Below are 144,179 nucleotides of genomic sequence, written 5' to 3'. Positions count from 1 at the left end.
TGTTTAAGCTATGATTAGTCGGATGGGTTTGACTTAACGCGACTAAATTACTCAGGTACGCCATCTGCCTAGGAATCAACTTCTCTGATAGTACCTCCAATACTTCGACAATGGGGATGTAAAACAGCTCTCTCTGGTGACCTTTACAAGATGACTGAATATCATCTAATATCACCATCACCATATTGATGGCAGCACATTGGTAAGAAAGGTCTCGTATTGTCTCACTTTACAAGACATCGTTATTTCTAATGGCTACTTATTTCAGTCACAAAACATCCTTCTGTTGAGTTTAGTAGCTAAATAGTAAATGCACTTTGACACGTTTGAGGTTCTCAGCCAAATTGCAACAGGTCAGTCGTTCGTGTTGTAAGTTGTAACGAAGCTCTACGTATACTGTATAGTGTGCACGCTGGAGTAGGGTGCACGGTTTTGTTGTTGGGTATTGCCAACTAAAAGTCATTTCGGCCTTCTATAAGTGATTACGAAATTCCATGGTGTATATTACATAGGAAATCAACCATTGTACGTTATTGGGAAACATTGTATCTGCGCCTTTTGTGCCCTACAAGTTCGCGGAGCGATTTTGAATCCATTTCATAGAAAGACAGCGCACCCATTGTTACACATTTTATATTTATATATACGATGGTCTTCACCATTTTTCTATGCAGCTTGCTACTCTTTCATAGAAACGAAATTAAAATACATCCTGAATATACTTTTGGCAATTTTTTTTCGTAATGATTTTTTTCTTCATACGTTTAATACAGTTTAAATAAGTAATAAATAAATATCTATGGACGCTTCACACCACGTCAGTCCGGCCCCGTGGTAAGTACCTGAAGGACTTGTGTTACGGGTACCAGACAACGGAAATATATTTAATGCTTTTATACTATACATATACATATTTAAGATTTTTATTATATGATACACATACTTAATACACATCCATGACCTAGGAACTTTTGAAAACTTTTTGTTCCGTCGGCGGGATTCGAACCCGCGACCCCCGGCTTGAGCTACTAGCAGCCCACCAACTAAGCCACAGAGGTCGTCGTCGTTTAGATTATAAAGTAATAGCAGTCGTGTGTACAATGTATGTATGTTTAGCAAGCGGTGTTGACATGTCTCCGGAACCAGTTTCGACATGTATTGCGGTTCTATAAACTGCGGATGTCTTGTAACTTGATGTAATATAATGAAAAACTTATTACCCATACCATTATTCATGAATAAGGGTCAGCTGCAAATAGACGAATGCGATGCGATGCGTTCAAATGAGATATTAAAAATGCACTTTATTTACTACAACAGAAGATACACATTGAATAAAAGACTTGTTCTACGCGGTATTTGGCTATCAGCAAATTTTATTTATTTATTTAATTCAGGCACCTTGGCTCATTTGAAAGGCTCATTTAAAAATGCATCGCAACACAATAATTTTAATGACTATATAGTCATTAAAATTATTATAACCACTTTATTATTGTTACGTGCTAGGGTTAGAGGATTTGGAGAGAAAGACCTGGTGACTCTCTTGAAGACTTTATTAACACTGCACTAAACACTAGGTCACAACACTTAGCACTAAGTACAAACACAAATCACTTGTTGTCACTCACTAAGCACTATCACTGTCCTAGGTCGTAGCCAAGTCGCAGGTTTCACTGGTTCACTCACTATTGATCACTCCGAAATCGCCTCGATGATAGCTCGAAAGGAACTGACTTGCCGGGCCTGCCTGCGGCTCTTTTTATATGGCGAGACGAATTCCAGAAATTTCCCGATTCACGTAAACAAGTAAACAACCGTGGGAAATTTCTAGGAGGCTCGGGAATGTACCACAATAAAACTGCCGTCCTTGCGATAAGTGCAGTAAGTTGAATTTAATTTAGACCTTATGGACTCAGTCATAAGGTCTAAATTCAAACACGCTAACAAATAAAAGGGTAAACACGTAAACAAACATTAGACCTTTCTAGAAGGTTCGAGTATGTACTTGCGCACCACGTGTCCGTATACCATGTACCGTAACATTATGTTATTGACTAATTACTACTTTCTAAGAATGTCTTAAATTTAATTTTACTTATCATTATTTGCATGCCTAAATACTATAGGTAGAAAGAGTGAACCATGTTTAATAATTCGACAACTTCTTGTACTTCTTTCTGCAAATAAATTATTATTATTATTATAATACGTTGCAATGTGATTTGAGTTTTTACCCTAACTGCCGCACTCAGAAGCGGCAGGAGGCTGCCGCATAACAATTGAAAATCTATTGTATCTGCGATACCCACGTGGAGGTGTTAACTGTAATTAAGGCGACGCCTTGATAATTTGGCTGTAGCGATATCGATTTTTCCCAGCAATGACTAAAGCTAAAAAATTATAGTTCATTGTCAGTATTCATCATGTCCATGTCTTTGAATTACCCATCGCACAACACGATTGGTCAACTTTTATAACACAGAATAATCAATCAAAAAGATCTCTGTAAAAAAGGGATTCCTATTTTGCCAACAGAGGAGAGTGATTTAAGCTTCCAAAATTTGTACATAGATTGGTTCAAGCATACACTTTAATTTGCCCATAGCTTATATGAAATGTATTTATGGTTTTTAAGTTACGCGACAAAACCATTTTGTCGCTACGCCCTTTCCATTTTTTGCTATTCCATTGCTTGTTTTCTATAAGAGTCCGGGCCGGCCTCTTATAGAAAACAAGCAGTCTAAAACATATCCAACACGGTTTTTTTACTTTAACGCGGCGTCACCTTAAATTAAGATTTTGACATAAGCCCCAATTCCGCCAAACTCTTCATGAAATACAAGTTTAATCATCATTAAACGTCTCTGAGTACGGACTTAAGAGTAAAATTACGCCAGCAGCGAATAGCTCAGCAAAACGCTTTTGTCGCCAGTTTTCTCTAAGGCCGTGACAGCAGCTTACTGCAGGTTGCAGCTGCAACCTTCGTGGTTTCATAAGGGACCGGTGCAGCTCGGTGAAGCGTGGTGTTACGTTAGTGTCCTTGGCGCCTTCCCGCCGTTGCGATGTTTGACACTACGAAATACTAAAGTGCATACACAATTTAAATAAATCATAATTATTTATCATGGATGGCTTTTTCAAGGTAGTTTAAGGCTTGGCCTTTCGGAGGATAGTTTAAAGAGCCTTAGTCCTCGAATCTAATTTATTATGAAGAAATTAATATGCCCAAAATTAAGGGTGAGGGCCCGTCAAATTTTGGTGGGCTAGCCGGGGGTCGCGGGTTCGAATCCCGCCGACGGAACAAAAAGTTTTCAAAGTTTCTGGGTCATGGATGTGTATTAAATATGTGTATCATAGGTATAATAAAAATCTTAAATATATGTATAGTATGAAAGTATTAAATATTTATTTCCGTTGTCTGTTACCCGTAACACAAGTCCTTCAGGTGCTTACAATGGGGCCAGACTGACGTGGTGTGAAGCGTCCATGGATATATTATTATTATTATATACTATACCACTGTATACTCTATAAAATTTAATGAAAATCGAATCAGTAGTTTCGGACCTTCTTTGAAATTTTATGGGATAGTACTACTATAAAACTTAAGAAGGTCATATTAAAAAGTTCAACCCCAAATTAACAATTTTTTGTTTGTTTACATTACATAAAATGTTAAATATTCAATCCTAACATTATAATATTGTATATTCATATTGCATTGCAATATTTCGTAAGGATCTCACGCTTATAGAAATACAAGGACCTCTACGTTACAAAATGCATTTGATACAACTATACGAGATGTAAGGGGTTCACGTAGCTAGTGTAGAATCTTACAAAATTGTACTTTTAGCAAAATCTTTATAATAATAATTAATTAATTTTATAATCTTTCGCATTATTAATTATTGTTATATCTTAATAGTATTCTTGTGTATAACGATTTCAATATCTATATATATAAAACTCAAAGATGACTGACTGACTGATTGACATAGTGATCTATCAACGCACAGCCCAAACCACTGGACGGATCGGGCAAATCGGAAATTTGGCATGCAGGTAGATGTTATGACGTAGGCATCTGCTAAGAAAGGATTTTGATAAATTCCAACCCCAAGGGGTTCAAATACGGGATGAAAGTTTGTATATAATAATACTTGTTAACGCGAGTGAAGCCGCGGGCACAAACTCGTTTATAATGTATTCTTAAATCTATTAAAAAAAACATGCTTGTTGTATATTGGAGAGACGTCAAATAAAAGGCTTCTTTATTTTATTTTATCTATACGAGATGTGCCCGCAACTCCTTTACGCTCAAAATCGTTTATCGCGCGAGAACCGTACATTTTCCGCAATAAAAACTACCCTATGTCCTTCCCTGGGACATAAGGTATCTCCATACATACCGAATTTCACCAAAATCGGTTCAGTGGTTTGGGCGTGAAGAGTTAACAGACAGACACACTTTCGCGTTTATAATATTAGTATTTAGTATGGATATATATTACATTGACTGTAATATCACAATATTGTGTAAGGACCTAACTAACTGGCGTTGCAGATAGAAAATTCAAGTGGAACTAAAGTCTTGGTACAAATCTATTTGAAATTGAATCGCTTACTTTAGTTTTTGCAGCTATTGTTGCTTGATTCAGTTGAAATGATCTTGTTAGTAGTATCTATAATGATGCAAGCCACTGAAAAACGTAGAATAATTCTACGAGAATTGTTTAAAGACGAAAAATTATAAAAAAATACAAAGTTAAAATGAAAACTACTTTAGAGGTGTTGTGCAATTTTTTGGAATGGGTAAAAAAGTTAAACTTATGTAAAGACACGTGGTGTAAAATTCTTAACCCTCGGTTGGTCGCGTGGGGTCTTTACAAGCCCGGAGTTTGCGAAAACGTGAAAAAACTATATTTAAATTAATCGTAGCAACTCCTCTCTTTAGGTAGCTTCCTAAAAGGAATTATATTTCAATATAATCGCCACTCGTCTGAGCTCACGTGCATGTGTTGTCTGTTACAGATGCGTTTATTCACGCTGGGGTCATTAAAGACCCCAGGTGACCAACTGCGTCACTATATTTGATTTGATATTTCCATACAGTTTTCACACTGAAATGGATTTCTTTTGTGATTTTTATTGTATTTTAATAATAAATCTATAAAAATCATCGTGTGTTGGTTCTTATTGTTTTATGTCACTTAGAAGAAGCGTTAGACACACTTTTCCAAAAATGCATATCTTGCTACCTAGACCGAAATGATGATTATTATTTTTTGGTGATGATGAGAATGTAATTATTGGTATATTTACCATACGTCTTAAGTGTTAGAATAGGAAAACATATAAAATATAGTAGGTTTTGATGCTGAAAACTTGTCAATGTTTAACATTCAATAGTTTATATGTTATTTGGACTTAGCTTTTTAAATTGCAGGCTAAGTTATAGGAAATTTAACTGTTATTTCTGTTATCTTCATGTTTTACTACAATTTTAAAATAATTTTGATTTTTTTTTCAAATTTTCCAATCTTACGGTCTCCAGCTGAAATTTTTTGACTTGTATTTTTAAATTGTGTGTTTAGGTTAATAATCTTTAAAATATTATAAATTTTTTGATCAAATCTGATTATTACTGAATTAAATAATAATAATATAGATAAAAAGTTGAATAAATATATAAATTTATGCCATTTTTATGTCATTTAATTTCCGGGCTTTCAAAGACCCCAGGTGACCAACGGCGTTATTTTGAAAGCGCGACCAACCGAGGGTTAAGTATTATTCGTAAATCTCCTGTCTTTCTAACACGCGGCGAAATTGTATGCCTGATTATTTTTCGTTTTTCTTCTACCGACGATAGCACTCTGAGAGTGCCAGGCCTATCGTTTTAACTAGTCATAGAAGTTTGTTTCTTTATAATTGAAGACGTAAGCAGATGAAGTGGCTAAATAACAATTTGAAAATGTTCGTTTTTGTCACTAAAGGGAGGCTTTTAGACTGGGAAAATAATTAATTTGGAACAAAACAAGATTTGTTCAACTTAAAAGGGAAAAATTGAATAATTGGCCTAATGTTAAAAAATGTCAGTTAGCCACCTCATCCAGTTACGTTTTGTTCTTCTCTCCAACTAATTGTAAAATCTAACAGCATCTAAAACGGTTTAGTAATTATTTTGGCGTAATTACCAAAGAGTTAAATAATGAAGTGTAACATTGCACTAGCCGATGTTGCACAAACTCGATATTACCAATCGTTGCACTATTGTTACGTTTTTGCACTACATTCTGTTACAATATTATGTGTGTCATAAACAGACACAATTTCGGAATACTTGCTAAAGCTAAAACGGCGAATCGAGGCACAGAACATTATGAAAAATCGTCAAAATTTGTAGCAATTTCAGAATGCGTACTAAAGTTAGTTTTAAAGTCCGTTACGATTTACAGAATTTGATAAAAATCATTATTCAGATCATAGTTTATCAGACACTCGCAGCTGCATTAATAATAGGGTAAATTACTAGTAGATTGGACAGTACCAGTCATTGGACAAAGCACAAAAAGACAATATTTATTAATGTTGCTTTAAAAACTGCCTGTTTTTAAAGTAAATAAACATCTGACTTTAAAGAAAAATAGGTAGTTTTTAAAGCAACCTTAATAAATATAGTATTTTTATGCTCTGTCCAATAACTAGTACTGTCCAATCACTAGTCATGTTCACCCTATCTTAGTTATCACAGTCTTTAACCCTAGAAAGATAACCTACGTCACAGAGGCGCCCGCACTAAAAACAAAATGCTGGATTTTTTAATTAGCGGGCGAATCTGCGTGTGCGTTCCGGCCAACTAAGTCGCCGATCTATCCTTTCAAGTTCGTAAGTAACATAGTTTCTTAGTTATGAGTTTGATGTGCGCTCGCGAGGCGTATGGTTATCTTTTGCGTAACTTTTGACGATGTATTTTGTTCTTTTATTTTTTAATGTATAAAGCGTATTATTGTTTTGTTTTAGGCAAAACATAAAGGGAATATCATGACTAGTAGACGGCCTTTAAAAACAACGAAATAAGACAAATATTGGACAGGTGAGAGGAAAATGAAGACGATGTATGCTGAGAAAGTGATAGCGAGGCGGAGGATCACCCGTCGAAAGATGACGTACAGAGTGATTATGAAGAGGGCTTCATAGAAGAACCTCCATCTAAAAAAGGCGTTTCAGCAACTTCTGCACGTATAAAAGGAAAAGAATGTCCAACATATCTTGCGCGAAATGCAAAAGTGCAACACAAAGTTGACGTTTGCCACAAATATCTTAAAATTTTGCTAATTCTTTTTTATTGTGATTTTTAAGACTGATTATACTATCGCCTACTTAATTGTAGAAAAAACTATGATTTTTTGTGAAAATTCATAAGATTTGTTCCTTTAAACAGAAGACAGTCATTTTTGTGAGGTCCTAATTGAGAATTTTGTAATTTCAGTTTAATAATATTAAAGTTTTTCATAATTATAAAAACAAAGCATTTTACTTATACACATATTATATACTTTTTAAATTTCTAAATAAATTGTAGATATTTTAACTGTAAAGTAATAAAAATCGCATTGGGAATTTGTGCGCTTCTTAAGCGTATGTATCTTTCGTGTAAGGTAAAATATGGTTATCTTTCTAGGGTTAAATTATAAACAGCAATCCAAGTTGTAAGTTTTTCGGCGCGCGTTTAAGTCTTTTCAAAAGACTTAAACGCGTGCCTAAAAACTGCAACCCAAGAAACTGCAAAGAACTGCAAAAAAAGATTGCTTAAAACTCACATGGAATTTTTCACATTTTCTTACGCTAAATATGGAATATACAGTAGTTGAGTGCAATAACATCTTAATATAATATCTTCGATATATATATATATATATATATATATATATATATATATATATATATATATATATATATATATATATATATATATATATATATATATATATATATATATATATATATATATATATATATATATATATATATAATTGGAATCTCGGAATCGGCTCCAACGATTTTCATGAAATTTAGTATATAGTGGGTTTCGGGGGCGATAAATCGATCTAGCTAGGAATCATTTTCAGGAAATGTCTTTTTATTCGTGTTTTATCGATAATCGATAAACTGAAATATGTGACTCTTCCTGACATCTATTGGCGAATAATAATACTATTTTGTAAGCAACTAATTGTTTTAACGACCAGCAGATGGCGTTATTAAGTAACACGAAGTCAATGAGTGTTTGCTATACCGAGCAAAGCTCGGTCATCCAGGTACTATACATAATCATAAATATCCAATTTAATCCAAACATCTTTTTGAACAGAGTAAATATTTTATTCCGTTTTTTTCCGTTTAACATATCGAAAATCGATTTATGAAGAAAGAAAATATTTCTTCTTAATAAGTAATAACATTGCATAATATGAATATATGCAAGTAGTAGCTTGCATATATTCATATGCATGCTTTTCTTTGGCAGAAGCATTCCCACTTTAAAAAAACTGCTTCGTACGAAAATGCTAAGGTGATTAGGTGAAGTTAAAAAACATATTTTTTTTCACAGCGAATTAAAAAGAATATAGTCACACACTAATTAGCAAAATACAACTTCAAATTAAAGTGCAATTGAAAATATACAAAATGGTATTTCAAAAACATTTCGACAGTGTAAACGAGCCATTATGTAGACATTTCGACAGGAACCTTGAGGTTGCGACAGCAGAACCACTATCATATTTTAACCATTATTTAGCTAAAATTAGGTAAATACATCATCATCAATATCATTCAAAAGTTTTGATTTTTATAATAATATAATAATAATATCTATGGACGCTTCACACCACGTCAGTCTGGCCCCGTGCTAAGTACCTGAAGGACTTGTGTTACGGGTGCCAGACAACGGAAATATATTTAATACTTTTATACTATTTAGATTTTTTTTTATATTATATACACATATTTAATACACATCCATGACCCAGGAACTTTGAAAACTTTTTGTTCCGTCGGTGGGATTCGAACCCGCGACCCCCGGCTTGAGCTACCAACAGCCCACCAACTGAGCCACAGAGGTCGTCGAATTGATGACATAGCGAAAAAGTTTATTGGCGTTTGATAACATTGTGGAGGAGTAGATGCGAAGCATTCATAAAATGTAATGTGTCGTGTCAGGACAGATGACATGACCGAAAATTCGTAAGACGAAGGGAGAGTAGATCTCTGGGGAAGGGTACAGAGGTGACATACCCCCTTTTTAACGCATGGAAAAGAGTAAGCGTTGTTTTCAATGAGGGTTGTAAGGCGCTATGTAGCCGTAGAGTCCATCGTGTCAATTGTTATGTCAAACAGCTGTCATATGTCATGAAATAGCTTCCACATGTCATGATATAGCTGTCATAATACATAGCGCTACATAGCGCCATACAACCCTCATTCTGTCAGTCCACCTTCCTGTTTTTTTTACGAAAAGCCATAAATAATATTATTCGTCGGTTACATTTTATAAAGACCGATAAAAACTTTATTTCCTCGCATTCAAGTAGGTACAATAATTGTATCACCCACTTATATTTCAAAAATTACAAATAAAGTAAACGTGATGTTTTTGCAAACAAAATATAAAATATAAGCAAAAAATAATAATCACGTGTATTTACAACAATACAATATGTAATAGCTTACGTAACTATGTAAAAATGTTTTGCAATAAAATTATTGAAATGACTAACTTGAAAAAGGGTTTACAGCAATGAGTTTCTAAAATACTAGAGTAGCAATGTCTTACAAAAGATTCTCAGAAATGCGTAACCACTTTTTTGTTCAAAAGACAATGTCAAGTCATATATTCGTTATGTCATTATGTATGTGAGATATGCCTGCAGGCATCTTCGAAGTGGCAACGCGTTGCTACCGTAAACTTCCAATCTAGTTACGTTAGTAACATAGAATATCATTGGTTTACAGAGTGAAATATAACTGAGTGATAATAATATCTACAGCTGGGTGCGTTACGAGTGTCATTTAGGGCCCTTCCACACGACGTTTTTTACGCTCGTTTGTATCGATACAAACGCAAGTTGAACGCTCAGCAAATGCAAGGAAGCCTAAAGTTTTAAACTTCATAATATCTGCCAAAACGCGCAGAATACGAGCGCAACATAAACGCGCGTCGTCAGTGCGCAAAAAATACGTCGTGTGGAAAGGCCCTTAAATAGCGTACACTGCGAAAGTAGCAGCGCTGAAAGTTACTTTTGACTTCAATGTTTCTAAGATAAATGCCCCAACGCCATTAATTTTCCCATACAAAAAAGGTAACTCTTTAAGCGCTGCTACTTTCACAGAGAACTCTACAAGATACACATACACACCCTAAAGTATTATCAATTTATCACTTCTTTTTGTTGCACCCTGTAAACCATAACATCGTCCCTTCGCATCTCGTTACATCTCGATCCTTGGAGATATATAATATATATAATATACTTTGTTATGTATTAAATATAACCTTGAGCACCCCCCCTGACGTAAGCCGCACGTGAGCCCGGCGCTGCCACGTGGTTTACGTAACCCTGACGTAGTCTTAGCGCTGGGGGAAATTCAGAAGCATAGCGTGTCTTGGAGGGGCCTCTTATAAAATTTTTTGGAGGCCCTAGGAAAGTTAAAACTTCTCAAAACAAAAAAATCACATCGCGTGTTGTCAACTTCTTAACTCACACTTAACGCGGGTAACAATGGAATTGCTTTTCTCAATTTTGTCATTTGAAGACGTGAGGGGATGAACACGATAACTAACATTAAAAAATGCAGTTTTTTACATAAATAGAGGCTTTACGGCCCGAAAAATTATTTGAAATTAAAAAATGTGCATTTTATGTGTATCCAGGTGATGAATTAGATAAGATACATGGTTTATTCAAATTATAAGGAAAAAATGAGTAAATGTCTGCATATTACAAAATGTTAGTTATCGTTTTCATCCGCTTACGCATTATATATTTTTGCATACGCACGATGGCTCCCATGGTCCCAGGGCCACGTATAATTACAGCAGATACGGCGGTAGCTACGCTCCTGGTGATTTGTGGTGAAATTTCAAACACTTTATGTAACGGGATTTTTTAATAATACGATATTATAGAGTGTGGTAAAGATAATATTCTTGCACCGTTTTTGTTTAAGAAGCTAAATTGTATTAAGGTAAAAATTTGGACAACATAAGTTAATTTGAAGTTTGACAAGAGTCTGGTTAGCATAATTTTAACTCTAGACGAAAACAGAGGGGTGTTATAAGTTTGACATTTTTTTGTCTGTCTGGGTGTGTGGCATCGTAGCATTTCACCAGGTTGACTGATTTTGATCAAGTTTCTTGTGTTTCAAAGCTAACATGCTGGAGTTTTAGAGGTGTTTACCTAGTAAGATTTTTTAAGGGTTTTTTTTTTATTTCTTAATTTATCTTTATAGATACTTAATGAATTATACATACTAAATAATTATTACATAAATTTTATTAAAAGGTTAAATTTTAAAACGTGTGCCTTTTCAATCTTCATCTTTCTACACAAACTCGAAATTCAAGATCGTAAAAACAAATCAAAATATTGTGTAATGTTACAGGTGCATTTTATTACAATTTTATTTATTTATATTGCGTTGTAATTAAGTATTAACAAAAATGTTTTATATTATGTGAATACAAATCATGTATGAGGAAAACGAGCATTTTTCCTTCTTCTGAAATATTTTATTGTGTTTAACAACTAAACTAACACTTAAAAGAATAATTATTACGTAATCCATACTTCCATAGTCCATACTAATATTATAAACGAGAATGTGTGTCTGTCTATCTGTCTTTTCACGCCCGAACCACTCAAGCGATTTTGCTTAAATTTGGTATGGAGATACTTTTAGTTCCGGGAAAGGACATCTAAGGATACATTTTAAGCCGTCACAATAACAGCCTACACTAAAATAATAACTGAATGAACCTATACAGATGACGCAACGTTTATCATAGCAGATAGTCTTTATCACATTTTAAACGACATAATACCAATATCTAGAGTCTAGACTAAACCAGATCTACAGATCCTAGCACGTGGTGTAACATGTGTTTCTCTTTATGATTCGTATGATATAACAGGCAAATGAGCAGACAATTAGCTTGATATAAAGCTATTTATGCCTGATTGGTCCAGTGGTTGAGAGGAAAAAATAGACATCTTTTTTCCAGTTAGGACAATGCAAGCTGAACACCTGACAAGATCTATGATAGACAGGGAGCCCTGGAACAAATGTTTTTATTACTATTAAGTTAATTTATTGTGAGGAGCTTCCGTTTTAGCATACCGTAGTCAATCAAGTTTTGTTGATTACAGAACCCTAAAACGGAACCCTAACCAGCTGATTTTTGTAAATTGGTAGGTAAATAGTTGCATAATTTAAGAGTAACATTGTCCTACAAATAGAACAATCCATATTTTAGGACCATCAAATCAAAATATGAAATCCTTACTATATCTGTTAGCTACCATTTTCAAGATTTTTCGCAGATTAAAACATTGTTTGTCTTATCAAAATGAAGCTACTTACAAAAAATTTGCTTGATAGTAATAAAAAATTGTTCTAGGGCTCCCTGACTATGAGTGGAACGGGAAAAAAGTTAGTCATGTGCCCTGTTCTCTTGCCAGTCATGTCAGTCATCTGTCTAAGCTACAAACTTATAAAAAGAAAGTGTGCTCCCTCTCTCTCAATAGCTTGTCCACACTGTGCCTTTTTTGTTCATCAAGGGCATGCGTCATAGCGCAGTCAACAGCGTACGTGAGGCATGCCCGCGACGCATGCGCTCTGACCGTATCCAAAACTTTCGCTTTGTTCTATTTTTTCTGGAATTCCTTATGACCAACTAAGGGCGGATTCGACGAAACTGGAGTAAAATTTTACTCCAGTATAACTGTCTCCTAATCTAAGAGTAAGCTGGTTTTGCGTTCTTTCAACTTGTAATCCAAGAATGAGGTAATTACACGGGAGTAAATATTTACACGGACTATTTTGGTGGAGTAAATATTAAACTGAGAATAGTTACACAACAGGGTTCAACTGTCACGGTCGGTGTCATTGTGAACTATAATTGACATTTTATTTCATACTCTTTGAGTAACTTGGTAAAATGCAAACGATAATACCCTAGAGTACATTAAAGGAGTAAAATTATTCTCATGATAGTTATACTCGTGTAACTTCAAGTTTGGTCGAATCGGGCCTAAGCCGCACATATTCCACCCAGTAAAAACGTTCTCGTCGCACATGTTACAAAGCTGACAGACACTGCAACTGAACAAAAATGACAACGTTGTCGTTGCGTTCGTTAATGCATTCAATTATTGAAAGCGCCAAATGAAAGTTTAATACAAAGAAGATGACGAAAATTGAAGACGAAAACGCATAGTGTGGACATAGCTTATCTCTCACAAACTGCACTACAGCATTTTGAAATCCTAAGTTACTTTAAAAATACGGAAGACTTTCTTAGGGATTACTGCCACATGCCTATAACAGGATTGAACAAGTTTCGGACTGCATTTTAAAAATAATTTCATACGTTTTGACAAACTTATAGGGTCACTATACACCTGTTCTGTTCTGTTGTAGATTACAAAGCGCCCAAATCCAAGCGAAGTTTAACTTTCCGTGACCAACTTTATCACATAATATTTTCATATCGTAAATAAATATGTTGTGTAAATTGTATCTAATTTTGTTCATTTCTCTCAAATATAAGTCCACGTGGTCTGTTTGATTACACCGTGATCACGTGGTCGTCTGAAATAAAATTCGCGAGGGCACACTCAACGTGATCCGCCTACGGCCGCGTGAGCCCTCGCCTGCGCGCTTCACGTGATTCGTTAGCGAACTTTTTTGTTTCTTAGTCCAAAATATATTAATTATTTAACTTTGATGCGATGACGTCCGCAACATGGTTGCGCCAAAGTTCGCTTATTGCGGGTAAATTTTTCGGAGATTAATAATATCTATGGACGCTTCACACCACGTCAGTCTGGCCCCGTGCTAACTGCCTAAAGGACTTGTGTTACAGGTACCAGACAACGGAAATATATTTAATACTTTTATACTATACATATATTTAAGATTTTTATTATATCATACACATATTTAATACACATCCAGACCCGGGAACATTGAAAACTTTTTGTTCCGTCGGCGGGATTCGAACCCGCGACCTCCGGCTTGAGCTGCCACACACTCAACCAATTGAGCCACAGAGGTCGTCAAAGATAAGATAAAAAGTATCCCATGTCCTTTCCCTGGGTTCAATGTATCTCCGTACCAAATTGCAGCTCCGTAAAAAATCGGTTCAGCGGTTTGGGCGTGAAGAGGTAACAGTCAGAGAGACACACTTTCGCATTTATAATATTAAAATAATGGATAATATAATATTATTATATTTTAGAAGCACATTAATTTTTACTTCCTCTACATTATTTCTCGGAATTAATTACATTGACAATAATAACAATAATTTAAAATCACGTTTACAGCTTGAGCAATATGTTTTGAAGCATACTATTCCCACGTCTGTAGTTAAGACATGTTTGAGGATATTGGGAAATTAGGAAAGCCTAATTCACCTTGGCTATAAAAATATCAAGTAAAACAAACTTTGTCGGACACTTTTTCTTTACAAGGGTTTATTAATACATACTTCAGACTTTGGATATAAAAATAAAAGAAAAACTAAACATTAAATAAACTAATGTTAAAATAAACTATTCAAGTGGTGTTTCTGAAAAGCTCCTACTTCAAATAGTTATCATCAAAATATGTTGTCATGTATCCATACCTAAATAAAAACCTTATTGAATATGACTGTAAATAGACCTCCCTTGACGTCAATTTACCGAACCGCGATTAGAATTAAAAATAAACGCTGTTATTACATTTTAATTACGACAAAGTGAATTTGTACATCTGTGGGAAACACCTGTTTGGCCAACAGGTGGGCAGGGATACCGTAATCTTGAGATTTATATTTGGCAACATTAATTAGTATAAAAATAGGCTTTATATAATTAGATTTATCAGTATTTTTAAATTCGTTTCGCTATAATATTATAATAATATTATTTCAATTATCCTTGGTGCGAAAAACAATACAAAGATAGCAAAAAAAGGATATGGGCACAGAACCCATAGACGGCCCCAAATTAAGTAAATTAAAAAAAAACTTGGTTTTGCTTGTTATTATACTGAAAACTAAATGATATTATAAAAGGCTGTGACGTGTATGTTATATATTATAGAGTTCACTGCGATGAAGAGCAGCGCTGAAAGATAAAAAAAATGTGATTTGTATGGGGCATGGGCAAGCGCCCGAGCGTCGTGTATTTTCCCTTACAAAAGTGAAAAAAAAAATTACTCTTTCAGTGCTGATACTGTCACAACGAACTCTATACAGAGCACCCATTTGTGCCATCTAGGCAGTTGATAGACCAACGTCATTTGGTCGGATCATGTCAATTCAATGTTTATAGTGATCTGTCGGCTGTGTTTGACGTAACGCGACTAAACTACGTATGTCCCCCATCTGCCTAGGAATCAACTTCTCTGATAGTACCGTAAAGTCTTAATCACTTAGTTTTCTTGCACCCTGAAAGATAAAGAGATGACAACAAAGTGGTCTATGCAACCATAAAATTATATTAATATGTATTGTATATTATGTATGGATTGTATATTATCTACGTATTTTCATAATTATACAAGAAACAACTATACTCTTTAGAATTGCAATGGCAAGACAGGCGCCGTAATGAATGTCTACTTGTAGGTAACATGTAGTAACTTAAACCTATAAATACCTCAAGGTGTTGTTTGTTAAGGAAGCGTTTGTTATGCAAGCTGGATGCCTCGGAAGGTCGACCTTACCTGGGGTCAGCGTGTAGGAAGTGGTGAGGAAAATATCGGAAAACTATCATACTTCTTTGTTTTGTTATACATAACAGACAGGTTAAGAAAATTACAGTTCCAACGCAACGGTTAGCAATCCATAGTAAGAAATTAAGAATACGTACTGCATGAGCAATGAGCATTAAAATATACAACAATATACCAGATAAATAAAAAAATGACGACATAACACCAAATAAATTTAAAAAAGAATAGTTCAACTGGCTCTTAGAAAAATGCGACCTAGGGAATGCAATACCGGGATCCTGAAATACCGGGATCCCGCATGCATTTTGCGGGACTAATCTCGGTAAAAAAATTTGCGGGATCCCGCGGGACTGGCGGGAATCGGGGTAACAAAGAAGTGATCCATACGTGTAACTCTGCGTGCGGGGGTATGTGAACTGGCTACAGGCAGCCCGCTAAACAATTTACCTCCAATTCACCTATAATACACTTTAAATGACAATTGTACCAACCAGCGTGGAAACAGGGCAAACTTTTTCAGCTGCTGGCTACCTTGTGTCGAATATCAGGAGTCGGCAAACTACACAATTAATACCTTAACGTTTTGTAACATACTTTTATAAGCTTGGGCTGTATGTATGCAACGGAATCTTTGAGCACGATTATTACCTATATTTCGAAAAAATTAATAATTTTAATAAAATATTAAATTAGCTTACTTATATTTTTATTATTATTACGTAGCCATTACCAAAAACAATGTTTAGTTTTTCTTTTATTTTTATATCCAAAGTCTGAAGTGTGTAATAAGGTTTTTATTTAGGTATGGATACATGACAACATATTTTGATGATAACTATTTGAAGTAGGAGCTTTTCAGAAACACCACTTGAATAGTTTATTTTAACATTAGTTTATTTAACTTGAGCGTATTTTTACAGATCTAGGTTAGTGCTAACCTGGTTTAAATTTCGTCCATTTCGGTATTTATGAAAATAACTGGATGAGCCGGTAAACTTCGTACTTAATACTTCACTTCTAAATGCTTCTAATATAAACCTTCCTCGGACTTCCACGACTATTTCAAGACTGAAATTAACCAAATCGGTTCAGCCGTTCTCGAGTTTTAGCGAGAATGACAAAATTTAATATTCATTTTTATTTCTTTTAACGCAATACCCAAGCGGCATCAATTGAAAATCTAGTGTGTCTGCGATACCCACGATATAGGTATTACAGGCCGGCAACGCACCTGCAGCTCTTTTAAATTGCGAGTGTCCATGGGCGACAATCGACAGGAGATGCTTTTCATCAGCTGATCCGTTTGCTCGTTTGTCCCCTTGTTTAAAAAAATAGATAAAATAATAATATTCTATCCAGATTCCAGTGTTAACCCGTGGTGGGCAACATTTTATGTTTTCGAACTTAAATTCTTGCATTTATTAGCCGAAACATTGTAATGCAACACTTAGCCATTACAAGTTTATTGGCTAAGCTGTTGCTAGCTAACTTAGCGGGTCTAGGTCGTTGCTCTTACATCAGCTGGTCAGTTTTGGCGCCGTGAGGCCACGACAGGTGATGCAAATAGTATCATGTTACTGGTTTTATTAAATTTCGAAGATGCTATTTTTGAGAACTTCGTAATATTTTTTTTAGGCAAATGTTTGTTGATTATTATGTTTTATTGTAGTTTAATACGCGTTAACATGATGAACATCTTTGTTATGACGGCATATTTTGTTTCTCGCTCATAAATCGTACATTTTTCCGAGACAAAAAACTAGAATAGTAAAAAGTCTTACAAAATGGTGTAATGTAACGTTATTCTTTTCCCTTGGAGCTTTTGAAGACAACGTATTTTCACAATGATATTCTATGATTGTATTTTCATACATTATTTGAAAAATACAAATTTGTAAATTTCATATTTCAGCAAATTGAGTTATGTAGTTTAGGGAATTCATGAATGTTCAGATAGACTATGGCGTTTGAAATTTAGTACATAGTGTTTCCAAAGATATTAGTCAAAATTTTCAAGTCTTGCTATATGTAGTTCTACTACCAGTAGGCATCATATTTTAATGGTAATAATGGTGGTAATTGGTATATACCATAAGAATAGATAACATTTAAATTACTGAAAATGTAGTCCTTAATTCTTATACTGTTTTTTTTTTTTTTTTTTATGAAAGAAGGGGGCAAACGAGCAAATGGGTCACCTGATGGAAAGCAACTTCCGTCGCCCATGGACACTCGCAGCATCAGAAGAGCTGCAGGTGCGTTGCCGGCCTTTTAAGAGGGAATAGGGTAATAGGGGAGGGTAGGGATGGTAAGGGAAAGTAATAGGGGAGGATAGGAAAGGGAATTGGGCCTCCGGTAAACTCACTCACTCAGCGAAACACAGCGCAAGCGCTGTTTCACGCCGGTTTTCTGTGAGAACGTGGTATTTCTCCGGTCGAGCCGGCCCATTCGTGCCGAAGCATGGCTCTCCCACGTATAAAGAAATTGTGTGTTTTAACTGTTTACCAAAACAGTTAAAACACACAATTTCCTTATTAGGATTTTTTTTACTAGTACAGTTGGCAACCAGGAGTTACCAATCTTTCTCAATAACAAACAAAAAAGACAGAATCCTCCATTATCCTTGCAACGTATTAGACATAAAACATCTAGTTTATGTCAGAACTTTTCCTCCACACCAAGGCTCCGACCCCCACACTTCCTAGTGAATAACTAATGACATTTCCTATTCCAACAATAGATTGTTATGTAAATACTAAATGCCTATTAGCGTTGGTACTAAGTGGCTGATTATGACTTACTTAACATAACTACATAAGTAGCAGCTTATCTGAGGAGCTATTAAAATGAAGATCGTTTGCTAATTTACGAATAAAAATAATCGTTTCTATTCGTTTTTCGGTATTCCGGAAGCGACTTTCATAAGAGTCTGGCAGTGGAAGACGAGATTCCTATTTACCTAGAAGAAAATGTTATTAAAAAAATTGACTTTATACTTTTCATTTATAAACTTTAGCTTTAACAAATGCAGGTAGAATAGAATAATAGAATAGAATACCTTTATTTTTTCAACACACAACATATACACAAAACAGATAATAAAAAAGTAAAAAGGACTTAAGCTATATACATTAAATTATATGTATATGTTATGTGATGTCAAAATTGGCCCCAGCTCAGCTATACGCAGCGAGAAAGCCCGCTAAAGCCCAAACTCCATAGTCGCTGGTCAAAAAAACTTTCAGCTGTTATAAAATGATGAAGGTCTGGCTGCCCCTGGCTCTTGCGCCATTTTAATAATTTTAATAATAATATCTATGGACGCTTCACACCACGTCAGACTGGCCCCGTGGTGACGTCAGTACCTAAAGGACTTAAGTTATACGGGTACGAGACAACGGAAATATATTTAATACTTTTATACTATACATATATTTAAGATTTATTATGATACACATATTTAATACACATCCATGACCCAGAAACTTTGAAAACTTTTTGTTCCGTCGGCGGGACTCGAACCCGCGACCCCCGGCTTGAGCTACCAACAGCCCAACAGCCACAGAGGTAGCCATTAGCAATGCTTGACAAAACTCTATGTTCACTCTGAATTGTCTTGCTTAGTAATGACTAATGAATAATAATCCATAGCAATATTCTGCAATGCCATTAGCAAGTCCATGTTATCGCGGTGTTGTCGGTGTAAAGCACGTGGGGCGGCCACGTTGACTACCATGTGCGCCGGCGCATACCTATAGGGCTGTGTAAACAATACACTTTACACTCACACATTAAGTAGTAAGTATAATCTTGTTATTGTGCACGCTCTATCTGATGTCTTATATTATCACATCTCTCTCCGTAGGGCTGCTGTAAGAAATTTCTTTTGAAATAAGCAGTTCCTTTGTATCGTCTTTCAATGTCATTTTTTATGTAAACAGTGTCTTGTGTGCAATAAATGTTTAAAAATAAAACGAGAATAAAGGTAAAATTCGCGAATTTCTAAAAGCCGGAGAACAAACGTTGTTCCGAATGATGTCCCTGAGTCACCCACTTTCGGCTTACTTTACCTAATTTGAAACACCCTGTATAAGATATGGCATAGTAGCGGCATCTAGCGCCATAATCATGAATCGCGCTATTGAAGTTTTTTTAGCACGTCAGTATATATTATATGACAGCTGAAATCAACGGGCTTCGACTTAACCCATTCCCCATCATACCACCTCCTCGGTCGGAAGATCTTTTGTGGCCGCAACTCACCTTCTAACTGCGACGCAATACGTATCCATTTCCAAAATCTGCTGTTGATTTTGCTACACCTTATAGAGAAACGAAGAACTGCTTTATTATGTTTATGTATCTTAGTAAAACGGAAACTTTTAGTCTGTCTGTAGATGTATCTTTGTGAGTTGTAAACATGACAGCTGCATTACATTTACTTGTTAAGATTTTGAGTGAATACTTATACGATCGTTTTACTTAACTTTTATGGAAGACTTACACAGGCTGGCTCTAAAGTTCCCATAATATACGGTGGGCGTCCCCATGGGGGCAATTATGATTTGGAGTCAGCCTTAGTACGCTTTGCTTGAATGAGGTACGTTTTACTAATTTCTGTGGATGAGCTTATACGTGGGAGAGCCATGCTTCGGCACGAATGGGCCGGCTCGACCGGAGAAATACCACGTTCTCACGGAAAACCGGCGTGAAACAGCGCTTGCGCTGTGTTTCGGCGAGTGAGTGAGTTTACCGGAGGCCCAAATCCCTTGCCTATCCACCCCTATTCCCTTCCCTTCCCATCCCTACCCTCCCCTATTACCCTATTCTCTCTTGAAAGGCCGGCAACGCACCTGCAGCTCTTCTGATGCTGCGAGTGTCCATGGGCGACGGAAGTTGCTTTCCATCAGGTGACCCGTTTGCTCGTTTGCCCCCTTCTTTCATAAAAAAAAAAGAGCTAATTCTTTCACAGAACTTAAGTAAAGCATACTTTAGCCCTAATGCGACGGACGGGCGCAAGAAGCCTTCTTATGGGAAATAGGTTTTGTATACTCAGCTACGCCAGGGAGGGGTTTTGTTAGTCAATCAAAGCCTCAATACTAAGGTACCCATACTTCCATATTTTAATATTATAAATGGGAAAGTCTGTCGGTCTGTTACCTCTTCACGGCCAAACCGCTGAACCGATTTTGATGAAATTTGGTATGGGGATACTTTTACCCCGAGAAAGGACATAGGATACTTTTTGTCCCGGAAAAATGTACAGCTCCGCCGCGATAAATTTTGGCGCAACGGAGTTGCGGGCATCATCTAGTATTTTAGAAGCTTTTATTTAACTTGCTCTGTATGTATGTAAGTATGTATGTTCGGATGAAATTTTGGCACTCAATTTTTTATAATGCTCAAGTCACAACCCTACAAAACGAGGATGTTAGATCATTAGACACGCGACAGCATTGACACAGCCACGGTCAAGTAAATGGAACACGTCGACATCTATACAATGTATAGGGTTTATCAGAGAAATCATTCATGGGTGCAGTCTACGTTATTTGGTAAGGTTATGACTTATGACGACAGTCGTAGGCCGCGCCTTTAACGAGATAATAATATGTACTTAGCCACTTAGCCTATATAGCCTTCCTCGATAAATGAGCTATCCAACGCAAAGATACACAGATACATGTAGATTGAGTATACTCTATGTGGCGGTACCCACAATTAGCGCCACATTCCTGCATCGCGCTATCGAAGTTTTCTGAGCGCGTCGGTATCTACAGTGTGTACCAAAAATAAGTGATAATACTTTAGAGTGTGTACGTGTTCCTTGTAGAGAGTTTACTGTGAAAGTAGCAGCTCTGAAAGACGAAATTTTTTTTTCACTTTTGTATGGGCAAGGGCCCGAGCGTCACGAGTTTCCCCATACAAAAGTGAAAAATAATTTTGGTCTTTCAGCGCTGCTACTTTCACAGTGAACTCTCTACAAGGAACACGTACACACCCTAAAGTATTATCACTTGTTTTTGTTACACCCTGTATAATCTATACGTGAGCCAAAAACTTTGTAACCCTTTTAACGAAAAATGGGGAAACGTAGGAGAATGAAATTTTGCACAGTTATAGTTTATATGGTGAAGGAGTACATCGACCTAATATTATTTTGAAATTATGATTCTATCATACATTTTTTAACAAAAAAAACATTACACACACTACAACACACACACTAGGAAAAATTACAGATTTTTGAGTGACAAGTCTATACATACGAATTATACTCTTTTATTTATGGTTGAAGTCTGTTGACAAGTTGACAAATTGAAAATGGATTATAGTTTTTTTTATTGAATCTAAGATACTATTAGACAATGCTTACACGGCCAGTCTGAGATCAGCTGAGTCCCAGAGACAAGAGTTGAAAAAAATATGATAAAGTCAATATTTTTTTACAAAATATAGGTAGTAGTCTTAATTCCTAATGTCGTTGAAACTAAGGTCGAATTTCGACCATTGGGCGATCTATAGTATATATTATTATACGACAGCTGAAATGAATCACGTGGGTTCCGGCCTGACCGAGCATACCACCTCAGTCGGTCGGAAGGTCTGACCACCACGCATATTCACACACTCTACTATTATTTACTACTCTTTATCACGTGAAAATGTGCGGATCCCGATTAATTTTTATTTTGTAGTGGCTAAAAAGTTTCAAAATTACAGCTGTTTTACTATAATGTTACGAGACAGAACATTATGTGTATGGCGACAAAAAAATGTAATAATTACAATAATTATTGTAGATAAAAATATCGGGCATTGAACCAACGACCCCAAAAATTGCAGCAGACTTCGCGTAATATGATAAAATATATAAATATCACGTTGATAGTAACGTGCTTATTGACATAATACTTAGGTATATTATGCTATAATATTATTCTATAGTCTGCATATATATATTTTTTTAATTTAGTAAAATTATTTTATTTATGGTTATATATATGATTCTTGAATTTATTATAGGTAACACGTGAATCTTAATCTAAAATATTAATTGTTATGCAATAAAAACTTTAAATTTTCATATTAATATCTGTATATATGTAGTTACATATTAAAATATATAAAACGGAAAAGGTTGTTTGCACAGAAGAGGCTCCGAAAATACGTGGCCGATTATATAGAGTAGACAATGGGGAAGAGTAAATGATAATTTCTGATGAAGGAAAATGTACGGATCCCCCAGGATATTGTTTACAACAATGAGTTTCTAAAATACTAGAGTAGCAATGTCTTACAAAAGATTCTCAGAAATGCGTAACCACTTTTTTGTTCAAAAGACAATGTCAAGTCATATATTCGTTATGTCATTATGTATGTGAGATATGCCTGCAGGCATCTTCGAAGTGGCAACGCGTTGCTACCGTAAACTTCCAATCTAGTTACGTTAGTAACATAGAATATCATTGGTTTACAAGCAAACAGCGCAGCAGTCTAGCTATGAGTGTAATAAAAATATGTAAAATATTTAAGTACATTAATAATACCTACTTAATGATACATTTTTGGGCTACCTTTTTAGTTTAAAATATACACGAAAAATGTATTATTAGCATTAGTAAGTAAATTATTTTAATTAGAAAAAATGTTGAGCATCACTGTCTCCAGGTAATAATGATGCAATAATTTACATTAAAATCTATTTTTACTGTCTAGTTATGTTAATAATGCAAAACAGTGGCTGTCAAACTTATAGTGACGCCTAATTGATATGCATTATTTCACTATCACTCAGATATTTCTCAATTAAGAAAAATGAAGGTTAAATTTTAATATTTTATACTTTTATACATTAATTCATGAGATGTTTAAACTATAACAGTTTTTATCGAATCTCAAACTGCAAACAACTTGCGAAATGGGTCTTTAGAAATATTTTTAAGATACCTATTCTCAGTCTGTAAATAAAATATTATGATGTTATACAGTGTAATTTTCCAAAGCTACGTAATAATTACTTTAGATAAGAAAAGCTGTTATTTAAAATACTAATACGCCGGGGTAGTTCCCGAACCGGTGGCAGGCATCAGGTGTCTACCTGATGCCTACCACCGAAAAAATTTTATTCAAAACTCAGAAATTATAAAACATTTTTTATTTTATTTTATTATTTTACTAAAAAACTTACTTGTCACATTATCGGTGAGATTGAGAGAAGTAGTCTCCCGTACATAAGATGAAAATTTTACATATTTTTTTCATTAAAACATCATTATGTAAGTAGATCACAATATGTACCAAATAGCTGTAGTTTTCGCACACCTTAAAATATAATTTAATGTGATTACATAAACTATTGTTGCGCCATAAGCAAAAGATCATAAGATTATACCCAAAATATATATCTTTTGTATACATTTCGAACTATTATACAAAAGTCCGAATTACTATTGAATATTAGTTCAAAATGTATAGAACATTTCGATTTGCGATGTTGAGAGCCGCTGCCCTGCACAAGACAACATCAAAGTCAAGGCCGATGTTACGTAAGGCGCTATTTATTCAGAAACGTGACCGAACACTTGGATTAATATTGTGTAACAGATTATTATTATCGTTACATGATAACATGTTGAGAGCCTTTTAATTCCCTGTTGCAAAAGTCTTAAAAGGCAAAAAATGGGTAAGGGCGAAAGTTCTTAGAATTTAACTCGATTCGTATGAAAAAAAAAATGTTGAGAGCCGCTTATAAATAATGTAGTATTAATACGACGACCTGTGGGGCTCAGTTGGTGGCGCGTCGCTGCAGGCTGCAGGTCGCGGGTTCGAATCCCGCCGACGGAACAAAAAGTTTTCAATGTTCCTGGGTCTTGGATGTGTATTGAATATATGTATTATATAATATAATAAATAATAAAAAAATATATTATGTATAATTTAAAAGTATTAAATTTCCGTTGTCTGCTACCCGTAACACAAGTCCTTCGGGTACTTACTACGGGGCCAGACTGACGCGGACGTGGTGTGAAGGGTCCATAGATATTATATATTATTATTAACCCCCTTTCTAATAAAAAGATCTGTATACTGTATGATGTATGCAGATGGCAGACTTTATAATCATAAACAGTTTTATCCTGGCCTGTCATGCTACGTTTTTTTAACTTTAACTCCTTTATAGAGAACTAGATGACTCCCGTAATTCCGTTACGCTAGAATTCGTTTGTCCCGGGATAAAAAGTATCCGATATCCTTTCCCGGGACTCAAGGTATCTCCATGCCAAATTTCAGCAAAATCGGTTCAGCTGTTTAGGCGTGAAGAGGTAACAGACAGACACACTTTCGTATCCTGCTAATAATAATTATTATTTTTAAACAAAAAATTTAAACCGACTTCCATAGTAAACTGCCTTAAAAAGTATGAAATAATAATTCTTACTCTATTTAAATGCCCTTTATAGGATTTTCCTAAGCCTATATCTTTACTCAATCTTTATAATTTTGAAGTCGGTACCAGTTCTGCGATTCTTGACATAGCTATAACTTACGTCAGCTGGTACCGACTTCAAAATTATAAAGATTGAGTAAAGATATAGTTAAGGCTTAGGCCAATCCTATAAAGGGCACCTAAATAGAGTAAGAATTATTATTCCATACTTTTTAGAGGCAGTTTACTATGGAAGTCGGTTTAAATTTTTTGTTTAAAAATAATTATTTTTCTCTTTTTAGCTATCTCTAATAAGCATATTATTACGTAGTCTCTTGTGGATTGTATTTTATATATTACTAGCTGTCCCGGCAAACGTTATTTTGCCATAAAATGATTTTCCCTGTTTTCCTGCTTTTGTCTTGAAGTTTTTTCTGATTTTTTTTCTATAGACCTCACGGAGCCCAAGACGTTTCCAATGAATGCAAAACCGTGGAAATCGGTTCGTGCGTTCTGGAGTTATAGCGTCGGGAAGGAAAACCCGACTTATTTTTTTTTATATATTAGACTAGCTGTTGCCCGCAACTTCGTCCGCGTTAGGTAACAGTACAATAACGGAGATGGATAAATTTCTCTTTTTTATAGTCCCCTTATGTAAGGTATTGCAGGGGCGCAAGGTCAACACTAACGACGCGACAGCATAAATTACAAGAGAGAAAGGGGGGGGCTGCGCCCCCTCAAGTACGGCCTGGGGCGAAGCGAAGTAATTAAGTGACACTCGAAAAGTGTATGTTTAGTTTATGTTAGAATAAATTCACTTTTAATTTATAACTTAGTTTGTTCCTAAAAAAGGAAAATTAAAAGTCGACACTAAATAAGGGTCGAGGGCAAGGTCAACACTAAGGGCATGACAGCATTTACACGAGGTGGGGGAGTTTGGGGGGGTGCAGCCCCCCCAAATTTGTCCGGCATGTTTAGTTTAGGTTACAATAATTTCGTTAAGATATTCACTTTTAATTAGTAACTTAGTATAGTACTGTTAATGATGATGATGAACGTAATTTGCATAGTAGTATATGCTTACCGTTTTTAAAATAACGCCGAACCCCCCGAACTTGTATTTATAAGGATTCAAGAGTTCTGTACAGCACCTTCAGAACCAGGGTATACACTGGTGCAAATTGTTACTTTTTGGAAGCGTATACTCATAATCCTTCAGATAAAGTTAAAATCACTAGATGTTTCCATATAAATTTCAAGGAGTCCCCTCGATTCCTCATAGATTGCATCATGAGATCTCCATTTTGGTGACCATGGTACCAAATGACGGCTGTATCCTAACATGTAACAACAACAAAAGAATTTTGAAAATCGGTCTTCAAACGGCGGAGATATCTGCGAACAAACATAAAAAAAAGAACATATATACGGTCGAATTGAGTAACCTTCTCCTTTTTCAAGTCGGTTAAAAAGGCGAAAGATTGTTTGGATGTATGGATGTTTGTTACTCTTTCACGCAAAAACTACTGAATGGATTTTAATGAAACTTTATAATTATATAGCTTACACATCAGAATAACACATAGGCTACAATTTAACCGACATTCAAAAAGAAGGAGGTGTTATGTTAGTTTTTGATGTTCAACGACTCCGCCGTTTAATGAGAGTAGCTGAACCGATTTGGCTGATTTTAGTCTCGAAATAATTGTTTGTGGAAGTCCAGGGAAGGTTCATAAATTAAAAGGGAAGTGATACAAAGTTCACCGGGTTTATAATATACTTACCGACGTACCGACGTACCGAGAGTACCGACGCATCTTCTCCCGACCTTTGAAGCGGAGGAATTCTGGCTGACTGATGTGGTTTACCGAAGGTTCCGGGGGAGACTCCGGAATGAAGCGCGCGTCACGTCGCCGTTAATTCCTGATAATGTGTAGTTGTTAAGTTTATGTAATTTTTATGTATGTTAGTCATTAAGGTATATATTGTATGGGCCTGCGTAGCCTGATTTAAATAAATAAATAAATAAATAATATTAGTTTTCGATGTGTACAGCTCTTCACTATTTTGTTGACTATTATGATTGCGTTAAAGAACCTTGAATGGACTTTTCATTGAAGGTTTTCCGACGCAACGCTATCACAAACACTCATTAATTAAAACTATTTACCTTTCTTCATCGCTTACGTAATCTTTCAATAAGTGTTTGTCCGTCTGTAACTATGGAAGAACGTGATTTAATACGCATAGTAAAATGTAGGAAGAATTTCGTCAGAACACCACATACTAGTATTTTTTATTAATGAATTTTATTTCGAAATTCCAACGGACTTTTTTTATATCAAACATACTTTAAACTAAACTATAAACAACATCCATACTTCCATACTTCCATATTAATGCGAAAGTGTGTCTGTCTGTCTGTTACCTCTTCACGCCCAAACCACTGAACCGATTTTGCTGAAATTTGGCATGGAGATACTTTGAGTCCCGGGAAAGGACATAGGATACTTTTTATCCCGGAAAAATGTTCGGTTCCCGCGCGATATACTAATTTTTGGGCAACGGAGTTGCGGGCGTCATCTAGTTTTAACATAATTGGGAGGACAATCTTCTAAACATTTAAATACTAACACGATACGTCATACGATATACGAGTACTATTTTGCTAGATGTAAATTGTAGGTTCATCTATCATCCACGCGTGATGATAGATGAACATGGCTCTCCCACGTTTTATACGTGGGAGAGACATGCTTCGGCACGAATGGGCCGGCTCGACCGGAGAAATACCACGTTCTCACAGAAAACCGGCGCCGAGTGAGTGAGTTTACCGGAGGCCCAATCCCCTACCCTATTTCCTTCCCTACCCACCCCCTATTCCCTTCCCTTCCCATCCCTACCCTCCCCTATTACCCTATTCCCTCTTAAAAGGCCGGCAACGCACCTGCAGCTCTTCTGATGCTGCGAGTGTCCATGGGCGACGGAAGTTGCTTTCCATCAGGTGACCCGTTTGCTCGTTTGCCCCCTTATTTCATAAAAAAAAAAAAAAACGCTCCAAAATAGTATTGTGATACTGTTTTGGTGCGTGGCTGACATTGACAGAAGGTTAAACAACTGTCAGTCACGTGACATAATGTTCACAAATTTGCTGTCAAAATATTCAATAAATAAGAACTTAAATAATAATTAAATTAAGTGTCTAAACACACCATGCCGAAAATACGCGGCCGAAGTTCGGCATGATTACGCTTGCAATGTGCTACGCATACGCGATAAATATAAAACGCGACGTAATTTTGGTATGTTGTTTCATTGGTCATTTAAAATATAATATAATGCCAGGTTTTTTCGGCCAAAAAGATTTAAATTTTTAGTTATTAACCCGTAATTACAATATAGGTTTCCCAGGAACACTACGTGAGCTATCTACGTGGTAATGTGGGTCATTATGTAGGGGGAACGTCACGTTTTACGTTCACGTGCTTACACTTAACGTTGAGGCACACTCGCGGAGACGCTGCGACTGCGACGTGCGGTAACCGTCGCCGAGTTGCGTTAAAATAGTAGATATTTTTCCCGGCAACTCCATTGCGCTAATATTTGTTTATCGCGTGGAAACCGCACATTTTCCGGGATAAAAAGTAACATATTATGTCCTTTACGGGGGCTCAAAGTATTTCCACACCAAATTTCAGCGAAATTGGTTCAGCGGTCTGGCCGTGAAGAGGCAACAGGCAGACAGACACACTTTCGTTTTTTGCTCTACTGTCTATAATTGAAGAACATGTAATAAATGATGCTTTCTTCGCAATAATAAACAATAATATAATAATAATGTGTAAAAAATCAAACACAGAAAAACAATTGCCACACTCGAACAATTTTTCTTTACTTCCCTTATTGTCTTGTGCGGAGGTTGAAGTACCAAAACATAATTTATTTGCTTTAAGTTCGTAATTAATATGAAATTACCCAATTTTTTTATATAAATTCATCAAATTTAAAATATTGTCTACATAAATTATGATTAGGCAACGTGATGACACTGCCTAGTTTATACTATTGTATAATTGTGTGCTTAATAAAGAATTTGAATTATCTCCGTCAGTCAGCTCACACCCTAATCTGTCATTCGCACTAGGAACTAACTGTGAGCGACAGTGCGCAGTAATATTGCAATTGATAGTATGATTAGCCGACACCTAGCTCACGTGATCGCTGATCATGATCATCACGCCCACGTGATCATCATCACTTCTGTGATCTTTGCTATCGGAGAAATTCATTCAAAGGCAGACGGACATCGTAATTTGGTCGGGTTTTATCAAGCCGTGAAAAAAAAAAAAGCCGTTTTTGAATGCCGTGACTATTTTTTACTTTTCCTACTTTTTTAGTAAAAAGTGGGCCCCGTGCGAGTTTCTTACGCCGGTTCTTCTCGCCGGGTTAGTTCCCGAACCGGTGGTAGGCCTCATGTAGACTTTTAGAGAATATTTGCAAAAATTTATTCTGAATAAAAAAATGTTGAGTTTGAGTTTGAGTTGACTTTCTTTTGAGGATAATGCCTTTTATTATCTTGACTTATACCGACAAAATTACGTAGACCGCAATTATACATGTGATCATTATTTCTAGTTTTATTATCATAATAACCTAGGTCACGATACAGGTTGTTACTTGTTATTGATATAATTAGTTCTATAAAACTGATATTATGAAGAGTATAGGCAGAGTAGACAGAATGATAGAGAATGCCGACTTAGAACTGATGTTGAAATTTTTAAATTTGACGTATTATGACGAAAATTGTCGCTAGGGTTGTTAACTTGTTACATACGAATTTAAAACTATGACATATTCGATGGACGTGTTCCTCTTTGGTCGTATTGTTGTTTGTGTTTTGGCACATGCGATTAAAATTGTCAGAATCCAATTTTGAAAACTTTATTTTTAATATTTAAAAATTTATTATATCAGCCAGCGCGAGGCACATTCCGTTCATAATCCTAGTGAAACCCGACGAATTTGATAGACATTGAAACCTGTCCGTCTCTTTGCAGTCGAACTACTGGTCGTTATGTCTATAATTGTGGTATAGGCCTCTTGGATATCGTTGCTAAGCCATAGACTTAATATATACTATTATAGGTTTATGTGCTAAGCTACGGCAATGCCGCGGGTCGGTTGACGGTGGAAACTCACGGGCGCTTTTCTCATATGATTCTCATACAAGTCACTGCACTTTTTTGGTAATTGTTTATATTTTTAGCACAATAAAAAGTAATGAGCCAAATTATTATTGATTGTGGACTTCATAATATTTCCGCAGACTTTTTCCGCGGAAAGTCAGTACTTATCGAAAGCTTTATATAGCTATATATTACTTAAATATACACGATCATGAAATATTCTTTCAAATTCATTGAATATGATTTTTTACATTGTATTTATTTATTTGTAAGATCATCTTCTTAGTTATTACTTATTACTAAAAACAGGTTGTTTACCTAATTAAAAATTATAGAGCACAAACTAATTCCAAAGAAATTATGTTCATGAAGTCTTCGAAATCCATGATGATGGAGAACGAATCATCCATGTAAAAGTAATACCACAGACCAGAGTAGGTAATCGACTGTACGACGTGAAAGTGGAACTATGTATTTATGTACCAAATTTCAAGGTTCTAAGTCTGCTAGAATAACCTTAGAATTTTGATGATATGCCAGTGAGTGACAAAATGTAGTAACTTTGACCATCCGTAACTATTAAACTATTTATCGAAATTTCCTGTAATTTGGAAGTTAAGCTAGTTTTAATACTTGCTCCTAGTCACCGAAATTCTAAATCCCTAGCTTTGTTAACATCGAAGATAAAGGGGGTGTGAAATAGCCGCGAACCGCTTCGAGAAAAGTATGGTACGGCCGTGCCTTTGCTAAAAAGCTTGGCTGGGGCACTGCCGTGCCCCCAGATTTTGGCGTCTCCGTCATCTACCCTTGTAATATTACTTGAATGTTTACTTAGGTACATTTCATTGCGAATTCTCCACGTATACATTCTCCTGCTCGTACGTCACGTGACTGTCATAATCACTCGATATAATGAATTATTAACTTATCTTATATCTTTAAACGAGCAATTCTTGTATATATATATATATATATATATATATATATATATATATATATATATATATATATATATATATATATATATATATATATATATATATATATATATATATATATATATTGCCCGCGACACCAGATGTTTGAGGAAAACCTACTAATAACAATTAATAATCATGATCTCATTTACTGACATAGCATTAGCTCACTGGCTTATTTTTAATAAGGAATAAAGAAAAAAAAAGATTTGTTTGTAAAAAAAGAAATACTTATATTTTGTTTTTTAAATAACAAAAAAATGTTGCAAGCGAAACTTGTTTTTGTCGAAATTAATTTTATAGCGGGTTTACATTATTCCCATTCAGTAGCAATCCAGTCCAGTGCTGGATTGGATCACTGGATTTAAATGTTAATGGGCCATTATGAGCGGAAATCATTTTCTTCTGAGATAACTATCCTATTTCATTTCCAGGTTAATCGGTTTACCTGTAATAGTTCTTATAGAGGTAGCAGACAGCCGCACATTCAATTTTTAATTATTATTAGGATTTATTTGTCTAGTACTAACCATTGCTAGCCCGTGTTAGGATTAAGGAAAATATTTTACATATTACAATTTATATTTTGGGTATTTAATAAAAATAATAATATGTTATATTATAAATTACTAGCTGTCCCGGTGAACTTCGTGTCACTTTGAAACCTTCCCTGGACTTCTACGAATATTTTAAGACTAAAATTAGCCCAATCCGTTCAGCCATTTTCGAGTTTTAGCGTTACTAACACAATTGAAAATCCATTTTTATATATATAGATTATATAAGTTATAATACCATACAAAAGCGTTTATTGTTCAGAGTCTCGTGTATTGTGTAGTGTTTCCACACGAAATAGTTATCGAGGACACCGCACGATTGGCTGACATTACAGACCTCAGGTAAAATATACTTTTTTTCTTTTTTAATACATTTTCAACTTCGTTGCCAATATTTCCCTTGATATTTAAAAGAAACATAATATTTAAAGTAAATTAAAGTTTTTCCTGAAAATCACAGGTCGCATGCAAACCTATGTACTTGTTTTATTTATATTTCGATTTCGGGATCATAACTACAACGCTGTCCATTACTTAATGCATGGTTTGATGACGTCATTATTGCATTCCAGCGATGCGTCAAGTTAATTTGACCGTGTTATAATATTTATAGTAGCTACGAAATTGTCCTTCTGAACATTATTTTTAAAGCATCATAATATATTTTATTCGCATCGCGCGTCCCTATTTTTATGATTGTCCAAGGCAGTCGCGTACCATCAACCACGTTATACAAAATATTCGTCCGCGATTATCCACAATCATCCTCACGTATGGTCACCCCTGTCACGTGCAGACGAACACGTGCCCGCGTTCACGAGACCGCTGACGTCACGTAGACTAGGATAATAGTTCCTTACTTAGATACATAATAAGCTGTAGGTATACTAAAGATATAGCTTGAATACGTATAGGTTTCCAAGAATGTATTTTCTCGTACTATTATAAATTATAGGTGCCTATAATTTAAAAACCTACTAATTTTGAAAAATTAATATGTAAGCGTCAATGTTTGATTTCAATTTTTGCCAATATTATGTTAATCTATAAAAGTAGGAGGATTTTAACCTCGACGGTGATACCTACCGAACTTCTCTGCGCAATTACTTAAGAGGATACACCAGGGGCTAGAGAAATGAAAAAAAAGCACGTGTAATATCTATAGCTGTCTCCCTTACCTCAAGCCTATACCGCAGAACGCGATAGAGACAACTGCAGAAAATCCAGAAAATCAACGATCGTTGTCCCCTGATTCCTTCTCCAAAACTTAACCGATTTAAATACTTTTTTCATTAAAGATTAAAAAAAGGCTTGAGCTGTGTTCCTATGTTTTGCTTTTTTTTGTATAATCTAGCCAAATCTGTTTTCTGGACGTTTGAACACAGCGGAAAATCTGGCCATTTTTTTGGGTTTTTGAACGTTCATATCTTATTTAATAATTAAATTATAAAAAAAAACATAGGGACATCGTATTAGTGGTCATAGATATGCAGGAAAAAAATTATAACTCTACTAGCATTATCCAGGGAGGAAACAGGGGACAACGTTTGTATGGAAAAAAGGGCGGTGTGGACTCCTCTTAATTTTAAAGTTTTTGGTAATTGTACACTTTTAATGCGACAGGATGATAAAGTAATTTTGAACATTAACGTCTATTTTAACCTATAAAAAAGATTTTAGTCAGGGCGAGCGAAGCGAGCCCTAGTATTATATCCCACAACGAGCACTTTTGTGGTACACTTTACGGAAAAACTATCATGCCTAGTGATTTGTGCTTTATCTTAGTAATTTTTATTTATATATGTAGATATGTTATCATAAGTCAGTCAAGATTTGGTTACTCAATAATATATAAAAAACTGCGTAAAAAATTAATACCACGCGGAAAAACGACGCGAGCCGTCACAAAGCTCGGCTTTTAGCTATAGCTTATTTCCAAAACTTCGGACAGCCAATACACGCCTATTGGGCAGAAAACCTGTATAAAAGAAAAAGCTATGTCATTATAATAGTGATAAAATATGTAGGTAACTAATACCGACTAGTTAATAGCTAATAGGTTAATCCCCAGAAAACCAAATTTTGGTTTATTATTCTAGATTTCGCGGAAAACAGCGAGTTTTGTGATAAACAGAAAATAACAAGTACCGAGTATTTGTATTATGTAATTGTATTTATTATAATTACTGCTTATGTCATAGATATCTTTATCTATGTTTTATCTATTCCGGTAAACTATTACTATGTACTTATGATACTTCACCACTACCCTGATTTAAATAGCTAAGTACATGATATTATATAGACGTTATAATAAAGATTATGCAGTAAAAAATGATTTAATACCAGACATTGGCCGCAACTTAGGAGCGAAGAATTTTTTCTAGGTCTAGCCCGGCATCCGTACATTTTTATGAAGTACTTAAAGTATCTTTATATAAAAATTTATCAAAATCGGTTCTGGGGGCTTAACCCTTAATTGGTCGCATGGAGTCAGATCACTTTCAAACCGAAAAAAATGCTGACTTCTACTAACTGTTATTGAGTTATCCTAATAATTGGTAGCCGGTTAGCTAACGATGGTGCATGCAGCATGTGTCGCTACTCTCTTGAGGGCTGACACCATGCGACCACTTACGTGACTTTTTTGTCACAACTCACAAGACAAGTTTTCATTTTTGTAATATTATGTTTAATTGTTAAATTATTTTTGATATAATTTAGGATGATTTACAAAATATAATATGAGTATGTCATTCTATTGACATCATTTTTTTAATAATATAATTGCTCTGTAAAAATGTCAGTATAGATCAAGATAGTGAAATACGCTGGCGGCTGGAAGGTTTCTGAAGATAAAAGCGATTTTGCGAGCCTAGCCTCCGAACTTCAAAACTATGCACTGATTTGTGACGGACATGAATCGCTAGACAAGATTTTAGAGCCCAGAGATGCCTAAAATAATCCCTGATCACTGGATGGTGATGATGATGATGATGAGGGGGTGATGATCACAAGCGCGTAACAAATCATACAAATGAGGAAAATATTTTTCCTTAGGTGCTGCAAAAAAAATCTGGTCATCAAAGTGAATAATAGCTTTCTTTAAATCTCGATATATTCATGAGATTTCGAGACAGAGCAGTAGTAAACTATTGATTGATTTTTTTAGTTGTATAGAGGCAAATGAAGGTTTTTACTTATAAATTTAAGAATAATTATCATAAAGCATTCTAACAATTCGCTTAATAATACTTCGTTTTAGTCATTTCTTCAACTTGATTTTCATTTTTTATTTGGGGTCAGTAGAGAGTCTCTACTGACTGGTCTCTACTAGAGACCCCATGCGACTACTTGTGTGACTTTTTTAATGCGCCTAATTAAGGGTTAAGCGTGAAAATAGATCAGACAGAGATTTCGCACGATTTTAAGTAATATGAATTTAAAAGTTTCGAAAATCTTATTAAAACATATTATAATAAACAGGTAAACCAAAATAAAAAATATATTAGCTATACACGTATTTAACTTGCAATTAATTATAGATCCCTGGGATTCCCCTAAATAATAAATTGTGTGTACTTTACAACATACAACATAATATAATTATTATTGATAACATTGTATGTATATTTAAGTAGTGGTTTGTCGCACGTACGGGTTGGTACTACTTATATATATTCGGTGGTAAGGGGTTCTCTTGAAGACAGTAGAGGGTTATTATAAAGCTCTATAATGTACCAGATTTCCCAGACCAGACTAAGAAAGCAACACCTTCACCAACTGGGGGTGGTGCGGTAGGTTCTACCGTAGCCACAATTCTGCCCTAAACCACAGAATATATATTAGTAGTACCAACAGATTTCTCACTCGTGCAACCCGTTTAAAAAAATAACAACTCATGCTATGTTAAAAGTTCAAATTCCGACCGCGCAGTGCTAGGTGCCTACAATTATATTTACCTACATGTCCGCTCTCTTTCTATCGCGTAAGAGGTACCCTTTCTGACGAAATCAAGATTGTCACCTTTTCGAAAATAAAATAATCTTCTTTTAAATACTATAGCTACTAATAGCAAACTTTTTATAGTAATAATCAAATAGTAACCAAACGTATATTTTATAATAGTTTTATATTCGATTATAGTGTACTACTAGTGTACTTGTGTTTATTTATGTGTAGTATGCGGTTTGTTTGTAACAAATTAATTTATTTGCTATGTTTGTGTATTTTTTTTTAATCTTTTTTTGTATTTTAAAGTCTTAAATTACTTTATTGAAATATTTCTTTGACTTTTTTCAATTGTTCATATTTATCAGATTAATAACGATTATGTCACAGCGGTTAAATCAGTATGTAGATATATGCGACGAAAAAATCTTGCGCGCGCGTCACCGCTCGCTTGTGAGTCCCTTGTTATCTGCCCCTTTAAAGGGGTACTTACAGTTCGATACCTAAACACGCGAGTGGGACAGGCCTGCCTAAACCGGGAGTGGAGCACCATGGTGTTTTAGTGGGTAATACTGGGGAATTTCATATACCCCGGCCAATCGCACCGATCCGCCATTTCTGCATCTAAAAAAAGCCAAATAGGGGTACGCAGTGTATATACTCAGTTATGAATATAACGTCAGCTTACTCCTATTTTTATTAAATAAGGGGGCAAACGAGCAAACGGGTCGCCTGATAGAAAGCAACTACCGTTGCCCATGGACACTCGCAACATCAGAAGTGTTGCAGGTGCGTTGCCGGCCTTTTAAGAGGGAATACGTTCTTTTCTTGTTGTTCTATTTGCCCTTTTTTTACATGATGAAAAGCTCGTTCGTTAATATGTTAGGAATTATAGATGTAAGCGTGTATTTCAGATTAGATTCACATAAACTTCATACAACAGAGCATTGCGATACTGCGGAAATGCATCGGAATTGCATCACAAATTTTCACGACGCGTTTTGTGTTGTCATAGATAATATTTACGATGCTATATGACAAGACAGTGTTGTGAGTTGTGACTTGGCATCGTTCTGTTTATTCAATTGCGATTTGCGAGTCTAGCCTTATATGAATCTGTCCATCCCATCCCATTTATACGTGGGAGAGCCATGCTTTGGCAAGAATGCTCCGGCTCGACCGGAGAAATACCACGTTCTCACAGAAAACCGGCGTGAAACAGCGCTTGCGCTTGAGTGAGTTTTCCGGAGGTCCAATTCCCTTCCCTATCCTTCTCTATTCCCTTCCCTTCCCATCCCTACCCTCCCCTATTACCCTATTCCCTCTTAAAAGGCCGGCAACGCACCTGCAGGTCTTCTGATACTGCGAGTGTCCATGGGTGACGGAAGTTGCTTTCCATCAGGTGACCCGTTTGCTCGTTTGCGAATTTCTCCACGATGTGATGCTACCGTCCCTAAACAAGTCTTCTTTTCTTCTATTTTATTATATTCGTAACCTTTGTCGCATGAAAAACCTTTCTGTAAAAATGCCTTTCGCATCCCTTACTACACGGGGGCACTGCCAGGATATGTGGGGACTACCCAGGCAAGAAGCAAGGACCGCGTTCAGTTTTACTCACTAAAACCCCATGCCAACCCCACAACCGCAACTTCTTCGGAAGACATGTCACTTTTTTTACATGGGGGAATTATTTTCGCATCCTCGGCATATTGGGAATATCAGCCGGGGTATGTGAGACTCCCCAGGTGTAGGGTCTACCCACCAAACCCCCATATAGATCAACCCCGTGATCCACTCCTCGCAGAGTTGCAGATACCTACAATAAAACCTACTAAGGAACACCAAATAACCGGCCCCCAAATATACACGGATGGAAGTAAAATAGAGGGGAAAACCGGAGCTGCTCTAACTTGGTGGAATAACGGCCAGGAAACCAGACACTCTACTTTCCACCTAGAACCGCACAATACAGTCTTCCAATCTGAGATCTATGCACTCTATAGAGCGATCCAATTGGCAAGGACATCAAAGGAAAGCTTAATTAACATCGTGAGTGACTCCAGATCGTCACTAAACATGCTGAGAAATCCTTTGGTGACTCACCCACTTGCGATCGAAATGAAGACAGACCTAAGAGCTATAACAGAGGAAGGCAGAAAAGTGCGGCTATTCTGGCTAAAAGCGCATGTGGGTACTCCAGGAAACGAAAGAGCGGATGAACTGGCAAAAAAGGCTGCACTTACCATAAACACGGCCTCAGATTACAACAGAGTGCCAATGTCCTATATACGGAGAAAAATAAGGGAGGGGACAACAGTTAAGTGGCAGGAAAGATACCAATCCTCCTCAACCGGATCGGTCACAAAAGTTTTTTTCCCCACTGTTAAAAAAGCGTGGGAAATACTAAGGCACGTTACAATAACGCCTACACACGTGCAAGCTATGACCGGTCATGGAGGATTCGCAGCATACTTGTATCGTTTCCACCTTAAAGTCAGCCCCTCCTGCATTTATGACCCCGCTAAGGACGAGACAATATTCCACCTGCTCATTGAATGCCCAAGGTTTGGTAGTAACAGGTCTGACTTAGAAATACAACTGGAAATGGAGTTAAGTCAGGCAACCCTCCCTACCATCATGGAGGAAAAAGCCACCAGAGAACCGGTAGGGATGGGAAGGGAAGGGATTAGGGGAGGGTAGGGAGGGGAATAGGGTAGGGGATTGGGCCTCCGGTAAACTCACTCACACGGCGAAACACAGTGCAAGCGCTGTTTCAAGCCGGTTTTCTGTGAGAACGTGGTATTTCTCCGGTCAAGCCGGCCCATTCGTGCCGAAGCATGGCTCTCCCACGTCTGAGCCTACTTTTCCTTAAACTAACTAACATACCTTTTTTAATGTATGTTTCAAATACTAGAAGCATAAACTGTCATCCTTAATCGTATTAAAATCAACACTTGATAAAATTCCGCAGTTATCACACAAAATCGTGACATAACGACACACATACATCACGTTCTTATGTAATATGTTATATGACTCGACATAATATTATAACGAGCTGTATCATCGCAAATACTTGGAAAATAGGATAAAAATGTTTTGGTTTCATGTTAGCTTAGCTGTGTTAGTTCTAATATCAAGAGTCAAGACCTTCGATCATTATATTATAATATTATATGATCGAAGATTTAGACTATAGGTTCTCAACGTGGGCGATAACGCCCCCCTGTGGGCGTTTGAGACTTTCGGGGGGGCAATAGAAGACCCAGAGAAAATTAGGGGGCATTGAGATGGCGCAGATGGGGCGTGGGTAGATTAAAAAATATAGTATACAAAGGCAAAAAATACACGCTAATCACGTACTAAAGTAAATTAAGAATTAATATCGTTTAATTTTTGTTATTGTAGTCATTTTTATCACATGTGCACGTATTATATAATATGCAAAATATTGCTCAATATAACTAAGCATGCGTTTTAATTACTCCCATTGAAACATTAATAATAATAATATCCATGGACGCTTCACACCACGTCAGTCTGGCCCCGTGCTAAGTACCTAAAGGACTTGTGTTACAGGTACCAGACAACGGAAATATATTTAATACTTTTATACTATACATATATTTAAGTATTTTTATAATATCATACACATATTTAATACACATCCAGACCCGGGAACATTGAAAGCTTTTTGTTCCGTCGGCGGGATTCGAACCCGCGACTCCCGGCTTGAGCTACCGACGCGCTCACCACTGAGCCACAGAAGTCGTCAAACATTCTTCTTTCATTCTTCATTTTAAGCTCAGAAATATGATAGGGGTAATATTCCTATCTTACGACTATAATATAATATCTTAACGTTTAAATATAATCGCAACAGATGGTAAGTAAAATTAAGATGAGGGGCTCTAGAAAAAAACATATTCTCAAAGTGGGCGGTGAGCAAAATAAGGTTGAGAAACTATGATCTGGACGTATAAAATTATTGTTTTTATAGAAATATTTAATAGAAATATTAGAAAATATAAGAAGGTACTAAAATTACCATGACTAAAATGATCGTAGAAGAAAAAAAAAAGAAAACTTATTATACATAATATATAATATTATTGTACTTAAAAGAAAGTAAAACCATTCCTGAAATAATCGAACTTGTACTATTATCTATTCTGTGTGTCGAACGTAGTATTTGTCATATTTGAAGTAGTGAAAATATAAGTAAAGAGCTATAGATTCGTGCAATAATAATCTAAATAAATGTTTAGAGGACCTTTAAGTGTTTTCTTCACTTTGATCATACCTAAAAAAAGGACAGAAGGAAATAGGAATAGAAGTGGTACTTGCAGTTGTCCCTTCTATGCCTTCTACGTTCTACGTAGTGTGTGTTATTGACAGATCACGTGAAGTTCACGGTCGGCAACGTGAGGGACAAGGTATCCAGGTCTCGTGGACTGTTGGGTATCATGGACCGGTGAACACGAAGGCTAATGGGATTTTATTAGTATACAGCGGGAGGTCTATTCTCAAATCGTAGAATTCTGTCTGTAGCGGTCATTGACTCCCTGTCAAAAAATTTGTCATTTTCTATACAAACCGCGATTGACAATGAAGTGACACATGTTTCTAATCTTAAGGTGATATAGGTCGTCACTCGTCGTGTGTCCTTAATATAAGACGCTTCATAATTAAGATAATTAAGCGAACCAAACAGTGCACGATCCTGAATAGCACTATCGCGGTTTCTGAGATCGGCGTGACTATACAACGTCTGAAATGACGATAGTGGTCTTCGACCCGACCGAGTACGCTATGTCTCCTCTTCCGATCTCTTAGACTAGGGTTAAGCTTCGGCCAAACCTACGCGACCAAAGCGACTGCGAAGCTGGAGCGTCTGCAACGCGGGACGTTCGCGTCGGCGGAGCGGGAATCTACGGTTTCGCATCGTAGTCGCGCAGTTGTGCACACCAGTTTCGAGTTGCAGACTGACGCGTAGCTTTGGCCGAAGCCTTACACGGTAAGTCTGGTATCGGTTCTCACTCTGGTCAGTTAGTCTGAGACTGACTGACCAGAGTGATGGCAGAAAAGTGCGTAATTAAAAAATAATCACTCCGTAGTCCGTCAATCAACCGGTTACACGATTATTCTCCCGTCAGTCTGGCATCAGTTCAGTGCATCAGTCTGATCCAGACAGGACAATTTAAGGTGGCACCAACGGTCATTGACCTTTCTAGTCTAGGAGCTATGTGAGAAATAACCGCACTGCATTCTGTTAACTTAAGACATAGGTCTTAGAGATAACACCATGATAACCCAACCAGTCGCCGCTACCAACAACATGTCTACCAGAGCTGTAACAAGCTAAAAACTAACACTATTGAGTCAATCATATTGCTTTTAAACGAAACTAGACTAAAAAAAACATCCTCTTTCATACTCTCCTGACTCTGTTGCTTCATCACCCATTTACGTTACACCCTGTATATTATTCCACCGTACATATTATATAATACGAGCTTTTTCCCGCGGCTTTGCTCGCGTTAAGAAGTATTATTATATACAAACTTTCATCCTCTATTTTAACCCCTTGGGGGTGGAATTGATCAAAATCCTTTCTTAGCGGATGCCTACGTCATAACATCTACCTGCATGCCAAATTTCGGCCCGATCGGTCCAGTGGTTTGGGCTGTGCGTTGATAGATCACCATGTCAGTCAGTCACCTTTTAGTTTCATGTATTATATATGGATATATAGATTTAGTATTGCGTTAATGTTACGTAATAAAAAGATTATTCCATTATACGTCAAAACAACACCACAAACATATCATAAACAGATATTATTACATATTAAGTTATATAAAGTGCAACTGATGACACGGTGAAATTGAGACAACGTGACCGCGTCACGTGCGTTACGAACGTGACGTTATGTAAGTGTCACGTAGAGGCTCAATAAGACCCTAAGGGTAGAGTCCTTTATTAAGCTTATTACAGCTAAGAAATAGTAAACTTAAAGGTGTTCTCTCACCGGGAGCAATCGCTTGTAATGTAACGTTACAGAGTCGAGCATTACATCAGTGAGGGAGGAGAACTGAGCATTACAATGCGCACCTTGTAACGATACAATGTGTAATATCTTGATACAACTTCTAATATCAATGCTATGTGACAGTGAAGTCAACTTACTAGCTCGTATGGAATTCTCATTCGAATCTATATTATAACAGCCGAACATATAAACTCCTCGTTTTTTGGAAGTCTGTTAATTATAATGTTACATTACACGCGAATGCTCGTCGGTCAGGGAGGTAGTATTGTAAATTTGTAATGTATTATGTAATGCTCAAAATCGAATCTATAATGTTATATTACACGTGAATCCTCCCGGTGAGGGAGAACCTTAAGGCAAATTTATTTAGTTTTACAAAAGATTTAATTTAAAATCATAAAAATCTGGTTAGATAATATCTGCAAATTTTTTGGGAAGCGAATGGTTTATGGCAACGAAACCGTACATTTTGAGCGAAAAAAAATCCAATGTCCTGCCTCTTTATTTCATCGAAGTCGGTTTACTTCACTAAGCGTGAGAGGTAACAGACAAACGTACTTTCGCATTAATTTCGGTGACGCCGCGTTATAGTAAAAAAATCGTTTTGGATTATGTTTTAGATCGCTTGTTTCTTATAAGAGGCCGGCCCGGCCTCGCATAGGAAACAAGAAATGGAACAGCACGAAATGGAAAGCGACAAAATGGTTTTTGTCGCGTAATTTAAAAACCATAAATATATTTCATATAAGCTATGGGCAAATTATAGTGTATGCTTGAACTAATTTATGTACAAATTTTGGAAGCTTAAATCACTCTCCTCTGTTGGCAAAATTAGAATCCCTGTTTTTATAGAGGTATTTTTGATTAATTATTCTGTGTTATAAAAGTTGACCAATACTATTCATCATGCCTTTATCTTTGAATTACCCATAGCATAACACGAGTTGAGAAAAATCGATATCGCTGCAGCCAAATTATCAAGGCGTCACCTTAGAAGTAGAAGAGTAAGGGCCTGTTTCACCACTTTCTGATAAAGTGCCTAATAGGCTATTCACAACTTTTTTGACAGACTCTCCATACTTGATCTGTCAAGTTAATTGGTGGATAGCCTTATCAGGGAGTGGTGAAACAGACCCTTAGTAATGCAATGTCTACAAAATTGAGGCATCACCAGTTCCAAAACTTGGCGTTTGCTCTAGATAGTGCGACTGCAGAATATGCTTTCCATCAGGTGACCCGTTTCCTCGTTTGCTCCCTATAAAAAGATGGCGGACCTACGTTATTTTGGATTAGAGCAAGTCAATGCTAGTTGTGATCTGTGACATAACTCGACCAAATTATATAGCTCCACTATCTGCCTATTCGAATGAATTTCTCTGATTGTACCACGTTTACTTGGTCACGTCTGTGGCTAAAGTCGAAGGAAAACTGATAAGACAGGTCAACAACTTGGAGTTTTATTTCATAACACCGTATTATCCAAACACGATAACGTCTTGTGACATGTATATTGTATATCTATTGCTACCCGACTGTGAACTAAAAAAAAGTTAACGTAATATTTTCCCGCTTCGCTCTCTTTCCCGAAAAAACTATGGTCTTCATTCCGGGAGAGCAAAACAACCGTAACGGGAAAGAAAGAGAGATATTACGCTCTTTCCTTCAACGTGCCAGCGGTCTACTCTCTCCTGAAACGTTCAAAATTTTTTTATCATTCCAAAAAAGTGCATAGGCTGCTAAAAACTTCTTTCGCCGATGAAAGAAGTTTTTAGCAGCCTATGCATGGTGTGCTTAGACACTAAGTGTCTAAACACACCATGCCGAATTTCTACGGCGGAAGTTCGGCTTGATTCCGCCTGCTATGTATTTTAAATTACCGATGACAGGTTAGTCGTCATACATCGGTAAGTTAAAATACATTGCCGAATTGCCATTGTCGGAATTTCGGCATGGTGATGCCGAAATTCCGTCGCGTTATGTTGTACTAGATGACACCCGCAACTCCGTTGCGCCAATTTCGTTTATCGCGTGGGAACCGTACATTTTTCCGGAATAAAAAGTATCCTATGTCCTTCTTCGGGACTCAAAGTATCTCCATACCAAATTTCAGCAAAATTGGTTCAGCGGTTTGGGCGCGAAAATGTAACAGACAGACAGACGGACAGAAAAACACAATTTCGCATTTATAATATTGAGTAAGTATGGATGCGTTTGACATTGCTGACGTATTCATGCGAAATTTCCGCCGCGGAAATTTGGCATAGTGTGCTTAGGGCAGGTCACACCGAAACAAAATAACAAGCGACGCGACATAACGAAGTCAGTGATTTTAACTGCATCATGTGCCAAAGTCAAGACTCTACACCACCTTACGAAGTTTAACTAGCTTTCTCCATCAGACTTCTATAATCTAACTTCCCATCAGGCAACTCAGCTCGTTTGCTAATCGATACACAACAAGGTTATGTGTATAGCAATTGCATTACAACACTGCTTATCAACAGTGATGTAAGTTAAACTAACCTAGATAAGAGGTTTGACCCATTTTTGACGATATCAATCTTTAATATGTCAAGTTTCATAATCATTTTACTTTAAATATTATACTTTTGTAGTGATGTAACAGACCTACAAGCATTTATGTTGAAGCTAGGATTAATCACTAGAGTGCAGCACCAGCATGGACAGCAACAAAAGTTTTGTTCGATGTTTGACGACGTTTCTGTCAATATTCTGATATGACGTGTGCTGTGTACATAATAAAACATACATAATATTATTATGTATACATTATAGTAACATACATACATACTAGGAAATACAACACAGCACATATTAATGTCGGATTTTGGTCGGATTATTTACTGTAGTAGCGCCGTCTGCGTACCTTTGGGTAATATTCCCTAATTGCTTTTATACTGTGTGTCACAAAGCTTACTGCTTAAGTCATAATGACTATACTATACTTTTTTGTTATCAAAGGACCTCATCATAATTGGTCGCTGTCAAGCATATTCTGTGGTAACCCACATTTTTTTTGTTTAGTTATGAATGCTCATACGTGTCATACGTGGGAGAGCCATGCTTCGGCACGAATGGGCCGGCTCGACCGGATAAATACCACGTTCTCACAGAAAACCGACGTGTCTTAAAAGGCCGGCAACGCACTTGCAGCTCTTCTGATGCTGCGAGTGTCCATGGGCGACGGAGTTGCTTTCCATCAGATGACCCGTTTGCTCGTTTGCCTCCTTATTTCATAAAAAAAAATGCAGTCTTGTTCTAAATGATCTAAAGAACATCACTGCAAAATGCGCTCCTTACGTACAATACCTTTGTTTGTTCCACCTCGTCGCAATTAAAATTATACTAGAAATTCATTCTTTTATCGTTCTACCAATACTTATAACAAATAATTTCTAGATCTAGATTTATTTAATGTATCCCTTATCACACTAAAGAATAAGCTTAAAGTTATGTTAACTTCCTAATTCTTATATTTATTGTATAAGTAGTCCTCACCTTTATTTGATCTCATAATATCTCACTGTATACACTTCACATAATATTATGTAATTTTGTTTTCTTTGAGTACCAATAACTTCTCTAATGTATTTGTATAATTCTTGGGTACTGTAGGTCTTTAACCTTAATTATTGTAAACTTAATGTAAGTTTTTATGTATACATGACTGTTTGTTGCCATAATAAATTTAAAAAAAATGCATTTTCAACTCAATGCGTAATTTTTGTGGGTTCGTACTCAAATGCTTAAGAGGATACACCAGGGGCTAGAGAAATGAAAAAAAAGTACGTGTAATATCTATAGCTGTCTCCCTTACCTCAAGCCTATACCGCAGAACGCGATAGAGACAACTGCAGAAAATCAACGATTCATTGTCCCCTGATTCCTTCTCCAAAACTTAACCGATTTAAGTCCTTTTTTCATTAAGGATTAAAGAAAGGCTTGAGCTGTGTTCCTATGTTTTGCTTTTTTTGTATAATCTAGCCAAATCTGTTTTCTGTACGTTTGAACGCAGCGGAAAATCTGGCCATTTTTTTGGGTTTTTGAACATTTCTATATTCATATAATATCTTATTTAATAATCAAATTATGAAAAAAAGAAAACATAGGGACATTGTATTAGTGGCCGTAGATATTCAGGAAAAAAATTATAACTTTACTAGCATTATCCAGGGAGGAGGACAGCGTTTGTACGGAAAAACGGCGGTGTGGACTCCTCTTAAGAGCTTCTTAGCCAAACCTTTACGTCTGATTTCTACGAGGCCACGTTCGCGAAATCTACTGAATAACTTATAATAAATTTTTATGAAGTATAATTTTATTTCATTACGAACATCAAAATACTTATTCCAGTGCCACGTGCTTGAATTTTCACGTGTTCTTCGTTGTTGAAAGTTATTTTGGTAATTTCTTTCCTTACAATTTGACCTTTCTGCCCACACAAAGTAAAGTTTTAATACGTCAAACGACAATAATTAACAATTATTAGACCTGCTTTATTTTTTTCCTGCCCTTTTTTTTATTATACTGAACTCTGAAGTCTTACAATAATACAAAAATGTGATTAATCTGTTTACTACGCTATCTTATTGGATATTAGTCTGTTGTGATAGTTGTAAGAATGTATAATAATTAATAAATAAATAAATCAAAAAATAAAATCTACTATGTATTTAATCACGCAAAAACCTAACCTACTCGACTTGGAACTCAGTATCCTGTATCTCCATCATTAAATTTCATATTTAATTTTTAAATTATAAAAAAATATTTTAGGGCGACACGACGTATTTTTTGCGCACTGACAACGCGCATTTCTGATGCGCTCGTCTTCTGCGCGTTTTAATCGCGTTTTGGCAGATATAAAGTTTAAATTGTGTAGGCTTCCTTCCGTTTGCTGAGCGTTCCTTGCGTTTGCGATACAAACGAGCGTAAAAAACATCGTGTGGCCCTTAGAGTGTGTATTGACACATACACACTCTAAAATAATTATCAATTTGTTTTGTTAGGGTCAATTCAGACCACAACGCGACGTGTAGATGCATTTCTAAAATTGTACTGAATTGACAGATTTCAATTGAGTGAGACGTCTTGCAAATCTTTGAAATCCATACGAATTCAGAATTAATGCATGTACGCGTTGCGTTGCTGTCTGAAATGACCGACCCTTGCATAATATTTATAGCAAAAAATAAATGGCAAGTGGCAACCCTATATACATTGTCATTTGTCACATTGTGTGAACCCTAGCATATTTATAATCCTTATTAGACGTAGTTATGTAACGTGACCTTGTCCGTTACGCAACACTCACGTGCGCCGGCGCACGTGGCTGCCGCACGCGAGCGGAGGGGGCCGGGGGGGGTCTCGTGGGGGTACAGGGAGCGGGGGTACAGGGTTGGCAGGTCAGAGGTCAGACTAGGGTTGCTGCAAGTGAGATAGTTAAGTTATGAAGGCTTTGATTAAGCTGAAAAAGCGTAGAGCACTGGAGAAGTGGTCTCTGCAGCATTTTTTATGTATGTTTTATTATATTTTGCAAGCTATACCAACCTAATATATAGCAATAGTTTACTATAGTTATATTAGGTTTTGAAATAAGTAGACTATTGTCTGTCTATTTTTTACCTCTTCACGAATCATATCAAGGCTGATAATAAAAATTTAGACATACTTTGAGTCCGCGAAAAGGATAATATGAAATAGCTTTTATCGAAAAAGGTAATTACTAATTATAGTGTTTGTAATTATTAGTTGTACTTTGTACCCACTGAATATTATGCAATTTTCCCAAAAAAGTAATTAAAATAAGTTTGGGAAAACCATTTTCTTCCTGTTGGCAACCCTGTAGCACGTTTCAGGAATTCCGAGAATGCAGACAAAGTTGAACACTCTCCAACTAGTTTCATGGAAAAGCTGAAAATAATATGAAAATAAGGCAATGTGTTAATACCGTAACCGTAACGTAATTTCATCGATTTTCCCCTTTCCTATAATAAGTTTCCTTCGGGGTAAAAATAATATTATAGTTTATTCGTTTATCGCACGGACGGTTCCCGCGCACATTTTTCCACATTTTTTGGGGATAAAAATCGCGCTTTATCGCGCGGTTATCGCGCTGTAATCGTACATTTTACCAAAAAAAAAATTACGTCCTTTCCTCAATTTCAGAGTGCCGAATTTTGTCTAAATCGATTTCCATTTTGCCACAGTAAAACTGTCCTGAGTCCTTTTCTGGGACATCTACCAATCTACACACATATCCAGCATAAGCGTGGAAAAAAACATATTTCACTCACACACCATGCCGAAGTTCCGCGGCGAAAGTTCGGCAGGATTCCGCCTGCAATGTATTTTAAATTACCGATGCCGAAATTACGTCGAGTTACATTGTATGCGTTTGACATTGCTGATGTAATCATGCCGAACTTCCGCCGCGGAACTTCGGCATGGTGTGTTTAGACACTTAAATAAGTAGCACTAGTTTGTTTACAATTAAAATAATTTAATTTGAAACGGAGTATACGAGTACTCTGGTCGTTTTCGGTTTATCGACCGACGTATTTTACCTGTCGGCATTACCTGCTTTGTTTTTATACTGACATTTCAAAATCTATTTATTCACGGACAAGGCCAGAACTTGTTTGCCTGGCCTGCTGCCTGGAATGGATTTATATTTTGTTTGTTAATGCAATATTATAATCATCATAATAATTATAATATTCAGATTTGACATTTTATAATCCATAAATTACTAATAATTAATAGTTAATATTTTATAAATGCGAAAGTGTGTCTGTCTGTCTGTCTGTCTGTCTGTCTGTCTGTTACCTGTGCACGCCTAAGCCGCTGAACCGATTTTGCTGGGTATGGGGATACTTTGAGTCCCGGGAAAGCACAATAGGATACTTTTTAACTGACAGACAGACACACACATATTCGCATTTATAATATTACTTATTACTATGGATCCCATGAAAACACTAAACTTTTTTGTGGAAAAAACAGTAGAAAGTAGCGCCAAGCACAACCAAAGTATGAGTCATGTTTTCAAATACGTTACAATCCCTTCGCGCAAAGTTCGCGTGATTCATTAGAAGTTTGCTGTGAATCATCCGTGCAAAGGAGAACATACACACCCTAAAGTATTAGGGTGTGTATGTTCTCCTTGTATTGAGTTCACCGTAAAAGTAGCGCTGAAGGAGCAATTCTTTTTGTGATTTGTACGAGCAAGCGTCCCAGCATCAGGAGATTGCCATCCAAAAGTTTAAAATAATGCTTTTGAGCACTGCTACTTTCACAGTGAACTCTATCCATGGGGCAGATACACACCCTAGACTCTAAAGTATTGTCAATTAGTTTTTGTTACACATTGTATAATTATTGATGAAACTAAGCACGACAACGCAACGTCATTTTTTTTATGAAATAAGGGGCAAACGAGCAAACGGGTCACCTGATGGAAAGCAAATTCCGTCGCCCATGAACACTCGCAGCATCAGAAGAGCTGCAGGTGCGTTGCCGGCCTTTTAAGAGGGAATAGGGTAATAGGGGAGGGTAAGGATGAGAAGGGAAGGGAATAGGGGAGGGTAGGGAATGGATTAGGGTAGGGGATTGGGCCTCCGGTAAACTCACTCACTCGGCGAAACACACTCGCTGTTTCACGCTGGTATTTCTCCGGTCGAGTTGGCCCATTCGTGCTGAAGCATGGCTCTCCCACGTATTTATCAATTTTGCACTTAGCTAATGATTCACTATAAGTACACCATAGATCCGATCCGATGCTTTTCGCCGATACGATGTCCAGCATCCCATACATTTTATACAACGATATCGTTATCGTGTCGACGAATATAAAACCAGTTCTATGTTTCTTTGAATAATTAAAATATAACGTCATATAGACGTATTATACGCGACGTACTTATGAGGTCATAGTAATTATATCATCGGATAAAATATATAATATTAAACGATGCGACTTTGCAGAATTGTAGATCCGGGAAAGGGAGTTAGAAATTTCCACAATTTACGTATTTGACGTCACGTCCTTGCTATTAAATATTAATGTTTAATTCTTAATATTTTTCTAATTAGTCGAAAATATATTATTGTTATGGTGACGCATATAACGTGGGAGAGCCAAGAGAGAGAGGGTAGGGAATGGAATAGGGGAGGGTAGGGAAGGGAAAAGGGTAGGGGAGGCCCACTCCAGTAAACTCTGAGTGAGTTTACTGGAGTGGGCCTCCCCTACCGGTGAAACACAGCGCATGCGCTGTTTCAGGCCGGTTTTCTGTGAGCCCGTGGTATTTCTCCGGTCGAGACGGCCCATTCGTGCCGAAGGTTGGCTCTCCCACGTCGACTGGCGAGACAGTGCTCTCGGCCAATCACTCGGTATATTTAATATGGATGTGCTCGGCCGAGGGCACACTCGCCACACTACTCGGTAGGTGTAAAGGTACAAGTCCGTGCATCGCGACAGTCGTAGGCCGCGCGCGGCCTACGACTTTCGTCGGGCATGGGCATTGTTAAAAAAAATCACATGCACTTTTTATATATATTTTTTTTAAATAGGGTATTTTAAGAATATAAATTAAATAAAATTTTGAAATTCATTGGCTAGTTTTTTTTCAATAAATTTTTAAAGTTTCGCTCTGACGTCATCATCGGCGGCCAATAATTGACCTCTGCAGTATGTTTTTTTCCTTTCAATCTTATTTATAATGGCTGGTTCGTCAAATGCAAGTTCTCATTATATGAAAGCTGATACGAGAAGCTTACCAAAAGTTCGAAACGTAATGTTGGTCGAATTTATTGCTAATTTAACGCAATTGAAGGTCAAACAAAGGTTAAACATATTTGTTCAAAAATATAAGTAACTAATGGGTATTTTTTTCGTTTATATACAGAAAAACGATCACTGACCTTATTCCTCGAAATGTTTTTGTAATGAGCAAAATTAAAAAAAAAAGGACAATCCCCATTGTTATACCTTTAGCCCTTATAGAACTGTCGTATCTACAGTGAGCGAACGCCCTTAAAGCTTAGGAGCCCTGAGGACCATTCATGGTTATTGCAGATAAGGATTTAGAATATGATATTGATCCAGATGCTCTCGAGTCATCGACGGATCATTATGACACCTTTTCTTCATCTTAACAAAGGCCATAACAAATCTACACATCACTATAACACTCAAAAATCAACCCAGACACCGGACAATACAGTCCAAATTTCCACTACGTTCGAACTGCGCAATATAATGTTTACAAGCTAAAAATAATTTCGCCACAATATGTTTATATCTTATCTAGAAATTTCTAGATAAACCGAATTCCATGTGACGAATTGGTTGCGCAATGGTGATAAAGGACAAAGGAAATAAAGTATTTACTGGATTGAGTCACACAGATTAAAGAATTAAGAACTAAAAGTCATCAATGGATGCAAAAATCCTCAAAACATATGAAAATTAAAGGCTGGCAACGCACCTGCAGCTCTTCTAATGTTGCGAGTGTCCATGGGCGACGATAGTTACTTTCTATCAGGTGACCCATTTGCTAGTTTGCCCCCTTATTTTATAAAAATAATATGGAAATCCGATAAGAGTGCACGAGCAAGCACGCGATCGAAGCGCCATTCGAAATAATATGCCACAAAACAGTTTTACTTTATCCCTATGGCTTGAGCTTCCAGACAACAGACAAACAAACAGAGTTTTTTTTTTATTATGAAATAAGGGGGCAAACGAGCAAACGGGTCACCTGATGGAAAGCAACTTCCGTCGCCCATGGACACTCACAGCATCAGAAGAGCTGCAAGTGCGTTGCCGGCCTTTTAAGAGGGAATAGGGTAATAGGGGAGGGTAGGGAAGGGAAGGGAAGGGAATAGTTGAGGGTAGGGAAGGGAATAGGGTAGGAGTTAGGGGATTGGGCATCCGGTAAACTCGGCGAAACACAGCGCAAGCGCTGTTTCACGCCGGTTTTCTGTGAGAACGTGGTATTTATCCGGTCAAGCCGGCCCATTCGTGCCGAAGCATGGCTCTCCCACGTATGAATAATATAACTAAGGACAAACAATATTATGTGCGCAGCGCAATTATTATAAATCATAATATTTGCATGTCTACCTGATAAGGTCTGCTGATGTGTCAGTACTCAGTTGTCAATAATATTATGAAACTCTTATCAGTACTGATAGCAGATTACAGTACGTGTCACCCTAGCCTTTATAGTGTGACCTGCACTAGGTTTGTCCTATGAGTACGCGTGTCTGGAATGATATAGCCAAGAAACGGAGGATTTTTTTTATTATAAGCCAAATCAGGCGCATACGCACAATGCTATTATAGGTAACTCTATGTAGCAAATTAGTGCAGCGTCACGTCACGTTAAACTTGTATAAAGCAAGTTATATTTTAATACAATAGTGATTAAACTTATAGTATTAATTTGAGGATTTCTTAAATACTTGTTGATTGTTTAACCTATATTGACGTTAGCCAATAGATAAATAAGCTCCTGAGAAACTTGGCACAGAACCTAAATAAAAGTTCGAAATTTAAAATTACTTTTAAGTACATTCCAATAATTATTATTATAATTCTAAGCAAATTTCGACCACAAGTAGATCCCTATTAATATAAATTTTTCATTTTAATAGTAATAGTTATCTTAATAGTAATTCATTAAATACTAGATATACAGGTAAACCCATGCAAATATTTATGTAATAACTAATAACGCCTTCTAGGAATGCGTACAATATTAAATAATGCATAATACTAACATGAATGGAGGATGTACTACTGACTACTGAGTCACGGTAGCTAGAAACGGGGCGTGTTTACGTTTTACGTTATGAACTTATGACTCATGCCAAAAGTCGCGAAAATAAAAGTGGTCGGAAAATGGCTCCTCCGGTGGCTTTTCCATCTTTGCGACCGCGACCGACAAAAATTCAAATAAAATGTCACTTTATGACATAGGCTTTTAAGTTTCATTTTCTATCGACTTTGGTGGAGCGACCCATGCCGATTCTTTGTAGTGGCGTACGTACCTACTACGTAGAGCAAAACAAAACCTTTGGCATAAAGTTTGACGACCTCTGTGGCTCAGTTGTTGGGCTGTAGCTCAAGCCGGGGGTCACGGGTTCGAATCCCGCCGACGGAACAAAAAGTTTTTCAAAGTTCCTGGGTCATGGATGTGTATTAAATATGTGTATCATATAATAAAAATCTTAAATATATGTAATGTATAATATAAAAGTATTAAATATATTTCCGTTGTCTGGTCCCCGTAACACAAGTCCTGTACTTAGCACGGGGCCAAACTGACGTGGCGTGAAGCGTCCACAGATATGAAAAAAGTGGCATTTTATTTGAATTACTATTTGTTGTAGTCGCTTGCCGCGTTGATCCAGAACGGTAGCTTCAGTTCCGTTTTAGGGTTCTGTAATCAACAAAACTTGGTTGACTGCAGAACCCTATAACGGAACCCTAACGAGCTGATTGTTTGTATATAATTGATAGGTTATTAGTTATATAATGTAAGAGTAACATTGTCCTACAAATGCAACAATCTATATATTTTTAGTACTGTCAAAGCAAAGTATGAAATCCTTTCTATCTCTGTTAGCTACACTTTCAAGATTTTTCGCAGATACAAATGTTGTTTGTCTTATCAAAATGAAGCTACTCATTTAAAAATAGCTTGATAGCAATAAAAAAATTGTTCTAGGGCTCCCGTAGGTACGTACCATAAATTGAGAGATTAAGGAAAGAAATTTTTAAGCAAGCTGGTCTTGATAAATTATAGCTAAGGATGATCACGATCATGTTAACTTCGAAATAAAAAAATACCAAAATCGGTCTACCCGCTAGGACATTACGACGACACGGAAAGATTTATGACTTATAAACAAACAGACAGACAGACACGTCAAACTAATAATAATAATAATATCTATGGACACTTCACACCGCGTCAGTCTGGCCCCGTGCTAAGTACCTGAAGGACTTGTGTTACGGGTACCAGACAACGGAAATATATTTAATACTTTTATACTATACATATATTTAAGATTTTTATTATATGATACACATATTTAATACACATCCAAGACCCAGGAACTTTTTTGAAAAAATTTTTGTTCCGTCGGCGGGATTCGAACCCGCAACCCCCGGCTTGAGCTACCAACAGCCCACCAACTGAGTCACAGAGGTCGTCAAAAATTAAATCAATCGTCGTCAAAAACTAATCAGATCTTTCTGTTTACGTAGCGGTTTTTTGTAATGTAAATTTCTTAGAACCAATTTTTGAATCTGTTACTTTTCCATAGTTATGACTTATGGTATTTAAATGATCCCAGAGTAGTTAATATTATGACCATAAACAATAGCGGTTTTCCTCTCAGTTCGTGGAAAGTTCCGATATGCTTCTATGTGATGATCATTAACATATTTAGTGGTATTTCCTCAAGCGGTCACGTTGATCCTTGATTAAAATATTATATAATTGAGTATAATGTATTAATTAATTATAAAATACTATTCAGATGTTACAGTAACAGCTATTTTTGTTATAGACCTGTTCGTGAATTCGGGTGCGAAAAATAAATTTTCTTTGTGAAAAAACAAGCCCTTTAGCCGAGACGTTCTCTTTATCGTTTTTTTAACAGAATCGCCGCGCTGGTCATACAGAAGGACAATATGAAAAGAAAAAAATCTAGCTCTGCGCCTGCGGTCATGTTGGCGGTTAGTTTGCGTGGAATACAGCATGGATTCTGTATAAATATATAATATGATGAAATATATTTTATAAAATTTTTATTAAGTACTTACTTTAAGTTACTTACAACTAAGGGTGGGTTGCATGCAACAGAGGCGTAGTTATAGTTAAGAGGATTCCACACCGCCATTTTTTCCATACAAACGTTGTCCCCTGTTTCCTCCCTGGATAATGCTAGTAGAGTTATAATTTTTTTCCTGAATATCTACGGCCACTAATACAATGTCCCTATGTTTTCCTTTTTTTCATAATTTAATTATTAAATAAGATATGAACGTTCAAAAACCCAAAAAAATGGCCAGATTTTCCACTGTGTTCAAACGTCCAGAAAACAGATTTGGATAGATTATACAAAAAAAGCAAAACATAGGAACACAGCTCAAGCCTTTTTTTAATCTTTAATGAAAAAAGTACTTAAATCGGTTAAGTTTTGGAGAAGGAATCAGGGGACAACGAATCGTTGATTTTCTGGATTTTCTGCAGTTGTCTCTATCGCGTTCTGCGGTATAGGCTTGAGGTAAGGGAGACAGCTATAGATATTACAAGTACTTTTTTTTCATTTCTCTAGCCGCTGTGGTATCCTCTTAAGGTTATCGTCAAATATGGCGGCCATTATGGACTTTTACTAGAGATTTGACAGTTCATTTGACATTTTGTTATAGTTAAAGTTATAGTTAAAGTAAGTAAGTTGGTGCAACCCACCCTTAGTTATGCCGATACACCGGTTATGCGAAGTAATAACCATACAAAAATTTTGCTACGTCTTGTCGGTCTTCCGTCCCGCTGCGCGCTGGCTAATGAGAGAAAACAAATAAGAAGTGCCCTGTAATACGCACATACTCAGGCGCACTATAAAAATACTCCTGAAATCTGCCACCATCACCAAAACCGATATGAGAGGTATTACTATTTTTTTCTACATCGGTTCCTCTGTTTAAACGAAAAAGCGAACATGTAACAGATAGTTGTTTTGCTATATTATTATAATTTTGAAAATGAATAATAAATGATGGCCTATTTTCCGACACAACATTTAAACAGAATGGGTCCAACAGTTTTGGAGGAGGTCGACAACAAACTCCGCGACGCGTGTAAAGTATTTAGGGTTGATTCAGACCGCAACCCGACGCGTAGATATGCATTTCTTTTATATGGACTTGACAGATTCGCAAGCTCACACAATTGAAATCTGTCAAATCCATATAAAATGCCGCGCCGCGCCTCGCCTCGCCTCGTCGCGTTGCAGTCTGAATTGATCCTTATGTTTGTGTATATCTTTGAAACATAATAATAATCATTACCTCAAGGGAATTTTATACTTGATGTCATTCTTATATCATATTATATCAAAATATTAGTTCGATCCAATATCTTATCGGGGCTTTACCGAATTACTGATAACATATAAGTTTCCACCAAAACTCCTCTAATGTGCAATTTAGATTTTTGTTGAAAGGGCCAAAAAAAGTAAAATACTTAATTATATTAAGTTTTGGAAATACTATTTTTAGTAAACGTGCTTCTGATCACGTAGGCCATTTGAAATTATAGATACTGGCATTTCCGGGCTTTCTTCTAAAATAATTTTACATTTAAACTTTTCTGACTTGCAAGTCGTAGAATTTCAAGAAACCACAATGCTACAGAAATCAGTATTACACTTTTCAAACAACAGAATATTTTACAAAGTATAGCAGATCATTCTACTATAGTAAGTACTATTTTGTAAATTACAAAATCTCTGATTGCAGTAATTATTGTCTTTCTGTATTCTAGGTATTTTCATTTTAACTATTTAAAAATCTATTTTCATAATATTACTAGCTGTCCCGGCAAATGTTGTTTTGCCATAAAATGATTTTCCCTGTTTTCCTGCTTTTCTCTTAAAGTTTTTTCTGATTTTTTTCTAAAGACCTCACGGAGCCCGAGACCTTTCCAACGAATGCAAACCCGTGGAAATCGGTTATAGCATCGGTCATAGTTATAGCAACAGGAAGGATAACCCGACTTATTTTTATATAATAGAAGATTATCGTAGGATGGTGAAACAGACTGACCTGCCTTCTGAATTTCGGACCCTTTTACATGGAAGAATGCTGCATCCTCTACGGATTTGCGAACATCGGCCGAGTTATACCAAAGGTATACCCCATGTCTCCACTCCTCCACTCTCCAGTCCTTGCTTAATCCAGAGTTGCAGGAACGATAAAGCCCACTGCAACTCCAGCGAGAATCAGAGCCCTTGAAGTCCGTCTTATATAAAAATCCGTCCTTCAGTCAATCAATCAGTATGTATTTTTTGTACTTGGTAACCAAATCACAGCAAATAAATAAAATATTAGACAATAATCCAGGATTGACTTTGTATGACTGAAAATTAGATAAGTGTAATTTAATTATGGTAATTGGTATGTCCTAAACAAGTTACATCGGATTTACATACACTTATAAGTAGATAATAGATTGTAGACTACTCAAGAGTCTAGACCAGGGGTTCCCAAACTGTGCGCCGCGGCGCCCGGCCCTGGTGCGCCGTGGAAATGCAAGAAAGGCGCCGTGAGTCGATCCTCCATCATTATCCATAGCAAAAATTATTATACAAAGCAGGCAGATAATTGAATATTTGTTTATTATTATTTACTTGCTTAACCTAACTACATAATATTATAATAATTAATAAAGGTGTTTAATGTTTATTTATGTATATTTTTGTAATAGCTAGGTGGAGTAGGGCGCCGCGCCGGGACAAAATATTGACTTGTAAGTGCGCTGCAGGCTGAAAAAGATTGGGAACCCCTGGTCTAGACTATTATCATATTATTCAATCTGCTTTTTTCCAATATTATAGTCTATATATGATTAATTTATTGATGTTTTACGTTTACGTAAACAACTACTTAAGTCTCGCTTTAATTCGAGAACGGCTGAACCGATTTTGTTAATTTTAGCTTTGAAATATTCGTGGAAATCCATGGAAGGTTTATATTAGGAATGTAAAAGAAGTAAATACGGGCCATGTAGTAAATTAAAAAAATATACTTACTACAAAAATATACGCCAAAATTCGTTTATAACGCGGCAACCGTATCTATTGGGATAAAAATATCCTTTGTCCTTTCCCGAAACGCAAAATATCTCCATAGCAAATTTCAGCAAAATCGATTCAGCGGTTTAGGCGTGAATAGGTTGACAGACAGAGAGACACACTTCCGCATTTATAATATTAGTATGGATGTGGTAAAGACTAATTTAGGATAAAGATGCTGATGATGAACGTCTGAAGGACACGAGACCTCCAGATAAACATTTGCGCAGTATTGTTGTCCATTTTGCGCACTCTTTTTATCGCTACGGAGAATTCCCGACTAAACAATGACATAACATCAGACAAAAACAACAGGTGACATGCAGGCCTATCATGCGCGAAATTTTAATGTATCGTGACCGATTGTGACTCATTATAATAATATAGTATATCAAATAAATATTATGACACGGTATGGCACGGTGTACAATGTACCATCGTCATTTGGTCGGATCATGTCAATTTAATGTTATTGTGTGATCTATCGGCTGGTTTTGAAGTAACGCGACCAAACTACGTAGGTCCCGCATCTGCCTAGGAATCAAGTTCTCTGATAGTACTATCAGAGAAGTTATTCCATTTTGAGTTTGGTCGAGTTATGTCGAACCCAGCCGACAGATCACGACTTACATTTTATACGTGGGAGAGCCATGCTTCGGCACGAATGGGCCGGCTCGACCGGAGAAATACCACGTTCTCACAGAAAACCGGCGTGAAACAGCGCTTGCGCTGTGTTTCGCCGAGTGAGTGAGTTTACCGGAGGCCCAATCCCCTACCCTATTCCCTTCCCTACCCTCCCCTATTCCCTTCCCTTCCTTACCCTCCCCTATTACCCTATTCCCTCTTAAAAGGCCGGCAACGCACTTGCAGCTCTTCTGATGCTGCGAGTGTCCATGGGCGACGGAAGTTGCTTTCTATCAGGTGACCCGTTTGCTCGTTTGCCCCCTTATTTCATTTAAAAAAAAACATTGAATTAGCTTAATCCGACCAAATGACGCAGATCCGTCAACTGCCAATGAATCAACTTGTTATAAAGTACATAGTCGTGGTTTAATTTCGTTCAGATACATTATGATAGCAGGAGCAGGTATACATTTTCAACGCTCGGTAGATGTAGATGGTTTAACGTCGTTAGTGGCGGCCGAAAAGGAAGATCTTCCGACCGAGCGAGATAGCATGCTCGGTCAGGCCAAAGCCTACTGACGTCATTTCAGACGTTGTATATATCTTTCCGTTCTCCGAAACTTCGATAGCGCGATGCAGGAATGTTAGGCGAATTGTGGGTACCGCCACATCACTCCCCCCCCGAAGACCTATGGTATTCTTCGATGCGCTCGTGTATTTAGGTGTGGGCCGAAGCTACGCGTGCAATGACCAGGAGAGGGACCCCGTGCTCTGCTTGCTGACCCGTCGTTGTAGCCTATGGCTGCCCCGTTCAAGCCAGACGCGGGTTCGACCGGCGCGGAAGCCTAACGCGGCTTATGGTCGAGGCGACCCGGTTATGCTTGATGTCTGCTGACGTGGTGCGGATGGGCGGGGAGTGTTGATGATGAATGTAATTTCCTCGCACTACCAGCAGTCTTTCCGTCTTACGAATTTTCGATCAGTTTGGTGACCTGACGCAAGTTTAAAATTTATATAATATCCACAAAACAGTGCATATCGTCGCAAAAGAAGAAAATCAAAATAAAATGAATGTGCTTGTAAAATACCTACATAATAACTGTAGGTTTTAGTGCATAATATTATGATATAGCCATGTCCACCGTTGGACATCCTGTATAAAATATAATAAAGATATGATAACTCATAACAAACGCTGTATTTATAATGTAATTTACATAGTTGCATTTAATGCAATTGTCGCATTGTTATATGGGGCTGGTATTCTAAACATGTAAACAATTATTGTGATCAATATGTGACAGGTCAGTAAACACTATTGTTGCACCTCGATTGTAATTATTTTTCTACTTTACAATCTCTTTTTTAATAAATCTATTCGATTATCGCGCGAGAACCATGCATTCATCCGGGATAAAAACTATTCTATGTCCTTTCCCGGGACTCAAAGTATCTCCATACCAAATTTCAGCAAAATCGGTTTAGCGTTTTGCGCGTGAGGAGGTGACAGACCGACAGACAGACACACTTTCGCATTTACAATATTAGTGTTGATTAGCACTAGAAAGACCAAGGCAGTCAATTTGACCGCAAGGCAATTTCATTCCGAAATATTTCACAAACTATATTTTTGTTTCTTTTCATATTTTATGACTTTTCCTAATTTGCTATTGTTAGGCTAGATCTATATTTAAAAAAAATTAACTATATGTTGTTTGAGAGATTCGATCACAAATACAGTACTAAGACCGCGCACCGTGAATGTGACGGCATACATAATATATAGAGGCAGCGAGTATAGCGAACAACGATCTCTTCAAACTAAAGTGGGTATATTTGTTTTTGTTTATGTTGAATTGAATTCTGAGTAAGTTGTTACTGCCTAGCTTGTTTATATTTTATAGTAAATATTGATTTCGAGCAGTCATAAAAAATGCGTCGCCGCCTCAGAAGTTCTCAAATAGAACAAGAACTGTTGCGATTTATGGATATATAAGATGTGTCGGGTGATGAAAGTAGTGATGATATAACCCGAGAAAAACCGTGATGCAGAATTTCAGCCATAACTGGTCACTTCTTCATCAGAAGACTTCAAAGTAGATTTATCTGCTACAAATGAAGATATTATTGTAAATTCGCGCAAAGGCGCGTCCTTTGCGCGAATTGTATCTGTAATCTGATAGATCCATTAGCGGCTTATGAACAGCATGCGGTAGACGATCAGCTAGGACATCTTCAGTACCGGAAGTCGGTATGTTACAAGTAGCAAGTGACGGCACAGAATGGACTTGTATTCCTCCAGACGCTAGTGGAGTAGGACGTCGTTGTCAGCAAAATATACTTCCTGGCCTAGCCTGTTCCCGTTTTTTTGCAATATACTTGATTTAGCAGCTATAAGCCCGTGAATTCTATACCAAAAAGTCATAGAAATAAAAAAAATCCTTATGATTTTATCCTTGAACTACTGAGAGAAGTAGGTGCAGAGTATGTGAAAAAAAACACTTCAAATGCGATTCAAAGACAAGAAACTAATTCTAAAACAAGTGAACTATGTACTATAAACAATAAGAGAGAGAAATTGTTAAATCAATAGTAGTATGTAATTGTAAAAAAATATATGTGAAAACAGCTCTATCTGTAAAAAAAGCTCTGTGTGGAAAATGTACAAAAGAGTTAAAAAATCTATTACTTGCTAGAAATGTTACTCAGTTTAGTGCTGAAATTGTTTACCATAAATAAAAAATATTTTTTTATTATTTTTATGCAAAATATGCAATAATTTCATAAGAATTCTGACTTAATCTCTAGTACCGTCAAATTAACCGCTGCGGTCTTTGAAGGTATAGCATGAAGCCCGGCCTTTCTAGTGTTAGGGGGCAAATGAGCAAAGCGGTCACCCTTTGGAAAGTAACTATCGTCGCCCCATGGACACTAGCAAGATTTGAAGCGTTACAAGTGCATTGCCGGCCTTTCAAGAGGGAGTACGCTCTCTTTTTGAAGGTCCCACTGCTGTCTTCTTTCTATCTGTCTCCCTCCAACGCCACCGCAGGCCAGCCTGGCTTAAAGGCATCCAGTTCATCCCGCCATATTTTTCGAGGCCGTCCACGGTGGCGTCGTCCGTCTTCCTAGCACCCAATATGTGTCCTTTGCCCATTGGTCAGAATGCATGTGGCACTTTTCCTTCAATATAATTTATATAGTTTTCGTAAGGACTACAATTTCATGCAGGCCGCATTCAATTTTGCCCCATAATAAACAAATACAGGCTATTATGAACGGGTATTCGCCTATGATTGGCCATGTTCAACGTTGAATGTGCTAACTACAGACACTCTACAATCATGGTGACAGTAATTGTTTTAAATCTTATTACGTTGGGTCTTGAGTCTTGACGGATGATGAATACGTTTTGTTTCGTGTAATATAAACACTAAAAAATCCCAAGTACCCTCCAAGTTCAAGCAAAAACCTTATGCAATATGCAAACATGACATTTTTTCCATATCACGATGTGGTATCATGAAAACACTTTTTATGACTTTATTTTAATAATTTTTCATGAATAAAACAACAACAGATACACATAAATAATATTATGTAATGCTTCTCTAACAAAACATATTTTTTTATTTTGCTAAGCTACATGCATAACAGTATGGTATGTATTTTATATTATTTTACTAGACTTACTACACTTTTTACTTAGACTTGCTATGATTATGAAAAGGTAGTCTCTTTCCTATGTTTTCATAATAATCATAAGACACAGGTATCATTAAATATACTAATCAATAATACGTTTTTCTTATGATAGTAAAGGGGTTGTTAAGCTCCTAATATTGCTAAGGTTAAACATCCAAAAATTGACTTTCAAAAAACATTATTTTAAAGTTTATTACTCTAACCATAAAAATAATATTAGAAAAAAAGATGTTATTTTTAGCTAATAATATTATGACTCGACTTTTCGCCGCAAAGAACTTTTTCTTATTGAAAATGCTTTTCTCTCTTTTTTATTTTGTCACCTGCCAGGTAAATAATTTTGTTACGTGAAGATGAATTATAAAATAATTGAAAAAAAATAATCACTCAGGCAAAGTACTATGTACCTCATGAGTTTTCGCAGCAAAGCAGCAAAAAATCAACAAGTCTTCGTTGACTACGGAACCCTAACCAGCTGATTTTTCGTATATTAATAGGTTAATAGTTATTTAATTTAAGAGTAACATTGTCCTACTAATAAAACAATCCATATTTTAGGACTATCAAATCGAAATATTTCATTCTTTCTATCTCTGTTAGCTACCACTTTCGAGAATTTTTGCAGAGGAAATTGTTGTTCGTCTTATCAAAATGAAGCTACTCACGAAAATTTTGCTTGATAGTAATAAAAAAAATATTCTAAGGAACTACTTACTAATATTATAGAAGATGCTTTTTTTCTTTTTAATTTTGTCACCTGCAACCTACGAATAATAAAAACTAAGGAATCGTAACTCCCATACTATTACCGTTTTAAATTTGGTTCCTTTTGATCTGTCATGTAACGTCAGCCTAGTACCGCTCAAGATCACCTAAATATTGCAAATGTATTGAAATGTGTACCTAAAGTACACTTTTTTGACAAGTATTGTGGAGCACATTTTTTAGTTACTTTTCCTTAGTTTTTATTATTCGTAGCCTGCAACTAAACGAAAACTAAGTAACTGCACATCTAAACCAAGCTTTATAACGACCTTCGTACACGGAAGTGGGTCGCATTGAAAAATATCGCTGTTTTCAAAATGGACGCCACACGAGGCTTATATAAGTTCCCTTTGGAAAAAAACTCGAAGCCAAGGCCGGGATCATGTAATGCTGAAATTTTCCACTGGTGCCAGTCATATTTTAAATTATGTCATTTTTTGTATTTCGGTAAGGTTATGCTTAAACATGAATCTTACGAGTATATTTACTTGGGGTAGACTACAATAAGGTTAAAATCATTTGAATAAAATACAGTCATCCTTTAAACATTTTTTCCTTTATCATTAAATTTTTTAAATAATTTTATACTTAATTCTTAATTGGACGACCTCTGTGGCTCAGTTGGTGGGCCGTTAGTAGCTCAAGCCGGGGGTCGCGGGTTCGAATCCCGCCGACGGGACAAAATCTGAATGTGTATTAAACAATATATATATGATATAATAAAACTCTTAAATATAATATGTATGATATAAAAGTATTAAATATGTTTTCGTTGTCTGGTACCCGGCTATGCCTGGCGATTAGCAACCCGCCCCGGCTTCGCATCGTGTATAAAATATATAGTCACTGAAAAATGATTAAAATCGAAACAATAGTTTTGACTTGTATTCAGTATTACTACCCGTGGCCCGCATTGGTCGGTACTGCCGCAAAAGCTACTTCCCGCAATTTTTTAATCTGTAATATCTTCGAAAATATTAATTTAAATCATATGCTGTAAAGGGCCATATAGATCTACATTAAATCAATAATTATAATTAAGAGGATACCACAGCAGCTAGAGAAATGAAAAAAAAGTACGTGTAATATCTATAGCTGTCTCCCTTACCTCAAGCCTATACCGCAGAACGCGATAGAGACAACTGCAGAAAATCCAGAAAATCAACGATTCGTTGTCCCCTGATTCCTTCTCCAAAACTTAACCGATTTAAGTACTTTTTTCATTAAAGATTAAAAAAAGGCTTGAGCTGTGTTCCTATGTTTTGCTTTTTTTGTATAATCTATCCAAATCTGTTTTCTGGACGTTTGAACACAGTGGAAAATCTGGCCATTTTTTTGGGTTTTTGAACGTTCATATCTTATTTAATAATTAAATTATGAAAAAAAGGAAAACATAGGGACATTATATTAGTGGCCGTAGATATTCAGGAAAAAAATTATAACTCTACTAGCATTATCCAGGGAGGAAACAGGGGACAGCGTTTGTATGGGAAAAATGGCGGTGTGGAATCCTCTTAATGCTGTATTTATTAAAATAGCTTCGAAAATTAGCCATTATTTGTCGTAAAAAGAAAATGACAAAAATGTTACTGTGGGATATCGATAAGAGAGATAAGAGACATATACCATCGCGGAGTTTTCTGTAGACCTTTTCAATGTGTACAATACTTGGTACATTATTTTGATAAATTTCGTAGGGCTACAATATAAGCGGGAAAAAATGTAATTATTGACAACATCACATTAGAAACCCCAACAATAACAGTATTTCTCCACTATTTAATGATTGTTTGAGATTTTCATTTGTTTTTCTTATTGTTAAAATGAGTGATTGTAACCTAAAATTTTTAATTATTATTCCATTTTTTTATTAAAATCTTATTGCGGTTCGGACGGACGGACGGACGGACGGACCGACAGACAGACAGACAGGCAGGCAGGCAGGCAGGCAGGCAGGCAGGCAGACAGACAGACAGACAGACAGACAGACAGACAGACAGACAGACAGACATGACGAATATATAAGGGTTCCGTTTTTTGCCATTTGGCTAAGAATGAGTGAACCAACCTATTTATTTTTCTAAAAGAAATACTTAGTAGGTTTGTAGTTTCTATTAGTTGTACACAAAATGAATATCAGAGAAGTTGATTCCTAGGCAGATGGCGGACCTAAGTAATTTGGTCGCGTTAAGTCAAATCCATCCGACCGATCACAGCTAATATTGAATTGACATAATATTATAAGCCGACCACATACATGATGTAGGTCAGACGGACCTACATAGGATAGGACGGAGCTAGGATTTTTGTCGATGGTACTAAGTATAGTATCAAGTATTCTAGAACACTCTACATAGAATATTTGTTTGTCTACGTGTTGCTTTAATTCTGTTTACGTTGTCACGTGACCGTACCGCACGTGTCACGTGGCCTTGACACTTGACTAACGTGAAAACACAATTTGTAGTTTTACTTTATGATTTATTAATACGCATTTTGCTTTCAAATCGGAATAAGGCTTGGTTTTTCCTGTACACAGTGTAAGGTGGTTTATCAGTTGTTTTAGATTTGTCTTCTTGGAATCAATTTAACCATGCTTAGTGTTAAGAATTCGTAATTGTTTTTTTTTATTATTTTTATTTAATTAAGGGCCGGGAAATTTATTGATTAAAATAATTTATAGATTGATTAACAACATTCACAGTGAAGCTTTAATTAATTATCGTTAGCAAAATAGTAGTTTATTTATTATTTAATAAATAAATAAAAAAAGTAGAGTAAGGGCCTCTTTCACCTCTTCGTGATAAGTGCCGGTGCCACTTAACTTGACAGAATCTGTCAAAAAAGTTGTGGATACTTTATCATAAAGTGGAGAAACAGGCCCTAAAAATAATTGATTAATTATTGTCAAGTTTATGCACATCTTTGAAGGCTCAATTTTCAAGAGGTACAACTTTTTAGGTCACAACTTTTTTGAGAGATTCTCCATACTCCAGCCGCTAAAAGAAGAAAAAAGGGTCAAAATATTTTATTCCAATTACTCCGGTATTGCTTGCCAACCTTTTTTCTTCTTTTAGCGCCTGATGCAGTGTGTTAAACTTGGAAATATAAAACTTTATCCAATGATCAAGGATATTTTTTGAAAATCTGCTGTCAAAAATTGCCATCAGATCCTGGTACACCAATATTTTTTTAAGAAATAAGGGGGCAAACGAGCAAACGGTTCAGCTGATGGAAAGCAACTTCCGTCGCCCATGGACACTCGCAGCATCAGAAGAGCTGCAAGTGCGTTGCCGGCCTTTTAAGAGGGAATAGGGTAATAGGGGAGGGTAGGGATGGGAAGGAAAGGGAATAGGGAAGGGTAGGGCAGGGAATAGGGTAGGGGATTGGGCCTCCGGTAAATTCACTCACTCGGCGAAACACAGCGCAACGTTTCGCACCGGTTTTCTGTGAGAACGTGGTATTTCTCCGGTCGCGCCGGCCCATTCATGCCGAAGCATGGCTCTCCCATCCCAAAATATCAGTATCGATTCTAAAAATATGTGTTTTGTGCTTTATTAGCTAAGTAGTAGGAAGTACGTAGCGGTCGTAGCGCGCGCGTTACGTAACGCTACGAGAGCCTACGAACTTCTCTCCTTTGCTACGAAGCGCTACGCGGCAGAGATGGCAGCCTAAACTTTATTTTTATACAATAAAGAGTTATAATGATTAAAATATTGGAAAATTTCACCCGATCTATAAATATAAAAGCGTAGTACCACCCACTAACATAATACATAACCAACGTTCCTTGCTTTTATAAAACAATCGGAAAATTTTCGGAACAAACGGATCGCCTCAGAGCTATTATCACATTAAGAGAAGTGTTAAGGTGCTCCCTCACCGGGAGCATTCGCTTGTAATCTAACGTTACAGAGTCGAGCATTACAATGATACCGTGTAATGATACCAGTAGCCTTAGCACGGCCACCAGTAGAAATGCCAAAGTATGGACAAACTGTGGAGATAAACTTAAGGTAGCGTTCCGATCCTTTTTCCTTCCCAAAAATTCAATTAAAATGCCACTTTATGACAGACTATAGTCCTAAAAATTCAAATAATATCCTACTCTATGACATATACTATAGTCTGTCATAAAGTGGCATTTTAATTGATTTTTTGTCGATCGCGATTGGCCGCGGTAAACATCGGAACGGCACCTTTAGTTTATGTCCACAGTTTGTCCATACTTTCGCATTTCTACTGGTGGCCGTGCTAAGGCTACGTGTGTAATATCTTGATACAACTTGTAACATCAACTAGCTGTGGAATTCTCAAAGTCGAATGTTACATTACACGCGAATGCTCGTCGGTCAGGGAGATAGTATTGTAATGTAATGCTCAAAGTCGAATCTATAATATTACATTACAAGTGAATGCTCGCGGTGAGGGAGCACCTTTAGGTATATTTACGATTTACTCTCTTTTTTTCTCAAAAGTTTTACACAATTTGTACACAATAAGTATAACAACAATTTGTACGCATTATATTGTATTGATCACTTGTTTACATTTACTCTCTTTTTTTCTCAAAAGTTTTACACAATTTGTACACAATAAGTATAACAACAATTTGTACGCATTATATTGTATTGATCACTTGTTTACATATTCTTAATAGTGTGATTGATACAATACGCTCAATAAAAGTTTAATACGCATTTTCCTGGTAGGTATTATTATAAATTATTGTTATGATTATTTCAAACTGTAGTTTTAGTAAAATTTGGCAACTTTTAAGTGTAACCTAAGTAACATTTAGTGGAGTTTTCGTTAAAGTAGGTCATAAGAAAAGTTGAATATAATATTTTTTTATAATAATTATGAAAAAATATATTAAAATCAAAAATATATAATTTTCTTAACAAGTTAGGAAATGGATTGTATTAAACGAAATTACCAAACGCATTATTTCATTTTGCATTCGTAATTAATTTACGAAAATAATTCATAACATTATTTTACAATATAATTGGTATTCGCGATCATAAATACAAATTTCAATACCGAAAATAGTATCTTCTAGCTAAGAATGACAATATTGAAATTAATATTATTATGTTCATTCATTTAGAATCACTTATACGTATCTATAATATAAAAATGAGTCGCTGAATGTGTTGCTAAGCGCAAAACTCGAGAACGGCTGAACGGATTGGGCTAATTTTACTCTTAAAATATTCGTAGAAGTCCAGGGAAGGTTTTTAAGTGACACGAAGTTCACCGGGACAGCTAGTACTATATAAAATGGTCTTAGTATAATAATATTTTGGTTTTAGAACTTTATCTGTTACAATTTCTCATCTATGTAATTTTAACTTTTGTTCGCATATAGTCAACTAGATCTCCGCAACTCCGTTGCTCTAAAATATGTATAGTTGCTTCATCGTGCGGAAACCGTGGACTCAAAGTATCATCGTACTAAATTTCAGCAAAATCGGTTTAGCGCATAAGCGCTAAACCGATTTTGCTGAAATACGCTAAATGTACACAAGGCAATATTTTATAAGTCGTTTTGTTCACTTTAGTTTCTCTATCAAAATGACGAGACCGGGCACAGAATTTCATTTTTATATGTAAGCTTTTGTGCCTCGATTCGCTGTTTGGACCTTAGTAAAATTTTGCCAAATATACATTTTGTAGATCAACAGTAATAGATTTCCTAAACTATATCTATAGGCGGCCCCCGACCTCTACCGGACCGGAGTCGGTTCTCTTAAAAACTATCGTTTTATTTTACAAAAGCCGTCGATTTGTGTAAAATTAGACAGTAATTACTTTAGGACCAGTGTGTTTGAATTTTCTCAGCCTCAATCAATATTTAATACACAAAATGCCGTTAAATATAAACTACCTTACTGTAATAAGCGACTAGAACTAATTATAATACGTCTATAAAGACGTTCATATCGAAAACGAGACGAACGGAGGCGCGACGCAGTAGTACAAGTCACGCTTCGTCTCGTGTCGTTTCGGTGGAAACCAAGCATTTAAAAATATACTTTGAAACGAGACGAGCGTAGACGGGGACTCAGCAGTAACAAAGCACATTAGATTGCCCAATATCGTTATCATCTGCATCATGTTCGTGGAACCGCCGAAATGACTCAATGTAAGCTGAAAAACACTAGCGCCGATTACTGCCACGTTACGTAAACAACGCACACACCCGCACGCACGCACACAGCCGCACCCACACATCGGTGTGCGCTAGTGTGCGCGCTGCAGACGGTCGCCCGACCCCACTACAAAATTCAGTCGCACGCCAGACTTGCCACAGGTCGGACGCACCCAAGTGACTAGCAGTGTTTCATATTGTGAAGTGACATCGTTTTGTGCATTTGTTGTTTACGCACTAAACTGAATTGTGAACGTTTTTTTGTGAACTATTTGGATAATTCCGGATAAGGAGTGCGAAATTGCCGCAAATATTTTTGTAAGTATTTTTAATATGTAAATGTTTTATTGTTTAAAAAATCTTTGTTCGTTATTCTTTTATTTTGTTTCTTATTTACTTTTTAGTCCATTTGTAATGCATGGTATAATTTGCGTTTTTGTAGTCTTATTAGAATTTTTAAATTTTCATGACTTCATTTTTTTTTCAATTTCACCCTCAATTTTTTAATGTTCCTCAAAATTAAAACTAGCTATCATAGACTCCCATTTGTTAATTGTATAGCTGTTGTCAAATTGTTCATAAATTTCTCAACTAATTTTTGTCTAAAATTTTCATGCGTCCTAAAAGAATACTTTTGCAAAAATTGTTTGTAAAGAAAGAAATGTTACAATGCTAATTAACGTTTTTTCTTCAATAATACGCAGAAAAATTAAAAGATTAAATAATGTAAATTCAGTCAATAAAATTAGATTTGTTTCAAAAAATTCGAAATTAATAGTTAAACTAACAATTATTAATCTTAAAAAAATGTCATAAAAACATCTACAACCAAAACACTGCAAAGACTGTAAAGAAAAGTTTGCCAAAAATCCTAATCTTATTGGATATGGCATTAAAAAAATAAAATGCAAATAATGAACCTTGATCATGAATAAATAATGTAATCAAATGATATAAACGTGGTTTACCTCTCAATAAATTATGACTAAGATAATGATTCAAACGTTCGCAGAAGCTGGGCGATGTCATTGACTTCGGGCAAAAATTGTTTACTCATGCCCGCTCGGTTTGTGCCAAAATATCGCGTTCATCACACGTGAACACGCTGGGAAAATTCGATTTTGGTCATATTGCGTTCAATATGAGAACACGTTTTAGTTTATTTTGTTTGTATGCTTCGTTTTATTTGGTATTTGGTCTTTGTTTTTAGATTTGTACCCTTCATCTAATTTATAACGAAATTATCGATTATATCTTCTTTCGCCATAATTTTGATTTGAACTAGACAATACAAAAATTTTATTAGCAAAAATAATTAAGTACAAAATAATAAAAATTGATTACAAAGAATAATTATTTTTTGTTAAACATTACAAACCGCAAAGGGTAAATTACAGAGGTGAATTAGTCGAACGGCTTAATGTCGTAAACTGTGTTGTAAGCCATTGTAAGCGCTTACACAATTGGTTCAAGGTTCCAATCCGGCGTGCATTCGCCCGCGGACGCTCGGAAACTAGAACGAGATGTTGACATGCGTTACAATTCTTTCGCATTCATTAAAAACTTGAATAAATAACTTGATAGTTACAACTAGTACTAGGTGCCAAAGAATCAAGAAGTAACATGGCAACTGCTTCGACTATGTAGTTAATAGAAATAAAAGAGAGAAGAACATGCGTTATAATTCTTTCGCATTCATTATTAAAAAACTTGAATAAATAACTCACTAGTTACAACTAGTACCAGGTACCAAAGAACTAGGAGTAGTAGAAACAAAAGGCTTACTTAGATATCTAGGAGTAATAGAGCGAGATGTTATCGAGCGAGCGTTAAAATTCCTTTGCAATCAATTTTATAAAACTTGAATAAACAACTTGCTTGTTACAACAAGTACCATGGAATAATAGAAGCAATGCAACTGCATGGATTAGTTAATAACAATGCAGTAGCAAAGCTGAATATTTTACAAAACTAACAGATCCTTCCATAAATGGTAGTTTAAACTACGCACGATAGGCGCAGTTGCTATAGAAATGCTATCAACTATCATAAAGTAAGGAGACACGAATCGATTGTGTAAAGGTCAGTACGATGTGACGCAACGTCCCTAGGGCGGTGTTGCGCAATAGTGCACCCACTAGATAGCTCGATCGAACGAGATGATTAAACGTATATAAATACACTTGTCATTGTTGCGTATAAACAAAATAATGATATTACAAAAGAAAGTCGACTAGTTCGCGTTGCATGTGCAACTATATTTAGCGAGGCATTGGAAAACATTCGCGGCTTCCGCAATTGTAATCGGACAAAGAAATGTAGCGAGAAGCGTTCAAGTGTAGTGATGTAATATAGGAAGTTAAAGCAAGGTTGTCCGGAAGGTATAGAAGGCCGAACCCGCATGCACTCGGATCGTGCAGAACGCATTACTCCTTTTCGACCGTGATATCATCCAAGTAGAATTCGTAAACAACATAATGCAAAAATGCATTGCAGATTTCAACACAAAATTTATGTTATTTTATGTTTTTATATTATATTTCGTGTGACTGCCAAGGTCAAACTAAGGGAGAACAACACCGAAATACGTAAATAAGGAAAAACCGACGCACAACAAAATGTTTGTTACACTACGTTACGTAACCGAAATTTTTACGCGCAATAACGATAATTTCATCGGCGAGGACGAGCAAAGATAACTTGACCCATTTTTTTATCTTGCTCGTAACCTACTTACTGAGGCACGTGAACATCCAACTGCGATGTGACAATATTGAGATCAGAAAAACTAGAACGAGTGACGAAATGATTGATAACTCAAATTACGAAGCGCACGATAATACTGATCATAATAATGTCGATGCGATAATTATTAATGTAATACTCAAAATAAATTGAAGGATTACTGTCAGTTATGTAATTAAAACTTGAATTTAAATTAAAAAACGTATTTAAAATAATTTAATATTTTAAGGAAATCAAACTTGATGTAAGGAGGATAACAACTAACAACTCACGAACGAAAACTTTAATTACTCCAAGATTATCCTCAAGTATTTCTTCCTAGTCGTCTAGGTCTTCGGCTTTGTCTTTTGGCAAGACGGATTTTCCTCCATCACCGAAACACGCCGAGGTCATGATTTACAGAAAATGGGTTAAGCGTTTCTAAATATTTAACTGTAATTAGTTTGGAGGTTGGCTGTATTTGCTTCGAATTCAGGTGAGTTAATCTTATCAGATACGAGTAACCGGAAAAGTGCGCAGGCCTTGACACATTTATCGTGCGTTACGAAACGGAACCTTGACACGATATCAGTATCGGGAGACGCGCCGGCCCGAAATAGAACGCGATTGGCCCAAACAAACGCGAATATCGGTCAAGTATGATTCTTCGTATTGGTACCGATCCAGAAAATTAACCTTCCGCAAGTTTTAGCGGACCTTGCTAACCTATGGACGATGTTACGGTAAAATTCCAAATCAAACATGGCGGACCACGACCCACTTTTCCCGCGCAAACGGCTCGCGTGTGGAAAGTTACAATGCACTACTTTCTCTACTTTTTCCAAGATGGCCGGTGTCTGTGGACAAACAAACAAACTGTTGTAGGTCATACATGGAAACGTATCGTATTAATTCGATGCAAATGACGCGCGAGTTATAAATAAATATTACGCGCAATCAAAACAATGAGACAATATTCGACTTAGATTCGATTGCGATGTAAGTACCTACTACTGATTTTCATAATTTTAATACTAGAATTGGAATTGAATCAATGGTAACGGTCAAGGGCGTTAATAACGGCTAATTAGGTTCACGTTGTACAATCACGTTGAGTTTATATAACGGTCTGCAGAAGACTAAACGTGCTTCGGTTATTACGCAAGCGCAACGTGAGGTTCAAGAGCGGCCGCGTGACTAGCTCCGCTCAACACGTGTTCGCCGGTAGGACAATCACGCTAGGTAAGGTCGTATGCCTTGAGAAACTATTTAAATACAACCTCCTTTTTTGAATTAAAAAAAAAGGAAGTTTGTTTTTTTAAAGAAGCGACAAAGATTTATTGTGTAAGACTTTTTATAAAGAGCCACTGCTGCAGGCCAACATTTTGAGCACACATTTTTCTAATCATCAAAGTCTTTAATCTCAAAGGTTTGCTATTAGTCAACACAGGCCCAGAAATAGAACAGTTAAAGCTAGGAATGCGGTTATCTCTGAGTTCTGACGCATACAAACTTGCAAATATTACGAAATTGGCTTAAAACAAAGGCCGATTAAAAATATTGCATCACGCGAGAAATATCTCCGCAGGAATTTTGTTTGAATAATGGTCAAATATTATAACAAGATCAGGAAATTTTTGCAATAAATGTTAATTAGTACTTATAGCTAAACAAAATAAGAAAATTTTCGCATTTGTTTTAGACTGATTCTTTGTAATAGAAAAAACATCGCGTTTTGAATTTCGAAAACAATGTAGATTTAAAATTCGAATGCAACACAAGATCACCTCGCTTATCTAATGCATTAGAAAGAGACGGAAGTCGTAATTACGACCTTTAGCATTACCGCATCACACGTATCAACACGTGACACTGACCGGTGCGAAACCAATCCGTTTAGCGTCCAATGTTAAGGTTTAAACTTGACTGACAAGTTCACGGTCACATGACTGATGCGGTTAAGTTATTAACTGAATCACACCAAATTGAAATTGGAACTATTGATAAGTAATTTGAAGGTACAGGTACCAATCTTTATAGTCAAGTAAATCTTAATGAGGTAAGAGAATAACAAAATAAAAATGCATTTCTTCAAAGTCAAGTGAATAAGAATAGATAAAGAGACAAGTAAAGAGAAAAAGGTATTTTATGCTTATGGCTTTAAACTAATTTAAAAAATTCAGATGGCGTAAAATCACAAAAATATAAAGGTTAAATTTGCTAATCGTTAGAAATGTGATACTTAACCTTGTACCGGTGGGATATATCCCGCAATGGTTGTGCAAGTGGTTGCCCAATCCAACCTTGGATGACGAAAGTCGGTTTCATAACAGTATTACAAGTTTTAGAGATGTAAAAACGTGGTACCGTACAGTCCCAGTTTTGGATAACGGTCCACCATTAGTGATAGTCACTTGATTGATCCGAGCAAAAACTGTTAGATTCTAATTTCTATTTTTCCTGTTAGTTCTTTCTTTTGGCATTATTTTAGTCGGTATTTCAACTGATATTCAAGTATGCAATCCTATTTATTTTTAAGGTCGTCAACAACATAAGTACTTCTTAAATTTTCATCTTTAAAAATACATTTTATTTCTTCTTTAAAATTTAGTATAATCTACTGTTTATACGGTGAATTCTTTATTAAAATTCATAGCGCTGTTGTCTTTGTCACTATCAGATACAAGTTTAACTAGTACTTAAAATTTAACGGTATCACATATTACATCATTGTTAGTTGCCTTGTGTCGTAATTTAACATAATATATTATAATATATACAATTTGTATGCATAACTGTTTTAGCTATAAAAAAACCTGTGATAAAATTGCATGCTCGTTTTGCACAATAGATAAAGTAACAGTTATATTAACGAGAACGAGCCGTCCGTCCGTCCGTTTGCTCCGCCAAGCGTCACCTAACGGACATTTTTTACTCGCAAATTGAAACGTTACTTCACCACTAAACTGGGTCATATTAGATAAGAAACATAAAGGAATTGATACCCCTTGACACGAAAAAATAAGATAAAAGAGTTAATGTTCTATTTTTAAAATTACATATTTTTGTTGGATACTGTTACATATTTTAATAAAAATAGAATGTTTTATTCATATTATTGAAAATTACAAGATCTACACAAATATTTAGCCAACCTACAAATGCTCCATACAAATTGACATTGAACTATAATTTAAAATTAGTTCTAGAACACAAATCAATCTTGAACAGATAAAACTATGTTTAACATAAAGTAAACGTATCTAGTTTAAATAGTTTATACAACGAGAAAGCCATTGGTAATTACATCGTTTAATATTGAGACCTACTGACATTTCCAATTAGAGTTGGCGTGTATCGAACAGTTAGTGTAACGGCGCGCGCGCAACCGGGCCGCCCCACTGACACCGAACCGGCTAACCTTCTTGTACCTCTTTGTCTTAGAAATTAAAAAAAAGATGGCAAAACACTTAGTTCATTAGCAATAAAAAACAAATTCCAAATTCAAAACGCAAGCGGTTCGGTTATATAAATCTGGGTTCGTAATTTTGAAAACATCTTAAAAATCTCTACAGTCACCCGTAATGAGCTTTTCGAATTTCATAAGGAGTAAAATGTATAATGCCGTATAATGCGCTCGAGCACGTGTTGGTCGACTTAGCCAGTCAATTCCATGGTAATGCCTTCCTAAACGAATAATTTTAGGTGTAGAAAGAACTCTCACGTTGACAATTGACCCCTCATACGTTCGCCGCGTGGAACGGAACGTGACTTTGGAGACAGAAAAAATAGAAATGCTATAATCGCGACAATAGGCAATTATTCATTGTTGCCTTGATAACGTCGCTATTGAAATGAAACCTTTTATGTTTCATTAGTTTTGACTTCCTGTGTTTGTTCTATCACTTTGAGTGTTTCTGTAACAGTTAACTGGTCATCTTTCTGAGGAAGCAAGTGTCTAATTTCTGTTGTAGCATATAAATAGAAATTATTACTAGTAAATCATCGTGAAGGTTAATTGCATCGTCTGCAGTTTGCATCCACGTCGCTCGCAACGTGATTGGTTGTGAAATGTTGTTGTACGATAGCTATGCTTAGTCAGGAAGTCACATGGATCGGAGCGTGCGGGCTATAATGTATTTAATTAGTTTTATTCTACCATCATCTTCTAATACAATAATTTCATTCAATACTTACAACTTATCTAAAGCATTTTATTGTTTTACATCATCATCAAGCGGCAAATTTTCTGCGGCCAAAAACAATAAAAGGATTATATAATTTTTATTTTTTTTAAATTCATTCGCTCCTTAATGAATTACATTATAGTACCTATGAGAATAAAGTAATTTGGAAACTGTTATATAAATAACGTGCAGTTCCGCGAATACTCGCGACCCGAATTCGCAGTTTTGTAATGATTAAATGGCAAAACTAACGTAACCTTTTCGATTGTTGCAGAACCACAGCGAGGATCCGTGCGGGCCGGGCGTCGTCCGCCGCAACATGGTCGCCGAGTTCATCCTCAGCCAGCAGCAGCTGCTGACCGCGGGGGGCGCAGCCCTGGGGCCCTCACCCTCGCCCTCCCGCGTGCCGCCTCCGTCGCGAGCACGCCTGTCAGTATCACCCCACTTCCCGCTGGACCCGTCGCCGCAGCCCAGCCTGCACGGCGACCCCAACGAGTACGGCCCCAACTTCGACTTCTCCAAAAGGAAGGAGTTCTTCGGTCAGCGCAAGCAGCGGGAGTTCATCCCCGACAACAAAAAAGACGACGGCTACTGGGACCGCCGGCGCCGCAACAACGAGGCCGCCAAGCGGTCCCGCGAGAAGAGGCGCTTCAACGACATGGTGCTCGAGCAGCGCGTCGTAGAACTGTCCAAGGAGAACCACGTACTGAAGGCTCAGCTGGACGCCATCAAGGAGAAGTACGGCATCTGCGGCGAGACCCTCATCAGCATTGACCAGGTCCTGGCCACTCTGCCGACCTGCGATCAGGCACTCTGCGTGACCAAGAGGACGAAGCTATCGAGCGGGGCCCTATACGCCCCGGTGCCCCCGCCGCCGGCGTCCGTCCCGCCCGCGTCGCCGCCGTCTCCGCCCCCACAGCGCGCCCCAGAGCCCTACCAGGAGAGGCTCCCGGCCCCCGAGTCGTTCTACCCCCACCCCGCCCACTACGAACCCCCGGGCTCGGTCCTCAACCTGTCCAGATCTCGCCGCGCCCCTTCACCCTATGAGCTGTCCTCCCTGTCGGGCTCCGGCGACGAGACCGCGGAGCCCTACGCCCCCGAGAACAACTGCCTCCCCCTCAAACTCCGCCACAAGTCGCACCTCGGCGACAAGGACGTGGCCAGCGCCCTCCTGTCCCTCCAGCACATAAAGCAGGAGCCGGGGCCGCGGTCGTCGCCCTCGTGGGACGGCGAGGGCTCCAGCGACGAGCGGGATTCGGGAATCTCCCTGGGAGCGGAGTACAGGGGACCGCGGCCCGACGAGCGGCTGGCGGAGGAGGACGACGCGCACCTCAAGGCGGAGCTGGCGCGGCTGGCGACGGAGGTGGCGACGCTCAAAAACATGATGCACCAGAACAAGTCCCGCGCCATGGAGCACTGAGGCCGGTCCTCGCCCGCTGCGCCTGAACCCGCAGCGACTCGCCGCCGCCCGAGGAGCGCCCGGACTGTCTCCCGCCCCTCCTCGTAGAAGTTACCACGATGTAAAGAGAGATATATTTGTATGATATTGTGCAGCTGTACGCGGCTAAGTCGCATCGCCTAACTGTAATCCTTCCTAGTAGTTGTATCGATGTTAATGTAAAGTAGTTCCCGCGGCCGGTGCGCGCTCTGCGCCGCGCCGGCGCGGGACCCCTGTTTACTATAAGACTAATTTTCGTTCGGTTTCAGACTTTTCGAGCAGATAAAACTTATCTACTCAGTGATAGATATAAAATGATGCATTTTTAGTGGTGAAACTATGTATATGTTAATTGTAAGCGCGGTAGATCTGTTTCATCTATTCGAAGATTCGTTAGAAAATACGATGGCTAAAGACTATTTCAGTGTAAGTTAGGTTCTAAGTCAATGTAAGCTTAGTTAAGTCGACCTAGATGGTTATTTATAATTGTAAACCTTATTCTCAGGAACGTCTGATTCCAAACCAAAAAACTATCCTCCCCGAGAAGTCGCATATTTACAGAGTATATTCCGATAAGGATACCAGTGCCTTTACGATACATACCTACCTTGAAAAATATTTTTGTACATTTATTAGAGAAGCCATTTTGTTCGATATTGCATACGATTAGATATCCGGAGACTGGACTCGAAGCTTAAACCGGGAAATGCACATTTGAACCGGCGCGAGCCGGCGAAAACTAGCTTGAGCCGGCTTTTACTAGTTTGATCCGGTTAAATTCGGATATTCAGTCGTGTGGCCCCACCATGAGCGATGTAATCGTGAAGAGTATTATACGAGTAATTTTTGTAATATTTGTATACATTTAGAGTCCGACCATGGATGGGGGTCAAAAGTATTATAAGTACTCGTAGTAGCCCAAGGCATGTGATAGGACTGATGGAGCTAAGTATTTATTTATTAATGCCGCGAAAGAGGATTTTACAATTTATTATCTTTGTATAAGATACACTATACGATATGAATAAATTGTGTACATTAAGCATGAATTTTATTTTACCACCCCCCCAATAGTTATGTAAAAAGATAGACAAAATAGTGAATGAACGTTACATAATATTATAGTCTAATAACGTAGGTATTTAATTATGAAGATCCTTAGATGAAGGAAATTTCAAAATTCAAGTAATACAATAATTAAAACTTAATCATAGATCATATTTACTGGATATGAATTTTATACTTATAACTCTTAATGAATTAAGTAAAATTATAAGACTACATAAAGGCAAAATGAAGGATCATAATTCAGTAGTAGGTAACTTAATGTTAAATACGACACAATTATAGTACCTTATAGAAGATATTCTTGGAACATAATATTACCTATTAGATACCAAAAAAATAATAAAATTATAATATACAATGATCTAATATTGCAAATTATGTAGACAAGTTTTGAAAGTTTCTTGAACCCATTTATCGGTGCCATACATTTTTTTTTTGCTTTTATCAGATTATTATTATAATAATATGTTATTTTGTATCCACACAATCACATCAATTAGATAATTATATTAAACTTGGTAGAATTCATATAAGTATTGATGCGATATGTATTATTTATATATCGAAAACATCCTAAATCCTTTTGTCATATTGTCGTAAAAAACATAGCGCCTTAAATTTCTACATAGCAAACGATTGTGAGCATAATATTTTCTTCGTCAGCAGAATTGGAATCCGTACGGTGAATATTCAAGCAAAACATTAGAACCTTCTGAGGTATCCGATTTTTAGGGAGTAGCTCTTGCCTCTTCCAGGTTATTTAATATATTATAACTGCATTTTTTTATATTGTGCGGCGTAACACAGCGCTTGCGCTGTGTTACGCCGAGTGAGTGAGTTTACCGAAGGCCCAATCCCCTACCCTATTCCCTTTCCTACCCTCCCCTATTCCCTTCCTTTCCCATCCCTACCCTCCCCTATTACCCTATTCCCTCTTAAAAGGCTGGCAACACACCTGCAGCTCTTCTGATGCTGCGAGTATCCATGGGCGACGGAAGTTGCTTTCCATCAGGTGACCTGTTTGCTCGTTTGCCTCCTTATTTCATAAAAAAAAATCCAATCCAGCGCTGTATTGGAAAAATGTAAACGGGTACTAGAATGCACTGAAATGGAATTTAGTGCATTCCAGCACCGGTGCTGCATCGGATCGGATTGATATAATGTAATCCCACTACGAGCGATTGTTGAAACCTACAGCCATAGTCCCTCCTTTCTGAAAGTCGGTTAAAAATAGCAATTGTATCACTTAAGGCCTGTTTCACCACTGATAAAGTGCCGAATAGGCTATCCACAACTTTTTTGACAGATTCTCCATACTTCATCTGTCAGGTTAAGTGGTGAATAGCCTAATAGGCACTTATCAGGAAGTGGTGAAACAGGCCCTTAAGCTAATTAATTTTAAATTTATTATGCAATATCATCATCATCTATCTTAAACGTGATAGATGCATATCTATTACATAAACAACCAGTTTTGATAAAATCATATCTTAGATACTAACCGGACATTCAGATAGATAAAAAAACAATTCGAATCAAAGATAAATTATTGTTTATCATTATAAATAATAAATATTGTTTCTTGTTGTTTTTGTTCTTGATAGCTAAATTATATTATATTTTATATTTAGCTATAAGAGGTGAGAGATATAATTAAGCGCATGAGCAGGGGCAAGTCTCCCGGTCATGACGGACTTAGTATCGAACACTTAAAATATGCAGGTACACATCTACCGAGAGCTTTAGCTCTGCTCTTTAATATCTGCATACAACACGCATATCTGCCAACGGATATGATGAAAACTATTGTAGTTCCCATTGTCAAGAACCGAGTAGGTGATATCTCGGACAAGGGAAATTACCGCCCTATATCGCTTGCTACTGTAGTGGCTAAAGTGTTGGACAGTGTGCTTGACACATATCTGCAAAAATATCTGGAAGTGCATGATGGGCAGTTTAGGTTCAGACCTAGACTGTCCACTGAAAGTGCTATCTTGAGTCTCAAGCATACTGTCCAATACTATACAAGCCGTAGGACACCGGTTTACGCATGCTTTCTGGATCTTTCAAAGGCATTTGACCTCGTTTCATATGATGTACTTTGGAAGAAAATGGAGAGCATGGGTATACCGGTAGATATTATAAATATTTTTTGTTACTGGTATCGGAATCAGACGAATCACGTGAAATGGGCCAATAGACTCTCTAGGGCGTACAGATTGAATTGCGGTGTGAGACAGGGGGGTTTATCGTCTCCTAAGCTATTCAATCTGTACGTGAATGATCTCATAGTGGAGCTCAGCAATATGCGTGTCAGATGCAAGGTTGGTGGTGTTAGTGTTAACAACATTAGCTACGCGGACGACATGGTATTGCTGAGTCCCACTGCGAGAGGAATTCGGGAGATGCTGAAGGTGTGTGAGAGATACGCTGATTCGCATGGCCTGACATATAATGTCAACAAAAGTGAAATTATGAGATTATATTATAAGATTTATAATATAAATCCAATATAACAATATCTTCAGGATGATGCTGAAACTTCCCCGATTTTGTAGTGCGTCCGAGATGTTTGCACAAGCAAGGACGGATGGCTTCCGGGCACTCATGCGCAAGAAAGCTGCATCTCTAATAAATCGCGTAAGGGGAAGTGACAACAGCATCTTGAAGATTGTGGCAGATGATCCGCATGCACCTATATTAAGGAACTATGTGCGGATAATGAACGAATTCGAGAGCAGACCTCCAGGATATATTCGCTCATAGTTCTAAATGAGGTGCATGATTTAGTTTAGTTTTAATTATATACTTTAAGTTATGTTTTGTTCTTATTAAATAACCCTAATAATTTTTAATGTATGTAATACTAACCAATGGACCACACTGTAGTCTGAAATAAAGATAATATTTGAATTTTTTTTGAATTAATACAAGGAAAATCCGGGAATAGTGGAAATATTAATTTAAATCATAGGTACTCTTTTTATTAAAATGCCCACGCATGCCTTTGCTTGGGTGCGATAGTGTAGGTAATTAATTAAACTAGGTCCTGTAAATTATAATCTGTGTTTCTCCACTATATAAACTAAAAAATATAGGTTTTGAAAATCTAAGCATATTTATGAACATATTCTGTTTTATACTATGTAATCATTTTGTAATGATAAGATACTTAGCTATCATATAAACATATTGTGTAATTATTTTTCCCACAATTTGAAAAATGATTTCCTTCGAGAGCCACAACCCCAGAAGTCCTGCAGATGCAACGTAGTTTAATGGTTTAATAGGCCGCACCATTATGCCACATTTAATGGCTTAAGACCCAAAAAACCAAACTTATATTTACCCTACACTTCTTCCGTAAGAGGTAGGTAGGGTAGGTAATAAAGGAAGACAATAAAAATCGGATAAGTGCGAGTCGGACTTGGGCACGAAGGGTTCCGATCAATTATAGAGCAGACACAGGCCAAAAATCTACCCAGTACCAGTCGGACTGGCGCATGAAGGTTTCTGTACCGTTATAGAGAAAAAATAGATATACTTACCATTATTTTTAGTAATTGTTATAGCGGCAACAGAAATATACAATCTGTGAAAATTCCAGAACTCTAGCTATTATGGTTCTTGAGATACACTCTGGATATAGACAGACAGACAGACGGACAGACAATGAAGTCTTAGTAATAGGGTTTTAGCCTTTGAATACGGAACCTTAAAAAGAACTCATAATATCTTTGTTATTTATTTAAAAACACTTTATCAGTGAAGCACCCGAAAAGTGTAATCATCATTGCACAACCTGTCAGCGCCGTCAGTGCGGTGGCACCTCTATGATGATCTACCCAAATTATGCTTAATCAATAACCAAATAGATCTCTGAGTGCATTGATTTGATAGCATAGCAAATTTACTAGTAGGCACTAGACATTCTGATTATCGATTTTAAGATTTCTAGACGTTTCTTTCACGAAAATATAAAAAAAAAATTCTCTTAGGGACGGTTTAAAAGATCTTATAACTTATGAGATTGCTTAAAATGCTTATTGTACAGTTCTAAAAAGAGTCAGTCCAGCAATAGCTGGACTGACTTTTTACATGTAAGCCTGCAATTTGCAATCGTCTCTACATAGTCGTTATCAATTTGACGACGCCATTTTTTATTTCATGGCTAAAATCGAAATCTTTACCTATTCGTAATTCGACACCTATTCTCTTGAGGCTCAATTTCACTAACGTCTGTTAAAGTTAATGCTCGAATTAGTATCACGATCACGTGTTATCTCTTTCGTTTCTTATATAAATAATGACATAATATTAACAAGCTATTAACACTAACAGACGTTGGTGAAATTGGGCCTAAGTTTTAATCACTAAACCAAAGGGGCGTTACGTGCTTTCAAAACTTCATAATATATATATATATATATATATATATATATATATATATATATATATATATATATATATATATATATATATATATATATATATATATATATATATAAAACTCAAAGGTGACTGACTGATTGACATAGTGATCTATCAACGCACAGCCCAAACCACTGGACGGATCGGGCTGAAATTTGGCATGCAGGTAGATGTTATGACGTAGGCATCCGCTAAGAAAGGATTTTGATAAATTCCAACCCCAAGGGGTCCAAATAGGGGATGAAAGTTTGTATATAATAATACTTTTTAACGCGAGCGAAGTCGCGGGCAAAAGCTCGTATAGGTATAAGATTACTAAAGGTCTACCAGAATCTGATGATTAATTTTGAAGATTTTCAATAAACATTTTTGATCATTGGATAAATTTTTGTATTTGCATGTTTCACACACAGAATAAGTCGCTATAAGGAAAAAAATAATCAAAATATTTTATTCCAACTACCCCGGTATTGCTAGAGTCAATTTATTTTCTCACTTTTTGCCATCAGATTCTGGTACACCTATAGGTACAACAAAATACAATGATTTTTAAATGTACAGGAGTTGCACAAAAGTCTTGTTTAAATTATAATCACCATTTATTGAAAATAAATTACAGTGGTCAGTGGATTATATACACGCTTCATAACTTATATCTAGCTCAGCTAGTTAAGTAAATTCGTATTCTAAAACAATATTCGATCGTAATATAATTTTGTGCACCACTTTTCATATAAACAATTGCAATTTTATTACACCAATAAACATTTTCAACCAAACAGAAACAGTATTAAAGGGCGATAAAGGTAAACGTACATCTAGCCACACCGCACACTGACGCAGCGATTAGTAAAGATGTAAGATAAAATGTTTGTTAATGTTATCATTGAAAACTGAAAAGCCTTTGAAACTACTGGACGGATTTTGATGAAATTTGGCCAAGAGAAATCACAAACTATGGGAAACGATACGTTTTATTTATTATATGTTCAGGATACCCTACTTACCTGGGCAGATCCACGGGCAAATACTATTATAAAATAATTCTAATACGTAATGAGTGGTGACTAACGACTGCGGTGTGGCGCGTCTAGATCTGCGTTCACCTTAAGCCTTAAAAGCTTTAAATTAATGGTAGTAACTATTTTTATATTTATTCTAAATACATAATATTTTATACTTTATAAATACACAAAATACGATTTTTTTCATAATGGCGTAGTTTTAGAGAAATTTTAAAATATGTGATTTCCCTTTTTATACATAAAGGTGCCGGTTGGCAGCGGGCGATATGAAGCAACCGCAGACGACGTGTCGCAGCGACACTACTGGTTTTGTATGTATTTCTATGAAATACTTTCCGCAGCTAGCGACACGAAGCTATAGAAATAGATAGAAACCAGTAGTGTCGCGACGACACGTCGTCTGCTGCCACTTTATGTAGCCGGCTTCCAATTTACTGAATTTCTTCAGTTCTATACAGTGTCGAATGTTAAAACAATGAAAAACGTCATTTGACCAGAGGAAATTTCTGTTAAAAATCTTAAGTTTTTTATATTGGTACTTACACTTTATATTTTTCTGTCGAAACCATAGAAACCAGCCAGGCTAGTCTTTATTTATCTACTTTCTTTTCAGTCGAAAGACGTCGAAACGTGGCGAATAACTCCACCCTGTACCGACTACCAATATTCAATTAATTTTCAATCTTATGAGTGTAGTAAAAGGATCCAAAATCGCTACTCTGTATGTCGGAGATTCCAGAAAATCATTCATGAAACTTGGGCGCAGCTAGGCCTGTAAGCGTCCGGTTAAAGCCGGACAAAGTGTGGCTATTTCCGACCAAAATAAACTATGTCCGGCCTGTTAGGATTTTGTTAGGTCTTGCAAGTGAGCTATAGCTGTAAGGCGATGGACTCTGGCGATATGTATAATGTTAAATAATATTGAATTTAATTTTATACATTTCACGTGTGACAAAATATGCACTTCAAAGCAAATCACCTTTTGAGTAGGATTTGCAAACAAAAATCATCATCATCACATAAATATTTATTTTTTACATGCTAAGCCAAATTTAATTGTTTTATTTACATTGTTCTTTATCTAGAAATTAGAACGTCCGGCTTTTTTATGTCCGGCCAAATTAGCTTTATCCTACAATTACTATGTGCGATATGACAACCCTAGCACAGCTCTTGACGTCACACTCTCGGATGTATAATGTATGGACTTACGACACCCCACGATGTTAGATGTATAGGTGGCATTAACATGCATCAACACGTGTACTCACGTGTGCTCACGTGTGGTCACGTGTGGTTACGTGGTCACGTGTCTGATAGCGCGAAAAAGCGGGAAATGTGGAATAATTCACATGAGACCCAAGCATGAAGAACCAGCGACAGCCAGACTCGTCATTTTTTTCGGTCAGGTAGCCCTTGAGAACTGTACACCTCCTAAAGTAACCGCGACCGAAACTCCATAGTTGTTGGTTCTTTATACTTCTGTAAAGGTCACAAACATAATAAACTTTCAGCTTTTATAAAATGAGGAAAGTCTAGCCGTCACTGGCTCTTACTCTAATGACTGTGTTATTGAAAAAAGACGATTTTAAAATGTGATAGATTCAAATAACTTTATTTTAGTTTTAGAAACAACGGCAGGTAAGTTGGTTATCATTATCATTTTTCTTATAAGGAACACCCAACTTGGCCTTGAATTTTATGTAACTTACGGTCATGACCTAAGAACAAATAGATAAAAGTTTTTCGGGTTCATATTCTACCCTGTTACGACAAAACCTCGGAACAGGAAAATAAGGACAAAACGCTGTAGGTATCCTGTAACACGTCAACTTTCAAAAAAAATTTTTTTTTTTAACTTAAGCTCGTTACCAAATTTTATCCAGTGTAAATAGGTACATGGTTTCTATATGAGCTGATTACTTATAATATTTCCAAATTTTCATTAGAACATTATTTTATCGTATTTTTTTAACTATCTTAAAATACTATAAAAACATGTGCCCGTATAAAATATTAAGGGGCAAATTCAGTTTGCAGCGTTTTGCAAAAATAAAAATAACCTCAAACTTGGGCGATTGTTATCCTACTACGGGTACAAAACGCTGCAATATTTAATATGTTTGCAAAACGCTGTAAGCCGGTGTACGGTGTTTTGCAGAAATATTTCATCCACATTTTGGGTTATAGCAAAATATACATGGAATATTTCAGTTAAAAACTTGTCCTCATTTTTTTGGGTTCAATCAATACAAAGCTTACATCAAGTAGATAAATTTAGACTATATTATTACAAAATTATGTAACCCGGGTTGCATTGCATTCTAGTCAGCGTTGAATAATATTATCGTATCAAAGTGCAGTCCAAAGTAAAAAAGGTAAAGCTGCAATGTTACACCCATGTTACACCTATCTGATTAAAGTAAAAGATAGACGATTATATACAGATACGAGCTTTTGCCCGCGGCTTCGCTCGCGATAGCAAGTATTATTATATTATACAAACTTTCATCCCCTATTTTGACCTCTTGGGGGTAGAATTGATGAAAATCCTTTCTTAGCGGATGCCTACGTCATAACATCTACCTGCATGCCAAATTTCAGCCCTATCCGTCCCGTGGTTTTGGCTGTGCGTTGATAGATCACCATGTCAGTCAGTCACCTTTGAGTTTTATATAATATATATAGATATATAGATATAGATAGACGATCCATTTTCCTTCTTTCATATCCAAAAGATATGCCCAATTATTCATGTTCTGGGATTTCATAATAATTGGGTATTATAATCATGACAGGCGTTATCGGTAATATCAAATATTTTCAACGACAACAACAAGTTATAAAATGACTCCTCCAAGATAGGTTAGGTAATTAATTAATAACTTTATTGTAACACATGGGACCATGACGGTGCTTTTAAAGATAAAAAGTACTATAAATTAGACGAAAAAACTGTTTGATGATTAGAGCCCCCGCAAACTGCAGACTTTTAGGCCCGTATAAATAGTAAGTACTCAAGATGCATCTCGGTCTCAAGACACGGTTCAGGCTCTGTGATTGGTTGGCTGTCAAAATTTGGACCAATCACAGAGCCGAACCGCGTCTTGAGACCGGGTCGCATCCTAAGTACTGACTATTTATGGGGGCCTAAGTCGGCTGATATTTTGATCGAAAGCTTAATCAGTACGAAGATGTTTATGAAGGTGCGCACACTAAACGATATTTTGTATCGGCCGATAATGTACTGAATGTTGAAACCCCAATTTGGTCAAACTATCGGCCGATAGAAAGTCTGCAGGTTGCGGGGGCTCTTAATTTTAGCTAAGAACAATCTCGATTATGACAGCTTTCAAATATAAAGACTAGATCAATATCGGTCCACCCACAGAGAGACACGTCAAACTTATAACACCCCTTTCGTTTTCGTTTGGGGTTAATAAAATAGTAATTATTAATCCAGGATCTAAGCCACAGCTATGACGATTAAACATCGTTTAGTAGTTTTGTTGTGAAGAATAATGATAATATTGATGTAATTGAATCATATTTTTTGTGTCAGTTTAGTCCGGAAAACTAATCAAATAGACTATACTTAGACTCTGGTAGAACCTATGTTTTATTCTGTTACCTCGGATATATTATTACACATCTTTTTTGCTGTTAGTGTTTTGTTTTGGAAATCTTAAGGAGAACATTCCCTAACAGCAAACTGACTCAAATACAGGAAATTTAAGCGAAATAAAGTATTAAAAAAATGGCAACAAAAATAATCCTTCCACGAATCTACAATGTCGCAGTCAAAAACATTGTATAATATAAGGAAATTAGATGAATTCCATTTGACCACAGCACAAATATATACAGTAACGTAACTCAGCGAGTTCTTAAAATTAATCGTGCAACAAAACGACATGGTTTTAAATTTTTGGGACTTTATTTTGCCAGGACATCTAGACGATATGGTTGTCGTATTAGCAGCGATCATAGTATCGCTCACAGAAAATGGATAAGGAAATGTACAGAGAGAGATAAACGGACACCAGTGCGTCTAGCATGCGCGTACAGTGAGATATCTCACTCTCACGTGTAGTCTCACGTATTGTCGATATCGACATAATATCAAAATCATTTTTTGAAATTATGTCGATATATTTCGACGATAGATCTACACGAGAAAAATGTATGTCATGTTAGGGCTACGAATAATAAAAACTAAGAAAGAGTAACTGTGTCAAAAAATTTGTTCCGATTCTACAAAATGTGAACAGAATACATACATACTTTATGCAAAAAGAGGCCCGAATACATGCAAGAATTTTGTGTAATAATCCCGCTAAAATATTATACCCCTGACACGGCAGCACAGACTGCATTGCATTTACTGCATTGTTCCGTTTTCTTAAGCAATCTACGTTATGTGTCGACCTTATTTTAGTGGTTTAGTTTATAAATTATATGAAGTTGGTCTACTGTGTTTTATTATTTATACTGTGACTAAGCGTTTGGCGGTGTGCCCGAGTTTACGTGTTTTATTGGCCTTGGACATACAAACATTTCCGGATTGTCATCTTGTATGTAACAATAAAAATGTAAGGTAAATTAATTGTTTGTTTTCTTACGAAAATTGTTGAAAACTTTATTTTAAAAGTGAGTCATCTCAAATCTTAAAAATATTATCATAATTATTAAGTTCTTGCACCATCTAAAGTTTAAGCCATTATAATATATCATTAAAGAATTTTCAATAACTTTTTAAACAAACAACAAAATCAATATAATATAAAACATAATCGTAATTTCCATTAAATATATTGTGTAAAACTACACCATACAATATATAAACTGTTAGCACACAATGAATCTTGGAACGTCTTTGTCATTTTCTACACCCGAACGAAAACACACTCAACATCAGTTGTAGCAAGGTTCGGTAAGTTTTGTTATATTTACACTTCTTTTCAAAAGCCTTTGGCTAACTTTCTATGGCTATTGATGACCGGTCGCCACTTGCCACCAATACACAAGAAGAACACTTTAAAAGTTGCTGATACAGGTTGCACGAGGCGTTGCACCAATCGTTGCCAAAATAATAAAATGTGTTCTAGCCGTAGAGCCAAAAATGTAAGCCAAACCTTAGACTTAGTTAGTCTTTAGTAGAACTTAGTTTCTTGTCGAATCCTTGCCTGACAAGCGCCTGATTTCTGAACTTTTTGACAAAAGATTTGATTGGCTTACCTTAAACACGTTTATCAACGCTATCGAATAGACTGTCTCCTGTAAAACTTTATTTACAGACATACCCTAAGGTTTTTGTGACACCGATGCTTGTATTTTTTTGGTAAGGTAGAAAAAAATTTAGAAACCAGGCCTTGGACCTTGCTACAACCTCGCCATCGCTTTAGTTCCTCCTGTACCGCAGGTTGTCGTCCGGGTGGGGCAATCCTCACTCGATGGCTTTGGGTTCGCCGCAGCCCAGCGGCTCGCAGACTGGTTCTAGAGGCAGCTGGGCGACCGAAGGCCTGAGTTTTGCCGAGCTCACCTCGTTGCTTTGGACCCATAACTCCAACTGGAATTGGATGATGATGTCTTAGCTTTAGTACCTATAGGGTGAACTTAAAGTTGGCTTTGCGGAAGTTTCTGCCATTAATCACAATTGATGTTTATTAGCAACCAACACAAACAGTCTGCAGGTCCGCAGGTAGCAGGCCAGCATAATGCAGACAGGGCAACTATTCTTAAAGAGCAACAACTTGGCTTACCTCAGTCCTCCTCAGCTATAGTTAATAACCTCAAAAATAAAATCATGATTAGTGACTTCTAAGCATACGCTCAGAAGCTACGAATCAGCTAGCTAAGCAAGGCCTACCCCAGGAGGTAGGTCTTGCTTAGCTAGCTTGGCTTTTATAAGACGGTGATCTTCCGATACCTGTGTGTACACAAGGCTTGAACACATACATTTTAGCATCAGCTCTAGCTCTAAAACTATGAAATAGTAACTTCAGTCAGCTTAGCTCGGAAAGGATCGCACCCATCAGCAGAGGTATATAGTTGATTGCCTCATAAGATTAGGGAATGACAAATGAAATATTAAACAAGATGTTAGTGTAAACACCGTTATCCTTGAAACCATCAAATGACCCCGTCAAAATGAACAAATTTTTCTATGAGACCAATGCTAGGAACTCAAAAAAATCCGTCTTCATACCCATACAAATTGCCGATCCGGGCATCCATATGGGTATGATGACGGCATTTTTTTTTTCGAGTTCTCAGCATTGTTCTCATAGAAAAAGTTGTTCATTTTGACGGGCTCATTTGATGCTTTTAAGGATAACGGTGTTTACACTAACATACTGTATTTTGTCATCCCCTATTTTTGTGCACCATCTTCAAACCTTCACTCACCTCAGAAGGCATCTTATCCGGCGGTGGTCTGCAGGTGCCAGCGCAGTGCAGCTGCAGCAGCAGCTCCGCGATTGCCGCCACTGATGTGTCAATGACCCGCTGCCGACATAATGCTACCGCGTGGACGAACCCACCGGGGCCGATAAACTCGTGTTCCATGAAGAACGTCTTCTCGTCCCAGTAAATCGCCTGGAATGGTAATAATGAAATTGAAGTTCGGGTGGAATGTCGTGTTACTCGAAATTATGGGCTTCTGGGGATAGTTCCTTAATTTAGAAAGACTAAGCATTCAAGCATTTACTGAGATCCAGTAAACATATTGACCTAATGGATAGCTGAAACAACATTGGTTCTTAACTGATAAGTTACGGATCTGCTGACATAGGCAGTGACATCAATGTATAAGATGGCCGGTCGATCTTCATCCTTCTAACTGCCCACTAACGTATCTATCTCTATCCTTAAAGGTAAGGATCTAACCATGCCAGCTGCCTTTATGTTGACGTATAGTCGTGAAAGTTCATCGAAGGCAGCTTTATCTAGCTTCATCTATCTCTTTCCACCTTTCTAACAACGTATCTACTATCTTTATCTCACCTTCGACGTGATGGTGAACTTGGTGAAGGGCTTCAGATATATCCTGTAGCGGATGGTGGTGGCTGCCTGGATTTGATATTGGCGTATAGTCCAGAACGTTCGTAGAAATTACCCTGTCTAGCTTTATCTATCTCTTTCTGCTTTCAATGCAACATATCTACTGCCTCTTTCTTACCTTAGACGTGATGGTAAACTTGGTGAATGGCTTCAGATATCTCCTATAGCGGATGGTGGTGGCTGCCTGGAGAACCGCCCCACCAGCAGCCTTGATATTGGCGTATAACCCAGAACGTTCGTAGAAGTCAGCTCTGGCGAAGTCGAGTTCCCGAAGGTAGCGAGCGTTGTTCATGTGGTAGAGAAGTGTGTCGATGTCAGTTAGGAGACACCACGCTGTAATGTTATAATTGAGAGTTATCCATTTAAACCATTAAGTTAATATACCTAGCGGAATAAAGCAACAATCTCGAGTTGTCAAACGAAACCGAAATTGGTTTCATCTGTGAGTAAAAATATGTGTACGTATACACTTACACAAGCATGATTGAACATGATTTCTATGAGATTAAATTGTCAACGTGCGGCACGTGCCGACTGGACGTCAAAAAAGAGTGCTTCTGTCATGTATCACACGTCTCTTTTTATCAAGGAGTGTTACTGATAGTGACATCTCTCTTGCTCATACCTTTGTTTTATGATTTAAACGCAACAACAAGAAGAAATAAAGTATTATGAAATGTCACGGTCATACAGTCAGTCACAATGTAGGCGCACCCTTACATTAGCCAATGACTAATTCTAAAATCATTGTTACACATCTGCCATGCAAAACAAAAATTACTTTTGCTGTACATTACGAAATATTTAATATCTTATATCTTTAAACGAGCAATTCTTGTATATACATATAAATATATAAATGGAATCTCGGAATCGGCTCCAGCGATTTTCGGGGGCGATAAATCGATCTAGCTAGGAATCATTTTTAGAAAATGTCATTTTATTCGTGTTTTATCGAATACCGAGCAGTGCTCGGTCAAATAGCTAGTATCTGTTTATGCTGTAAAATCCATATACAACGGCTCATCTCATAGTCTAGACTATTAAGTACCCATATCCATGCTAATATTATAAATGCGAAAGTCTGTTACCTCTTCACGCCCAAACCGCTGAACAAATTTTGCTGGGTATGGAGACACTTCCAGTCCCGGGAAAGGATAAACGAAAAAAAAAAAACTAGTCACTAGTCTTAAATAAAATAGCAAGTGTTAAGAATAAAACTATCAATAAAACGTATTAAAATTGTATCGAATGCGCCTCGGCCCGGTACAAGGTCGCTACGAGGCTGCTACGTCCGCGCTACGTCGCTACGAAGACCTACGAGTTTCGTCCCTTAATTGTTATTCTAACACATTTAATTTTTTTCATTATTTATTGAGTTAATTTTGTATTTTATAATCTTTATAACCCAAAAACGCCAGAAGACGCACTAATTTATAATCTACTAGAGGACGGCCGCAACTCCATTGAGCTTCGATTCGTTTATCGTTCGCGAACCGTGCATTTTTTCGGGATTAAAACTAAACTATCGTATATCCTTTCCCGGGACTCAAATGTCAGCAAAATCGATTCAGCCGGTTTGGGCGTGAAGAGTTAACAGACAGTCAGACACATTTTCGCATTTAAAATGCGACCTGTCATAAGTAACAAACCTTCAGAACTGGATATTTCCTAAAGTAATCGCGCCCAAAACTCCATAGTTGACTCTTTAGGGGTCATATACAGGTAAACTTTTAGCTTTTATAAAATGACAAATATTTGTCTGACGCTCACTGGGTTACCAAAAAAATCACATTTTACTCACCCTCAACCTCAGTGGACTCCAATATACAGATCTTCTTCTTGAAGTACCTGGCCTTGGCGACGGTGTACATCATGCGGGCGAAGTAGGCGACGTCCAGGGTGCTGTACAGCAGCAGCGTGCCGGCCACCACCATCGCGCCCCACCCGGGCACGCACACTGTCCACATGCTGGCCTGGAGAGACATACATACCAATGTTTTAGATGCGAAAGTGTGAAAGTGACTATAAATGCGAGTGTGCCTGCAGTGGCGGCCCTAAGGGGTGGCCCTAAGGGGTGGCCCTAAGGGGTGGCCCTAAGGGGTGGCCCTAAGGGGTGGCCCTAAGGGGTGGCCCTAAGGGGTGGCGAACAGGACAGTCACCCGCCACCCGGTCTTAAATGAAAATTGTAGCTTAAATACCAAACATAACAACATAATAATAATATCTTCTTCAATGAATATTTACAACGAAAATCTTTTCTTATTTAAAATATAAAAGACTCGGATTTTGTATTAACAAATTAGCCAAAAATTAATGCAAGATTGCATGTTACACATGATGTACATTGTACAGTAAAAATATATCATAACGTGAACATAACCAAAACACGATCCGACACGTTCGCAGGCTGCGTATGCGACGTACCCCTGAATCAGCAGTAAACGAAACGTTACGGAAACATATTATGAAACCATGATCGGTTTGGCCGACTAGTCGGCCGATTAATTGGCTTCTTTGCAACCGATTAATCGGCTAGTCGGCTAGTCGACCAAAGTCATGATCGATACATCTCTAGTTTTTACGGAAGACAAAGGGATTCGCAAAGACCTGCCGCCCGGGGCCTCACAATGGGTAATGCCGCCACGGTCTGTCTTTCTGTAAGTCTGTCTATTATGTATGTATGTTACTGCTTTATATTTAGACGGCTGAACCGATTTTCATAAAAATTCTTCTTTTCCGTTACTTTGAGTAACAAAAGAACATAGGATTATGTATCAATAAGCTCGCCAAAATTTTGGCAGACAGTCTTGGCTAGATCTATTGATCTAAGTCATATTGATCTAAGTGCTATTTTTAATCAATTTCGTAAAAGCAATTAATAAAGGTAAAAATTAAGAAAAAACTACGGAATTATAAGAGTAGGAATGGTGCAAAGAAAACGATATAATCATAATAGACTAATTATTTTATTTCAATATGCAGTTAAAGATCAGTTGTCAACTTCTTAGACCAAGAAAATACAAAACCCCATCAAAATTATAATTGAATTTGTTGTAACTCTAATGCTATAAATACTTGGCAATATTTACAAAATTATTGCAAATTAATATTAAAATCGCATTTAAAACTCACTTTAAACTCCAGACGCCGGTGAAAGAATTACGCTCCAAGCATGCTGCTACAAAACTTTTAACGCACTAAATAGCTAAAATAAGTAAAACCGAGCAAATTATTTTAATAATTAAATGAATACATTCACGATAAAACTAAAAGGCATGGAATATAACCCCTCAGTGCCGTATGAGAGAATTTTCATAGAAAATATAAGTGACAGGAGAAGAGTGCGCGCGCAACGAGATCGATACAAAGAGGTTCTATATTCATACCTATAGACACAGTATAATATCATATGGTATAATAACAGAGCCCTTGAAATTATTCGCTTAACACCGAGACAAGTTTTACACAAGTAACGTGATAGGTTTTACTTAGACCCCCCGTAGACTGCAGACTTTCTAATGGCCGATAGTTTGGCAAACCAAGCCAAAGCTTGGTTTGCCAAACTATCATTGCCAACGCACATGGATGTGCGCATATTACAACGATACCGAGTCTGCGATAATTGAGTTTGATAGGCTATACGATTGCCTTCAAACTTTACCATCGGCAAACTGTCGGCCGATGCTTAATCAGTACGACGTTCTTCCACGCGCACACACGACGCCGATTGTTTGGTGGCCGACTCGGCAGAAATCCGAATCGTGTAAAATTTTCCATTCAAAAATCGATTGCTACGAATGGAATCGTGCGAGAACAATCGGCCGACTGTTGTCTCTAACCCAACTGTTTGTTGTTGTTGTTGTTGTTGTTGTGTGTTGTTGTAACAGCCCAACACGACCAAACTGTCCTATCGGCCAATATAAAGTCTGCAGTCTGCGGGGGCTCTTAAAGTTATTTGAAATCACGCTAATATGTGCGTGCGACCGAACGGGTGGTCTATTATGGCGGCTCTCGACATAGGCGAACGCGTTGGCCAACGCGTCTGCAGACGCGTTGGCCCAATGTGTAGAACGGGCGTTCGCGCGTTGGCCAACGTCTAAATACCTACGGCCAACGCGCGAACGCCCGTTCTACACATTGGGCCAACGCGTCTGCAGACGCGTTGGCCAACGCGTTCGCCTATGTCGAGAGCCGCCAATACAGAGATGATCTACTGTATATTCATATTTTGTGATAGACCTAATCACTTGCATAGATACAAGCTTAATTAAAATGTAGTTACACTTTAATAATGTTAAAAATATTAAGAAATTGAAATAAAGCCGCCGACTCCAAACTCTGAAAAGTATCAGGAACCAAAATATAAAAAATATATTTATTTTCAATAAAGTTATGGGCCAAACGGGCAAAAAGCAACTTCCGTCACCCATGGACACTCGCAACATTAGAAGAGTTGCAGGGACGTTGCCGGCCTAAGAGAATTCGCTCTCCTCTTGCTCTTCTTCTCTCGCTGGGGGAGGGGGGGTTCTTTTTTTTTAGGGGTTAAAATAGCCTTGTTACCTATGAATAATAAAAACTAAGGAAAAATAACTCCGTCAAAAAACATACTCTACAATTATAAGTACTTGTCAAAAATGTGTACCAAGTACACATTTCAATACATCTTCTAATATATAAAATTCTCGTGTCACAGTTTTCGTTTCCATACTCCTCCGAAATGGCTTGACCGATTCTCATGAAATTTTGTGAGCATGTTGAGTAGGTCTGAGAATCGGCCAACATCTATTTTTCATACAAAAAAAATTATATGGCAAAACAACGTTTGCCGGGACAGATAGTTTGCAATATAATATTATTTAGGTGACAGGCGGGGATACTGACCACTATACTACCGAAGAAACGCCTCCGTGGTCTAGTGGTATAGAGCGCGGCTCTTGACTCGAAGGTCGTGGGTTCGATTCCCGCGTTGGAAACATGTTATTTCCAAGTTTGGTTAGGACAATGCAGGCTGATCACCTGATTGTCTGACAAGTAAAATGATCCATGCGTCGGATGGGCATGTAAAAAGTCGGTCCTGCGCCTGATCTCTCGCCAGTCGTGTCGGTCGTCCGTCCCACTGGGTTATGAGAGTAAAGGAATAGAGAGTGCTCTTGTGTACTGCGCACATACTTGGGCACTATAAAATTACTCCTGCGTAGCTGGCCTGGTTTCAATGAAACCGGCCACCGTCACCGAAACCGGTGTGGGAGCTATTATTATTATTATTTAGGTGGCCTTGAGTGGTATTAGGCTGACGTTACATGACAGTTCGAAAGGAACCTTTAAAACGGTCATAGTATGGGAGTTACGTGTTTCCTTAGTTTTTATTATTCGTAGTTGGTGCTCCTTCATCGGGAGCATACGCTTGTAAGTTGTAATGTAACGTTACAGAGTCGATCATTACATCAGTGAGGGAGGAGAACTGAGCATTACAATGCGCATCTTGTAATGATACATAATATTTTGATATACTTAACTTATGTAACCTATAATTTGACATTACACGAGAATGCTCGTCGGTGAGGGAGGTAGTATTGTAATGTAATGCTTAAAGTCGAATCTACATAAATCACACTCGAGTGGTGAGGGAGCACCCAATAACTATTACTATAGCCTCTACAGGGGGGCAGCTGGACATGTTGACGTCCCTACTAAGTATATTATCTAGTACTTTTATCTATTAAAATCAAAAATTAAGAAAACGAATTTTGCCATTTGTTTGCAATACAATATTTATGATAACGACGGGAGAGATGGACTGTATGATACGAAGATGAGGAAAACTGTAACTACCAAATGATAACACCAAGTGAAGCGACAACTGTAATGTTCCAAGATAGACTAAATCACAAAAACAGTAAAAACGTCAAAAGGAAAAATTGTGACATAGAAAAGTAAAAAATACAATATTTAAAAACAGAATGGTCTGTCCAGCCAGTCGCCAACATACCCCCCCCCCCCCCAGTGGGACACTAAAACTCGGTGGCGACTGGCTGGGCCTCCAGTACAATTAATTTTCTAGCCGGTCGGCGCAGCGTACCTCCCTTTGTGAGGAGGTCCGCTACGCGGACTCGACCGTCCTGACCGGGGTACGTCCTCAAGACCCTGGCTAGCGGCCACAAGCCGCGCGGAAGGGTAGGGTCCACGATCAGCACCACGTCCCCCTCCTTTATGTCTTGATATGGTTGGGACTCCTTCAGTTTCTCTCTCAGCGTCGGCAGGTACTCCCGCAGCCATCGAGCCCAGAAGTGGTCCGCCAGCCGAAGTGCCTTCCGCCACTCCTGGCGTTGTGAAAACTCCCCATGTGTCAGGTCGTTAGTCCAAGGAACCACCGATGACGTGCCTATTAGAAAGTGGAATGGTGTTATCGCTTCTGGAGCGTCGGTCGCCGTGGGGACGTACGTCAGTGGCCGGGAGTTGACGATTGCCTCAGCCTCTAAGAGCAATGTTCTGAATGTGTCCTCTTTGGGGAGGGACCTGTTTTTGAGAGTTGTCTTGAGCGCGTTCTTCACGGTGCGCACTAACCGTTCCCAGGCCCCCCCCATAAAAGGCGCGGCCGGGGGGATGAAGCGCCATCGTATTCTTCCATTCGTAGCGAAGTCAATAACGGGGCCACCGTGGAGTTTTCTCATTTCTTTGCTTGCACCGACAAAATTCGTTCCGTTGTCAGAGAGGATTTGCTTGGGCGATCCTCTTCGAGCGATGAACCGCCTTAGGCTCGTTATTGCGGCGTCGGCAGATAACGTTGTAACCACTTCCAGGTGTATAGCCCTCGTGACTAGGCATGTGAAAAGGGCGACGTACCTTTTTTCTTGACGACGGCCCACAGCTACGGCGAACGGACCAAAATAGTCTAGGCCAGTGAACGTGAATGGTCTTGTGTGGTGGTTCAGCCTCTCTAGGGGCAGGTCTCCAGTTGGTGGTAGGACCGGGCGACCCTTAAATCTTCGACACCCAGCGCAAGAGCTCGAGACGCTTTTAATGGTTTTTCTAGCGTTAATAATTCGGTATCTTTGTCGAAGCTCGTTGAGAACAGTTTCGTCAAACCCGTGTCCCATCTTTACGTGGAGTTCCATTATTAATAATCGCACGATGTGGCTCCGACCGTCCAATATTATTGGGGCTTTTACGTCTTCGGTAGCCGTTAATGCCAATTTGATGCGGGTGTCCGCCCGCAGGAGGTTATCTTTGTCCAGGAACGCACAGAGAGACGCTATTCGGCTGGCTTTGGGGAGGGGCTGCGAGGCCCGCAGGTGTGTGATTTCTTCGGCGAAGCAATCCCATTGCGAGTGTCTCAATAATGTCTTCTCCGCCCAGGCGAGGTCGGACTCTAGAAGTTGAAGAAGGGACGTGGTGCTCCCTGGACCTATGGACATGAAAATTGAAGAATTAAGATCAGCCGAACGAGTTATTTTGGACATAAACAATCTAGCAAATTGATAAACGCGTGCAGTGGATCGCAGAAGGCGCAGCCAACTACTAAAACGTCTCGGATCGGGCACTGGGAATTTTGAAAAAGGTTCTTCGGTAAGAAGACCAACAATTTCTGGCTTTAATTCGGAATCTGAAAGGTTCGCGGTATTGGCTTGCGTTTCCTTTGGCCAAAAGTCCTCAGTCTGCAAAAGGAAAGGCGGGCCAGAAAACCATCTATGGTTAGCCTCGAGTTTCAAAACTTTAGGCTTCGTGGCATCGTCAGCCACGTTGAGAGAGGTAGGGAGCCATCTCCAATCAGACGGGTTGGAGAGTTCCGCTATCTCTCCCAACCTATGCGCTACGAAGGGCTTAAAATTACGCGCGTCGCTCCTAATCCACTTCAAAACTGTAGTGGAATCCGTCCAAAATATTGTCCGCGACGGTTTTAGACGGTGGGCACTTTTAATTGTTTGCGAGAAACGTGATGCAATTAGCGCTGCTTGTAGCTCTAATCGGGGTATCGATAACGGCTTCAGTGGCGCCACTCGCGCTTTACTACCGATTAGGGCTACAGACACGGTGCCATCTGTGTACATCACGCGCCAGAAGGCGACACAGGCGTATGCTTGTTCTCCACCGTCCGAAATGACATGAAGTTGAATGTCACTCCGCTCCAGGTTGAGAAGGTAGCATCGTGGCACCTCTATAGAGGAGGCTTCCCTTAGGAGTTTACACCATGCTTTATATTCTTCTACGTACTTACTTGGCAGTAGCGTATCCCAACCGACGCCTTCGCGCCATAATTTTTGTATAAGAATGCGTCCCCAAATTGTGATGGGCATGAGAAGACCTAAAGGGTCGTAACTCGTACAGCTTCATCACATTTGAGAGAACAATTCGTTTGGTAACGGCTTCGTCAGTCGATTCAGTGGTCGCCCGAAAGGTGAGAGTGTCTCGGGCGGGATTCCATTTGACGCCAAGAACGCCTACTTCCTTGTTAGAGGGTAAGTAGACGTCATCACAATCGCTTCGGAGTTCTTTTGGAATTTTAGATAATGCGTCTGGTACGTTGGAGATCCAGGATCGCATTTCGAATTGGCAATTTTTGTGAACCATGACTATCTCCGAAGCTATTCGTGCTGCGTCAGCGATGTTAAAATGACTAGATAGGTAGTCGTCCATGTAGTGATCGTTTAAGATGGCGCTGCAGGCTTCTGGGTGAGTCGATTGAAATTCTTTAGCGTTTTTATCTTTAAGGTGGAGCGCTATAAAAGGGCTACAAGCGGCGCCAAAGATCATCGACGACATACGATACTCGCGTACCACTCCGTTTGACCGCCAAACAAAGCGCTGAGCGTCCCTATCTTTAGGACTTATTTTAATCTGGGGAAACATCTCCTTTATATCCGCATTTAAAGCTACGGGCCCTTCTCTAAACCTGAATAGTATATCTATCAAAGATCGCAGGAGGTCCGGGCCCTGTAACAACATGCTGTTCAAACTGACACCTCGTGTCGTAGCGGCAGCATCGTGAACGGCTCTCAACTTCTTTTTCTGCGGATGGAAGACACCAAATATAGGTAGGTACCAGCGGACGCGACTACGATGCTGGTCGCTTCCGTGGTAGGTACTAGGTTCGCATTCCTCGGCATATCCTTTAGATAGAATATCCGTAATAAATTTTCTAAACGCTACTTCAAACTTTGGGTCCTTTGACATTTGCCTTTCAAGAGCCTTAAGGCGGGACAACGCTTGTGGGTAACTATCGGGTACAACGTTTGGTAAGTGCTCCTTCCACGGTAAAGCGACTTCAAACCTGCCATCCGCCAGTCGTCGAGCCGAGTCGTCAATGATACTGACGGCGCGTGCATCGTCGACGCTCTGGCGAGGTAGGCTTTTTGTAATGCCTAAAGAGTCAATATCGTATTGACTTTTAATCAAGGCGTCCAACTCGTCACAGTGCTGGTGAACGTTGAGCTGGTTCACGAATTGCATTGGCTTGGAAGAGTTAGACGAGGCACCGTGGAGTACCCACCCTAAGAGGGTTCTCGAGGCGACAGGTTCATTTTTCCGTCCACAACGCACCTCACGGCTGACTGTCAAATGCCAGTCAGGGGCACCGATAAGTATGGAAGGGGGGTCGCTGCTTGTCGTCAGGTCGGTGGACAAAGCCGCCAAGTGGTCGTAATTTACCACGTTCACTTTATCGTTACGCACCCGTAAATTAAGGGGTTTAATGGCCCTTGCGTTTTCGACAAGGTGTCGTTCGGTTTTATTGCGACCACGGATGTAGAAGTTGACATAACTTACGTCCACGACCTTCGACATATCGCCAACCCCCTCTAACCTGACCCGCTCCTGTCGGATGGGAACAGCACCGATACGAGTCGCTACTTCGCTGTCGATGAGCGTCGCGGTACTGCCCTCGTCCAGTAGTGCCGTCGTCTCATACTCGCCGTCGGGGCCCTCAATAGTGACCGCAATGATTTTAAGAAGGCCGCGCGGGAAGTTGACGGGCTGCGGAGTTTCTGGAAATTGTGGGAGGTCAGTATTAGATATCTGTAGCGGTGCTTCTGTTTCGCTACTGTTACGTATGGTGGCGCTTGTGACGGCACTTTGAACGTCGGTACTGGTATTGGTTACCTGCACGTCGGCCGGTGCGCGTAATGTAATGTCAGTTTGGCCATGAAGTAGTGCGTGGTGTCGTCTAAGACATCCGTCGACCCCGCAGCGTTTAGTTCCGCGGCAGTTATTCCACGAGTGTGGGTAAGTTTTAAGACATCGATAACACGCTTTTGAGTCTTTTACCCACTGCCACCTGTCGCTTACCGATAGAGAAAGGAATGGGTGACACGCTCTTATGAGGTGTTGTCCTTTCTTGCAAAAACTACAAGTGGGTACGGAGTTGCCGGACGTTGTTGCGTGTACCGACTCAACTCGTTTGGGAAAGGTTTTGTGCATAGTATAAACAGGCGGCCTGGGCGTCACGTTAACAATATCGGATACAAAGTTATATTTAAGTTGTTTGTCCGCCTCCGCTAAAAGAAATTTTGACAACGTCTCTAATTTTGTCATATTTTGCGACGAAGGCATACAAGCGGCGGCAAAGTCGGTAAATCGAGACCTCGTATGCTCGTTTAGTTTTAATAGAATAGAGCGGAAAAGCTCGGGCGAGTACAAGTAGTCATTTTGATTTAAAATTTTGATTGTACTAATTAAGTTTCGCAGTTTGTTCGCAAGTGCATTTAAATGTTCAGGGGTAGTTATCTTAGGACTGCCTCGTATGTCCGAGATTTCTCGGGCCACCAGAATTTCCGGCCGGGCGTATGTCTGCTGCAGGGCGTCGATAATCTCCTGAGGGTCAAGAGACGTCCACAGCAAGGACGCCACGGAGTGGTAGGCGGGTCCGCGAATCGCGTTTTGCAGCCGCGAAATGTTTTCCGCTGCGGAAAAATTTGCGTTACTTCTATCGTAACTGGATTTAAAGGCAAGCCATTGGCTTAATTCACCAGCAAAGGGGACCAGTTCGGGTCTTTTAGGGCGGTCGGCGAGAGCATTGATGGCTTGGGCGAGTCGAGCGATCGGTTCAGACGATGAATCAGCTCTCGGTAGTCCTCCGTTAGTACCCGTCATTTGTGTGGGTGGGCAAGGGTTGGCGGTAGCACGTGGTGACAAGGCCTAGAAGGTCAGATCCGCCAGCTGTACGGGTGGACCTTGGGTGTTTCCCAAAGTCACAGCTGGGGTTCTACCTGGCCTGTCACCTGCAATTGCCATGTTTTGCCCGCGTACCCATGACGCGGTACGTCGTAAACTAGAGTAAGAACTACAACGAGACTTATCTTTTAGCTCCGATGCGGCAAGCTTCGCACGAAGCTCCGCTTGCTCGACCTCGGCCTCCAGGCGCGCGAGTTCGCGCTCGCGTTCGGCCCCTAGGCGCGCGAGTTCGCGCTCGCGCTCGGCGTCGCGTTGTGAGAGCTCGCGCTGCCACTTCAGTTGCTGCCGCGTGCACTCCGCCTCCAGGGCCAACCTTTCTGCCCTTACGGCTGCTGAAGAGCGCGAAGACTGCGTGCGCTCGTTTCCGGTTCGACCACTGCAAGAACTCGCGTTAGTGCTTTGAAAGAAAGCCTCCCCTGTTCGGCGCCGGCTGGGATGGTCGTCTGCCTCGGGCCCTGGCGACGCGCCGGAAGGCGCTGTGTCTGTGGGCTGTAAGACTCTCCCAGCCAACGATGCCGGGTCAATCTCGGAACCAGTGTTCGAAACCAGGCGAACGTCGTGAAGCGAACGATCACTGCACTGGGTTTGCTCGGCTTCGGCAGTTGCCGCTTCTGCGATGGATTTTCTAGAACTCTTAGAACGCGTCAACATGATGAAGTTCTAAAAAAATGCGCAAACGAAAGATTAAAATGTAATGTGAAGTAAATGACGAAAATAAGCTACGGTGAAGAGAAGGATACTACAAATAAAGTGAAAGAAGGTGATACTACAACGCATTAATGATAGTACTACGCTAAGGCGACAATGAACTAGAACTAAGACGATTTTAAAACTACGATGAAGACAAAATAATGGTTCTAAATTACAGCGAAGAAGGACCAAATGATAACGACGGGAGAGATGGACTGTATGATACGAAGATGAGGAAAACTGTAACTACCAAATGATAACACCAAGTGAAGCGACAACTGTAATGTTCCAAGATAGACTAAATCACAAAAACAGTAAAAACGTCAAAAGGAAAAATTGTGACATAGAAAAGTAAAAAATACAATATTTAAAAACAGAATGGTCTGTCCAGCCAGTCGCCAACAATTTACACAACTAAAAATTATATTTTTTTTATTCTTTATAAACTTCTAGCTTATAAAAAAATCTGATTTGCCCCCCCCCCCCCCCCCCCTGGCCCAGAACCTAGGTTATTTGCCCCCCCTGGCCCAGACCTGGGTATTTTGCCCCCCCCTGGCCCAGAACCTGGGTACGCCCATGCCTCTACCTGCAACTCTGTTCGCGTGATCATATTGATAAAGTGTGTTTATTTGGAGTTACATACCTACTTTAAATTCCGGAAAAAGACATAGTATAGTATTTCAACAAAATACACGGTTCTCGAGTGCCGAGTGGCAAACTAATAGTTTCTGCGTAATGATGTTGCATCTAGTTCTATCTCAATGGTTCTAGACTCTAGTGGATCTAAGCTGTGTTAATATAATATTTCTTTTTCCTATGACTAAGTTGAGGATGACTCATAAGTCATGATAAGATGTAGATCAGTCTTTCCCAAAGTGCGCGATAACGCCCCCTTGTGGGCGCTGAAGGCCTAAAGTGGGGCGGTGTGGGACCCCGAAAAAATGGGTGCGGGCGTTGTGTAGAGGCTTTGATTTGAAAGTAAGTATAGTGAATCAAAAGAATTAATCCTATAAAACTAAAGAAAAGGGCAATGGATACAATATGTCTTATCACATGTTTAACATATGGAAGCCAAACATGGAAGTTCACAAACGTTCTAAAAAACAAGATAATTACCTGCCAGAGGGCTCTGAAGAGAAGCATGATAATTGATAAGCGTTAAAAAAATACAAAAAATAAGACATGAAGAGATAAGATCCAGGACTAAAGTAATAGACGCACAAAAACTAAAGTGGAAATAGGCCGGACATAATATAATCAGGCTTAAGAGGATACACCAGGGGCGAGAGAAATTGAAAATAGGTATTTGAAAATGTATTGCTGTCTCACCAATCTCAAGTCTCCCACCGCAGAGCGCGATAGAGACAACACGACAAAAGTTCTAATAAAAGAACATAAAATCTTCGATTCGTTGTTCGCTGATTCCTTCTCCAAAACTTAACCGATTTAAATACTTTTTTCATTAAGAATTAAAGCAAGGCTTGAGCTGTGTTCCTATGTTTTATTTTTTTGTATATTTTAGCCAGTTTTGTTTTCTGGGTGTTTGAACACAGAGGAAAATCTGGCCATTTTTTTGGGTTTTTGGACGTTCTTATCTTTTTTAATAATAAAATTATTGAAAAAAAGAAAACATAGGGACATGCTAATAGTGGCCATAGATATTCAGGAAAAAAATCATATCTCTACCGGCATTATCCAGGGAGGAAACAGGGGACAACGTTTGTATGGAAAGTCGGCGGTGTGGACTCCTCTTAAAGACCATCGGTGGACGAAAGCGGTCACAACTTGGAGAGGACCACAAGGAAAACGAGCCAGAGGTAGACCACACGCACGCTGGGATGACGACATAAGAAACGTTGCAGGGTCAAACTGGCAAGACGAGGCCCATGAGACATGAGTCCATGACCGGCAAAAATGGTTAGGTTTGGAAGAGGCCTTTACCAGAGAGGGGTTCCTCATTTAAAAATATTAACATATTACGGTATATTATGTATTTTAGAATATAAAAAAAATATATGACATTTTTATTAAGTTTATACTTACATAATACGTGTAAAAAATATATATTATGTAGAGTCAAAAAGAAAAACGTTGTTAACGCACTAGTAAGTAGTTAATTGTAAAACTAGCTTAAGTTAGAGGAAATAAAAGGCTTTTTTATTTTATTATTTATTATAGTGAATCAATGGGGGCGCCAAATTTTTTTTTTCTCAAAGTGGGCGGTAAGTAGATAAAATAAGTTTGGGAACCCCTGATATACAGTCTGGCGTAAAGTGAAGCATCAGTACAAATGACAAGGTAGCATTAGTTCTATCTTGTCACTTGTGGTTGTTGTTTTATTTCAACACGGCCTAGACAGGCCTAAATAAGTGGTGTGCCTAAGTTATTGTCACAACTTTTATTATACTTTAATAGTATAAACCTAAATGTTTCTTATTATAATATTTTCTTCGACATACTTACAAAAGAAACGATTCCGAAATACGTTAGCAACGCAATACGTTGGCAGTTTTGCAAACACATTAAAACATGTGTTATGTGTATCTATAAAATATACTTTAAAGGCATCAAAATAAAGCAGAATATTCATTGTCTCAAACGAAACGAACGTCAATCGGCGGAAGACAAGTCACGGCAACGCCGCGTCGGTGAACTCGGAGGCGTTTCCCCGTCTCCCTCTAACTTGACGCGTTGAAGCGAGACGGGGAATGCTCCGATACGACAACGAAGGCCGGCGCCATTTTAGTGACGGTCGTACCGACGGGACGACAACACGCCGTCATGGCTCGCCAGTTTAGTTATGATATTATACAATTAATCGAGGGTGTAAGAGACAGACCGGGTATTTGGGATAAAACGTGCGAAGAATACAAGGACAAAGCAGAGAAAAGGGCCGCCTGGGTCGCGGTATTTCGACTACTAGACGAATCCTACGACCGTTTGGACAAAGAAGAACAGAGGTTGCTAGGTAAATATAAAATAATATGTTTTGTAATCGCGTGAGTCGTGACTCGTGACACAGAATACTGTGTACCTACAGTATGACTAGGTAGGTACTGTTTAGGCAGAGTAGACAGAATGATTTAGGTATGTCGTTCGGCCGTCGTTGCTATGTAATTTTTTTATTATTTAAGTACTTACTTGCTTTTTTTGACAAAACATGTGTAAGTATTTAAATTGTAATACTTATTATGTTTAAAAATCCTACTTTTAATAAAGTTTAAAATGCCTGCTGTTTTTGAATATCTATTTACTTATGTTTTTAGGGTTCCTTACTTAAAGGGAAAAACGGGACCCTATTACTAAGACTTCGTTGTCTGTCCGTCTATCCGTCTGTCCGTCCGTCTGTCTGTCTCCCGGCTGTATTTCAAGAACCGCTATAGCTAGACTTCTGAAATTTTCACAAAATCCTGTACTTATTATAATTAAAAAATTTATTCCCATACAAAAAACGCAACGCGTATTTTTGCTCTATAACGGTACGGAACCCTTAGTGAGCGAGTCCGACTCGCACTTGGCCGATTATTAGTGATTAAAGCATTAGTTAGGCAGCCCAGGTACAGAACTACTTGTACTATTATCTATTCTGTGACAGGTCTACAGAGTACAGATTAGGGAGATCGCAGACGGCACACTTTTTTGTATGTGCGCCGATCGCATACGGGCTACGGCAAACTTTTTGTGTGATCGAGTCTGCGGCGCGCCGCAGACTCGATCACACAAAAAGATTGCCGTAGCCCGTATGCGATCTCCCACAGAGGCGTACTGCGTAGGTGACCGCCCACGGCCTCGCGGTACTAGGGGCTTCGCGCCCCTTGGACCGCGAAGATTTTTTTTAGGATTTTCCTGTCTTGATTCTCATTTCCTTATTAATAAAAATTGAAGTATCAAAATTTTTTCTCTTTATAATACTTATTCGATGGATGAGGACATCCATCCAATGCAGCATGGCCGCCGCTCCTATGTACGAACTTTGGCGCCATCCTAGGACGCTGCCGCCCATTATAGGCCATGGCCTATACTGTCTATACCTAAGTAACTCCGCGCCGTGTTTGACGCGCTGTAAAAAAATAAACCATTTAACTTGTCCTCTTTCCTAGTAAAACAATGGCCGTGTTCGTCGGCGTATTTTTGGACAAACCTTTTATTGCGCATGTCCAAAAGATGTCATGGCAACGCCATAACAAGTTGCTGGTCAAGTCGTAAACAACGTATTAACCGTATTAATTGCTTATACATGATTAAAATAATAAAAACTAAACATAAAAACATAAGCCGAAATTGTCTAAAATAATTTATTTAACACTATAATAGTGTTTGATTATTTTAGAATGGAAAATATGGTTATGGATCACTTGGAAAATTTAGTGGAGGAAGTTCTTCTTCTTTTTTATTAATGGCTCCTTTGTGAGTGGAGGAAGTTATCGAGGTATTAATATTATTTAAATGGTTAAATGTCAAGTCGTAAACAGTTGTCGTTGCCATGGCATGACATGACGCAATAACTAGGTTTTGCAGCGAATGCGCTAAACATTACGCCGACGAACACGGCCATTATACATGCTGCGTTGTAAACGGATATTACGATTATAAACTAAGTAAGTATATCGAGAAATTGACATTTTTCTAACAATATATCAGACAAAGGCAAAACTTTAATATACTTACTTACTTAGATAATGTTAGGTATAATATTATTAAGTATTTATTACTTCGATCACAGTTTCCAGGAAATGCTATTATTGCTATTGTACTTATTCTATTGTTGTCGCGATCACCGGTGCTCTTATGGGGCTTGAAGAATTAAATTATTATTTATTACTTAGTAACTATAGTTAGTACTTATGTGAAAACAGTGTGGATCTTTTCATTAGTTAAAAGAGGTTAAAGCATCTTCAGGTTTTAAGTAAGTACATACTTATAAATTAACGTTTTATTGTTCAATTTCAGGCGAACGTATCATAACAAAATGGACGAACATTCGAGATACCTTCGTCAAATCACTGAAGACGAGAGCAGGGAAGCCGAAGAGAAAATACGTGCTTCACAAACACTTGAAATTCCTCCTAAAGGGAACTCCACACGAAAATGAAACAGAAGATGACACAGAACAGACAGCAGAGGACTCGTACGCCCCACGGTACATAAAAACGGAGGAAAGCGAGAGTTCAGAAGACGAAAGCCCAAATAAGAGAAGAAAGGAGAGCTCAGAAGATGACAGCTACCAAAAGAAGTGGAAGAAGGAAAGCAGGCAAAAAACGATAGTGGAGCCGGAGATTTCTGCAATAGACGTCTACAATGATCCAAGGGTTATGAACGAGGATGAAGCATTTTTTGCATCTCTGCTTCCGTCCGTTGTTAATTATTCTGAGGATGAGAGGTTAGAGTTTAGGTTGGAAGTGCTGGCCTTAATGAAACGGATAAAGGAGAAACGTAGTGATCCATTCTATTGAAAGCATATTCAAAGTTATAGACATACTGTCAATACTGTACTCGGCAGTCGGCGAAAGCCGAAACGTGATGTAGCGGCTACGAATAATAAAAACTATGTAGCGGTCATTGACTCCCTGTTAAAAAACTTGTCATTTTTGCGATTGACAATAGACTAGGAACATCTGTCACTTCATTGTTGTCAATCATGGTTTATTTGTGTTTATATAGAAAATGACAAGGTTTTGACAGAGAGTCAATGACCGCTACCGCCATGTTTCGCTGAGTACAGCATTTAATGCCCAGTTTTTAAGGTTTTCAGAAGTTTAGTTACTTATTCAACAGCTTTAACTATTCAGTTAATATGCACAATAAAGTATATTCTATTCTATTTTGACGTTTACTCGTCGAAATATAGTAATTTAATTGAATAGATAAGCTTCAGTCAAAAAACCTTAGAAACTGGACATTACCTACTCGTTTTACATAGTTGTTACGCAGTTTCGGAGTTTATCCAAAGACTGACTAACTTTAAGTTAGACGTGTAACGAAAATTATTGTAGAATGTATAGTTTTACTACGCCTCATGGGTACGATTCTTAACCGATTCAATGCGGATGACACGGAGCCGTGTCATACATGTTTTTAACGTGTGGCGTATGACACGTGAGCCGTGTCATTTAAAAAACGCTTGTATCTCCCTCAAATTACACTTTAGAAGGTTCTACTCTGAACAAAATCATCTTAATTTTCCACGTAGAACAAGCCTATGGGCTTCGCCTCTGAATATTCTGTGAATTGAGAAAAAGTAGGGGCCGTCAACCTTTTTTTAAGCATCGAATATAGGTTCGATCGCAGGCTATGCGAATTGCGAACGTAAACGGTCTCGCATGATACCTGGGATCGAAGACTTTCAAGGTTTGAGAATCGAGACCCTAAATAATAGATATTCCTTTTGTATTATTGTAAGTTGTAACATCCGTAATCTATACTATTTCTCGGCTACCGGCGACGCGACGGCTTGGCGCCGATGAAATCAAGGCGACGTGCCGTTACGACGCCAACGTTTCGTCCGCTTGAAAAACGACAACTCATTTAATTGATACCATACATCTGCAGACTACATAGTATAGGATGATCCGCTTGCTGCACTAATACAAAGATGTATCACTTATCAGTATCCTACGAGTATGCTAAAAACTGATACCTACAACAAACCTTTTTAAAATTTGTAAAAATTATAAAGTCCTTAGTACTAAATCAAGTACTAGGTAGTAGGTACTAACTTTATAATCCTATTATTTTATTTATAAGGAATGTTCCGATTTACGAGTTACAAGATATAAATAAATAGTTATAATGATTTGTCGTGTCCTTTTGCCTAGAAGTCAGTAGTCTTGTAAAAAAGTACGATTTTATATATTTTTGAGGTTACAATAAGAAAAGTACACCTTATGATATAATTAAGTTTGTATGTACATACATAAACACTAAACTACTTTGTTTGTATTTTGTAGTTGTTTTAAATATTCAGTGTTTGTTTAGTATAATTTAAACTTAATTGTAACAAAATAAACACTCAACTACTTGGTTTGTATTTTGTAGTTGTTTTAAATATTCAGTGTTTGTTTCGTATAATTTAAGCTTAATTGTAACAAAATAAATTATATTGTAAGAACGTATACAGTTTAATTAATAAAACAAATATTTATTTAATAGATAAGTTTTAATGATCATTTTCTTTTTCAGCACTTTAAAAAATAATGTTTACATAACCATAAAACCACATCTGGCTAAAATTAAAGTAATTCTACCGATCAATGTACAATTATTTTTCCCATTAAAATAAAATAACAAAATTTAAGTCTTACAGCGATAATAATCTATCTCCTACTAACAAAACAATACATGGGATTATATAAAAATTTGATATTTAAAAATGGCAGAACTGTTCTTTAGAGAAAATGAATTTAAAAAATGGGAGCCCCATCGTCGGGCGGTACGGTCGTACGATTAAACCTTGAAATACCAGACAAAGTCAACTAATACGCTATACTTATGCTACCAACGGGCCTCGTACACGAGACCTCTCACTAAATTCACTAATACTATATACAGGAGCGTTTCGGACGCTACAAATCCCACGTATGCCGTCGAAAATGGATTACAATATCTATATATTATATACAATCGGCCGGCGGGGCCGAGCTGCACGTTCTACACACTATCTAGACATATACGTTAGTGACTAGAGGCCCCTAAACGAAGACGGGGGACCAAAAATATGTACAGCAAAATCGGGTTATTTCACTAACTTATCATCTACGTCTAACACTACAGAAACGAAAGCGTCTGCCGAGTTTTGGCACGCGAATATTACTCGGGCCGTGTCGCTGAGACGTTTTGTGCAGTTTATATGGAAGCTAAACTATCAACATAATACGTTATACAAAATCATTGTATAAAATAGACTTCCAAATTAATAATGGAAAACAACTATATTAACTTCAGTCTAGCTTAATCATGGGTTAAATCGTTATCGATACAAGTTTAACGCTAAGACAAATTCACATATTTTGAGTATAGCCTTTTTAACGCTAGTGGAAACACTTACTCTACGGAGGTAACCTATCGAACAGTTTATACATTTACGCAATAATACAGTATGTATATTGGATATATTACACAATTCAACAACATAAAAGTATAAAATAAAATCGTTCTCTCGATACAAATAAATGAAAATACTTTGTTAAATCACGATGATTACTTCCGTCGACTCTTTTAATACACAATCGCTTTCGACACTACTAGTGTCCTAAAATAAAAAGGGAGGTAAACTAAAAACCTAACTAACTTTAAAATTGTAACAACTGTACTCGTAGTTTAGTAACAAATCGTTAAGAACATACCGTAGTAATTATTTACAAAAACAAACTTCAACAACGCATTACATATAAAGCCTCGCCATACGGAGATCAGTCTGGAGCTATCTCTCAGTCGGTCTAATTGTTAAAGTCGATGCTGGGTTTCTTCTGCCTAGATTTTTTCGGTCTGGGAGGCGCGGGGGAGCCGTTGCAGCAGTGGCAGCCGCGCTTCACGACGCCGCGGACGGAGGCGCGGCGACGCACCTCGTGTCCGTCCGGGGACCGTTCCCCGGCTCTGGTCTTACCCGAGACGCTCCTCTCCATCTCGCCGTCAACATGGTACATGCGCTTGGGGGGGTAAGTCCGCAGCGGGGGAATAGTGTCGTCTGCTGAGGAGTTGTCCGCGCTGCCGCTCCGGTCCAAGCCCCGGGCGTCCTTGATGACGGAATCCAACCGCATGTGGGTGCCGACGCCGCTACTATCGGTGGAATTGGTCTCGTCGTACAGGGGACTCTTGCAGCACTTGTCGCTGTCGCTGCTGAAGTCCAGCGGTCGCCTGCTGTCGGAGCGCTCCGACGCCGAGTTGGACTCCCAGAACAGCTCCGTGTGGCGCTCCGGGGATGATCTGTCGTCGGCTATGGACTCCAAGGTTGCATCTCTCGAGCTGTCTTCTGCGATCATCTTTGCGTCATCACCGGCGATTAGCGCGTCTGATTCGTCCAGCAGGAACCTGGAGTTCTTGTCCTCGTCGTAGCAAACTCTTCGGATGACCTGGGTCGCGTTGGAGTGCACGATGGCGGAGGCGGTATTGGACAGGTGTAGTTCTCGCGAGTCGTTCAGGATATTATCGTACTTGGTGAGGCCGTCGTCCTTGACGAGGACGGAGGAGAGGCAGACGTTGTGCATGGGGTTGATGACGTTGTCTATATACTTGATGTTGGTGTCTGCTGCCTGCGAGATGACAGTGGTCTGTGGGGCCGTCATGAGCACGGTGGCGGGCGCGCGCCCGGCGTGGAATATCGTCGACGTGATGTGACGACCCTTGATGCCGGAGATCGTGTACGGCTGCACCTGGAATGTGACCGCGTCATAAAAATACACATTTTACGAATATAATAAATATTTAATTGCATCTTCTTCTTCCCTTATTCCTTCGTCTATATTTGAAACAATATACTTTTTCAAAATTCAATTACCAATTTCTTTTATTGATGAAAATCGTGTACATATTTGTTAATTGATTAAAACTGTTACTCAAAAGAGATAATAATATCTAAGCAGCAGCTAGTTGATAGCTGTATTTGTCTAACTTAGATTACTCAGGAAAGTCGTGTCACACACAAAGACAGCTATCACATAAATGTAAATATTATAGACATACATTCTCCTCCTCAGTGGGTTCACTATGGAAGGTAGTGTTGGGGTGTGATCTGGCGAACTCCTCCTGGTCCAGCGTGATGGTGGCCTGCATGCCGTCCTCGCTGACCGTCACTATCCCCTCGTCCAGGCCCAGGGTCACGTCCAGCTGCTCGTCCTGCAGACTTCTGTTCAGCAGCTGGTCTGTGGCTATCTGGTCGTCTATGTCCGGCTGGGGTATCGTCTGACTTATGCCGGGTTGAGCTGGAATTATCGAGATATAATGTTTAAAAGTGTGTGTAGTTTAATTTATAAGCACCAAGGAGCAAACAGCGATGAAACGCAGCCTCAGAGAACATAACATGTTCAACTTTACATGAAGGTCAAATCCAATCGGCGAATTTGTAATGGTGAATATTTGGTGCTAAGTACCCGAAGGACTTGTGTTACAGACAACGGAAATATATTTAATACTTTTATACTATACATAATATATTCAAGATTTTTATTATAATAATATGATACACATTTTATCATTTTATACACATCCATCACCCAGGAACATTGAAAACTTTTTGTTCCGTCGGCGGGATTCGAACTCCCGGCTTGAGCGCTGACCACGCGCTCAACCACTGAGCCACAGAGTCGGCAAAATTTTAACGTGGTAATAATTTTGGTACCATTTTTATTCAAAATTAGTTTTTATTATTATTTTATTGTATAGTCGCCAGCAGATCCAATATATGAATTTCCAACCTTATTCCATGGCAATAAGAGTCAAAACCCACCAACAGGACATAAAACTCACGTGTATGTCCGTGATGCGAGCTCTCGTGCGCCGGCGACGACGCGAACAGCAGTTCTGCTTCGGGGAACAGCTCGGCTGCCGACGGCGAGTCCACGCCCAGATCCTCGCACTCCTCCGAGAGAGACTTCTGTAAACACAACAACAATATAATGTATAAAAAAATACTTAATGCAAAATGTCGTACATTTCAATTGCAAATTAGGCGTTCCCTACATTAAGGCGCGGATCCACCGCAGCGCACGGAGAGACTACGCACGTGCGTCAAGCTTCGCTTTGCAAGAAAATATAGGTGACTGTGTCCACTGCAACCCACGGACACGCTACGCACGAATTGACTCACGTGGCTAGCTCGAATATGGTGCACACGTAGCTCAACGCTGGCAACAATACGCGTGTTGTACACGGGATACACGGAAGCTAAGAGGATGTAAACTACGTAACAACAATAGTGTACATAGTCGTGAGTAACGTGCTAGTATAGCGTGTGCTGCAGTGCAAACGTTCACCCACGTAGTCAAACAAATAAATCCGTGCGCCGCGGTGGATCCGCGCCTTTAGGCGTGCACGTTCCTTTCGAGTTGGGACATGTAAGCGAAAGAACACCGCGTGTGGCGTTCGCGTCGCTCATACGCCCGAGGAACGCGCACGCCTAATGTGGGTTCAGCCTTATTCCTTATTATTACCAGTTATTACAAAAGCAGTTCCACGTTGCATTATGGTTCACAAAGCGTCAACTAGATGGCGCTTATCGTAAAGATTATAAGGATAGCCGATGGAGATACGCGTGACGAGTGACAACTGACAATTAATAACAAAAGTATCTGCAACACTATTTTCTTCAAAATTGATTCAGCGGATTTAGCGTGAAGAGGTATTAGATAATAAGTTAATGGACAGACTTACTAAAGTTGGGTTGCACCAGAGGCGTGGTTAAAGTTAAAGTTATGGTCAAAGTTATGGTTATAGTTAAGGCTAATTTAACTTTAGCCTTAACTTTGACCACAGAATTTGACAGAAGACGTTGCTGGTCCGACAAGGCTTTAGAAGAACGTGGGTGGGGGCACTGCTGGTAAAGGAGAACTGTCAAAAATGGCGTTTTTGTATGATGAGAGCGTTAGTTCCTTTTTTCGCCACGTGCATTTAAAGCCTTGTCGAGCTCTATGGTTATGGTTAAATATGGCGTCTTGATGGCGTCTTGATGGCGTCCATTTTTAGCTTTAACCAAAGATTTGACATTTTGCATTGTAGTTAAAGTTACAGTTATAGTTAAAGTAAGTTGGTGCAACCCACCCTAAGCATTTATTAGTACATAATATCTACCTGTAATCGTAGCTCGTGTTCCAGTATAGCGTATTTGTGTCTCAGAGCTGCAGCCGACACGTGAGCCAGTCTGTGCTGGCGTTGGTCTCTCTTCTGCACAACCTACAACACACCACAAATTAAATACAAGGGACTTACTTATGTAGCAAAAGTAAATGAGATGCTTTGAAAAATGATGCAGTTTAAACTAAAATATAGGTAAAAATTCTGAGAAAATTTTAAATACTAACATTATAAGACCGTTACCAATAAAAAGATCCATACTGTTAACTTAATATGTGTTTTATATTTTCAAAGCATTTCCTTTACACCGAAAATAATACGAAAATAATTACATTTATCAAATAAAGGGAAGTATACTTGAACTATGCTAATATTGCAGAAGAAACGATCAAAGAATCTATCACATACATCGATTTATCTAGAAAATTTTAAAGCTAATGATTTATTTTCGCAAATTATGACATAAAGCAAACCCTATTTAATGGTTTTTAACGTTTATTTTAGGGCACAGTCATGTGTTTTTGGTTTGAAACGTGACGGTTTTCATGCATAATGCAGGACTTACGTTGGGGATATCCGATTTTATTGTCATGCACGATTCAAAAACAACATTTATTAATAAAACAGGTCACTTTTTCCTCCTTAAGATGACTTTCAGATCCTTGCCACAAGCGACCGCGACCGACAAAAAATCAAATTAAATGTCACCAATGATAAAGGCTTTAAGTTTTATTTTCTAACAACATTCTAGTCTAGCGACCTCTGCCGCCCCTTACCTATAGCCTAGGTTAAAGTGACATTTTATTTGAATTTATGTCGGTCGCGTCTTGCCGCGTTGATCGGAACGATACCTTTACACAATTGCCGGTAGACGCGACATAGCTAAATTCCTTTATTCACATATTTTGACGAGAAGGACCGAGATAGCTATAATATTATGTCATGACTCTATGTCGCGTCTTGCAAATGTGCAAGCTGAAATTCACGTTACTTATACTTCACAACGAATCTGAGAAAAGTAACCCGAATCAACTTTAAAATAGTCTAGAAATTCATCGTGACCCTGTTCTAAGTATGAAGAAAAAAAGCATGAAGTCATTTCTAACTGATAATAAATTTTAATGGTTGGGTAATGTTTTAAAGTTGGATGAATCGAGGCGAGACTTTTAATATAGACAACGAATTTTTCTTGGTGTCATGTTTGATGTCCTAATCAACGACAAGCTACACGCACTATAGAGAAGAGTTAAATAGAACAAGAATATTTTATTAGTATAGTATTTAGCAGTATTTAAGTAGCATTTACAAAGTTGGTTACACATTTTATCCTTACCAAAGAGATTAAATTAAGATAGCAAGTATATAATGCTACCATACTGCAAAAATCATAACTTGCTTATAACAGTGTTACTTCCCAACTGAAGATATTGTAATAGGGCCGATTTTTAATAATGTAACCATGTGTATGTAAGGTCGTTTTTGTACAGTTAGGACAAACAAACATTCAACTCAAGAAAAGCGGACAAAAGAAACCAAGGCGTGCAGGTCTACAAGAGGCGTCTAGTTGGGCGTCAGTTCTACGATACGTTCACCTGCTGGTAACCCTTATCGTCGCAATCTGACGTCTCAATATCGTAACCGCATCGCGGTGAATCGTCTTGAGAATCTATGTACGACTTTTTCGTGTCTACGTCGAACATCTTATCAAAAATCCTTTGCGCCTCCAAATCTGGACTGTACCGATCTGGGATCGCGTCCTGAAGTACCAAAATGTGTGTCACAAAGAAACTAGTAGCTAACGTGTCTTTAACCGATTTGAAACAACAATTAAGCATGTGTGGGGTACGATGTAAAAAGGGATCGTTGGAATAATTATTTCAGCAGTCTTTTTACATTGATATAATTAAAAGTATAATTTGTATCACTTGAAAATAAATTGTGCACCTTTTTACACCATAATATTAATTATATAACACGTGGTAAAAAAGAAATGATCACTCACCAGCACAGTGCGGTCCAGATTTTCTGCGCGGACGGTTTCCTCGTAGGAGTAGTCGTGAGGATCGGCCGACGAGGGCAGGTTCCACGGCTCCGAGCCCTCCGGACTGGAGCTTCGCTCCGGCTTGACGTCCTGCGGGTCTCGGTCGGGCCAGGGCGAGCCGGTGGCGCGGGTCTCCACCAGGTCCGGCGGGGTGGGCGCCGGCGCGGGCGACGCCGTGCTGTCAGGCGGCTGAACGCTCGTCGCCGTCGCAATGTTGAAGGCTTGGAGGTTGTGGAGGGCCGCGGTCGGCAAACGGACGTGGCGGACCCCGGGACGAGCGAGGACAGGCTTCAAACCCGCCGGGCCTATGAGGCGCTGCAGGAGAAGCGCGTTTCCGCCCCCCTCACCGCCGACGGTAAGGATCTTAGGCCCCCGATTGGTGACTATAGCTATCTGTTGACCCCCCTTCACCATCGACACCGGCAGGATATAATTCGCCGGCATCAAAACCGCCGTCGCGGGTTTTCCGGCGGTCCCCCTCGCGACGGTTATCGTCTGACCGTCGGCCACGATGACGTTCCGAGCCGGCTGCTGCCTCGATGTCGCGTTTGAAGTTTCGTTTTCGAACGTGAGTTTTCTGACCACTTTCCTCGGGCTGTCCTGAGGCGAGTGTGACTCGAGACAGTTCTCTGTGCAGTCCCCCTGTGACGTGCCGCAGCTGCTGTCCTCCGAGCCCATCGTTCGACAGGTGTCCTCTCCGTGAATGGGGCTCATGTCCCGCCCGCCCGGTCGACGTGATCCGCTGGAACTCTTCTTCCGTTTCGACGAACCCGGATTAGACGGTGGATTCGACCTTCTTCGCGGTGCTGGCTTATCTTTGTCGGGAGAATTTTCCACTTGCTCCTTATATTCGGCGAGTATGTATAATATTCTTTGAGTCGTTTGTTCGTCCTCCAGAGGTTTCTGTGTGGACGTTTTCGGCGGAACTGTATTTATTTTCATCGAAGTTGTCGGATTGGTGCTCGTCTTCGGTCTCGATTTAGATTTTGAACTCGATTTTGGCTTCGGGTGACTCTGCTGGGGTGAAGTGTCGCTCGAAGTCTCGTTGCTCGAACTCTGTGCTGGTATTTGAACATGGGTGGAGGACGTAGGCGAATCTGCTACCCCCGATGAATCTGGTGATCGTGCAAAAGTTGAGGTTGTCGGTGTCGTAGCAGCCGGTTTTCTATTTACGTAGGCCACGTTTAATGAATTGTTATTACCGATCGAGTAGAGTACTTGCTGCGTCGGTTCCGTTGTTACGACACTAGCTGGAGTGTTACTTTCGGTGGTTTCTGTTGGAGACTGCATTTTGGTATACGAACTATTCGTGTTCGAATTAGGTTGTACAGTACTTCTCTCTTTGACTTGCTCTAAAACCATATCAAATTCTCTCAATTGTTCTAGTGTAGACGAGCTCATCTGTGATTCGGACGAAGTTTGATTTTCCGTAGTAGTCTTGACTCTTACCGGTTGTGCCTGAGGCGGTCTAACGGACTGTTGTCCCAAGGATGGTGCAGCAGTCAGAACTAGTTGTTGGTATACCGGTTGATTCGCACCGCCTATAACATTCCGTTGTATTTGGAAAAATGATGGTCTCACTAAACGTGCGCCTGAAACCATTTGGGGAGTTTTGCTAAGCATGGGCAGCTTGATACGCATTTGCGTCAGAACCGGCTGCGTATGTGTGGCAGAGCTAGTATGTGGTGCATCGTTTGATGCATTTAGCGCGTTGTTGTCTTCGGAAGCGCTTTCCGAGGTAGAACTATTTTGACTTTGGGGAACAATTTTTATAATTGATTGTTCTATTTCATTTTGATTGACAAATTTGACTTCGCCTTGATGCTTTTGTCCTGATTCGTCCATGAGTTCAGTGCTCGGAACAGTTATTAGGTTTATCGTCTGTCCCCCACCGATGTTAACTGGTATTTGACGGGTATATATAACACCGCCGTGCATTGTCTGTATGTTTACAGGAGCTATTGTTTGTTTTATTTGTTGGACTAGGTTACTCTGACCTTGCTGAGATTGAGAAGTCTGGGGTGGAGATTTTCGCAACAACAATGGTGGGCTATTTATTTGATTTATGTGTTCCAAGTTTATGGCGTTGTCGTTCGATGAGCATTCAACATTTTCAGTAGAACTATTCGTACTTGCCACATGTGAACTACTATTAGATTGCATTTCATTACTTTTCTGATTGTTATCTTGAAAAACTTGCTTACCAAATGCTTGATTAAATTTTGGTAAGCTGGTCGATTTTTCAGGCATGGTGGATTTCGGCGAGGAATTTTGAATAAACTTCGCATAATTTTCTTCGTAAACAGAACGTGACTTAATTTCCTGTTGTGTGTTGTTGTTTTCTTTGGAAGGAACAAAATTTGGGCTCTGATTTATATTATCTTGACCTTCAGGTTTGGCCGCATTAGATACATTTGTCGGTTCTATTGGCTGCAATCGAAGAACCATACTTCTTTGGTGCGGTGCATTTAACTGAATGGACTTTCCATCTGCTGACTTGCAAACAAACTGTACCATTTTCTGTTCATTGTTACCTTGTACGTTCGTTAGATTAGTTAAGAGATTAACTCTTTTGAGCAACTGCCCTGATGTATTATTCTTTTGACCACCAGTATTAACTATATGCAAAAGTTGATTACCACCTTGTTGAATTCCAGCATCAACTAAGGAAAGGCCGCTAAATGAATTATTATTTTGCGTAGCGCTATTTGAGTTGGACGAAGAACCACCAATTGAGCTCTTATTTTGTACGATATGTAAAACAGGTGTGTTATTTGAATTGTTTATAACTGAATTTGGTTGATTATCTACTATCGTTATTTGATTCCCCGATGTATTTTTTCCTTGGACAATATGCAAGACCTGTGGCGTTAAAGACGTGCTTTGGTTATCTGAAGAATTAGTTTGATTAAGGGGCGGCGGTAATATTTGAGCTAATGCTTGCTGCAATGCCATAGCATTTATCGGCGAACCTTTAGTATAACTGTTAACTGAAGTTTGGGTTGCGTTACCAGTATTTTGACGTATTTTCTGTGATAAAATGTTAACAAGAGCGTGTGCTCTACTATTATTATTTATTGAATCTGAGCCTGTAGTTATACCAGCTGCATTCATGGCATGAGCAATTTGATCGGTTTTTTCTGATGTCCCATTTGTGGTTTTTGGTGTGGATACATAATCATTATTATCCTCCTTCAATAAAGAATCGAATATCGCATTTTGTGATTCGGCATCTAATGTTCTTGAATTTTCTGATAGTAAAGCGTTGTTGTCAGGTTTACATAAAAAAAATTCTGGTTTATGATAACTATCCGATTTGTAAGAATCATTATCAGACTTATATGACTCATTTACAGACCTATAGGAATTATTTCCGGATTTGAAGGAGTCATTTTCGGGGTTATAAGCGTATGATATATTAGATACACTCTTATGGTCAGGTAAGAAATTGTTACTTTCTTCTGTATTGTCGTTCTCGGCCTCAACTTTGTTTTCGCAATTAGCATCAATTGATACTTTTGAAGCTTCAGGGACACTTAACTGACTTTGAGAACTCATAATTACTTGACTGCTGTGTTGGTATTCCTGCACCAATGGTAAACTAAGATCCGCAGTAGTAAGTTCAGTATATTCAGTCTTACTAGTATTTTGATCGCTGTCTGGACTATTTTCTGCAGAGCATTGGGGAGGACTTGCATTGGAAACATGTGTCACTCTGGGATCACAGGTAACTGGATTTTGTGCAGAAGCACTTACAGGCAACTGTCCAACTTGAACTACATTTACTACCATTTCGTGGGTCGGTGGATCAAGGAACTGTGGGCTGGTTAACTCATATAGAAATTTTTTACTGGATCTATTTGCCACGTTCCAATTGCAATGTAACTCGCATGCGCTTCTCTTAAAGAAATCTTTTACTTTATCGCGTAGCTGTATAAATGAAATACATCGCTTCATGATAGCCAATTCCTCGTCATTCGTCTTTTTAATAATTTGAGGTACATTTTGTATTTTATCTCTGGTCGTAAAATACGGCTGAGGTAGTTTTACGTCCGACAGAGTCGCAGCCGAAAATTTTGAGGTATAAAATATTCCATTTGCCAAATTTTGTATGACTCTGTCGGACCCCTCACCAAAACCCATATTAAAATTAGAATCTTCAGTCTGATCAAACTGGGGACATTCCTTTTCATTATTGTATTCCATAGCTATTTCTTCTGCTAACGTTTGTTGTAAAGGATCAAAGTATGCTTTATTTTCTTTATTAATATCATGAAATATTAATTTCTCACACTCTTCAAGCGGCGGTACAGTTGAATCATTATCACAATTACGATCTTGAATTGGCCAATTTTGTAACAATCTTCCAGGATCTATAGAATTTTTATGAAAAGGTCTAGAGTAAGAAAATTTTATAGTGGTATAGTACTCTAACAATCGCTTATATTCACTGGTATATGCTATCTTAGCGTAAATTTGAGATGTCTGCTTACATGTGTCAATATTTTTGCCTTTCCTGTACTTCTTTTGAAGTTTACAATCATTTTTCGTATCACTTTTACGCTTCAATTGTCGTATATTGGCATTATTGGGTCTTGAATAAGTCATTTTGGGTATAATTAAAGAAAAGTTGGATTGGTCTATTGTATCATCAATTTCATTAATCGATTTCTTTTTTAACGCCTTAATCATATTAACGGTTTGGTTAGCGTTAAGACTAGTTAATTCTCTTCTATTGCAGCTACTACTTGATAATGGAAAAATGTAGCATGTTCCAACGACAGGGTCTACATATGGGGAACCTTTTAGTACAACATTTGAATTTCCCTTGTAAATTAGTGTAACACTGTCATTTTCATTTTTTTGTCTCTTATTCTTTTCAACAACATTTTCAGAAATGCTCGATGTACTTTCGTCTTTATTGATTGTTTGTAATTGATTTTCTTGATTATTTTGCTCACATTCAAGAGAAAAGGATGGAGTCACGGAGAGCTCAGTAGAATTCAATCTTACATTACCGTTAACAACTTCATTTGACTTGTTTGGACTAAGATCCTGAATAGATGTTTTACACTCTTGCACATCTTCTATTATATTTACTTCGAAATTATTAATTTCTAATGATTTAAGTTGACTTTGGTCTTCATTTAATATATTATCATCCTCTGGAGCTTTAGACAGGTCTATTTGACCAATATTTGTATCTATTTTAGTAGTATTACCCTTTGTAGGACACGCTAGTGTGGTTTCAAAAGTAGTAACATTCTCACATTTACTGGACTTTGGTAGTTTTTTAGAAGAAAGTTCTACGTCGGTGGTAACTAATGATTTTTCTGAAATTTTTTGTTTTTTATAGTTTAACGTATCTTCTGTAGCACAAAATAAGTTCTCTTCATCTTCGAGTTTAATAGTATTATTTCCTACGGAAGCATCTTCATTTTCAGAAGTTTCATTAATGATGGTGTCATTAGTGCTTCCATTGTCGACATTTTTTTCGTTATTTTCACTTCCCTGTACTAATTTCTCTGAAAAAGCATTAGCATTTGTCACAACTTCATGTAAAATATATTGATTATTTTCTAACTTTATTTCGTCGTCCTTTTTGCTGTCAATTAATGGCATGGAATTTAACATACCTTGATTGAGGATTTCAAAAACTTTTGGATAGGTATGTTCTTTACTTTCATTTTTTTTAATTTCAAAATCTACTTCTGTAGCGCATATTCGATGAACTGCGTTATTAACATTAGCATTTGTCACAACTTCTTGTAAAATATCTTGATTATATTGTAACTTTATTTCGTCGTCCTTTTTACTATCCATTAACAGCATGGAATTGGACATACCTTGATTGGGGATTTCAAAAACTTTTGGATCGGTATGTTCATTACTTTCATTTTTTTCAATTTCAAAATCTACTTCTGCAGCGCGTATTTGATCATCAACTGCGTTATTAATATTGATGTCTTTATTTATGTCCTCATTCTCATCAGCATTGTCAGCAACGTTTGAGTTACTTTCGAACATATTCACTGAATTTGTTATGCAATCTTTTGAACTTTTATTACTTTCAATATATTTAATAGCACTATTAGATTCTTGATCATTGCATTCAAATTTGGTATTACTGTTATTTTTAATTTTTAATGTTTGCGAGTTTATAGAGGTCTGAATGATTGTAACATTTTCTTTTTTGTTAACTAGTGCCTCTAGATTGCTTTCATTTTCTTCGCATTTATAGCTGCTATCATCCTTACTAAGTTCTGTGGCACATGGAGCCTTAAAGACAGACATAATATTATTGCTATGTGCTTCATTGAACCTGTCGTTTGAAACATTTATTTTATTATCTAATATTATTATTTTTTCAAACTCTTGTATTGGTGTTACTTTCTTTTCTAGATTTTTCATAGAATTTTTCTTTTCTTGATCATTAAGTATGAGTTGAATCTTATTACAATTACTCTTGATTGGATATGTTTGCGTTTCTTCTAAGATAGTATTATTATGCATTTGCCTATTTTCTTTAGTAACTCGTACTTCTGAAATACTATTATTTTTTTCGCAGGTATCATTATTATCGTTATTGCTAGAGTCTCCATGCCATAAAATCTTGGGGAACGATGATACTTTATCAACACTTTCAGCATGATCTGCGCTAATATCCTTCACATTTCCATTTCTTGCCGTGGCTTCAAGGACATAATGCTGGGTCGCAGCTTCATCGACAAATGTTGGGTGATCTAGTATTATTGATGTATGTTTACTTTTACGGCTGACTTGTTTCTCAAAAACGTTTGAATCATTCTTGAATATTTTACTATTATTTCTTGTATCGGACGTATTAAGCTTTCTTTTCAAGGTATGTGTTGGGCTGTTAAAGATATGGCAATTTTTATCTTTTTGAGTTAAGTACCTTTCTAATACATCGACATTACTTGTAATTAACGTGTACACAAGATTAAATAGGGAAGGTACTTGAAATGAAATTTTGAGTTCTTCAATTTCTTGTCTTACACCATCAAGTTCTAAATCACTGTCACAATCCGTAGAACTATCTAAATTGATATCAGAATTCACTTGTAAAATAGGTTCTGCTTTTATATATTGCTGGTGCCTTACTTCCAAACTGTGAATTGTAGCTTTTGTATATAACATCCAATCAGAATTGCAAAAGCTTTGGACAAATGTATAACTATTATGTCTTGCTTTAGACTCAAAATCGGCAATAATGGACGGCGAATCTGGTCTCAATGCACTTTTGTCATTGCAGTCTGTATCTGACAAATTGGACAACGTATCACTACTACTAGATTTTTTTAGATTATAACATTCAGTTTGAACATCATACATCGATTTTAAATATTTCTGTTGCAATAGTTCGAAACTGTGAATTGTTGGTTTTGTGCCTGATATCCAATCAGAATTGCAAGGGATGAGGTCAAAACTTCGTAGAATATCACCATATTTTTCATCTTTTATTTGTGTATCCGATGATAAGGAGAACGAATTACTCGTTTTATCAGGTACATTTTCTTCACTTAATAGAGTATCTCCTGATCCTTTTGGCTCGTCAAATGGGTTAGCAGAATTAAAGCCACAATCTCTTAATTTCATTTCTTGATCACATCTGGCTAAATTAACACAGCAATCGTTATGCAATTGTACTATTTGTGATTTCAAAAGTGTTGATTGCAGGTCTTTCAGGTTAGCCAATATATTTTCAGTTTTTAAGGAGGGTGTTTCAGAATTTATTTCATTTTTCTCCGTGATATTCGTTTTTTCGGAAGAATCTATTATTTTATAGTTACTATTTTCACAAGAGTTCGTCACGTCACTAATTTTGCTTATACTAACATCCTCGTTTTGTAATACAATGTTTTGTGCGGTCAAGCCATATAATGTCATGTTCTTATCAATCTTTGGTAATTTTACAGTACATTTATCCAAGAATTTATTTTGGTGTTTTTCATAAGCCTTTGAATCTACTGACTTTGTCTTATATGTTCCAAATTCAGTTTTAAAATAATAAATATTTTCATCTTCATCATCACTTAACTCTATTATTTCTGTACTGTTATGATTAGATTTTTTGACGACTCTAGAGATAAGTATATTCTTATTAGGAACATTATTAGAATCTATAAAATGTTTTACATTCACAGTACAACTTCTACTGTTAAGAATATTTGTACTTAATATTGACTTTATTGATGGTTCTGATAGAATTGTTTTTATATCCACTTTTAAATTGCCAGAAACTGTTGCACGGAAAACATTTCCGTTCGATAGTTTAATTCTTAATATTTTTTTCATAACATCGCCAGTAGGCGACGGCAATTCCTTAATATCAGTTACTGTAACCTCTTTTCTTAAACTTGTTTTGCGGATATCCTTGGAAGGCTTATGCACTTGTTGGCGAATTTTTGGAATTGAAGTCGTCACAGGTCCACTATTCAATAAGCCACAAACCGATACATTTTTTAAATTTAATTCTTTAATTGGCTCGGTGTCTGTTAAGTCTATTGTGTCTGCTGCACAATTTACAGATTTTGAATTAGCAGTAACGTGCTCTAATCTGTCTGTATTTTCTTTTAGTTTTTTATTGGCATCGATATTGTGCGTATTATCGAGTAATTCATTGTTCTTTTCTCTCGTGACAAAGCTATCCGACGATAAGCTACTTTCCGAGATCCGTTTTGATGCAGTTTTCTTTGCCTCACTTACGTTATTGGAATTAGTTTGTAGTTCTGAATCAGGAAGACTATTGTTTGAATCGTCCAGTGTTGTACATTCTTTAGTTCGAAATAAATGAGAAGAGCGCAAGCGTCTAGTAGGTATATTATCACTTTTCTTTATACAGCATTCGCTGTTTAGCTGCACTACTTCAGAGTTTGTAACACTTACTTTTGCATTACTTTCATTATCCAATTTCAGTCTTTCTTCTTTTTTATCAATCAGATTATTTTGACTAGAAGTTTTAGGTTGTGTTATCTCATCATTATTAGTTCTTTTTTCAATTTGAATTGGAGCATACATAAGAGCTATGGGCTCAGATGGAATGTAATGGTTAATTTCTCTGTGTATAATGGATAGCCGTTTTCTCCGTAGCCTTTCTATATCAGAGCGACTTTTATGATCTTGAGGATGTTTATTGTTTAAGCTTTTCTTGTTTTCTACTATCTCGCTGGCCTTACTTAGCTCATATTCTTGAACTCGAGACAGATCTTTTCTCTTGCAAAATTTGGTAGACATATTATCGATAGTTGACAAATCAACTGTTTTTTTCTGTGGTATATATACTGCTAAAGTCATAATAGGTTCGTGAATATCCTGAGGTAAATCGGGACCATAAGATTTTGGCATTTCAGTGACTAAATAATTTTCGATTTCTAAAGTTTTATTGGTTACCACATTAAGATCTGATTCAGTAGCTTCATTTAAAATGTTGACCACCTTTGGATCACAGATAACCTTTTTAAGCTTCGTTTGCTTGTCGTGTTTACTACTGATATCTATATCTAATGACTTTTCGAAACAATCCTTCAAGTCATTTTCATTATAAGATTGTCTGAGGTCAGTACTGTTTTCATCGTCCTTTTTTGGTATGTCAGATTTATTTTTCACGGTTGTAATAAAATTTTGATCCATAATTTGTTTACAACTATCGCTTAAAAGAAACAGACTTTTGCCTTTCTCTTTTTCACTGTTATTTGTTTCCGTTTTGTATATTTCATCTGCCATGTCTGTAGTAAATTCTGTATTCTTAATTTGGTTACAACTATTGCTTAGAATAGACGGACTTTTTATTTTCGCGATCTTTTTATTTTCATCTATTTCTGTTTTGGCAAGTTCACCTTTCGTGTCTGTAGTAAGCTCGGTATTCACAATTCTGTCAAAACTATCATTCAAAATAGACGGACTTGCCTCTTTAGTATTTTTATATTCAAGCGTTCCCGTTTTGGCAACTTCATCTTTCATGTCTGTACTAAATTCTGTATCCATAATTTGATCATAGTTTTCGCTTAAAATGGATGGGCTCCTCACTTTTTGTTTATTATAAATCTTCGTATTAAATTCAATAACATTACTTTGAATTTCAACTCTTTTAACACAATTACTAGAAATATCTTCACATTTTGATTCTTTATACATTATTTGATCGCTCACAATATTAGGTAGATCCGCTAAATTTTGATGTAATTCGCTCTTTAAATAACTCTTTTTTTCTGTATTAGAATGATTTTTGATGTTTGATGTTTCGTCGGGATGTTGAAATTGGTTTTCAAAAAAGGGAAGATTCATGTTGCTTATATTACTGTCTTTTATCCGATTCGTGCTGATCAGAAGAGCATGTCCTTCTTTTAAATTAATTTTCAATCTCTCGTCACTATGTTGCGCAACAGTCTGATTAATCGAGTGAGATTTAATTAATTCCTCACCTTTTAGCCTGTTTGTGCCTATATTTGCATGACTCTCTAAATTTGATTGTCTTATTACTTCTGTTATTGCATTTGCATGCTCATGTTTTTTAGAACCGTTAGATTTTAACAAGTCACTGCGACATTGTTGGTGGTTCGGTTTCGGCAAATCAGTACGTACACTATCCATACTAGGACTACCAACCTGCACGGTTTCAGGTGAACTAAATAATGATGTATTCAATACATAAGCCGTTTGATTAGTTACATTTAAAACCTTCGGTTGTTCAACTATTGGAGCCCGAAGAGTAGAAGCGGGTATGATGTTTGTCGGAGTTATAAGCATAAGATTTTGAACATGGTTTGTATTAGATACATTCCTTAAAATAACATTAGCAGGATGTACTATATTTATTGGACTCGTAATAACACTTATATTGTTATTGGGTACACCACATGACACTTTTTGTGAATTTGATAATGGCCGCATGGCGACAACTGACGACCGACTTTCATTACTTTCAGTACTATATTTCTCTGTTTTAGAGCCAGAAGATTTTGTATAAGGAGGTAGAATTTGATCCGAAATAATATGTAATTTTGGCTTTACACTTGGACCATGTGAGTTTTCTTTTATCACTGAACATGTCCTAGTTGCAGGATTTGATACGCTTTCTATAGAAGATTGTCTTGTAGATTGTTCCATATTATAATTTGCAAAGCTTGAGTGTACTGACTTTATTTCTTGACTACTTTTATTTTCAGCTAATTTCTCCTTGTCGGACGTTGCTGTTCTTACACGGGCTGGTCCATACACAATGTCTACTTCTGAGGTCAATGGAGAACTTTCCTCTATTTCTTGTCTTAATTCGTCGTCTATTAAATCATCAAGCTGGTCATAGTCAGAATTAGGCATAGATGGCATTATTACGTTGTTAGTTTTTAACGTATTAGTATTGGTCAATGATTTTGTTGGATCAATATGCTTCGGTATACTCTTTTTTACAACTTTTTTTATATTAGGCTGATCGGTCTTTATTACGATTGCATTTTTTATTAAGTTTGGTTTTGTATCAACAACACTTGTCCGCCCTTTCTGGTTAGAAGACATTTTGTTGTGTTCTTGATAATTAATACTTTTGGAATTGGCAGTATTCTTAGGCAAGTGACGAAAGATTTCTGCATTTCCTTTGATACTTGAATTTCTGTTCAGTGCCATTTCAAGAGCATCTACGCCTTTCTTCTCCGACTTTAGAGATATCAGTTTATTCATCACATACTTCCAATCTTCAGAGTTTTCCAATTGAGCTCCTATATTTGGTGTCACTTTAATGTCATCTTTGTTGTTGTATTGAGCTGAGTGTGATACAACAACTTTTGTCTTATTTTCATGTGCTATCTTGTTTATAGGCTCGTCACTTTCAACTCCAAGCACCACTACTTTGACTTCATTTGATATATTACCTACATTAATTGGTGCTTTATCAGTAGACTTTTCAATAACTGTGTTAGGATACTGACTTTTCCAATTACTACCAACGTCTAAATTTCTCTCATGGATAAGACATTGTAGATCAACAGGTGTCGTCGCCTTTTGTTGCTTTTTGATTATAACTTTATTTTCAAAAATTTCTTTCGTAGCCTTTGAAACGTTTACTATATTCAATCTCAAATCTTTAGGCTGTACAGCTGCTGTAGTTAGCGGATTAGGAATACGTTCTCCTTGTTTAATCAATGGAGGGGGATTTTCTCTGCTTATGGCTATGGTATTTCGTTTGAGGGCTTTAGATATACATATTTCACCTTTAGCTTGCAAATTTTTAATTTTCACTAAGGAATCATTATCAATAATTTTGGATATAGGTGTTTTCATTTGTTCATTTAATTGTTTGTATTTAATATCTGCTTGTTTGTTTTTATGCATATAACTTAAACGAGAAAAAGTATTCGGTGCATTATCCACTCCACATTTTTGAGGTAGGTTTTTCTTATTCTCGAACATTGATAAATTCTGCTGTTGCAATTTTTGCACTTCTGAATTAACTAAACAGTTACTTGGCGCTTTATTTATATCTTTTACTGAATTCACATGTTGATGTAGTTCTGGCATTTGTTGAATCAAACCTGTTAACACTGGATTTCTTTGCGCAAGTTGAGATTGTGGTTCTTTAGAAGTGGTTGGTGGGTGTTGTTTATTTGCATTGTTTGTGATTGGAATGTTATGACGCTTTAAAAATTCTTGAAATTGTAATTGATGTGGATCAGAGATAAGTAAACCAGGTTTAGCTGCCTGGGCTCGTGCTTGATTTTTTTTTCGACTAGGAGCAACGTGAGTCTTTTTAGGAGCATTATTAGCAGGTACATTTCTTTTAGAAGCATCCATACCAATATTTTTTTCCGAACGTTTCAAGTTGTTGCCCAAATTTTCAGGCTCAGCGGTCTTGCAAATGATACTTCTTGGTGAGGCATCTTGAATTTGCGACTGGACGCCTTCTCGCCAAACAATATTAATTTTTGATGCACTATGTGCTTTTTCTACTTGATTGCTTTGTTGTCTAAATTGAAGAAGGTTTTTTAATTTATCTTTCACGTAATCTTGTGTATCGGTTTGTTTCATTATTATACTACGATGACTATTTGTGTCATGTGTGGAATTTACATTGTTAGACGTAGTCTTTTCAAGCGACCCAACATCGCCCATTGAGAATAAGCCACCAAATAAGACATCAGTATTATCGTTTCCTTCGGAATTAATAGATGCCATGGAAGATTTTCCTTGGCTGTCGTAATCACTGTCAGTAGCAGATACATGCTGAGTTCTTCCAGTAGTCTTTTGTTTTCGTCTTTCTTTTACTGGTTCTACTCCAGCACTTACAATATTGGTACCAGTAGGATTAGATGTATTATCATCCCTTCCTATTAGTAATTCTTGTTTTAATAGCATTTCCATTTTTTCTCTCTTTTTACGATCCCTTCTTTCTTTTCTTTTTTGTTTCTTTAGTAACTCTTTCTCTTGGTCACTTTCACTTAATTTTTTAGATTCTGGGTCATTTACATTTTTGGGCTTGGATTTTTTCTTGGTCACATCATTCTGCTTTTTAACTGTCTTCTTCTTGTTCTCTGTTGTGCTTTGGACATAATTAGGATCCGCATCCAAAGACAACGGATCACTTTCATCTTCAGAAAATTTTGCAGGATTTTTCCTACCTTTTGGTTTGGTGGAGTTTTTTGTAGAGTCGACTGTGCTGATAGAACATGCGCTTTCACATCCTTCCGCATACTCGATATTATTGTCTGACCAAATGTCCTCGTATTCTAATTCTACCTCATAACCTATTAAACAAAACATTTATTATTTATACTAGCTGTTGCCCGCGACTTCGTCCGCGTTAGCATAGTAGATCACATCCCAAGTATTATTTATGGTACAAAAATATTCAATATACAGAATTGACTTTCCTACGATTTTATTATATATAGATGTTCCGCGTGGCTTTGCTCGCGTAATTTAGGAATTTCACGCAACCGTACATTTTTCCGCAAAAAATAACCTCTGTCCCTTCACGTGGTCTATTCTTCATGTTTGTCAAATAACATAAAAATTTCTCCAGTAGTTCTTAAGATAATAAACAATTTCAAATAATTTCCCTCCGTTTTTTCCACATTTTCCTCTATTTATTTGGTCCTATTAGTCTTAGCGTGATAAAATATAGCCTTCCTCAATAAATGGGCTATCTAACACTGAAAGAATTTTTCAAATCGGACCAGTAGTTCCTGAGATTAGCGCGTTCAAATAAGCCCTTTCATATAATTTCCCACGTTTTTTCCACATTTTCCTCTATTTCTTAGCTCCTATTAGTCTTAGCGAGCTAAAATATAGCCTATAGCCTTTCTTAATAAATAGGCTATCTAACACTAAAATATTTTTTCAAATCGGACCAATAGTTCCTGAGATTAGCGCGTTCAAATAAGCCCTTTCATATAATTTCCCCCGATTTTTACGCTACTATTAGTCTTAGCGTAATAAAATATAGCCTATAGCCTTCCTCAATCAATGGGCTATCTAACACTGAAATAATTTTTCAAATCGGACCAGTAGTACCTGAGATTAGCGCGTTCAAATAAGCCATTTCATACAATTTCCCCCGTTTTTTCTACATTTTCCTCTATTTCTTCGCTCCTATTAGTCTTAGCGTGATAAAATGTAGCCTATAGCCTTGCTCGATCAATGGGCTATCCAACAGTAAAAGAATTTTTCAAATCGGACCAGTAGTTCCTGAGACTAGCGCGTTCAAACAAACAAACAAACTCTGCAGAATTATAATATTAGTATAGATTTCTGTTATACGAGGGGTGATCCAAAAGTAATGATAATCAGTTATATCTAGTGCACACAAAAATACAAAAAAAATATCAGTCACTTTGTCAGTTACCCACTAGTTCAGGAAAAAAAAATCATATAAATAGGCCACGATTCCCGGGAGCTACATTCATTTGAATACGGACTGTCAAGGAGTGAACATCAAAATGGAAAAACACGAAATCAGAGCTGTCATTAAATACCTCTGCTTGAAAAAAATGTCTACCAAAGACATACACAGCGACTTGGTGGAAACATTAGGGGACTCTTCTCCTCCATATTCCACAGTTGCACGCTGGGCTAAGGAGTTTAAGCTGGGAAGAACATCGACGGAAGACGAACACCGCGAAGGACGCCCATCGACGTCCCTCACTGAAGAAAATGTGAAAAAAGTTGAAGAAGTTGTATTGGAAGATCGAAGAGTGACTATCAGGCATGTAGCTGAGGTCACAGGGCTCTCATAGGGCAACATTCAAAGAATCCTTGCAAACGAATTGCATATGAGAAAGGTCTCCGCGCGTTGGGTACCGAAAATGTTAAACGACGAGCAAAAGAAGAAACGAGTCGACATGTCAAGAGCAAATCTCGAAAAGTTCAAGGCAGACAAGGATAATTTTTTGTCACGTTTTGTGACCATGGACGAGACCTGGGTCCACCATTTTGATCCTGAAACAAAACAACAATCAATGACATGGAAACGATCCGATGAACCGACGCCGAAGAAATTCAAAGTGTCAAGCTCAGCAGGGAAGGTTATGGCGTCTGTTTTTTGGGACGCTGAAGGAATAATCATGGTGGACTACTTGGAAAAGGGGGCCACTATTACAGGCTCCTACTATGCAGAACAAATAAGAAGATTGCGGGAGGCTATTAAGGAGAAAAGGCGAGGCAAACTGCGGGCTGGAGTACTGTTCCATCAAGACAACGCACCGGCTCACAAAGCTGCAATTGCCATGACTGCCATTCAGGAAGCGGGCTTTGAGCTGGTGGAACACCCCCCCTATTCACCAGATCTAGCCCCCAGTGACTTCTATCTCTTTCCACGACTCAAGGAACACCTCCGAGGCAAGAAATTTGACGATGATAGCGACGTGATGGCCGCGGTTGAGGACTTTTTTGAGAGTCAAGATAAAGATTTTTTTTCTAAGGGAATTTTAGGTTTGGAAAAGAGATGGACTAAATGTATAGACTTGCTTGGAGACTATGTTGAGAAATAAATTTATTTTTCTATTTTATTCATTGTGTTTATTATTGATTATCATTACTTTTGGATCACCCCTCGTATAATCAATGGTTTGGTTCAAATTTATAAAGCCCATTCGCTTAACGTTATATTTTACGGTATACATGGTTACTTGACAAAATTGAAGTTTAAAAATAATCAATCCACAAAGACATACTTAATTAAAACGTTTAAAAAAACACTACATACCTTTTTCTATACCATAGTAATTATCTTCATCGTCCTCTTCTTCGGGTAAATGGTCATAGGTTTTAGGGTCCAAATTCAGGTATCTAAGTTCCGTTGTGAGAGCTCGAGTGCCCTCTTGGGTTCTTTCCATGTACACACGGCAATTCTCAAGTAATGTATCTCTGTAACACATAGGTATATATTTAGAATTGTATTTCTAGTATTGTTAACTCTTATTTTACAATAACATAATTATGTAGGTTTCTATAATATTTTCCATCGCATTTCTCTTCGTAGGACTGCTGGAAGAAATTTCTGTTAGAGATAAGCAGTACCTTGTGTCGTCTTTCTTCTGTGCATATTTCATGTAAAACATTTGTATGTGCAATAAATAGGAAATAAATAAAAAACATAAGAAAATTAGATCATCTGACATTGTATAACTCCGAAAACTTCTCACTATAATCAAAAATTTAATATTTCTAATTTTCCTAAAGTACCATACAATAAAGAATAATTAAGTAATCAGAATTATATATTTTCAAGTTCAATGTTATTATTACCTGTCCATATCCCACGATAGAGTTTTGACTCTGGGTCCAGAGAGTAGGACAGCTAAATCCTCACAGAGCTCTGTTTTTAGGCCCAAAGCACCACACTCGGTGTCAAACATTGATGAAGACAGTATATTCGTCTGTTTTTGTGTTTGTTTTAAGTTGAGTGTTTCAGAGGTTTTGACGAAATTTGACGACGTACGACTGTCTGTGGCCCAACTACCAAACTCAGAGGTCACCTCCGTTGATTCTCGCTGAAAAATTCCGCCATGATTTTAACAATCACAGTGAAAACTAAGGGCCTGTTTCACCACTTCCTGATAAGGCTATCTACCAATTAACTTGACAGATCAAGTATGGAGAATCTGTCAAAAAAGTTGTGAATAGCCTATTAGGCACTTTATCAGAAAGTGGTGAAACAGGCCCCTAGAAAACCATAAGTTACAGATTAAAAATTAACAGCTGATATGAAGTAGTTAAAGTAAATTTCAGTCTTTTGCATACCGTATATACTATTCATGCGCCAGCTGGGGTCTGATTTTCAAGCATCGAATATCATTTCGATCGCAGGCTATCTCATGCGCATAATATGTCCCACGTCCGAGAGATCGAAACGACATACGACGAATGAGAAGCGAGCCCCAGGTTATTTATTACAACAAAATTGTCCAATTAAGAGTCGGACTCGCGCACGGAGGGTTCCGTACTATTTAAGAGCAAAAAAAAGCAAAAAAATATATATATTTTGTGTATGGGAGCCCCCCTTAAATTTTTATTTTATTTTAATATAATTAGGGCATATTTAAAAATTTCAAGTGCCTACCTGTTTCCATAATAATGGAAACAGGTAGGTTGCTCGTTATCAATAGATAACGAGCAAAAAAGCCAAAATAATCACGTTTGTTGTATGGGAGCCCCCCTTAAATATTTAATTTATTTTGTTTTTAGTATTTGTTGTTATACCGACAACAGATATACATAATCTGTGAAAATTTCAACTCTCTAGCTATCACCGTTCTTGAGATACAGTCTGGAGACAGACAAACGGACAGACGGAGAGTCATCGAAGTCTCAGTAATAGAGTCCCGTTTTTACCCTTTGGGTACGGTGTTTTTAGACACGTACCTTAGGTGACTTCTCAGGGGCGGCGATGGGGGGCAGAGCCGCGACCCGCTCGTACATGGTCGCGGAGGGGTGGAGCGAGAACGCGGTGAGTAGACACTCGCAGCGCAGACGGGCGCTCGACGACAGCACCTCGCCGAGGCGAGTGAACCACCCGCTGATGGTGTGCTGTAGAGCGCACACTTCCGGTTCCTGGAAGACGTTGATGTTAAGCACTCCCTAGGGCCTAGACCAGTGCTTCCCAGACTGTGGTCCGCGGACCCCAGGGGATCCGCGAGTATATTATGTATGTCAGTTATTTTGCTATTAATTTTATTAATGGGGTTCGTGAAAACTGTGCCTGACTACCTAGGGGTGTCCCGTGACTGGAAAAGGTTGGCAGGGAAAAGAAACACAGACGGTAATTCAGCATTACATGCGTTACGTGCTGTAATGCACGTATGATCGTTTATTGTAGTGAATGATGCGAATGACATGTAAACTACGTGCTGTACATTGATTGACAAGTTCTTTAATTTTTCGTCCTGCAATATGTGCATTACATGGACCCATGATCGTTTCGCGATCGGCATGTCACGCAACAATTAATACTGTCACGTAAATGCATGTAATGCTGAATTACCGTGTAGGGAGTATTTTAGTTGTTTATTGATAACCAGATTGGATTCAGTATTTTCAGATTAAATTTAAACGTAAGGTCTCATAACACTAGTGGTTTGCCTGCGGAGCGCTGGCGTGAAGATAAGTTTAGCATGCGCCGCGAATTTGCCGCGTCTGAACAATAATTATGATAAACCGGTGTGATTTAGGCATTAGTGTTATAAAGATATAAGATAATATTGCATAATACTAAGAAAATAGTTCCTTAAAATTCTTAAAACTGCAGCACCATTTTTATAGTAACATATATTTATAATAATCCTTACATTGTTTTTTTTTAGCTATCCAGTGGTATAAATAAAACTATGGCCTGTTTCACCACTTACTGATAAGTTCCGGATAGGCTATCCACAACTTATCTGACAGATACTCCATCTGTCAGATAAGCTGCGGATAGCCTATCCGTCACTTAAAAGGGAGTGGTGAAACAGGCCTTTAGTGTCATTATAGAAAAATCGTACGTTTGTACGATCTGTGTATACAGTTTTTGGACATAATTATTATTGTAATATTTACCTTATCTTTTTCAAGTTTCAGTCCCTCCAATTCGTTCATGCCAGCAGTAATAGCACGCACGTATAGTTCACAAACAAATGGTTGTCTGTCGACTTTGTCCTTGCACTGTAATTACAATCAAATTTTATATTAATATATAGAAAAATTGATGTGGAAAAATTATCCTGCCTTGTTTAAAAGACCTAAAAGTGCTTTAAATAAAATTCAAACCATAGATTCTAGTGATATTAGTTAGGTCAGGAGATTCTTAGACTCTACTGCAAATACTCAATCAGACTTTTGAGGCGGTGAGAGAAACCCAAGAAATAATTACATCGACGCACCCGTAAATATACACGCTGAACGTAGGCGAGGCTAAAAACCACACCTAAGAGAGATTTAACAAATACTTACATTAATTTGATGAAGACAAACTCCATACACCTTTTTGTCAAACTGTTCATTAAATTGAACTTCTTTATTAAAGTGCGTCCGTAAGACATAGATGCACTTGCAGCAGACACAAGATAAATTTGACGATATTTTTCTTCGTCTCGTAAGGAAAATGAGCTTATGTATCCCCGGCAGTCAGGGGAAGGCTAAAGGGGTATGTGTAGCCCCCGGGGGCCGTAGGAACCCCTGGCATACCTACTAAAAATACAAGGCTTTCCTGCTTCTCCGCTTTTGCCAGAGCCACCAGAAACGCAGGATACACAGCCATCACATCCGACGTTAGAGCCAGTCCACACGGCGCATAGTCGGCCACACGGGCGCTGCGTCATCGCAGCGTTATTTAACGTCAACACTCCCGCTTTATCTCGGGGGCTGCAGTCCGTCATGTGTGCGTTGCGACGACGCAGCGCCTCGTGTGAACACCTTGGTAAAACAACGCAACGGCAGCGCTGCGTCGACGCAACGCTGACGCAACGCGCCGTGTAGACTGGCTCTTACCTGATGAGCGATGGCGTTCGCAAACGCATACAGGTGAGCCGCGGTGGCAGCGGGCGCGGCGAGCGCGGCGGCGGCCTGCGGCAGACGCGAACCGTCTAGTAGCAGCGTCAATGCGCTAGCGCACCCCGACAGCGCGTCGAGCACTGCGCCCGCGCATGACGTCACCACCATGCATCGTGTGATCACCACCTGTAGTAAACAAGGTAAAAATATCAGTCTACAGTATAATATCGTATTAAAATAAGATATTTAGAAAAGGAGATCGCCAATTTAACAAAGCAAGAACTTTATACCTTTAGAATATCGACGTAAAACGCGAACAGATTGCACAACAATGCGTAATGTTTCATCTCGCTCTATTCCTTTTTGTATTGCCTCAAGTTTAAAGTTAACACATACCTGGGCAATAAGAATGGCTACATCTTTAGCCTTCTTCCACAGCTTCTTATCAGCCGGCGATTTGTCGAGTCGAAAGCGCAAACGCTCTACTATTCTTTTTCCGTCTTTTAGGGGAATCTTCTTTGCCTATAAACAAGAAAAATTATACTTATTACTGCTATGTCGTCTTTAACCTCTGTACTTAAAAGGTGATCAGTTTAATCCAATGACGTTGTCCCAGCCCTGGATTTATAAATAGGCCGAAAGTATAGGGGTTGTGGCAGATTTTGTACATGGGGCGGCAGAAATAAAGTGGCCTACACTCATCAAAAATACAACTGGCACTGCTTTGTCCTATCCATAATAATATACTATGGACGCTTCACACTACGTCAGTCTGGCCCCGTGCTAAGTACCTGAAGGACTTGTGTTACAGGTACCAGACAACGGAAATATATTTAATACTTTTATACTATACATATATTTAAGATTTTTATTATAATATGATACACATAAGGTGGTTGATGACAGAATGTATCTCCTTAGTATCGATAGCTAGACGGTTGGAGTTCGCAAAGATGTATTTCTGTTTTTTACTTTTCTCTCCTTTACTATCCTTTCTCTCGTCTCAGGGAGCTCATACAATAAACGTGATTATGGCCGCGCGACATGGCCCTATTCTATACTAAAGCATATTATGATGACAAGCATGTATTCAACTTACCAAGTCAATACAAGTAGACTGATCCTGTTTGTGGAGCAGCACAAACTCAATGTCCATGAGTAGCTCCCACACGTCCTTTGTGAAGCCGGCCTCCCTGCTCAGCGTCTCCACAAAATTTGGACTTTTACTCCCTCCTTGAACGCCTAGAAATTAAATGCAACTATTATGACTGGCTTCTGAAGTTTTATGCCATAAGATATTGTTATTCGAGTAGTGTGAAAATTAAGAATGAAGATGTATGTGTTCTAATTATTTTTCACAGAAGTTTATCTATCCATCAATGTAGTTGACTTGGTAAGCTTCGTTTATCAAAACTAGTGTATTACCTGGAATTACATGTATCTAACATCTTCAGACACCAGACCAATCGAATTACTTCACTAGAAGTTGACAAGCCTCTTTTACATTTTGGGTATCTAATGTGACCATACTTTTATCACGTGAGTAGCAGTATTAAAAGTAAATGACGGTCGCACTCACACATTTAATCATGATTATGCTTCAATTTAGTGAAGAGTTTGACAGATAATGTATGGGGATTATGTCAAAATCTGCATTTAATTACAGCTAAGTAATTCATGCTGTACGGCAGTGAAAGTCATAAGGGGGATTCCCACGACCCGCTAGGCGACAGGCCTGCCTCACCTGTGTAGGCCTGTCACGGCCTGTACGTGAGTGTTCCCACGGCAGATGTCGGCCTGTTGACTGACATTCAAATTTCCGACATGAGCAGTGATACGGAGGATCATTATAGAATCATTAATTTTGGTTTTCAACTTTCTGTAGGTAGACATTAAATTTTTTAACTCCGTGATAGGGATAGCTCCAGCTGATAAATTAGCTTTTATGCGTAACCACGCATCATGGACATCATTCTTATTTTTATGTTGAGGCGACGAACTATTCCAAAGCTTGTTAATTTTCATAAAGAGTTAAAAACTCGAATATCAGTTCGTTCGTCCACTCCGTCATTTGCGTGTATGCTCAGGCGCAGCCGCAGATAAGATGAACGATTACAACCGACGCAGACGCGCCCGTACAGGCCGCGACAGGCCACGCCGCGCCGCGCCATTGAACTTACCGACTTCCGATGGATAGAACGGGCGACATCAGGCCACCACAGGCCTCATCGGATGTGACGGTTCCCGTGGCCTGTCGGTCTGTCCTGGCGCGGCCTGACCTGGGAGAAATCAGGCCGTGGGAAGCCAGCTATAGACATACCTGGTGCAGCCTGGTCGCTGTGCGCAGGCGCACGCGCGCGCGTCATGACCGCCGACACGAGCACCAGAGCCAGGTCGAAGAGTCGCTTCGCGCGCGCCATAACGCGCACGCGCGTAACGAACATCATCGCCCGCTCCTCGCGCAGCCATTCTATTACTGTAACAAATAAAAAAAGTTAATGCCGTAAATTCAACTCCCGCATTAAAAAAAAAAAACTTCTCCAGACAATGGCTGACAAGTTGATCGCGTCGCCCTTTGTGTCGGTCATCTGTCCAACTGATTTTTCAGTGTGAAAAAAGGCAGTACAAAATATTATGATGAATAAATGTTTTGCTGATTCTCAAAGACTCTTCAAGTTTGAAAAAAAAATGATTTTTAAAAATCTAGTACCAAAATTTTAATTTACCTTCTTGATCTGTTGGTTGAGTACTCTTTGGGTCCAGTAACGCCTTGAGGACGGAATGGCCCCAGGGGTTAGACAGGACGCCCTTGTACCAGACAGCCCTCCGCAGTAATGTGGTCTCCCAGACGAGGAGTGTGTCGGTCTCATGACACTCGAGGATGAAGTCGTTAATAGCTTTCTCAAGTTCGACATGATGTGGTTTGTTTTCAGGTAAACCCCATTCGTCCTATAAACAAATTGTCAATTTTTAGACACCGAAATATATTGTAGCTATAAATACTGTATTCAGTATGTTAGACACTTAGAAAGTGACTAGATTTTAGATGTTATATATTTCTTAACATAACTGAACAAAAAATGCAATATACAAAACAGCTAAGAATAGCATAGTCTCTTGTAGATTGACTGCTCCGTAGAAGTCTACACGTTAATGTACGCCAACTCTGACTATACGACTGACCAACACTTACATCCCGTCAGAGCCTGTGCACAAGACTGACTGTAAATCTACTAAAGTCACCTGTAGTATGGAGTGCGAACAGAAGCACGGGCTTCTGTTCGTGTAGTGCACAAGACTGAATGTATGCTGACTGACACTACTATAGTCACCTGTAGTATGGCATACGCCGTGTTCCGCTGTATCCACGACAGCAGATGTGAGCGCGTGTCGGGCGTGGAGTGCGAGCAGAGCCCGTGCACAAGACGCCACGCCTCGCACACGTTCCGCGTCCGCTGCTCCGTAGAAGCCTGCCCGTTGAGGCGTGCCTCTAGGCTCTGAGAATAAAGACAATGGGTTACTAAAAAATTGTTATGTAAGAATCTCATAACTTGCATCTCATAGCTTCAGCAGTTTGCTATTTAATTCATCAAGCCCCATTTGGTCACCGGTAACCAAGACTCCTTTATGTTAAAATGAAACTTATTTATTAAAAAAAGTTTTTTCAATAAACATTTCTAATGTCAAGTTTTTTCATGTCCACTGCATTCATATTATATTCAACACAATCTATCTATAAAGCCGAATGCATAGTGGTATTTGGACGGCCATACAATGTGTAACTAAATTAACGCATAGCTTAAAAACGACTACTCGGGCTCATCATCACAAATGACTTTTGTATGGAAACAACACTGAAAATGTGAAAAAATTGGTATTTTATTTCAACTGACTTCACTTGAAAAGTATGGAACAGCTTTTTCTCTATTTCACTGTTAAATAAAAATAAAATAAAATAAATAATAATTTTTCTTAACTAACTCTGATTGCCTTATGGCAAAGGCCTCCCCTAAACTCTCCCACAATTGTCTATCCATAGCCTTCCTGTATTTCACTCTTACTTCCATACAGAAAGTTATTCGTAATGATGAGCCTTAGTAATGGTTTTCAAGTTGTGAGTTACTTACACGTTGTACACCTGTGTCAACCAACCAACCCAGACACACATTTTATCTTGTTTTTAATTGTCTTACAGAAATAAAAAAATAAAAATTGTAGGTAATTTATTTCACCATTATGAAACCACCTTTATCCAAAAATAGTGTCACTTTTGTGTAACGGTAACACAAAATCTTTTGTGTTACTATTTGACAATTCTGGCGGCCTTACCCACATGACGAATCTATAAGGATTACGTTTTTTTCCATTTGGCTACGAAACCCTAAAAACCAGTATGGTGGCATCAATAAAATTTAACTTAAATTCAATTTAATGAATATATTGAAATTAGTAAACATTTATTTACTGAAAATAAGTTATTATTTAAAAAAAAACTCTGGGTGTGGTTGTAAGAGTTTATCAAGAATAGAATACAAAGAGCCCTGTCTTATTTTAGTTAACCAGTGACATTAGAGGCCTCAGAAATCATAATAACCATATCTATTGTATCATAAAAAGTTACTGCTCCTTATCAAAAGCTGCTACAAATACTTATCAAAAGCTGCTACAAATATTTATAGGTGGGAGAGCCGTGCTTCGGCACGTATGGGCCGGCTCAACCGGAGAAATACCACATTCTCACAGAAAACCGGCATGAAACAGCACTTGCGCTGTGTTTTGCCAAGTGAGTGAGTTTACCGGAGGCCCAATCCCCTACCCCATTCCCTTTCCTACCCTCCCCTATTCCCTTCCCTACCCTACCCTATTACCCTATTCCCTCTTAAAAGGCCGGCAACACACCTGCAGTTCTTCTGATGCTGCGAGTGTCCAGCTTTCCATGTTGACCCGTTTGCTCGTTTGCCCCCTTATTTCATTAAAAAAAAATTGCTCATACAAATAAATGAATGTTGTGTTTCCTTTACAATTTAACCCATCAAGCCCCAAGTGGCACCCAGCTACTGCACAACAATTGAAAAGCCATTGTTTCTGCAATTCCTACAATCTTTGTATTAATAATAAATAAACAATAAAATTATGTAATTGTTTGTTTGCTTTGGAGTGTAGTGTGTACAATCTAAAGCTTTTCTATAATATTTATTGTTCTTAATTAAGGTATTTTGGCTTACATTTAGGGTTAAATCTTTTTGGGAGCTAAACATTATGCATCCATAGATATTATTATTATTTTATATTTATTTGCAGTTGAATTCTATTGTAAAAAAATTGCTGTATGTATGTACTATGTAGGCATCATGATCAATTTTCCAATAGTTATGCGAGTGCAACATTTTGTTAATAATAGAACTATACTATTAGAATATATACATTATCCTAAAGTTTTTGTGCTTATAGTTGTCAAGATCACCACATGGTTAGTTATGTTTATTACCGTTTTTATTCCTTATCATTTATGCAAGTTGACATGTAAAAAGATTTAAAAGCATTGAAATCACATTGGCATCAGATCCCCTAGCATAATTTACCTAAAGTTCACACATGAGCATGCAAACGAAACATAATAATAATATGTATAGAACGTGTATAGATATAATACGTGACTGTGTAGTGGACGCAAATGGCTGATGTTTGATTAAGACTGAATCATCAAAACATGGTTCAATCATCAATGACATATTATATCAGCTTATCCACTTAGAACTTACTGCATATCGGGCTATCGGCATTAGGATACTTTAAAAATAGAACGAAAGTATTTATCCACGGAATCCTGTGTCTCCAGAGATCGGTCATGTCTCTGTGTTATGTATTTGGCAAGCTGCTAAATTTATTAAAATATTTTTAAAAGAATGTGATTGATGTGATAATATATCATGAAAAAGCAAAACAAAAAGTAAAGAATAATAACATGAAGAAAAAACAAGACCGTATAATATGAGACAAATATGGCGGACATCATGAACTCTATTGAAACGGCGTCACGTTATATTTTGTAATCTTTACATAAAAATTGAGAAAGCACTTACTTGAAAACTTTCTATGTAATATCTCTTATCTTTTTTTCCACTTTTTAGATTACTTCCATCATTTGTAGAAGTCATTTCTCAAAAATATATCGCGGAGAGACATTTATGCGCTTGTGTTTTCGTAATGTGCTGTCAAATTATACTGATGTTGCCAGTTGAAATTATTACAAATGTCATAAATTACTGCCGATCCACACTCGCGCGCGACACGGATCGCGGCGCGCATCGCGCCGCGGATCGCGCATTCTGCCAAATTTTCTGATCCACACTTGATCCACACTCGCAAAGTTCGCGACATGTTCGCAATGTTGCCACTTTTTAATTTCTTCACTTTCTTGACGCACTATAGTTTGCGCCCTTGAGCCAAATTTATCTTACTTTACATTATAAACTAGATGTCCCATGCGGCTTCGCTCGCGTAAATTATTAGGAATTTTACGGAAATCGTACATTTTTTCGCAACAAAATAGCTTATCTCTCTTCACGTAGTCTACTCTATATCTGTGCCAAATAACATACAAAATTGCTTTAGTAGTTCGTGAGATAAATAAATAAATAAAACTTTATTTCAGACTAATTTTGTCCACCCTTGCTAATAATTTTCCGTTTTAACCACATTTCCTCTGTTTCTTCGGTCCTATTAGTTTGCGTGATAAAATAGCTTATAGCCTTCTTTGATAAATGAGCTATCTAACACTAAAATATTTTTTTTATCGGACCAATAGTTCCTATGATTAACGTGTTCAATCAAACAAACAAATATTTTTTAAATCGCTTGACAAAATCGAATCTTGATCTAAATGACTATGAAAAGTACCAATGGGTCATAATAGGCTCATAATCATAGGATGCATTTAGCTTATAAGGTATAATATGGTAGTGATGATGAATGTAATTTCAAATTTGCATAGTAGCATATGCTTTCCGTTCTTAAAGCAATGCAAAGGAGTTCTCTCAGCACTTTCCCAATCTAATCATGGTGTACCTTGGTGCAAAATCTTACTTGTTGATTGCATATGCTTAGACTACTTCCCACGAAACCGAAGTCACCACATGTTTCGATATAAATTTTAAGGAGTTCCCTCGATTAGTCATGGCTCCCAGCATCAGATCACCACTTTTGTGAGTATAGTACCAAATTCGGATGATACTCTGTACGCCAAAAGAAAAATTTTGAAAATCGGTTCACAA

At 37.9% G+C, this 144,179-nt stretch overlaps 4 protein-coding genes across 7 annotated transcripts; 2 read left to right on the top strand and 2 right to left on the bottom strand.

Annotated features, from left to right (window-relative positions):
- The first annotated feature begins 69,435 nt into the window (after nt 1–69,435).
- LOC121736467 (nuclear factor interleukin-3-regulated protein) lies at nt 69,436–78,700 on the top strand. Its single transcript, XM_042127666.1, has 2 exons — nt 69,436–69,627; nt 76,495–78,700. Exon 2 carries the CDS (start codon nt 76,540–76,542, stop codon nt 77,638–77,640), a length of 1,101 nt encoding a protein of 366 aa, XP_041983600.1. The 5' UTR covers nt 69,436–69,627; nt 76,495–76,539; the 3' UTR covers nt 77,641–78,700.
- Nucleotides 78,701–89,346: 10,646 nt separating this feature from the next.
- Nucleotides 89,347–94,540, bottom strand: LOC121736666 (protein THEM6-like). 2 transcript variants are annotated; one of them, XM_042127996.1, is made up of 5 exons: nt 94,380–94,540; nt 93,049–93,220; nt 91,363–91,577; nt 90,591–90,779; nt 89,347–89,751 (listed from the first exon to the last, which is right to left on the bottom strand). In XM_042127996.1, exons 2-5 carry the CDS (start codon nt 93,212–93,214, stop codon nt 89,629–89,631), a joined length of 693 nt encoding a protein of 230 aa, XP_041983930.1. In that variant the 5' UTR covers nt 93,215–93,220; nt 94,380–94,540; the 3' UTR covers nt 89,347–89,628. The 2 variants fall into 2 exon arrangements, with proteins under 2 accessions (XP_041983930.1, XP_041983929.1); XM_042127995.1 differs by lacking the exon at nt 94,380–94,540 and having other exon boundaries at nt 93,049–93,232.
- An 11,227-nt stretch (nt 94,541–105,767) lies between these two features.
- On the top strand, nt 105,768–108,728 carry LOC121736604. The gene is made up of 2 exons (XM_042127910.1): nt 105,768–106,071; nt 108,054–108,728. Exons 1-2 carry the CDS (start codon nt 105,885–105,887, stop codon nt 108,554–108,556), a joined length of 690 nt encoding a protein of 229 aa, XP_041983844.1. The 5' UTR covers nt 105,768–105,884; the 3' UTR covers nt 108,557–108,728.
- Nucleotides 108,729–110,487: 1,759 nt separating this feature from the next.
- LOC121736603 lies at nt 110,488–143,114 on the bottom strand. 3 transcript variants are annotated; one of them, XM_042127908.1, is made up of 18 exons: nt 142,989–143,114; nt 140,238–140,402; nt 139,632–139,854; nt 139,226–139,381; nt 138,005–138,147; nt 137,302–137,427; nt 136,903–137,091; nt 135,973–136,077; nt 134,800–134,988; nt 133,684–133,928; nt 133,142–133,302; nt 122,565–130,682; nt 116,890–122,453; nt 116,480–116,644; nt 114,885–114,986; nt 113,565–113,691; nt 112,782–113,020; nt 110,488–112,471 (listed from the first exon to the last, which is right to left on the bottom strand). In XM_042127908.1, the coding sequence occupies exons 1-18, from the start codon at nt 143,061–143,063 to the stop codon at nt 111,539–111,541; spliced, it is 17,025 nt and encodes a 5,674-aa protein (XP_041983842.1). In that variant the 5' UTR covers nt 143,064–143,114; the 3' UTR covers nt 110,488–111,538. The 3 variants fall into 3 exon arrangements, with proteins under 3 accessions (XP_041983842.1, XP_041983840.1, XP_041983843.1); XM_042127906.1 differs by having other exon boundaries at nt 116,890–130,682; XM_042127909.1 differs by lacking the exon at nt 116,480–116,644 and having other exon boundaries at nt 116,890–130,682.
- Between the last annotated feature and the right edge of the window lie 1,065 nt (nt 143,115–144,179).

The sequence above is a fragment of the Aricia agestis genome, chromosome 19 (assembly GCF_905147365.1).
Source record: "Aricia agestis chromosome 19, ilAriAges1.1, whole genome shotgun sequence".
NCBI classification, from domain to species: Eukaryota; Metazoa; Arthropoda; class Insecta; order Lepidoptera; family Lycaenidae; genus Aricia; species Aricia agestis.
The sequence above is the reverse complement of the archived record's forward strand: the minus strand, read 5'-3'. Positions and strand labels throughout refer to the sequence as shown.

Coding starts and splice junctions, on each gene's coding strand:
- LOC121736666 (XM_042127995.1), bottom strand. CDS start 93,232: ATGTCTCTCCAGGCCAGCATGTGGACAGTGTGCGTGCCCGGGTGGGGC. Junction 91,578..93,048: donor GGAGTCCACTGAGGTTGAGG/GTGAGTAAAATG, acceptor ATAACATTACAG/CGTGGTGTCTCCTAACTGAC. Junction 89,752..90,590: donor CGGATAAGATGCCTTCTGAG/GTGAGTGAAGGT, acceptor ATCCAATTCCAG/TTGGAGTTATGGGTCCAAAG.
- LOC121736603 (XM_042127906.1), bottom strand. CDS start 143,063: ATGACTTCTACAAATGATGGAAGTAATCTAAAAAGTGGAAAAAAAGAT. Junction 138,148..139,225: donor CAGCGACCAGGCTGCACCAG/GTATGTCTATAG, acceptor TTTAATTTCTAG/GCGTTCAAGGAGGGAGTAAA. Junction 137,428..138,004: donor AGTCTACTTGTATTGACTTG/GTAAGTTGAATA, acceptor TCTTGTTTATAG/GCAAAGAAGATTCCCCTAAA.
- LOC121736604 (XM_042127910.1), top strand. CDS start 105,885: ATGGCTCGCCAGTTTAGTTATGATATTATACAATTAATCGAGGGTGTA. Junction 106,072..108,053: donor AGAAGAACAGAGGTTGCTAG/GTAAATATAAAA, acceptor GTTCAATTTCAG/GCGAACGTATCATAACAAAA.
- LOC121736467 (XM_042127666.1), top strand. CDS start 76,540: ATGGTCGCCGAGTTCATCCTCAGCCAGCAGCAGCTGCTGACCGCGGGG.